General features: G+C 38.2%; 1 protein-coding gene across 1 annotated transcript; it reads right to left on the bottom strand.

Annotated features, from left to right (window-relative positions):
- Positions 1-30641: 30641 nt before the first annotated feature.
- LOC149167358 (uncharacterized) lies at positions 30642-105780 on the bottom strand. The gene is made up of 6 exons (XM_089432956.1): positions 104995-105780; positions 32875-32992; positions 32398-32747; positions 32201-32299; positions 31870-32046; positions 30642-31718 (listed from the first exon to the last, which is right to left on the bottom strand). Exons 1-6 carry the CDS (start codon positions 105483-105485, stop codon positions 30743-30745), a joined length of 2211 nt encoding a protein of 736 aa, XP_089289082.1. The 5' UTR covers positions 105486-105780; the 3' UTR covers positions 30642-30742.
- Positions 105781-144179: the final 38399 nt, after the last annotated feature.

Raw genomic sequence — 144179 nt, 5'->3', positions numbered from 1 at the left:
CTACATGAGACTGGGATAAAGGGATTTGAGACAAGACACCTCAAATGGCTTACTGTTGAAGGATATTTTTGATCATTATTATGGATCATTTTTTTCAAAATGGCACCTTTCTTGAACAACAATGCAAGATATTGCACAAGAGTGACCATGTAAAGGTATTAGGCATAAACGGTGCATGTATATGAGAAGACACAAGAGGTTCAAAGAAAAATACGACTCAGATAAGATAACAACATTTTTTTAAGCATGAATATGATGACAAACCAGAGGAAGCTAGGCCCCTCGTACTTAACAATTGTATTAAAGTATGTGTTTTTCCTTGAAATATTTATGGTTTTGTGGCACAAGAGTTGGAAGCCTTAGGTTTTTAAACCCTAGAAGACTTGGAAATTACAACTTGTATTAAAGACATAAATGAATCCTAGGGTTTGTGAGATGAAACCGTGGAACAATACCTAGAATGTTGGATGCAAGTCAAGTTGGTATGATACATCTCTTTTATAGCACGAGGATGACTTGGTATTGATGATCCAAACACATCATACATTAGTAGCTGATGTTGAGGATGAGGATGATAAACCACCTCAAAAGAACTCAAAGGATTCTTTCAATCAAGAGATACGTACTTTTTGTTCTATTCAAGTTTCTTGTTCTTTTAAATTTTATGTATAGCTTTGGTACTTTCTTTATAATTCTATTATAAACCCTTCCTATAAAGGAATACCTTTGTGAAGATTACCATTACAATGACTTATGGAAGCATTAGAAAGTACAAAGTTATAAAGTAGAAAGAAGGATTTTCCTACAAAAGGGAGAGAAAAATAACTATATTGTTGCTCTAGTCACAAATAGATTGATAAACACCCACAACCATGACATAGGTTGAGATAATCAATGACATTGGAGGTAAAGGGAAGCCAATTGGAAATTTTAGGGTTTGTGGGATACCCTAGAAATGGATTTGGAATTCTTAATGTATGGAAGGAAGTTGCATAAGCTTGATAAAGATTGCAAGAATATTTAAAATGATGTCTACAAGGAAGCGAGAATCAAGAAGACAAATTTATCAAAGATAAGTAATTCATATCCTTCTCCCTTAATTATTATTATTTTTCATTCCTTATATAATTTTAGTCTTTATATTCTTTTTTCTTGGTTATAATTGTTTCTTTCATAACCTCATGTATGAGGATTGCAGGTACATCATAAAAGTTGCCCAAGTAATGATTCTAAGAATGAAGTAAAATTTGTGACAAGAAGAATCTCCCATGTAAGAGGGAGTGAAATACAAGGATATTCTTTTTTGGACTCAAGAAGAACGAATTATGAATAAATTGTACAAGACATCCAAGGCAGTGATAGGTAACCAAGAGGGTTCCAGTATTGATGAAGATGATTACGCAGATTAAAAGGAGAAACTCACTAAAGGATGCCAAAAGTTGAGATTATCGAATAACAATATGCCCTTCTTGAAGAAACCATATCTAGTAAGTAGAAGGACTTGCTTACGTAACACATAAAGTAGTAGTGGCAAAAGAACTTTCCTACAATGGCAGAAGGGCTTGTCTTCATAATAAAGGAGGGAAGAATCACTTCTATGACAGATGGAGTAACTATAATTACCACAAGAATCTATTTTAGTTGGCCTCAAAAGTTTGAAGTGAAATAATTTTTTATAGACATTATTTCATGATTTGAAGATACAAATTTGGTGGAGCTTACGGTGTACAAATTTACCTAGTTAGCACCAGACCTGATACTTGCTTTGCAAGGAACACTCTAAACAATATATGGTCAAGCTAAGACAGATGCAATGGATCACAACAAAGTAATAAGTACTTGTGTAGTAAAAGTGAATTTGGTAATGAAGAGAGGCTACAAATTCATATAGTGTAGAAGACAAAAGAACATCTTAAGGGAACTACTCTAGTTATGATATCCTTGTTGAAATAGAAAAAAGACTTTTGTCTATTGCAACCTGTATTACAAACCATGAAGTAGTAAAGCATTAAAGGCCAGATGGGCATGGCCAAGTCATCTTATCCAAGGCATGGTGTAGGAAGGAGCAATGGAGCTCTAGTACATATTTAAAAATGAGCAAACTATTGACATTCAAAGGAAAGATTGATAAAATGTTCTTTCCTCATTAAGAGCAAGCAATGATGTCCTTGATAAAAAGAAAGGCATATTTTGAAAGCCAGATGGACTTGACTACTAAAAGGACTTGGTTAGCTCATAATAGACTTTGACCAGAAAAAATAAATGTAATTCACCCAAAAATCCATAATGGACATTGGCTAAGTGAATGAAATTTTTTGAGGAACCAGAAGGACTTGCCTATCAAAAGAACTTGAATAGGTCGTAAAGGATTTTGACCAAGAGAAACTAATTAAGCCATAATGGACTTTGGAAAATTACCCTGGAAGATGGAATGATCTATAAAATATGCATGCGAAAAATTACTTTGCCCACTCCAATATGGATTTATCTATGAGCTCATGAACTTTTCTTATAAAGGATAATTTTCCAAAGGAAATTGGTTGCTAGAGAATACATACCTTGCTAAGAGGGAGTGTTGACTTTTTATAGCATTGGGAGGTATTTCCCCATTGCCAAAGAGACCTTCTAAGTTGGCCAAAAATAAATTGTACAAAATAAAAAATTAAATTTATTGTTTTGGGCTTAATGTAGGCACCAAAAGACAAGTCGGCCCAACCATGTGAATGGGTTGTGACCTTTAGTCAAAACCCACCTTACTTGACCACTGTAAATATCAATTCGACCTCCATCATTTGTACAATTCAAATCACTCACAATTGTTGAGAAACCAAATGTGATGAAGTCTAACACTTAATTCTCTTCTTGATAATTACTTGTGAATGTTAGATATTTTCTTATTACTTATTATGTCTTTTTCATCAAGCAATTATACATATTCTTGGGGAAATTAATTGCTTAATGACAAAAAAACAACTAATCACCTAAACATTAATTATCAACCCGAGGAGCGCATTTTTATTTCAAGGAAATTGACAAAATATATGCAAGCAACTACCAATAGCTAATCATTGGTTCTACATGATTTTGTTCTACACTACCAAGCTCATTCAAAAAGAAATAAAATGTAAGACTTGAATAACAATACTAATTTAAAATTCCCCACAGGTGAACAACTGGCGAAGAGAGCTATACACGGACCTACTAGGTGTGTGCTCTGCAAAGAGGATTCGGAATCTACAGATCACATATTCATGAGATGCCGAGCAACAGCAGACCTGTGGCGAAACCTCCGTGCGCATATAAATTACAATGGAGAATGGGAGGGACAGGACGTCATTAAGGCTTGGAATGAATGGGAAAAGAAAAACAAAGGATCCAAATTGATAAACCTTCCCATCATAATCAACTGGGCTATTTGGAAAGCCCGAAATCGAGCCATCTTTGATGAAAAGCCCATCCACTGGCCCTTACTAGAAGCTAGCATTGTAGCTGCCCTGAAGGAGCTGCCTGATCCCTCCCCTCCGCCTCCTCGACAGCCTGCCCCGCCTCCCCTCATCGACACAAGCACGCCTTGGGCATTTTTTGACGGAGCGGCAAACCAACAAAGCTGCGGGGGTGGAATCATTCTCTATGTATCAGAGACCCATCATTATAACATCAAGGCTGGCCTGGGAGTTGGAACTAACAATTTCGCTGAATTGATTACACTTCGACATCTTCTACACTTTGCATTAAGACACCATTGCATCAACATCAACATTTTTGGAGATTCTCAGATCATTGTTAATTGGATGAATGGCACAGCTATATGTCACATGCACTCTCTCAGCACTATTCTTCAAGAAGCTCTCGATCTCAAGGCAGCTTTTAACCATATTTCTATCTCTCATATTTACAGGGAGCACAATAAAGGTGCCGACAAACTTTCCAAGGAGGCAGCGCTGATGGATCGAGGACTATGGGAGATTACAGAGACTATTGATCAGCGGGAGCAAAAATACTATCATCGGCCTTACATAGATCCAGGATACCCAACCCTGGATCAGCAAATAGACAACTAAATATATTTATGTTTTTTGACAGCTCTCTACAGACAATACTGCAATTTTTGGTTTTTTGTTAAGATGTATAGCATATATAGAATGAACTGATAAGCATGCCCTGCGAGGTATTGCACAGACAGCTTTTGAAAAACTCTGTTTTTAACAGACTCATATGTAAACTGCTCATTAATGAAATATATATTGATTTTTCCAGAGGGAAAACAATACTAATTTAAAAAACGGAAAGTAAATGACAAAAAAAAAAAAAAAAAATTATGCTAATCACACGACTTGAATCAATACTAAATTAAACCACACCTTGTTGAATTGGAAATTTAACCTATTGCACCCAACATAATTCAAATGTTAATCTAGAGTAGTAAATTAATAGAAATCTAGAAATTACAGAAAACAACAAATCTGGAAAATGCAACAACCAACAAATTACTTTAAAAAAAAAATTGATTTAAGGAACATCAATTGAAATTCAAAGAAACAAGCACACAACTAAACTACTTTACATGTTCAAGGAAACACCTCGTCCAAGTTAGTGGGCCTAACTGCCCAAGAGTCAATTCTACATCGAAAAATAATTCAAATCAGATTACAAGTAGACAATTATGTAATTCCACCGATAGATCATTTCATTAAAAATTAGAGATAGATACAATACAACTCTGAGCTCTGCCTCTAATTCAATAATTATCCATCTCCCCTCTCTTTGATCTCTGTTTTAATTTAAATACACAGAGACCAAAGAAAAATTACAAATAAATTGATTACAAAATGATTTCCCTTTACAATTTTGGGTTGATTACAGAATCTCAATAAACAAGATCAAATTTGAAATCTAGAAGAGATTTTGGAGGCTAAAATAGTCATTAATGTCCTAACAAATTCATTAATAAACCATCATTGGAAAAATCATGCATAATAATCTTCAATTTATTAAAAAAAAGGAGAACAAGTATTACTTATCCACAAAAGCATAAAAAATTATGAAATAGAATTATATGATAAATTATGATAAATAACGTGATAAAATAATGGTGAAAATGGATGAAATAGATGTCAATAAACGGTAATAGTAATGACAAATTAGTGGCCCAACATCCCCTCCCAAACTAAACATGTTGCATGTCCTCATGCAACCCAATGTCTCTATATTAACTAAGATGTGATTTAATAACCAAGACACTCACCCCAACTCAGGATATTGATGGAACATGATAATTCTTCCCCAAAAGCCTCTTCAAAATAGTGATTTTTCAATTCTAGCAATGTTGGTGAAGTTGTAACAATTTGCACTTTGACTTTCAACCATATGTGTATGAAGTTGCAACAAAATATGATACAAGTAACAACAAACTTCAGTAACCATTTTCTCAAAAACTACAAACCATATTTTGTTGAAATTTTGTAGGCAGTTTTTTATTATATTAATGCTTCTCCAATTTGAAAATCAGTGCTACCTAATGCACAAATTTAAAGATATCATTGAAATGGATGTAGGTGATAGTGCATGATTGATGGAGTCTTACAAACTGGTTTAGCTTGAAATTTTATGGGTTTGTTCATTTTAACGATATCTTCTTGTTGTCCGAAAATCACAAGAATTCAATTCATGGTTTTAAAAATATATGCGAATCATTTATGCACTGTATAAAAATGAAATTGTATGCCTTAAATGTGGAAGAAAGGAGAAAACATCTATTATGCATAAAAATTTCTCCTCCAAACTAGAGAATTAACATGCCCCCATGCTACACTAGAAAACAAATTGAGGTGGTAACTACAATCATTGTTTAAATCTCATCTTGGTGTATAACAACAAGAAATAGGGGAGGTTGCACATTTTTATTTCAAGGAAATTGACAAAATATATGCAAGAAACTACCAATAGCTAATCATTAGTTCTACATGATTTTGTTCTACACTACCAAGCTCATTCAACAAGAAATAAAATATAAGATTTGAATAACAATACTAATTTAAAAAACGGAAAGTAAATGACAGGAAAAAAATAAATAAAAATAAAAATTTTGAATTAATTATGCTAATCACACGACTTGAATCAATACTAAATTAAACCACACCTTGTTAAATTGGAAATTTAACCTATTGCACCCAACATAATTCAAATGCTAATCTAGAGTAGTAAATTAATAGAAATCTAGAAATTGTAGAAAACAACAAATCTGGAAAATGCAACAACCAACAAATTACTCTAAAAAAAAAATTGATATAAGGAACATCAATTGAAATTCAAAGAAACAAGCACACAACTAAACTACTTTACATGTTCAAGGAAACACCTCGTCCAAGTTAGTGGGCCCAACTGCCCGAGAGTCAATTCTACATCGAAAAATAATTCAAATCAAATTACAAGTAGACAATTATGTAATTCCACTGCTAGATCATTTTATTAAAAATTAGAGATAGATACAATACAACTCTGAGCTCTGCCTCTAATTCAATAATTATCCATCTCCCCTCCCTTTGATCTCTGTTTTAATTTAAATACACAGAGACCAAAGAAAAATTACAAATAAATTGATTACAAAATGATTTCCCTTTACAATTTTGGGTTGGTTACAGAATCTCAATAAACAAGATCAAATTTGAAAGATTTATCCCTCATGATTCAGCTGGAACTAGTCGAATCTGGAATTGCAATTGGGAGAATTTGGAAAACGACCACAACAACAAATCTAATAAAATCTCATTCAAAGAACCTTGTGTTTCTCACAATCCAAACCGAATTTTGGAAAACTACTCATTCGAAGACTAATTTGGTTCGTTCTACACAAAACCTGTGTCACTTTTTATCCTAGCGAATTTCTGAGTTGGAATATTTGTTTGAGTTGAAGATCAAATTTGAAATCTAGAAGAGATCTTGGAGGCTAAAATAGTGATTAATGTCCTAACAAATTCATTAATAAACCATCATTGGCAAAATCATGCATAATAATCTTCAATTTATTAAAAATAAAGGAGAAGAAGTATTACTTATCCACAAAAGCATAAATAATTATGAATTAGAATTATATGATAAATTATGATAAATAACGTGATAAAAAAAATGGTGAAAATGGATGAAATAGATGTCAATAAATGGTAACAGTAGTGACAAATTAGTGGCCCAACATCCCCCCCACCAAACTGAACATGTTGTATGTCCTCATGCAACCCAATGTCTCTATATTAACTAAGATGTGATTTAATAACCAAGACACTCACCCCAACTCAGGATATTGATAGAACATGATAATTCTTCCCCAAAAGCCTCTTCAAAATAGTGTTTTTTCAATTCTAGCAATGTTGGTGAAGCTGTAACAATTTGCACTTTGACTTTCAACCATATGTGTATGAAGTTGCAACAAAATATGATACAAGTAACAACAAACTTCATTAACCATTTTCTCAAAAACTATAAACCATATTTTGTTGAAATTTTGTAGGCAGCTTTTTATTATATTAATGCTTCTCCACTTCGAAAATCAGTGCTACGTAATGCACAAATTTAAAGATATCATTGAAACGGATGTAAGTGATAGTGCATGATTGTTGGAGTCTTACAAACTAGTTTAGCTTGAAATTTTATAGGTTTGTTCATTTTAACGATATCTTCTTGTTGTCCGAAAATCATAAGAATTCAATTCATGGTTTTAAAAATATATGTGAATCAATTTATGCACTGTATAAAAATGAAATTGTATGCCCTAAATGTGGAAAAAAGGAGAAAACATCTATCATGCATAACAATTTCTCCTCCAAACTAGAGAATTAACGTGCCCCCATGCTACACTAGAAAACAAATTGAGGTGGTTACTACAATCATTGCTTAAATCTCATCTTGGTGTATAACAACAAGGAATAGGGGAGGTTTTGAGAATGAATAAGCATAGTAATGGATGATAAAGAATATTAATGGCATAATCATGATAGGTAAAATAATAAACAATACTCTCCCCCAGACTAAAATCTTTGATATATTTTGAAAAATGGAGAGTGGTAAAGAAATGGAAATAATGGTTTAAAAATATGAGTGGGTAATGCTCATAGGTTTTTCATGACATTCTCCTAAACTTTTAATAATAATAATAATAAAACATGTTATTTTACCTCAAGTTCTACCTCCGTGAAAGCGTGGAATGACATGGATGAACTGATATTTGTTGAAGTTGATGTAAGCTGAACTTATGCTAAAAATGATGTGGAAGGTGGAAGCCATGCAAGTTGAAAGAAAGTAAGCATAAAATGTAACAGGGTTTCCTTCCCCCAAACTGATTAGTTGCCCTGTCATCAATATTCCTACAACACATCTATGAGTAGCCTCAATAAGTAATTCATCACCTCAATTACCTCATTATATATATAAAAAAAAAAAGTCATAATCATGTTGTGAATGTCATGGGATAATAATGGATAAAAGAGGAATAGAAAAGAGGGTAAAAATGATGAGAAAAATATGCATTCCCTATACCCATAAGATTTGGTTGTTATGAGCACAAAAATGGTGAGAATTAGTTATCTCGGTCTTTTCTTCTCAAGATCTTAACAATTACCTGACATTCACAATCAGAATTAGGTAGCTTTATTCTTCCCCAAAATAATAGTAGTGTTGTTAAGCTGCGAATAAATGGTGACTGATTGGGCAAAGGAACTATATTTGGTTAAAGATATGGAACTTGTAGAGTAAACGAATGATAGATTAGATGATACAAAATGTCAAATATCAAATATCCTAAAAGTTCCATCCCTGACATGTAAATTGAATACTTATAACTTAATAATAGGTATAAACCATAACCATCATCATCTAAGAACTGATCAAATATTACCCCATGAACCATGAGTTCTAACAAACATTATATATGCAACAGTAGGCTTTATTGACAATTAGTTTTGAGAAAACAAGATAACCAAGTAGATCATAGTACTATACCATAGGCATAGCCACTGCTGCCAGCAGGCGTCCATAGCCTCAACAAGGATGTCTTTTTAACCCATTGAGATGTCAATGTCCCATTTATTATAAATAAATACATAGTTACAAGAGAATTTCAATTTAATTAGATGTCTATTGAATATCATTGCTCTCACTTGGTAACCAGTTAATAACAATGTCATTCATGGGAGCTAACAAAAGTGAACAAGTTGGCTCATGATGAGACCTCTTGTTCTTCATCTTTACGACCGAAAACCATTACCCGGACTTGGTGACCAGTAGTGGTAATGTCACTTTATTAGGACCTATGATCATGGTAGGTCGGCTTGTGATGAGACCTCCTATCCTCTAGTTGAATATTTATGTTTAAATTCAACTACGGTTATTGTTAATCAACAAAATATTACTTAATAAATGGGGTGGCAGGTCAACTCCTTAAGAGCTAAGGATGGCGTAAAATGTTTTGTAGTAACTATTTTTAACTTCGCTAATCTTGCTTCTCGAAAACTAATAACCTCTAAATGGTTGTTGATAAATATGTTTTTCATTGTTAAGATTGGAGTTGAGGAACAATTCATTAGATAGTGACAAAAATATTTAAGTACAATTTTGTGATAATCATCATAAATTTTACAAGATCAGGGACTTGACAAATTAAGAAATTTGAAAGTTAGCATGATGAAATCATCTTTTGCAAAATTATATCTTAAAGATAAGATTATGTTTATAGATAACAAAGATAAATTGACTACCCAATCATCATGTCAAAGAGGACCTAGAACATTAAAAGTATTTCCCATTCACTAAGGAGAAAAAAAAATCGGAAAGACCTACAAGTGTTGAATCAAGAAAATGAACAAAAGCATGAAAATGGGCTAATAACAATAGTTGTGACTGAGGTAACAATAATCGTGACTTAGGTAACAAAAACCATGACTTAGGTAACAACAATTGTGATAGAGGTAACAATAGTTGTAATTGAGGGAACAACAACTGTGACCTAGGAAACAACAATTGTAACTGAGGGAACAACAATTGTGACTTAGAAAACAACAACTGTAACTGAGAGAACAACAACTGAGTCAGGAAACAATAGTTGTGACTGAGGGAACAACAATTGTGAGTCAAGAAACAACAACTGTGACTGAGGGAACAACTACTGTGAGTGAGGAAACAACAATTTTGGCCAAGGGAACAACAACTCTGACTCAGGAAACAACGACTATGACTCAGGAAACAACACTTACAGCTAAGGCAACAACAATTATGATTCGAGATTTATTTATCGAACAGTACCATTGTTGCATGTTACAACCTCAAAACTACCCATACTATTTTAAGCTTGTGGACATGAAGTAACAAACATGATTGTGGCAATCCCTCCCAAAAACTAACTCAATGGGTGATCCTAGCAAAGTAACATGGAAAAGGATTAGTCATCCAATAGTCATAGTCACTTTACAAAATAAAGAGGAATTAAGAGTAAATCATTTATGACAAAACTTAACATAAGGGTGTTTTAATATTAGATATGAGACAACCATATACTTGATAAGACTTAGGGAACAAATAGATAGATGTGGAGCAACAACTTAAAACTCAAAAACTTGCTTCTTTTATTTTGATGAAGGAACAAAAGTCGTGACTTTGAAGTAAATAATAATTGAAACATAAAAACATAAGAGAAATAAAAAAAGGAGCAACAGTTTATTTTATTTTTTTTGTAAGCTGGGGCGGGACTCTCTGATTTACATGTCCATTATGTACCCCTCTACGGGGGAGGGGTAGTCCAAGATTTGAACCCAAGACTTCCGGTTCGGTGAGACTTCATTTCCACGGCCCTTGCCGCTTGAGCTACCCCATGTGGACAAGGAGCAACAGTTTATTGGAAAATAATAAATAAGTAAATAAATTAAGTTACAACAACTGTGATTTCGAGTGCAACAATGTTGTTTCTTTAGGGAACATCAATCTATTTCCAGGAACAACAACCTGTCAATGGTGAATGAATGAGAATATATATATCTTTTGAAAAAATGTCTTGGTAGCAATGGCATGGTTGATGGTGCAGTGGTACTAAACATATAGAAATAAATTCTTCATTTCTCTTGTTATGAATTGATCGAGTAACGAAAAAGTCTTCATGTTGTATTTTCTATTTGGTAGGCATTAGCAAGAAATTTGTAGCAAGCTCTTATAATCCAAGATATTTTAGATCATGGCACCTAAAAAAACTCAACATCATATGATATTAAATTTCTTAATAGATGCTTAGATAAAATGCCCTTATTTCATTAACAGTGCTTTCAAGAATCACTTTTTCAAAAATGGACCTCTTTTATTCTCTTGGGACCTACAAAAAATGAGCATCTTCTTGCAATAAAACATAAAACTATGGAAGAAAAGAGGTGCGCGGGCTCTCTTAATCCAAGAAATATGTGTTAATTTTAGGCAACAGTGGTATGTTTTATGCTTTAGAGAAATTTTACTTCAATTTCTTTATTAGCCTAGTATCAATATTCAGATTAGCAATCGCATCAACACGATAGTAAAATGCAAATAGAACATAAACATAAACAACAAAAGACAAGCCAAGACAAGAGGACATAAGATGTGACACCAGCCAGGAACAAACCCCAATGTGGGGAAACCCTTGGAAACCCTTGATCAAATCTTCTTTTAGTCTTTAATAGTTCAGCAAAGAGAGATAGTACAATTTACAAATCTGATAATTTATAACAGCAACAAAAGAGCCCTAACCAGAAAAGTCAACGCCGGTCAACATGGCAGATTTGACCCTCAACAAATCAGTCAACTTCAACCTCCAAACAACAAGATAAAATAGCCCTCAAATAGTCAAAATCAGCCCAAACAAAGTCTGGTCAAACATCCCACCTGTGGCCAACCCTAGCTGCAATCAACATTGGTCAACACTTGGTCAAATTGTCTCGAAATTCGGTCTCCTGAAATTTCAGCCTCTTGAAATTTCACTCTCTTGAAATTTTGGCCTCTTGAAATTTCGCTCTCTTGAAATTTTGGACGTGTGGAGAGAGAGAGGCCCAAAAATTTGTACCCAATCAATGAGAGAGAGAGAGAGAGAAGTGTGAAGATGAGTGTGTCCAAATGAGGCTAAGTCACCTTCTCTTTATATGCAACGTTGAGGATGAATAGACGTGACTGTTGGGCTTCTGAGCCTACATAAGTTTGTTGGCCAACCATGACAATTTGACCATAATCAAAATAAATTCATAACTTCATTTGTACATGTCAGAATCAGATAATCTTTAGATCAATCCTACAGCTCTCGGAAAGAGGAATCCAAGAAAATATCAGTTGTCATAAATAAGATGACCCGTGTGGAGTTTGGCCCTAGTTGCCAATTTTAGCACTCCCTCTCAACTAGGGAGAACTCCATCTGTTAATCCTTCTGCCAATCTGTACTATTGCTGCCATCAATGCACTACTCTGCACTGCTTTGTTGAACTATGAAGAAGAAGAAGTGATAGAGAATGTATCATACCATTCTCTATTGACCCGAAGTCAGTCTCAATCAAAGGAGAGTGTGTCATACCACTCTTACTGACCCGAAGTCAGTTCCAATCAAAAGAGAGTGTCTCATACCACTCTTACTGACCCAAAGTTAGTTCCAAGTGATCTCAGATCAATATCGGTCATCCTAGCATAGGGAGTATGGTAGTACACGATGCATCCATCGATAGTACTATGGTCCCTATCCTCATTTCCCTACTCATTGGCCAGATGAAAGGTACTTCCCATGAGTCCCAGACTGCATGGGTAGGATGTCTCAACAGGAGAAGGATGAACCACTCATCCTACCTATATGTCGCCAAAGGGTATCTCAGGGAAAGATTGAACCACTCACCCTGTACACAACAAACCATTAGGGGAAGGTTGAACCACTCACCCTATGGTTGCTCATCGCTCCAAGAAGTAACCCAAGCCCCTCAGAGCTCCCAAATCTCAATGTCCATCTCATATAGGACCCTCATAAGAGGGTCTCTCCACGACTCCAAGTCATTCTCGAAAGGCCAAGAACTTGACCTTCCCTAGGGGCTTTGTCAGAATATTGGCGACATGCTCATCAGTCCCAATGTGATGAAGCCTTATTGCTCCTCACTGTACCATATCCTAGATAAAGTGGTTCCTGATATCTATATGTTTAGAGAGATCTTGAAACATGGGATTCTTTGATAATCGGATCCCACTTTGGTTGTCGCAAAGGATCACGGTGGTATCCAGCACATGTCCAAACAACTCACTGAAGAGATACCTCAACCAAACAGCTTCACGGGAGGCCATACTAGCAGCTATGTATTTTGCCTAAGCGGTGCTCAAGGCAACCGATTTCTTCTTCCTGCTCATCCAGGATATTGAAACAGAACCCAAAAAAAAAAAAACATCCAGAAGTGCTCTTGCGATCCACCACACTGCCAGCCCAATCATAATCATAATAACCATGCAGCCTCACATCTATGGCAGTGTATTTTAGTCCATGAGTGATTGTGCCCTGAAGATATCTCAGAAAATTCTTGGCACCAATCCAATGTATATGATGAGGCTCAACCATGTGTTGGCTCAATGTGTTAACTGCAAAACATATGTCCATACGGGAGTTCACCAAGAACATCAGTGCTCCTATGAGTTGAAAATACTCATAAGAATTTCCAAATTCAGGTTTAACAACACTACCACATAACTTCTTAAAGTTAAATTCCATCGAAGTAGTCACAGGCTTGCAGTCCACCATCCCAAATCTTTCCAATATCTTCACAACATATTTTCCTTGAGAGAGGAAAATGTCACCTGCCTTTTGCCACACCTCCAACCCTAAGAAATAGTGCAACGATCCTAGGTCCTTCATCCCAAATTCAGAAGCCAACTCCCCCTTACATTTATGAATGAGAGGGTCTGCACCTGTCAAAAAGAGGTCATCCACATAAAGTACCAGAATGAGAGGTTTACCATTTTCAACCTTAAAGTAAAGGTTCAGATAGGCTTCACTTCTAGTGAATCCCAGCCTCATCAGATAGCTATCGATCCTCTCATACCAAGCTCGAGGTGCTTGCTTCAATCCATAGAGACCTTTCTTCAACCTGCATACATGAGATTCCCTATCATGAACCTCAAACTCCTTGGGTTGTTCTGCATAGACTTCCTCTTTGTTTGAACCATGCAAGAAAGTAGTCTTGACATCCATCTAACGTAGGTTCCATCCTCGCTAGTCAACAAGGGCTATGACCCAGCGGATGCTGGTGTATCAAGCAACAGGTGAAAATATCTCATCGTAATCTACACCTTCCTTTTGAGAGAAGCCTCGAGCAACAAAGCAAGCCTTGAAATTTTCTGCACTTCCATCAGCTCCATGCTTGATTTTGTAGAGCCACTTAGAGGTGACAACCGATTTGTCCTAGGGTCTAGGGCACACATCCCAGACATCATTCTTCATAATTGACTTGTATTCTTCATTCATAGCATCCTTCCATACTTGATGCTTCACAGCTTCTTCGAATGATGAAGGCTCATTTTGAATGATAGTGCTCATGGCAGTCAAATATTCTTGATACCTGTTCGACTTCTTGCTTTCACGGAAAGTCCCCCTTGGTGCAATGTGTCTCTTGGCATCTTCGAGAGTCTCCCTAAGCCATGAGGGTCTCCTTTTGGAGGAGGAGGGCTCATGAGGAGGAGGATCAATAGGATCCATAGGTTTATCAACATCAAGCATCGTTTCGTCTTCTATTTCACCTTGATTTCCGCTGTCAGCTTCTTTGTCCTTCCTTAGGATAGGAAGGTTGTTGATCTTCCTAAGGGCCATATCTTTGTCGAAGGTGACATCATGACTTATCTCAACTTCCTTTTGACCAACCACAAATTCTATATTCCTTAGAATTTTCACTATAGCCCACAAAGATTCATTTCTTCCCAGATGCACCCAATTTGCTTCTTTTCTCTTGCGGCACATGAAAATGTATGGGACTTCCAAAAGTTCTAAAATGAGAGACATCGGGTTTCTTACCAGTGAACATTTCTTCGGGAGTCTTGGGATCCAATGCTTGATGAGGCATCAGTTTTAAACATACACGGCGATATTTGCAGCTTCAACCCATAGGAACTTCAGAAGGCCTTAATCATGAAGCATGGCACGAACTACTTCTACAATAGAGCGATTCTACCTTTCAGCCATACCATTCTTCTCAGGAGTGTATGGCGTTGTAGTCTCCCTCTTAATTTCAGATTCTCTGCAATAATCTTGGAATTCATTGGATTTGTACTCGGTCCCATTATCAGTCCTCAATATCTTGATTTTCTTCTCGGATGGGTTGTCAATCAAGGCTTTGAAGTGTCAGAACTAGGTGAACACTTCATCCTTCTTCTTCAAGAAGTACATCCAGGTCTTGCGAGAATAATCATCCGTAAAGGTGAGATAATATAAGTATCCTCCCAAAGAGTTTACGAGCATCATACAAGATATGTCGGAGTGGATCAATTGCAATAATTTGTGGTCTTGCTATTACTTGAGGGGAATGGTCTCCTTGTAAGTTTTCCTTCAGTATATCCCGAACATACACCTTCATGCTCTACTTTGAACTCGGGCATACCTGTCACTATCTGTCTCACATCGGGTAGGGCCTTATAATGAAGATGGGCAAACCTCCGGTGCCATAGTTCAGATTGTAAAGATGTGTCACAAGACATGGCTCGCAATGGACTTCCTCCAACTTGATACAAAGTGTCAAACCTGAACCCAAGAGTAAAAGCATCTTTAAAATTTATTTTCCAAACACGTCCCTTTCCATTGATGAATGCCACCTTGAATCCTTTGTCCTCCATTGCTGAAATGGACACCAGGTTCTTCTTGAGATCATGTACATATAATACTTCTTGCAAATGAATAGTGTTACCTTGATTCAATTGAAGGGTAACATTCCCTACTCCCTTCACGGGATAGGTGGCATCGTCTCCAAGGATGATCTCCAAGTTTGTTTCTTTTTCTATCAAATTAGAGAGGGCTTCCTTGTATCCGGTGAAGTTCCTTGAGGCACCACTATCAATCAACGAATTTCCCAGTGTCCAGAGGAGAGGTAGTGAAGAGGGTCAATATAAGATAGTACTCTTTTTTTTTTATTGTTAACAACATTTGATTCTTCATACCTGGAGTTCCTTGGTTTCTTGGAGGGTCGACCATTTCCTTGATGTCCCGCATTCCTTTTTCCTTTGCCATTGGACCTTCCATTCCTTTGATCGTTGTTGTTGAAGTTGCCAATGGAATGATTGTGATCATCATCATGCAATGTGTCCCCTCTATTTGGACACTCCTTTGCATAGTGGCCAAACTTATTGCAAACAAATCACATGCCCTTCCTTCCTCCCTTAGATCCAAGCTTTCCATGGAAATCACCTTTAGACCCTGCATTATTTCTCCTTTTGGCATGAGCAGAGAATGCAGTGGGGTTGCTTCTATTAGAAAGCATTTCTTGCTCCACCATTCTTGTTTCTTCTTGAATGCATCTCGACATCAATTCTTTAAACCTTGAAATTCGATCATTGTTGAGGAAGGTGGTTCTAAATACATACCATTCAGGTGGGAGTCCTCCAAGGGTGGTGAGAGTAAGTTCCCTGTCAGGAATGACTTCTCCAATCGAGAGTAGATCATTCTTGATCTCAGTAGTCCTCAAGAAATAGGATTGAGTATCCTCGTCTTTTCCCTTCTTAATATCCTTCAACTTATTCTTGAGAAAGAGAATTTGATTAGCATTACTAACCTTGAACATGTCGACCAACCTGTCGTCTATCTCCTTTGAGGTCTTCAATTCAGAGATATAGGCCACTAGATTCTTGTCAATGGAAGCCCTAATAATCTTCTTTGCTTTGACTTCAGCCTTATTGTACTTAGTCTTTGCAGCTGCCGGTGGATTTGAAGAAGGTTTGGTATTTTACCCTGCACATAGTCCATCACTTCTTTTTTTTCTAAGGTCAAATCAAGATACATCTTCTGTCCATGATATTCAGATTTATCATGGAGTTTATCTTCAGCCGAGAAGTAGGATGAGGAACCCAATGAACCTTTTGTCCTTGTCCAACTGTATTTGGTGATTTCTCTTTCACTCTTGCTTTAACTTTGTCTTCCCCTCAACTCTGATACCATGTTAATTTTAGGCAATAATGGTATGTTCTATGCTTTAGAGCAATTTTACTTCAATTTCTTTATTAGCCCAATATCAATATTCAGATTAGCAATCACATCAACATGATAGTAAAATGCAAGTATGGCATAAACATAAACAGTAGAAGACAAGCCAAGACTATAGGACACAAGATGTTGCACCAACCAAGGACAAACCCCAATGTGGGGAAACCCTTGATCAAATCTTCTTTTAGTCTTCAATAGTTCAGCAGAGAGAGATAGTACAATTTACAAATCTGATAATTTATAACAGCAGCAAAAGAGCCCTGACCAGAAAAGTCAACACTGGTCAACATGGTAGATTTGATGCTCGGCGAATTGGTCAACTTCAGTCAACTTCAACCTCCAAACAGCAAGATAAAATAGCCCCCAAAACAGTCAAATTCAGCCCAGTCAAAGTATGGTCAAACAACCCACCTGTGATCAACCCTAGCTACAGTCAACGTTGGTCAACACTTGGTCAAACTATCCAGAAATTCAGTCTCCTAAAATTTCGGCCTCCTGAAATTTTGGACGTGTGGAGAGAGAGATGCCCAAAAATCCGTACCCAATCAATGAGGAGAGAGAGAGAAGTGTGAAGATGAGTGTGTCCAAATGAGGCTAAGTCACCTTCTATTTATATGCAACGTTGAGAATGAATAGACGTGACTGTTGGGCTTCTGAGCCTACATATGTTTGTTGGCCGACCTTGATAATTTGACCATAATCAAAATAAATTCATAACTTCATTTGTACATGTCGAAATCGGATGATCTTTAGATCAATCCTACACCTCTTGGAGAGAGGAATCCAAGAAAAATATCAATTGTAATAAATAAGATGACCCATGTGGAGTTTGGTCCTAGTTTCCAATTTTAACAATATGCAAGAAATAATGAGTAGTTACTCTGTAAAACAAATCCACAGAAAGATAAACAAAGTAAAATTCATTTATTCCCTGCGGGAGAGCAGTGGCCAACCATACTAACCAACAATGTTTTAATCATAACTCCTTTGTTTTTCGTCCAATTTGAGTGATTCCAAATCCAAATGAAAGCTAATTAAAAGGGTTGTCACTAATAGAAACAGGTTTTACAAATTCCATGATATGATGTGTGAAAATTACTCAGAACAACATGCATAATAGAGTCATTTTCGATTTCCCAACTTAGACCAACAATTGATATTTTCAGCATAACATTTCCTTTTAATGACAGATTGAACTGATTCAAATTGTACATTAAATTATATTCATATATATAGTTTATATAAAAACAAGTTTTGAAGACAAGAATAATTGATGGGTCAAATATGCCAGTGAACAACCGGAAAAAACAAGTTTTAAGAATGTTGATTTTCAATAGGTAGTCAGTATTTTGGTCATAACTTTCTCATATAATATCAAAATCGAGTGATTCAAATTGCCTTGTAAACTAGAGTCATAGGTGAATATACCATAAAAACATGTTCACAAGATATAGTCATTTAGGTTTCCAAAAACTGATTGTCCCAACTATCCCTGAACTGCCTACTAGATACCTTGTTAGTGTTTTGGTCATAAATTTTTTGTTTTAAATCCAAATTGAATGATTCAAATTGGTTTAGAAAGTAGACATCGAGGACTCCTTGTGATAGAAACAAGATTTGAAAATGTGCCCATATGGTCCCTCAAAACATGATTCTACTGACTGTTTTTTTTAACAAATTTAATCAAGCATGCATGCCATAAGATATGATAACCAAGCAATTTGTCCAAAATGGTGATCAGAATGGATATGGGTATTTGTAGGAATGTGATTTTGAATTCAATACATCTACATCCACCTAAAATATATATAAATATATATATATATATATATATATATATCACCGTTGTTGATTTACACAACTTGTTGCAACAAAAACAACTCTTTTTACATATAAATAAATTTATTTATTTATTTCCTTATTTATTTTATTTTCTACACTAACCTACTCTACTTCGAAAATAAAATATGTTTATGTATAAGAGTACTTCCAGTGGAGCCATTTTCGAAATAAGGCCTCAAGTATGTACATACCCGAATTTGAAAAATGCATGTTAATAAATATTGGGGTATGAGAGACCAACTTCCCTTGAAACAATGGTGCCAAGAATTACTGAAGTATGGAGTGATGTTGCGAGCAAATAATGGAGTGAAACCAATCTTCAATATAGCCTTTATTTTATTGATTTCCCGTAGTTGTCATATCATGAAGTTCTTCAGAAACTTGAGTATCTAATGCCTTATTGACCTCGACGGCTTGTTGATGCAAACTGGAAGAAACCTCATTTTCTTCCATAACTTCTGCAATTTTTGGATTTGAAACCTTTCCAATCTCAATATAAGTTTTCTACAATAGTGCAAGTGAGATAGAATGGGTGGGAACGGTGCGAAAATTTTGCAGTTCAGCACTGTAAGCATGTTGTACTAGTTTATTATGCTAAGGGTGTGGAATGAGTTGATCATGAAAATGTGTAGGGCATGGAGGATTTTGATGATGTAGTTGATTGGATTGTGTGGATGATTTGATAGACAAGCAAGAAGTTGTTGAACATCTGGTAAAGAATATGGATGATGTGTTTGTGCTACAAGATGAGGGAAAATAGTTATGTGATCATAAGATAAGCCATGCCAAAACTGTGGACAATATTGGTGGGGGTTATACTTGTTGAAGAAAGTATAACTAGGTTCGATATTTACAAATGTAACTTTGATCTTTGTACTTGTCAAGAAAAAGAAATATTATTTTTGTAAATTAAATGAATGAGTTTCTTGCTCATTTCATAGGTCTAGAAAAGTCAAAGAGTCAAAGTCATATGTAAGGAGCTCTTCTTGAGCCTTCATGTAATATATATGGGTCAACCGAATGTCTAAGAACAACCCTCCAAGACCAGCACAATCCTCTTGAAGACAAGCAAGCAAAACGATGAAAAACACAGTCACGTCGGCCAGCAAAAATGAATTTAAAGTCATGTCGGTTCACTTGGTAATGTCGGCTTATTATGGAGGCACAACACCTATAAATAGGTAGCTATAGTCACCACAGAAAAATAGAACTTCGCATCACAAAACTTCACATCACAGGACTTCGGATCACTCTGAAATTTTGGTGACACATAATCTCGAGCAAGCACAGTGACAGGATCTCGGTGGCAAGCACAGTGATACATAATCTCGGGTCTCTCTATAATGTTTTGTGGGAAAAAGGACTTCGGATACCTTTGTTATCCTCGGTGATGATCACAGTAAAATATATCAGTCTCATGACCATGATCTCTTCTAGTTTTCAATGACTACTGTCTCGAAAGTTACAGTCTCGGCATGCATATAAAGAACCTCAATCATACTCTGTCTCAGTTTATATATACGCAGTCACAGTCTTGATGTATCTACAATGGAGAGGATCATACAGTCTCGGCATAACATCAAGACACAGTCATGATCTAAGTATAGTCACAACTATGATCTCAGATCTTTGTAGTAGTGCAATAAGATGATATAGTAATGATGGTGCAATTGAGATGATGTGAAGATGGAGTAATGGTGCAGAAACAATGATCTCATTGTCATAATGAGTATCTCAGTAGAAGCACAATAATGTTCTCTGCAATGACAGCAGCAAGGAAGATCTCGATAATGTTGCGATGATGAACTTAGCAACGACGAAGAAGAGGATTGGTGTATTGGCCTTGGAGTGGCATAGTAATTCAAAGTTCATGGTCTTGGTGTTCGTCAATTGGAATCTCTATAGGAAGAATTATGTGCGGGTTTTCCTCTCCAAGAGGGAGAGGTTTTGGCCCTGGCAGAATGCCAACATTCTGTGTTCTTGTCTCTTTGTTTTTGGTAGCTATTTGATGAAATAAGAAACACACACTCTAATAATGTCAAAGAGAAGATTGTGCTAATAAGAAAATTAAAAATGCCTCACAAATAGTTATCAAGTCAATAAGAATCTCATTAACTTCATGTGCCCTAGATTCTTCAACAATACTGAGATTGATATGGCTGCCCTAATATAGGAGTATTCCATAATGGATAATACAAGTAAGAGAATGGAGAGAACGTATTTTGAGCCATACATGTAGGCCACAGTTGCCATGGTTGTGAGCTTGTAGCTTCTCGATCTCTTTGATATGTTGATTTCATCCTAGGTAAGAAAGAGCAGTTACCCATGGGGTGTTTCTTTCGGCATCAAGGGAAAAACACTTCTTCATTCTTTTCTTGATTTTTTTTAACCTAAAAAACATCCAATTGTGAAATTAGAGAGCTAATAATATTAATTTTAAAGTGTTCAAATAAATCATTAATTTCAGCTCCTGTAACTCTTATTCTTGTAGCAGATTTCAAAAATTGAGAAGAAAGTTCTCTAGAACTCTTACCAGCCTTGGAGATTCCTCTTGAATACCTTATGCATAATTCACAAACATCATCTTTCCCCATCAGATTTAAGAGTTCTAAAAATTCATCTTTGATTCCATCGAGTAGGAGTGTTTTCAAAAACAACAACCCAACTATTTATGTTTTGATTTTTGAAGGTTGTATTGAAATCGCTCCACATAGTCCTCTAAGCTTTCATCTTCCCCTTGTGTCATTTTGAAAATATTTTCATTGGCCTTGCAGTAGTCTTGGTACTTCTTCAAAAATACATTCCTCATCTCTTCCCACGTTTGGATGCAGTTCCCACCAAGGCTCATAAACCATCAAAAAGCTTCTCCTTTTAAGTAAGAGGAAACAATTTCAACGTTTGATCATTAGTACAATAATCATATCCTCTACAAAGTACTTCAAACTCAAATAAAAATATATATGGTTCTTTGTTTGCCAAACCATGAATATTTGGTAGAGCAGATAGGGGAATGATGTGCATTTGTGTCACTCATAGATCTCTGATAGGGAATTCAAAAGTAGTAGTGTGCTTCATTTCTTCCCAAAATAGAAGATGTTATTCATGTGATACTTTGAGGCTCCTCCTTAAATGTTCATGTCAATTGGTTAGTGGAATGGGTGGTGTTTACATCACCACTTGAGTGAAATGATAAAACAAAATTCAAGTTCCTACCTCTAATGTTCCTACTTTTAATCATGCATGCTATATGACCTAAGCCTAACTACTGAGGGTAGATCCATCACTAGTTTCCCATGATGCGTGTGTAGGTTCTTACCTTTCATCTTCAATATCTAGCCCTCACGAAATCAGGTATCTATCTACAACCATTCATTAGTATGGTAGCACTCTTTTGACAGCCTCCCCGATAATGATGCCAAAATGTTGGGGAAATTAATTGCTTAATAAAAAAAACAACTAATCACCTGAACATTAATTATCAACCCGAGGAGCATCTTTTTATTTCAAGGCAATCGACAAAATATATGCAAGCAACTACCAACAACTAATCATTGGTTCTACATGATTTTGCTATACGCCACCAGGCTCATTCAACAAGAAATAAAATGTAAGACTTAAATAACAATACTAATTTAAAAAACAAAAGGTGAATGACAAAAAAATAAATAAATAAATTATGTTAATCACACAACTTGAATCAATACTAAATTAAACCACACCTTGTTGAATTCAAAATTTAACCTATTGCACCCAACATAATTCAAATGCTAATCTAGAGCAATAAATTAATAGAAATCTAGGAATTGCAGGAAACAACAAATCTGTAAAATGCAGTAGCCAACAAAACACTTAAAAAAGAATTACTTTAAGGAACATCAATTGAAATTCAAAGAAACAAGCACACAACTAAACTACATTGCATGTTCAAGGCAACACCTCATCCAAAGTAGTGGGCACAACTTCCCAAGACTCAGTTTTGCCTTCAAAAATAATTCAAAATAGATTACAAGTAGACAATTATGAAATTCCACTGATAACTCCTTTCATTAAAAATTAGAAATAGATACAATACAACCCTGCGCTCTGCTTCTAATTCAAAAATTGTCCATCTCCCCTCTCTTTGATCTTTGTTTTCATTTAAATACATAGAGACCAAAGGAAAATTACAACTAAATTGATTACAGAATTATTTCCCCTTACAATTTTGGGTTGATTAAAGAATCTCAATAAACAAGCTCAAATATGAAAGATCTCTCCACCATGATTCAACTAGAACTAGTTGAATTTGGTATTGCAATTTGCAAAACATCCACAACAACAAATCTGAAAAAATCTCCTTCAAAGAACCTCGCATTTCTCTCAATCCAAACCAAATTTTGGAAAACTACTCATTGGAAGGCTAATTTGGTTCGTTCTGCACAAAACCTATGTCTTGGATATTCTAAATTTATCCTCATTTGCTCAAAAAGCCCAACGAAAAACTATTACTTTTTATCCTTGTGAATTTTGAGTTGGAATATTTGATTATGAGTTGAAGATCAAATTTGCAATCTGGACGAGATCTAGGAAGCTAAACTCGTGAGTGATGTTATAAAAAATTCATTAATAAACCATCATTGGAAAAATCATGCATAATAATCTTCAATTTATTAAAAATAAAGGAGGGCAAATATTACTTATCCACAAGAGCATAAATAATTATGAAATGGAATTGTATGATAGATTATGATAAATAACGTGATAAAATAACGGTGGAAATTGGCAAAATAGATGTCAAGAAATGGTAATAATAATGACAAATTAGTGACCCAACACAAATGTTCAATCTTTTTAGGAAAATACAGAGATCGTGAAGAGACAAGAGACACTAAAATTAGGCTGCTAGCCAGGGAAAAACACACAAGGGAAAAACCAAACAATCATTCTCTTATCGAATTAGATCAAAAAGAGAGATATCCAAGACCAAACTGCCACCAAGATGCCAAGTCCAACCCTCCTCCAAGTCATGTCCAAAGTCAAAGTCGATGTTGTTCAAACCTGCTCCAAATTTGGTCAACGATCTGAAATTCGAGCCTGCAACTAGGGTTGAATTTGGGCCTGCAACTATCTCAAAGATTTCGATCTTTGTCACAGAAATTTCGTCGTTCCACACATGCAATCGTTAAAGTCAAGGAATCGGTCAACTAGGAATATTGGTCTTGTTTTATCTGTCTTTGTCTTTCCTTTGACTTGTCTTTCTTCTCCTTTGCTTCGTTCAGAAAATGCTTCTTGTGATGTGTGAATGTGTGTCTCAAGTAGGTTGAACTGTGCCTTATATATAGTTGTCTAGGAGGGTCAAATAGGTGTCTCTTGGAGGCCCAGGTCGACTTGGTCATCTTGTAGACTAATGACTCAACATAAAAATTTAAATTCCTTTTTCTTACAAATGTCCCCATAGGACATGACTCAAATACATTTTCTTTTGACTCATGTAAATTCTTTTCGACTCTCTAAGCATGAAGAGTATGCTTTGACAAAAATATAATAAATACATCAATGAAGAATAACACTAGTTACAGCTTCAACACTCCCTCTTAAATTGGGAGGTATCATAATGACTCAACACGATAGTCTCAAGTTGAAATATTCATATAAGAAAGGATCTAGATTGATAAGCATCGTTGATGATAACATCATCATAACCAACGTTGTCAAAATACCATGGCCTTGACAAGTAAGCTCCATCACTGCACCAGATCAGAGGACAATGTTAGGAGGCATTCAATATGACATCACTGCCTCTCGAGGAACATACTCCACCTAGGTTTACCAAAGTATGTCCTCATAAGACCATTTCCTAATCCATTGTCACAATTCTTGACACAAGGAAATGTCAGTGTTCCGGACCATTCTTATATCAAACCAATGTACTTTACTTATGATTGTTAGTCTTAGTCACAATACATGTCTCAAGAATGTTGGTCCATGATGCTTATCCAATCCACCATTCTCCCTATCCATGTTCATGTACTAGACTTACGTCTATTATTCATGGCCATAGTACATGACACATGGACAATAAGGTGTCCATCCTCACTCCCTCTCAAACTGGGAGGAGATATCCACAAACCTAAGCTTGTCTGAAAAATACTCATGCTTTCCCTTAGGAAGGAATTTCATCAAAACATTAGCTACCTATTCACCAATGGAGATATATTGTAGCTTTACGGCTCCAACCTGCATCATGGCATGAATCATAATGTGCTTCGACCTTCATGGTTCTTTGATGATCTTCATATAGCTTAAATCAACTGAATCCACCTTGTCATCAAATAGTTCAACAATCTTTTTCTGGAGCCAAACTGATTCATAGTTAATTGTACAAACTTTAATATCTTCTTCCTTCACATTGCAATAAAATCTTGCTTCATGCTTTTTCAAGAAACCATACCAAATCCCAAACAGAACCAACCACCAATAGTTTCTCTATCATCATAAGCACTGCCAACTCAATCGATGCATCCTTGAATCAAATGTATCAAGAAATCAATCAACTACAGGTACAATGATGAATCAACAATATTATAACTCTCCAATTTTCGCTAGATGATGTTGTAGGTCTATAATTTGTCATCCAACTTTCTGGAGGGTCTTGGTCACAAGCTTCCTTTAGTTTTCGGTCAAACTTCAAGTAATAGTGTATCCATCCAATATATGTCAAATTCTGCCTTCAACTCCCTCTGAAGGTAATATCTCATGAGTACTTCTTAAATCATTTGATTTGATTCCAAAGTATGAGGTCTTCTTAGATCATGAAATTGCTTTTTCGTATCCTTCAAGAATTAAGAGTAACTTTTCAAATGGAGATAAGTATCTTATTATAAACTTCTTCCTTTTACTGGGAGAACTTCTCCAAGACTTGCTTTCATGCTGCCATCTAAAGCTAAGTAATGAATTCTTTAATGCATACTTCACACTGCCTTCCCCCCTATAGAATATGCTTTGCTATGTTCTTCCAATTGTTTCATCTATTTGTCAAGGTCTAGTCATATAAGAAAAGTCTACTTCCTTAATATTATGCACTAGTCATTGTGATGTTACTAGCTTATTCTATGATGTATAAGATCAAATCTGCTTCACTAAATGTTAACTCTTTCTGGCTAGAGGAATACATATTATGTTGTAAGTTATATGTTGACTTCCAATGATATACTTTTAGATATTCTTTCCTTTTTTTCCTAATTTCCATCTTGTTAGCTTCCTCTAGATCTTCATGATGAAATTTTGGAGATATGAATCTTTCTACACTATTTGTGAATGTAAATGAATGCTTCTTCTAGAGTTTTGTGATGGATTCTATGTAGGCAACGATCAAGGAACTTCCTCTTCTTAATTTAGTGAGTCAATTCTAACTTCATCATTGTAGATGACTATGAGTTCCCTCTTAATTTTGATCTCCATGGAAAGACTTAATTTATGAATCCCAATAAACTTCTATGTTATCCCCATATATCATATAATTGTTTAGCCATCAATAAATACTATTTTATTTGTCATCTTCTAAGAAATAGAAATCAAACTTAATTACAAACCTGGTACAAAAATGGATTGTAGAGATATGTCCACTTGTCTTATTGTTAATAGTAGAGATCCTCGCTGTCTTCAACCTTGAGTTTCTTCAGAGCTTCTTCATCTTCAGTTGTTAATGCTTCATTTCATTCCTTCCTCTTATTGCTCTTATTGTTGTTAGAGTTCTTGGGACAATCTCTCTTGATATGTCCATATTCATGACAACCATACCATTGAACTTTGAACATGTCCTTGTCTCTATGAGACTTTTTGCCATTATTTTTGTGTCGAAACCCAAGCTTTCCAAATTTCTTTCTCGATCTGGCTGCAAAAGCTTGAGATTTTTCATTATTAGGTTCAATATCATCTTTAGCCTTTAGTCTTGATTCCTCTAGAACTCATGAAGCCCATAATTCGTCAATGGTTGGAGTTTCCTTTCTAGCATAGATGCCCTCTGCAAAACCATCCCACACTGGAGGTAGAGCATTGATTATAGAAGTAATCAATTCAGAATCATATATGGTTTCACTAAGCCCTTGAAATTGATCTTTGAATTTCGATATCTTCATAAAGTGTGAAGCCACGTTGTCTTCTTTTGACATCCTTGTTCCATAGAGTTGATTCCTTAGAAATATATTTTGACGGGTTGTATTGATGGAGTATAACTTTACCAATGTATCATAGACTTCCTTCGATGTAGACAAATATGAAACAATGGAAACGAGATGATCTTTGATGGACTCAAAGAGAATCCTTTGAGCTCTAATTTCTTCCTTATTGTATTTGGCCACTTCTTGAACATTGCCTTCAATGAATTGCATGACTTCATTTTCTTTAAGGACTTAATCAATCCTCTTCTTCCATGCTTTGAAATCGGATGCTCCATCAAGCTTGTTGCCTTCCTTGAAAATAGATGCCATTTGATTGGAAGTATTAGACATGTAGAATAGAAGAGTACTTACAAGAATACCTTCAAGGATGTCTTCAAGTGAGTGAGAATTGCTTCAGGAAAATGAGTGAATGATATCTTCAAGAGAATGATATTCAAGCTTCCTTCCTTAGCTTTGGTAGAGAGAGAGAATTGCTACAAGGGTGCCTTCAAGTATGCCAACAAGTTGTGATCTTCAAGCTTCCTTCCTTCACCTTAGCTTTGATACCATGTTGAGAAACCAAGTGTGATGAAGTCTAACACTTAATTTCTCTTCTTGATAATTACTTGTGAATGTTAGATGTTCTCTTATTACTTATTACTTATTATGTCTTCTTCATCAAACAATTATACATATGTTCAATCTTTTCAGGAAATATAGAGATCACAAAGAGACAAGGGACACCAAAATTAGGTTGCTAGCTAGGGCAAAACCCATAGGGAAAACCCAACAATCATTCTCTTATAGAATCAGATCAAATGAAAGATATCCAAAACCAAGACCAAGACCAAGACCAATCTGCCACCAAGATGCCAAGTCCAACCCTCCAAGTTAGCACCAAAGTCAAAGTCAATGTTGGTCAAACTTGCTCCAAATGTGGTTACCAATCTAAAATTTAGACTTGAAACTAGGGCTGAATTTCGGCCTGCAACTATCTCAAAAATTTCAGCCTCGGTCACAGAAATTTTGTCCTTGTACATGCGCGAACTATGAAAGTCAAGGATTCGGTCAACTAGGAATATTCTCCTTACTTTATCTTTGTCTTTCTCTCTTTTGACTCATGCGTTTTCTTCTTCACTTGGTTCAGAAAATGCTTCCTGTGATGTGTGAGTGTCTCAAGCAGGGCGAACTAGCTCTTATATATAGTTGCCTAGGAGTATCAAATAGGTGTCTCTTGGAGGGCCAAGCTGACTTGTCCAAGGAGGGCCAACTTGGTCATCTTGTGGACTAACGACTCAACATAAAATTCAAATTCCTTTCTCTTACAAATGTCCAAATAGGACATGACTCAAATACATTTTCTTTTGACTCATATTAAATTCTTTTTTACTCTTTTTTACTCTCTAAGCATGAAAAACATGCTTTGACAAAAATATAATGTATACAAATATAATAAATACATTAATAATAAATTTACATTATGGACACTGACACTAGTTACAACTTCAACAACAATCATATACAATTATTTTCACATGTGCAAGGAAAAGGACAATAATCTCTGAGGGGTGACAAAGACATTGAAGCTGCTCATTGACCATCTTTGACCTGTTTGTTTTGACTAAGATTCAGACTACTATTTTTTACTACTGTTTGACTAAATTTTGGACAAGAAGGTTGTATTGATCACGCAAGTTCAGACCTGTTTGACTGAAATTCTAGGCTCGTTGACCACAAGCTATTTGACCATAGGGCCGAGCTGACTTCAGGCCGAATTTCAGCCCCTCGACCAAAGTTGAATTTCATGCATCTTGAAGAATTTTGATCATCACTTTGACCAGATTTGACAAGTAATTTGAATTTGGATTGGGCACAGATTTCTAGAAATATTTTGATTTGTAATTTTGAAGAATTATTCTCCTTTAGAAGAAAAGTTGTGGGGTTTTTCCCCAAGTGGGTTTTCCCAGGGTAAATTCGTTGTCTCTATTGTGCTTGGTTGTCTCTTATTGATCCTACTGTTATCGTTGCATTACTGTTGAAGATTTTCTAAGTATAGTTACTTAATGATACATGTGGCATGTGATAAATTAAACTGATAAATAATTGGAAGTAATTATAAAGATTAGAATATCAGAACTGTTGAAGATTTTCTAAGTATAGTTACTTAATGATACATGTGGCATGCGATAAATTAAAGTGATAAATCATTGGAAGTAATTATAAAGATTAGAAGATCAGATTCTACTATGTACTATTGTAGAAAAACCAACAATGTGGTATTAGTTATTTGTTGTAGCATGATATTTTTTGGACTCTAGAGGCCATTTAAAGCCTCTTTGTTGGTGTATTTTTGGTTCAGAGATGCATTGCACTCAGTGATATTTTGGTTATATGCACTAGTTGTATGATTGAATTGTATCATCATCATGCAAAATTGTAAATGTTTTACTTTCTAAATTCTAAAGAGATTTGAATCTTTGTCTATATTTCATTTTTGTGTGTGTGTGTCCTCCATGTATTGTTTTCAGGGTCATCATGTCTCATGTCAGACTCTCGTATTTCCATGTTCCGTGTCATCGTGTCAAGTGATCTAGCCATGCATATGGTTTTGATACGCTGGGCAATCTCAGACGAGCACCACAAGTGATACTTATTAATACTGGTTCGTTCTTGACATTATTAATTATAAACTGTGTAAAAGCATAGAACTAAGTAAACTACACTTAAGTCTTGGGACAAATCTCGTCAGGGCCCTCTCAAAAACAGAGCTTCAAACTTTTTAGAGAGGGAAAACAAACGGTTAACATCTTCATAGTGCCAATATATTGTATGCCGCTGCTTTGCTTAATACAATAATTTCAAGAATGGATAAGATATTTGGTTTGTTAGCTACACGAATAATATAATCTGAGGACTTCTCATTGAATTAAAAAGCGAATGTTCCAAATTATACATAACTCAGACTGATATGCATTTCAACTGACCTGTTCTTGGGGACAACCACTAAAGTTTGCCAAGATTGGCAATATTGCTTATTGCCCTCAAGAAGGCATTGGTGTTCATTTTCTGAACCAAAAAAAAAATGCAAACAGTAAACCATAACAGAGAGCTTCAATTGGGTTTAAAGTTTAAACATACCGACACTACCAATACAATTGCACAGTATTATGATTTAACAAAATCCAACTTTAGAAGTTAACTCTACTGTATAAATGTATCAATCATACCACATATGGCACAGGTTTTAAGAAAATGATGGGTTCTGAGAGAATTCTCCATTATATTTTAACTTGCCATTCTATATCTCCCCGACTTTCTTATTTCAAAGATGTTATCTGCTGCGAGTAATACCATTCCTGGCTTTGTTTCGTTCTGGTTTACCTACTTTTGACTTTCCATATTTCTCCCCCTCACTTGTTTTGTCAAACGGATCATCATCCTTGAAATCATCAAGATCATCATCAAGCCCATCTAAGTCGTCATCATTTTCCTCTCTCCTCCCTCTTACTCGAGAAGCAGAACATGGCTCCCTCGTTCTTCTGTTTTCTGTTATGTATTCTCACCTACCAGAGGATCTTGCTTCCTCTCCTCTCAACTTTGATCTAGATGCCTGAGGTTGTTCATCCTCGGATCCAGTAAGATCATTAAGCCCATGAAAATCGTCATCATTTGCTTCCCTCCCACTCATTCGAGAAGAAGAAGATGGATCCCTCCCTCTTCTGCTCTGTACTCTGTGTTCTCCCCTATCAGAAGATCTTGCTTTCCCTCCTCTTAACTTTGATCTAGATGGCCAAGGTTGATCATCTTCAGATCCAAATGGATCATCATTATCATCATCTTCATCCAAATCCCCAGAGTTTTTGAAACTGCTTTTATCTCCTGTTTGTTTAGAGAATGAGGATCTCTCAGATGATCCAGATTCCTTCCTCTGATCACTTCCAAACTGCCCATCTTCATCATCAGTATCATCATAATTGTGAACCCTTCCTTTTCCTCTGGCACTGGTAGAGTCTCTACCATATCTGTCATATACTCTTCCAACAATTGCCTTGTTCCAATTAGAATCATCATCATCATCATCTAATTCTAAGTTCGAAAAGAGATTTGCTTTAGCACTGGAAGACTGCAAACTGATATCCGCTTCCAGATCCCATCGACTGGAAGATTTCTTCTCATTCCCTTCTTTCCTTCTACCAACTGTGGTTCCACTTTTACCTTCACGCCCAGGGATGTCAGCAAAATCAAAATTGCCATCATTAATGCCAAGACCCTTGCTCCTCCTTGCACCATTAAGCAAATCATCATCACTTATAGAACCATGATCATATTCATCATTCTGGGCCTCTGAACAGTTTGCTGTCTTAACTGGATGTGTCAACTTAGGTTCTAAATGTTTAGACTGTTGAAAGTCACCCGTAGCATCAGTCTGATGATCATTCCAACCTTGCCTGGAATTATGTGTATCCTCATCCTTTGGACGCTTACAATCACACTTGAGGCATGTCATATTTCTTCTAAAATTGTTGAATTTGCACCTGCAATAGTTTTTAGTTTACTCTTGTCAGGTGCACGTTTTGACTTGAATACTGGTTCAACTGTTATGTGTTTCATGATATGTGCAACAATCAGAGCAAAGAGACAGATATTAGATTATCTATATATCCTTATGAAATATAGAAAACTTACACTGGGCATTCCCAGTCCCCTGGATTCTTCAACTTCTGTGACTGCTGAAAAGCACTCCTAGCATCAGTACGATAATCACTCTGACCATGCTCGGCATTCTGCATATGTTCATCCTTTGGACGCTTACAATGACAATTAAGGCATGTCATATTTCTACCAAAATTTAAGAAATCACACCTGCAAAATAATTTTTCAGTTCACTCTTGTCAGGTGCACATTTTAAACTTAAAACACTACTACTGTGTTACAGAAATCATGTAACAATCATGATAAATAAACAGAAAATCAAATTGTCTATAGAACATATCCTAATGAACTACAGAAAACTTACGCTGGACATTCCCACTCCCCTTGTTGTAGCTGCTCTTTAGGACGCCTCTCATTACATTTTATGCATGTTGTATTCCTGGCAAAGATTACTCTATTGCACCTGCAAATGCATATGAAGATATTTAAGACAATCTCTAAATATCCTGGTAGGATACAGAAAAGCAATTCCAAAAGGAAATAAAAAGAAGAAAAACTTACCTTGGACAAAGCCAATCCCCTTTTTTCATTTCAACATCAGTAATGCCTGGTCTCTTCATCAGCAGAGGTGGTGACTGCTTTTTTCTTGGAAAATACTGCTCGGGCTTAGTCCTGGGAAAGTTTGGATCAAGTGGAGTTGCACTCAACTGAACCACCTCTTTCAGCAACTTACGAACAGATGCTATTATTGTTTCTCTCATATGTAACTCATTCGAAGCCGAACCCACCAGAGGATCAAGCCCGTAAGTAAGCAACACCCGCATTATATCATCCATCCGTGCGTCTTCCCCTTGGTGGGGCTTTACGTCTGCCCTGTTACAGGAGCCTCTTAGGTTGCACATGCCACATACCTGAGAAAATTAAGTTTGAATGTTACATTCTGGTGCTAATGGTGGCTCACAAACAAAATGAAAAGAAGAGTCTTCAAAAACTCACTCATACAACAAAAACCTTACAAATAGTTGAAACTGAACTTACAACTGCTTCGTCCAAGTTCACATATGCCCTCAAACGCTTCCCTGAATTGACCACCTTTCTGTTTGTGTTGTGGCATCCATACTCCACGACAGCTTTAATATCTTCCCTAGACAAGGATCTGTACCAATAAATCACTTTAATGATCAAAGTATGAACCTGGCATTGTAACAAACAAAATAAGACGACAGAAGTTCATATCAAGGATAAACTTGGCATTGAATTACAAACCCCTGATCACAATAACTGCACCCTGAAAAGTAAATAAAAATAACAAAAATATCTCTTTACAAAATAAAAATGTGGAACCAGGTATTAGATTAAAATGAAGAGAAACAAGAAGTACATTGGTTGCCAGCAGACAAGATGATAGAGCTTCCTAAAGTTTAAATGCCATCTTAAAATTTTGGGTCAATACTTTGTAACAAACTATGTGAATCACCAAAAACAGCAGATCTTCAGAAAGGACAAAGAAAGGAAATAGAGGGAAACCATGTAAACACTGCAAGAAACAACATGAATCTGAACTGAAACAGCCACTAATACTTTTAACTTAAGTTTTAACTCCCAGTCAGAATAGACAAAGTGACTTGAAACCGGAATCAAGAATATTCAGACAGCCAGAAATAAGTTGATGTGATGTGCCTGAACCCACTCCATAGAAATGGTTACCAATTCCTTTTTTTCAGCTCTGTGGCATACCTGCTCCCAAACTGAAAATAGAGTACTAATAACTTTAACACTACCTCATCGAGGTCAAAAACTCTCCTGTGCTCTTCTTTTGTCCAGTAACAGTAATAAAACTCATTGATGTTGAAGATTTGCAATTACAGGGCTGTTAATGTGATTATCGAGAATTCCATCACACAACCCAAGCATATTCCCACTTCAGTAGGCCAGCTCATATTAGCCATAACTTACATGTCCTATAAAACATATGAAAACAAAACTCCTGGAATGAAATTTCCCGTGGAACAAGTTTCAGAGGCAACTTCTTCACTGTTCTTCTGATGCCATCAACAGATCCCAGGTCACCAATTTTTCAAGTGTCACCGATTTTATCTTACACTTCTTTGCAGATCACACTTTTGATGCGATCAGTGGTCCCTTGTGAGTTCAAATTCTTAGACTGGTTTGTCTGGTTGACCCTGTTAAAGAAGTTGCTTTGTCTTTGCCTTGAGTTGATTTTGATGAATTAAGTCAATGATTTGATTGTGGTGACATATGTGGATGCTTTGATCCCCTGGACTATTTATGGATGACAAAGGTCTCCTTGGTGTTTATGCATTCAATTAATGGTTTTTTCTGCTCTTGCGTTGGTTAATGAAAGAAAGATACAAAGTTTACAACCTTTTAAAACCTAGGTTCATTAAGCTTTTTATCTTATAGTCTCCATTCATATGCACGTTTAACTTGTCCTCATAAGGTAAGGTTTCCTTGGATCAATTTCCAAATGTGCACACTAACCAATTAATTATATGTTAATTTTAGGTATGTTCTATGCTTAGAGCAATTTATTTCAATTTTCACAGTTAGCTCAATATCTTTTCCAGATTAGCAATCACATCAGCATTAAAGTAAACTGCAGATAGAACATAAACATAAATCGCAGAAGACAAGCCAAGACAAGAGGACACAAGATGTGGCGCTAGCCAGGGACAAACCCCAATGTGGGGAAACCCTTGATCAATTCTTCTTATATGTTCTTCAATAGTTCAGCAGAGAGAGAGAGAGAGATAGTACATTTACAATAGAAGTCAACACTTTGACTTTCTATATCTACATGAGATCAGTTGAAGACATGCTGTTTCAACTGATTCTCCAAGGTGACTCCTTCACCTGTCATGTGCTGCATCTCGTTCATACGCTGCACCTCATCATGCTGCTCCATGTTGCACTTATCATCACAGTACAGGACCTTAATGACCATGCTATGCACTTCATGTTGCTGCCCCTGTCACTGTGCTGCTCCAATCATTGAGCTGCTCTTATCACGGATCTGCACCGAATGTTGTACTCATCGCTGATCTGCACTCAATGCTGCACCATCACTGATCTGTACTCAATGACTGCTATGCTGCACTTCATCATCAGTTGCACCTGTCACTGTGTTACACCCAATCATACACTCAAGGCATACTGCAATACATCATCATCATCATGCTGCAATACCTTGTTGCTATACATCATGCTGCTGCAATACTTATGATGCTCTTAACATACAACATCCACTTTGCTGCATATCAGCCTTAGCTGCTTGCGATGGCTTGCTGCCTAGCAAAGCAGCTAGGCTATAGTTCCATATTCCTTCAAGCAGACCCAAACTAGACCCTAGATAGCAGCTTAGCCCTCTGACTTCTAATCTAATGACAGCTGCTCCCAAATGTATCTCATCCATGCTTTTGACCAGCAGTGAGATAGCTGTAGTTATGGCTAGATGTGACAGCGTATGAGGACATCTTCACGTCTGAGATTAGGGCCTCTTTAGGCCTCCTTACGGCAGCTTGAGGAACTCTTCACCATGTCATTCAAGATACTTCTAGACCTTCCTTTGACGCTGTCCCTGTGCATCATAAGGCTATGGTATGACTGCGGCTAGGGCATTCTTGAATACACTTCCTTTTGACTGCGTCTAGAGCTATTTAAGATCTCCTCTTTCCTGAGTGTATGAATTCTTCTCTTGCTGCATAGAACCCTTAGTGAACTGTGGTTAGGGCAGCATAGATGCCTCTTTGAAATTGCGGATTAGATTGAGTGCTGGGACAGTAGATGGGAAACCTTTTAGGCAGCATATGATGGCTCTCTTTGACTGCTAGAGATCTTCTAGAACAGCGACCAAGTCTTTCCATTTTCAGCGGCTAGGTTAAGGCTAGAGTCCTCCCAATAGGACTGCGGTTAGGGCTTGCATTTACAGCAGTATAAGAACCCTCTTTAACTGCATCCTAGAACAGTTTGTTAGGGCAGTGTTAGGGCATTTATTCTTGCTGTGTAGTAAGGTCACGTTTAGGGCAGCGTAGAACCTTTCTTAGAGGGATGTCCTCCCTGCGTTATGAGACCTTCCTCCCTGACTGTGTGAGCTTACTTCTTCCTGCGTATGAGACTTCTCCATCAGGGCAGCGTAGATCCTTGTCCATGACAGCTTCCAGGGCGGCGTATCACCTAGAGCACTCCTTCTTGATCTCATCTTCATCAAACCCAAAACAAGATGAAGAGAGATCACAAGAGTTAGAGTGTGTCAAATGACTTAGTCATCTTCTATTTATACTAAAATGTAGAGCACAAGAGGGGGTTATTTGGTTGCTAGCCGACCTTGACGAATTGTCCCATAACACAAATAAATTCATATCTCTATGAATACTTATTGGAATCGGATGATCTTTAGATCAATCCTACACCTCTCGATGAGAGGGATCCAAGAAAAATATCAGCTTCCATTAATAAGATGACCCATATGGAGTTTTGCCCTAGTTGCCAATTTTAACACTACCTCTCAACTAGGGAGAACTCCATCCGCTGATCCATATGTCCAACTGTACTATCTATGCCATTAGTGTCCTGCACGGCTCTGCTCTACTGAACTTTGCTCTGCTAAGCTCTGCTTTACTTTGCTCTACTCTGTTCTGCTGAACCATGAAGAAGAAGAATTGATCGAGAATGTCTCATACCATTCTCTATTGACCCGAAGTCAATTTTATCTTAAGAGAGTGTGTCACATCACTCTTACTGACCCGAAGTCAGTTTTATTGATCCCAGATCAATATCACAAGAGAGTGTCTCAAACCACTCATACTGATCCTAGATCAGTTTCATTGATCCTAGATCAATGGAGGTCATCCTAGCATAGGGAGTACGATAGATACAACCAATGTCACATGGTTCAGGTTCGAGTTCGGGTTCGACAATGATTAGGTTCGGTTTGAGTTCGAATTTTTTGATGAGATTCACCATTAGGTTCGTCTACATATATTAATTTAAAATGAATTATAGGATAAAATATTAAGAAATCAACATCAGTAAAAAATGCTATCACGAACATGGAAACTGCAAGCTTGAGTTGTAACATGAAGTTATGAGTTTTAATCTATGGACTTGGTCAATGGCTATGAGGTTCGATGAGGTTTGTCGAATCTCAACATTTTTTTAAGGTTCGCCAAAATTCGAACCTCAAGGTTAAATTTCAACGAACCTTGTGACATAGGATACAAAGATGCATCCATCAATAGTACTACTATGGTCCCTATCCTCATTTCCTTGCTCACTGATCAGATGAGAGGTACTTCCCATGAGTCTCAGACTGCATGGGTAGGATGCCTCGACAAGAGAACTAATCATCCTGTCCACAGGAGAACGAATCATCCTGTCCACTGGATGCCACGAAGAACTAATCATCCTGTCCACAGGAGAACGAATCATCCTGTCCAGTGGATGCCATGGAGAACTAATCATCCTGGCCTACAAGAGAACTAATCATCCTGTTCCACAGTCGCCACAGAGAACGAATCATCCTGGCCCACAGGAGAACTAATCATCCTATTCCATAGTTGCCACGGAGAACTAATCATCCTGGCCCATAGGAGAACTAATCATCCTGTACATAGCGCACCACCAGGGGAGGGTGAGTCACCCTGTGGTCGTATGTTGCTCCAGTAAGTATCCCAAGCCCCCCAGAACTCCCAGAACTCAATGCGTGCAACATGCAGGACCCTTATAAGAAGGTCTCTCAACGACTCCAAGTCGTTCAGGAAAGTCGTAGATTTGACCTTTCCCGAGGCTTTGACAAAATGTCTACGACCTGTACATCAGTCTCAATGTGATGAAGCCTCCTCGCTCATCGACTTACCATATCCCAGATAAGGCAGTATCTGATGTCTATCTGCTGGAGCAATCATTGAATACAGGATTCCTCAATAATCAAATCCCCCCTCTAGTTGTCACAGAGAATCACAGTGGTATTCATCATGTGTACAAACAACTCACTGAAGAGCTTCCACAACTAGGCAGCTTCATACGAGATCATATTCGTAGCTATGTATTCGGTCTCGGCGGTGCTTATAGCAACCGACTTCTGCTTCCTGCTCATCCATGATATCGAAGCAAAATCCAAAGAGAACCAACACTGAGAAGTGCTCTAGTGATCCTCCACACTGCCTGCCCAGTGAGCATTCAAATAATCATGTCGTTTCATATTTCCAATAGTGTATCTTAATCCATGAGAGATTATGCCCCGAAGATATCTCAAAAGATTCTTGGCACCAATCCAGTGAGGCTCAACCAAATATGAGCTCACCATGCTAACTGCAAAACATATGTCCGGACGGAAGTTCACCAAGAATATTAATGCAAATGAGTTTATAGAACTCAGAGGCATTTCCCAAATCTGGTCCAGCATCATCACCTTATAACTTCTGAAAGTTAAGATCCTCGAAGTAGTCACGGGCTTGCAATTTACCATTTCACATCTGGAATCCAACTCCCTCTTACTTCTGCAAGTGAGAGGGCCTGCACCTGTCAGAAATAGGTCGTCCTCAAAAGGTGTCGGTATGAGAGGTCTATCATCCACAACCCTTGGGTAATGGTTTGGATCGGTTTCACTCCTAGTGAATCTCAGCTCCATCAGACAGCTATCAATCCTCTCATACTACGCCCGGGGTATTTTGTTTAAAGCCATAGAGGGCTTTCTTCCTCCTCTATACATGAGATTTTTGATCATGAATCTCAAACCTCCTCAGGTTGTTCCAAACCTGTGGACCTGCTACATGAGGGGAATGGTCCCCTTGTAAGATTTTCCTTCAGTACATCTCAGACATGTACATTCATGCTCCTTTTGAATTCAGGCATCCCAGTCACCATCTGACTCACAAACCTCCGGTGCTATAGATGCGATATGTAAATTGACATGATCCTCAATGGACCATCCTGCAACATGATACAAATTGCCAATCCTGAACCCACGAGTAAAAGCATCTTAGAAAATTCTATTTTCAAACACGTACCTTTCCAATGATGAATGCCACCCTGAAACCTTTTGACTTCCATTGTCGAAATGGACACCAGATTCTTCTTACAATCAGGTACATAAAAGAGATTCTTGTAAATGAATCGAGTTACCCTCATTCATTTGAGGGGGAACATTCCCTACACCCTTTCCGGGATAGGTGGCATCGGCTCCAAGTATAATCCCACGATTGTTTCCATCTCTACCAAATTAGAGAGTGCACCCTTCTATCCGATGAAGTGCCTTGAAGCACTACAATCACTAAGCCAAATTCCCAAAAACTCTGAAGGAGAGGGCCAATACAAGATAATGCTTATTTATCTTATCAAAAACAACATTTGATTCTTCATACCTGGGGTTCCTTGCTTTCTTTGAAGAGTCGGCCATTTCCTTGATGACCTGCATTACCTGTTATTCCTTTGATCATTGAAGATGTCCCTGGAATGATTGTTATCTTCATCAAGAGATGTGTCTCTGCCATTTGGACACTCCTTCGCATAATGGCCGAACTTATTGCAACCAAGGCATCTACCTTTCCTTCCACCCTTAGATTCGAAATTCCCATTGAAGTGATCTTCAAGCCATCAGAATCTTCCACTGCGCCATTCTGATAATATTCTCTGCTTCGACTTCACCCTCGGTGAATTTGAAGAGGGATGAGAAACCCATTCATCCTTTTGTCCTTTCCCAACTATCCTCGGTGATTGCTCTTTCACTCTTGCTTGGGCTTTGTCTTCACCTCAGCTCTGATCCCATGTTAATTTTAGGTATGTTCTATGCTTAGAGCAATTTATTTCAATTTTCACAGTTATCTCAATATCTTTTCCAGATTAGCAATCACATCAACATTAAAGTAAACTGCAGATAGAACATAAACATAAATCGCAGAAGACAAGCCAAGACAAGAGGACACAAGATGTGGTGCTAGCCAGGGACAAACCCCAATGTGGGGAAACCCTTGATCAATTCTTCTTATATGTTCTTCAATAGTTCAGCAGAGAGAGAGAAAGAGAGATAGTACATTTACAACAGAAGTCAACACTTTGACTTTCTATATCTACATGAGATCAGTTGAAGACATGCTGATTCAACTGATTCTCCAAGGTGACTCCTTCACTTGTCATGTGCTGCATCTCGTTCATACGCTGCACCTCATCATGCTGCTCCATGTTGCACTTATCATCACAGTACAGGACCTTAATGACCATGCTATGCACTTCATGTTGCTGCTCCTGTCACTGTGCTGCTCTAATCATTGAGCTGCTCTTATCACGGATCTGCACCCAATGTTGTACTCATCGATGATCTGCACTCAATCCTGCACCATCACTGATCTGTACTCAATGACTGCTATGCTGCACTTCATCATCAGTTGCACCTGTCACTGTGTTACACCCAATCATACACTCAAGGCATACTGCAATACATCATCATCATCATGCTGCAATACCTTGTTGCTATACATCCTGCTGCTGCAATACTTATGATGCTCTTAACATACAACATCCACTTTGCTGCACATTAGCCTTAGCTGCTTGCAATGGCTTGCAGCCTAGCAAAGCAACTAGGCTATAGTTCCATATTCCTTCAAGCAGACCCAAACTAGACCCTAGATAGCAGCTTAGCCCTCTGACTTCTAATCTAATGACAGCTACTCCCAAATGTATCTCATCCATGCTTTTGACCAGCAATGAGATAGCTGTAGTTATGGCTAGATATGACAGCGTATGAGGACATCTTCACGTCTGAGATTAGGGCCTCTTTAGGCCTCCTTACGGCGGCTTGAGGAACTCTTCACCATGTCATTCAAGATACTCCTAGACCTTCCTTTGACGCTGTCCCTGTGCATCATAAGGCTATGGTATGACTGCGGCTAGGGCATTCTTGAATACACTTCCTTTTGACTGCGTCTAGAGCTATTTAAGATCTCCTCTTTCCTGCGTGTATGAATTCTTCTCTTGCTGCATAGAACCCTTAGTGAACTGCGGTTACGGCAGCATAGATGCCTCTTTGAAATTGTGGATTAGATTGAGTGCTGGGACAGTAGATGGGAAACCTTTTAGGCAGCGTATGATGGCTCTCTTTGACTGCTAGAGATCTTCTAGAACAGCGGCCAAGTCTTTCCATTTTCAGCGGCTAGGTTAAGGCTAGAGTCCTCCCAATAGGACTGCGGTTAGGGCTTGCATTTACAGCAGTATAAGAACCCTCTTTAACTGCGTCCTAGAACAGTTTGTTAGGGCAGCGTTAGGGTATTTATTCTTGCTGTGTAGTAAGGTCACGTTTAGGGCAGCGTAGAACCTTTCTTAGAGGGCTGTCCTCCCTGCATTATGAGACCTTCCTCCCTGACTGTGTGAGCCTACTTCTTGCTGCGTATGAGACTTCTCCATCAGGGCAGCATAGATCCTTGTCCATGACAGCTTCTAGGGCATCTTCTATTAGGGCAGCATATCACCTAGAGCACTCCTTCTAGATCTCATCTTCATCAAACCCAAAACAAGATGAAGAGAGATCACAAGAGTGAGTGTGTCAAATGACTTAAAGTCCTCTTCTATTTATACTAAAACATAGAGCACAAGAGGGGGTTATTTGGTTGCTGGCCGACCTTGACGAATTGTCCCATAACAGAAATAAATTCATATCTCCATGAATACTTATTGGAATAAGATGATCTTTAGATCAATCCTACACCTCTCGATGAGAGGGATCCAAGAAAAATATCAGCTTCCATTAATAAGATGACCCATATGGAGTTTCGCCCTAGTTGCCAATTTTAACATTATATTATCTAGTTGACAATGTTACTTAAGTTGCTTTATCTTTGCCTTGAATCGATTGTGGTAACTTAAGTGGATGCGTTGATCCCCTGGACTATTTATGGATCACAAAGATCTCCTTGGTGTTTATGTATTCAATTAATTGAGTTTCTACTTTTGCATTGGTTAATGAATGAATGATACAAAGTTTACAACCTTTTAAAACCTAGCTTCATTTAGATTTTTATCCTATAGTCTCCATGCATATGCACATTTAATTCATTCTCACATGGTAAGGTTTCCTTGGATCAATTTCCAAATGTGCACATTAACTAATTAATTATATTAACTAATGGTGTGTTGTTTTCTATTGATGGCAGCAGGAGTTACTTATGACAACAAAGGACCGAGGTGGATGATTCTAGGAGTGTGTATAGGCCTAAAAATAACAAGAAGAAGGAATCTATCGATGGACTTGGTGGGCCACCCAGGTTCAAGGCAGTTTTACAACATGAAGGCAATGATTTTCTGAACTTAGCAAGGACAATGACTCGTATGAGCATTTGAACTCAGCAATTGTTATGCTTGGCATCAGTTTGCAAAAACCAAATCGCTGTCCATGCAAGGCAACTTGCACACATGATTTGTAGATCCACATGGGCTGTCCAGCTTCAAGTTTTATTAGTTTTCTCCTCTAAGCTCAACGCTCCATCCCCAACAGCCAAATCATTGTGGAAGCAAGAAAAATTAGCATTTTAGAGACAGCAATTTCTTTTCAGTTGTTGGGCAACGATTTGAACGTAAGTGCATGCTGGTAATTATTGAGTTTTGCATTGATATCTTGCACCTCAATCCAAATCGATGTGCTAGACAGGCAACTTCTCCTTCAACATAGCAATTTAAACCTCTTGGGCATGGGCAATAATTTCTAAGTGTATGGCCAGGATTTGATGAGTTTTACGTTATTTTTTTATTCCTGGGTTAAATAGCTATGCCTGGCAGGTAGAGTTTCCCCTTGAGCAGTGATTTGCTTTCTCCCTTATACACACAACAATTTGCACACCCTGCATGCACCATGATTTTGCCAGCCTTCAACAGAGAGATTTACAGCGTATGTGGACCCTTTGGGGCGGTATCTCTCATCCAAGCAAGGTGCTTTTCCTTCTCAAACCAAGTACTTGTGATAGCAAGGGATATTCATCCAAGAATTCAGTGATTTTCTTCAGATCCTCCTATATGTTGATTTTTCCAGATTTCCTTAACTGATAATTACTTTCAATGATTCTTAAACAAATTCAACTTATACAACATTCATCATTAACTAATTATACAAGAAAATCATCAACAGTAAAACAATAATGAAAGTAGAGATAGCCAAACACAAGAGACACAAAATTTATCTTGGGAAAACCCCAAACCAGGGGAAAAACCCAGCAACCTTTTCTTAGAGAAATTTGTCCATTCAACAAGGAATACAATCTGAATTTTCCAAATCAAATCAAATCAAACTGACCAGTAACCAACCCATGTCAAACCCGGTCAAACAGCCATCAATTAGCCTCAGAAGTTCGGACTGTTGTGCCTCGGAAATTTCGGCCTTCCTCAGAGAATTGGGTCTGCCTCAGATAATCCAAATTTTGGCCTTAGAATTGATCTGAATTCTTGCTCAAATGGAGAGGACAAATGCCAATAAATAGTGGTCGAATGTGCCAAATTGGTGTGTCCCTTCACTGGGGCCAACTTGAAGCTGACCTTACATTTTGGAGGGAAAATTCATGATTTTAAAATTCAAATTTTCTTCTTATGAAGCCAACTAGGAATCCACATATATATTTATCATTTCTTGATTAATTGGAGGGCTAAAACTTGATTATGAAGACCAACCATAGCTACAAAATTCAACACTCCCTCTTAGCTAGGGAGGTATTCATAATGACTTCCACAGATGTTTTCTTGTTGAAAAAATTCTCTATTCCAAGAAAAGATTGAATGAGGTCAGCTATGTTGATGTATCCATCCACCACATGTTCAACACTAAAACCATGTGGAAAGCATCCCCGCATCAACATCAAAGGAGGAACTAGTCTCCCACAAGTTCTAGGTCACCAGCTGAACAAGTCGTCACTTGGAGACATGTCGGAACCCCACCTGACCCATGGTGAAAGCTGGGGCAATACCTATCCAGTGCTATGAGGCACAAGTTCAACCCACTAGCTAAACGCCATGGCAATATGGTCAAAACCCACTCACCAGGGGAGCATCCAGGCCTCAATGCTAACAGGGCAATCTCTCCAACCATAAAACCATGGTTTCCCAGTCAAACCCCATAACCTAAGAGAGTAATCCAGGGCTTGATGCTTAATGAACCAATCTCCCCAGCCAAACTCCATGGCTTCCAAGTCAAACCCCATGACCAAGGGAGCAAACTAGGCTTTGATGCTTACTATGCCAATCTCCCCAACCATAAACCATGGTTTCCCAGTCAAATTCCATGACCTAAGGGATCAGCCTAGGCCCATAGTTGCTACAACATCAACACGCCCTTTAACCAAGGGAAACATACTCAATCACTCCAAGCTTGTCCCAGAAGTACCCCAACTTCATCCAAGGGATAGAGGCTTTGCGAGAATGTCAACAACCAGCTCGATCATAGAAATACATAGGAGCCTCACTGCTCCATGTGCTTTGAACCAGTGTTGATAATATCGGTATCGGGAAAATATCGGCGAGGGTCCAGAAAATATCTTATCGGCAATATCGGTGAAAATATCGACAAAATATCGGCAAGCTTAAAAAATGCATAATATATGCATTTTTTTTTCAGATTTTTAAACATATAAAGCAATAACAACATGAAATAAACACATTGGCACATAAATATGAATAAAACACTGATATATATGATGTCAAATAGAAATGATATATCAAAGGTGATACCAAATCCTACTGATCCCTGATAATTGTCCATTCAAGGACTCAAATGTGGAGAACCAATACAAAATAACATCACATATATAAAAGTATCTCATCATCATGAGTTATATGTAGCATAACAAATAAAACTAGCAGCTATCTATCTGAAATCACTGCCCTCTCCCCCTTTTACGGGAAAACATGATGGGCTGTTTGCCAGGCCTGCCCCTAGTAGTAGAAGGCCCTGACCCTGCCTCTGCACCTAATGTCAAATAATGAGTGCTAGGTATGGGGCTATTGTTAAATTTGGACAACTAGGTCCAAACTCCATGTTCTGATGCTCAGATTAAGAGGCTAATATTTTTGTTGGATTCCTCTTTCTGAGAGGTGTAAAATCCATATAAAAATAGTCTTAATCCGATGAGCAGAACTTATATTTTGAATTTATTATTCTTAATAAATTATATGTGCAAAGGTTAGCCAGTTTTGTAATGTAGGCTCACATGCCCAACAGATGTGTCACACACCCTCATTGATGGATATATATATACAGGAAAAGTTGGAGAGAATTTGATCACAATCACAAAAACAACTCACATCTTCCTCTCTCATCCTCAAAAGTACGAGCTACCTGGAGGACGAATTTCAGCCACACGTGGGAAGGACGAAGAGGATTTTTCTGCTGCTAGGGTTTCGCAGAAGTTTGACCAGCGTTGACTTTGGTCAATGCTTGATCCAAACAAGCTGAAAACTTGTGGGAGGTTCGATTTTTGAAGGTCATACTACCTGGCACAAAAATCGAGGTCAAAGGGTTGACCGTTTTGCTGCTGCGTTGACTTTTCAGGACAGCGTTGACTTTTGTAGAACTGACTTGGGTTGACTCATCTACTGGTTGGAGGGTTGTTGTGACACATGCTGGGCTGGCTGACCAAAGGAGACTTTGCTGGTTGAAGCATCCTGTTGACCGCCGAAACAAACACATACATTTTTCTTGTTTCTGATTTGTCTTCTGTAAGATCTGCTTATATGTTCTATCTGCATTTTGCTTATCTACTTGTATGATTGCTGTGAGAAAAGTGAAATTGCTCTTAGCATAGAACATCTACAAAACTTTACAGCTATGCTCTCCTATATCTATAGCAGATGGTGTTGATGTTGATGCTCCCGCAGTGTCCTCCTCATCCTCCCCCTGCTCCTCCTCTAAGTGTTGTTGTTCCTCTGACTCCGAGTCCTCCTCTTGCTGCCCCTGCTCTAACGGATCATCTGCCACTGGCTCTAACCATGAAGGTGACTCCTCCAATATGGGCTCCTCAGACTCCACCCTCCACGGAGACAATACATCAATATTGTCTAAGGAAATGGCATCTGGATGTCGGATGTTGTAATGCACAAACACCAAATCGTTGAGGCGTGCGAACTCCAACCTGTAAGAGTGTCAAAAAAAGTAATGAGTCTTGACTCTTGACTCTTGACACTTGAAGGTCATAAATTAAAAATTAAAAATTACAATAAGTGTAATTGCTCAACTGAAGGCTTGAGCTCAAAGTTATACCTGTTGCGCTTTTTGGCGTGTATTTTCTCAAATACACTCCAATTGCACTCACACCCTGAAGAGCTACATGTTTGACTCAAGATTCGTATGGCCAATTTTTGCAAATTTGGTGCCCTTGCACCATAGCTTCGCCACCAAATATCTACAACAAAATAATGAAATAAAAAATTCAAAAACTTAAAACATAATTAAACTTTCAAATAAAAGTTACATAATTGAATTTTAAAAAAATAGAATTATAAATTTATAAGTAAGGAAATTCTAAATTGAAAATTCTAATTTCTAATGAGTGATGACTTGTCACTTACGTGGCATGAAGAGGGTCCTTTCCCTAATAGCATCATCAAAGCCAAATAGGCCAACACAATCCCGATAAGACTGTATCTCGCGATTGATTTTGCTACGAAGCTCAGGATCAGGTACCATCCTTTGAATACAGGAATGGAGCCCTTCCATCACCTCGCCATCAAAATCAAAGTTGCATTTGTATGAAAATGCGAGGTTGAGGAAGAGTGTTGTTGCATGAATGGGTCGATGAAGCATCCCTGTCCACCGACTATCGATCACATCCCATAACATCATCTGCCTCTCAAGGCCAACAAAACCCTTCTCTGCATAATAGGAATGAATGGCCTCCTTGGCCCTATCCATGCCCTCATACAAATAAGGCATTGCAGGCTTCTCTCCATCCACCAATCTAAGAACCTTTACTATAGGTTCGCTAACTGCACATGCTTCTTCTACTCCATGCCAAAATGTCTCAGAGAATACCATTTTTGCAATGGCTTTCCCGTCATGTCTCCTGTTGTATCTACAATTACGCCAATCATCAGAGACAAACATTTGCTTCAACTCGAACTAACATCGAAGCAAAGACTGAAGAGTGATAAAGGTTGTGGCAAAACGTGTGATGGCAGGACATCGCAACTCCTTGTTTCTAGTGAACCTCCTCATGAGGCTAAGAACAAAAGCATGGTTATAAATAAACTTGGGGATTCTCCTAGCCATATCAACCGCCTCCTTGATGAAGGAGAGTTTCCCCATATCCTCAAGCAACAAATCGAGACAATGTGCTGCACACGGAGTCCAAAACAATGTGGGATGCCTCTCCATAAGCATTCTGCCGGCAGACACATAATTAGCTGCATTGTCTGTTATGACTTGCACCACATTCTGCACACCAATCTCCCGAATGAACCCATCTAACAACTCACATATCGTTGCTGCATCTTTGATATGTTCTGATGCATCCAACGATTTAATAAACATGGTACCTTTAGGACAATGTACCAAGAAATTTAGAAGGGCCCTACCCTTCCTATCTGTCCAACCATCAGACATCACTGTGCATCCAGTACCTTCCCATGTCTTTTTCAACTCCACCAATCTAGAGTTGATGTCCTGCTTTTCTACTTGAAGACTTGGCCCCCGCAACTCCTCATATGTGGCACTTTTATACCCTGGGCCCACAACAGCAATAGCATCACACATTGGCTGCCAAAATGGATTGGTTTTGGTGATGATGAGAGGTAAGTCGCTCCAGAAAATACACCTCCCCATGACTCTATCTGCTTCTTACTTCTCCTTCTTTTTAACAAGCAATTTTATGCCAGGTTGTGCTCCAGGTCCTGTTCGTGGAACAAAAAATGATGACCTCGCAGTCGCACTAGCAGTAGCATGTGATGGTGTGCCAGCTGTGGAGCCCCTCCCACTAGGGCCACTACCCTCAACACCAAAATCAGGAGAAGATATCCCGGAAGATCTACCTGCACGTTCAGCTTTGTTTCTTTCTACCTCTTCCTTCTTTTTGTCCTTTTCATCAATTGCCTCAAAAGCTTTTTGTATAAGCTCCGGACTAAAAACTGTATAAACCCCAAAATCATGTCCACTGAGTCTAGAAAGATGGTATTTCAGTCGTGTAATCCCACCTGTCATCCTGGTCCCACACAATTTGCATGTAATATATGCACGATTTGTCCCACCATTAGGGCTCCCATACTCCCAAAATGGGTCCAAGGCTTTTGGCATATTTGTATTTTGTAGTGGGCTAACTCAAAAGGAAACCTAGGGCACCAAAAAAAAATTGGAATTAGTAACTTAATAATTAATACAAAATTAGAAATAACCACATCATTTTACAAAACAGTTTTAACCTTTTTTGCTACATTATTTGCAAATTTGCAATTTTGCAATGGGCATGAAAAAGAGAGCAGACTTAAGAGGGCAGTGAGCTTGTATCATGCAATAATTGCCACTTTAACCAAAGATGCCAAGCAATGAAAGAGCCTAACAATGCAAATGATATGCCAAGGAAATGAGGTGACTGTATATTACTTATTATATCACTGTTACGTAATTATACCACTGCTGTAGGTGCATTATCAGACCTCGGTATTCAACAAACAGTCTTCCAAAATTCACTTGTATGACACCAGTCTTTCAGACAAGGTTCCTTATGAATTAGATTTATTTCTTCATTAATTTATAGAGACTTGGAAGACAAATTTTACCATTGTTAACTTATTACCAGAGATCCAAATCATTCATATTAAACGCTGAAACTAGCATGTCAATCCTAAAAATTTATGAAAAAAATGCTAAACAGTGACTCACTGACTAACAAATGAATGCAAATGATTTCTCAATATATTATGGTGATTGTTAATTAGTTTTCTGGCCACTGTTTAGATGTATTATACCACTGTAAAGTTGTAAACAATGTTTCTCGAAGCTGCAAGTGAAACAGTGAGGAAGAGAGAGGGATAGGGAGGCAAACTTAAAAGTTACAAATAGCAGTGCAGTATTATTTGGCAACAGATTCCACTTTCTTGCTTAATGATTTGCTATCTTATACTCAAAATAATGTTCATGTGACTCCTCTTTGGCAGGCATGGTATGATGCTAGAGTCATCTCGATTGATAGGAAGCCTCATCAACTTTCCTGTGCTTGCAAGTTTTATGTGAAATCTTATTGTGCTTGTATAGAAGATGTGCTTGATATTGAGCACTGGCCACTAGTTGCAAGCAAGAAAACAAAACTTGGGATTGAGAAACTTAGTGTTTTGCAAGCACCATATCAGTTGAATGTGCAGCCCAATCTGACTGACAAAGTAGAGTTTTGCGGTGGAGATTCTTCATCACTACGTATGCCAGCACTTATTAATGAATCTATAAAATTAAAATCACAGATTGCAAAACTCATTTCATCATCTCTTAAACAGGGAATTGTTGCTGAAATCAATTTAAGACTATTGAAGGAAAGTGATCTTCATCGCTATATGCATGAGGATGATACATTTAGTTAAAACCCTTGCATTTGGTCATGGGCATAAAAATCTTTTGAAATGGAAAACAAAAATCAAGCAAAATGATTGTAGGGAAGAAATGAGATTGTCTCACTGTTCTTGCAGCTTAGATCAATGAAATCTTCGTTGTTGGTGGCGATAATAGCTATGGAACGCTCAAACCCTCCTTGGCAGCAACCACATTCCTTCTCCAGCGATCAGAAATGAAAATGATATGAAAAAAACCAAAATTGCATTTTTATAGACTGCGTGGAAATTTTTGCTTGTCACCGGGTGATTTTTTTGATCGTCGCGTGATATTTTCCGAAATATCGGCGATATTTCGGAAATAGCCGAAAATATCGCGATATTTTGTCGGCGCTATTTCGGCTCGCCGAAAATATCGTGATATTTCCAAATATCGCCGATATTTCGGCGATATTATCAACACTGCTTTGAACCATAACCACGGTCATCTCATGCACTTAATCAAACAATCTTGAAGCTATCCTTCTTCACAACTTGTCAAGCAAAGTGCAATATACTTTATTCCAATAGTGTTGTCAACTTCTTGCTCGTCATAGCAGACCCCAAGTTGAATTTGTGAATAGTTGTTGTACGCATGCGTTGACTCAATAAATTGGATTCATCATAGCTACCTTTCGGTCATTCTGCAGTCCATCATCCCAAATCACTAAAGGATCTTAATAATAATATATTTCCTTTTTCCACATTTCTAATCCCAAGAAGCAATGTATCCAACCAAGATCCTTCATCACAAATTCATAGGTCAACTCCCTCTATCTAGATCTATGTTTTCAAAACCGGCCAACTCGGAACCGACTCGGCCGAGTTGGTCCGATCCAGGCCAAAAAAATTTGACTCGGCCTTGGATTTGGTTCGGCCGGTCGAGCCAGCTCGGCTAAGCCCGCATTAACCTAGCCGGGTTAGAAAAAGCGGCCCAACAACCTGTCAAACAGTGAAATTTTTTTTTAATGTTCTTTTAGGGGACTCCAAACCTGTTCTTATTTTGCCTATGTTGTCTTTGGGGTCCATTCCCCTCTCCTAAACCCTATTTAACCCACCCAACCTCTCTCATTTTCTCACAGCGATCTCATGCATTTGAGTGAGAATTTCAGTGAGAATTTGTGAGGAGTTGTTGAGTTTGTTTGTTTCTGGAGTCTTGGGCAAGCATTGTAGCTAGAGTGAGGAGCTTCTTGGGCAGCCATTTGGAGCATCATTTGCCAATGAGGAGTTGGTTTCTTGGAGCAAGCTTGAGGAGACAATTTGTACCTGGAGGTGTTTTTTTTCACTTGTAAAAATCTGTTTTTGCTTATTAAATTTTATGTGCAAATCTGGAAATCCTAAAGAGTGTTTTTTGTGAAAGAAATGAACATTGAATCAATGCTTTTTCTTTTTGTTTTCATTTTCAGATTGTTTGCTTTCATTTCCAAGTCAAAAAATGGCACCTAAAGTGAAAGATGTTGCTTGGGCATATGTTGAAATGGTTGATAGTCAAATGCATTGCAAATTTTGCCATAGGAAAAATAAGGAAGGTCGTAGGGGCATTAATAGGCTGAAACAACACATGGCGGGGATTAGAGGCCAAATTACTCCATGTACCTCACCAGAAATTGGGGAGTTTAGGAAGGATTTGTTAGCCAGCTTTGAGAAGTTTAAAGAAGATAAGGCTAGGCAAAAAGAGTTAGAGGCTGAAATTGGGAGGAAGAGGAATATACAAAAAATGCTGGCTACCAACTCCCATTTTGATTTTGAGGGTTCTTCCTCTATCCCTTGTACCGATGCATCCAACCCCTTCCGATATGTTCCTCCCTCTTTTGAGTCTATTCAAGAAAAGGGAAAGGGTAAAATGAAAAAGGGTGATATGAATATCAAAAGTTATTTCACTCCCTCCTCTCCATCAAATGCACATGGTCCTCAAGCTAGTAGAAGTCATTTGCAGCCCACTCTAGATGACCATTGGAAGAAAGAATTGAGGGAGACTGCTTGTGATTACATAGCTAGATGGTGGTATGATGCTGATATCCCTTTCAATGCTTCCTGTTCACCATATTATGAGCCTATGTTTGATGCCATACATGCTGCTGGAAAAGGCTTCAAAGGCCCTACTATGCATGAGCTAAGGGGGTGTCGTTTGTAGAAAGAAATTGCCTCCATTAATGAGTATTTGAAAGATTTCAAGGACTCATGGGCAAGAACAGGATGTACCATCATGTTAGATGGATGGACTGATCAAAAAAATCGTACCATCATAAACTTTCTTATCTTCTGCCCACAGGGAACCATGTTTCTAAAATCAGTTGATGCATCTAATAAGGTAAAAGTTGGACAATTGTTGTTCAGCTATTGGATGAGGTTTTTGAGGAGGTGGGGGTGGCTAATGTTGTTCAAGTATCACAGATAATGCCTCTAACTATGTTCTTGTTGGTAAACTGTTAGAGGAAAAGCACAGAACCATCTTTTGGACCCCATGTGCTGCACATTGCATAGACCTCATGCTTGAGGATATTGGCAAATTAGATTGGGTCAAAAACATTGTAGATCATGCCAAAAGCATAATAAAATGTATCTAAAATCATTCATGGATTTTGAGCTTGATGACGAAACACACAGGGGGCAGGGATATTATTAGACCTACCATCACTAGATTTGCTACTCATTTTTTGACATTGCAACCTATGCTTTCACAACATAGAAACTTGCAAAAGATTTTTTCCAGTGAAGAATGGAATCAAAGCCAGTGGTCTCACAAACTAGAAAGCAAAGAATTGAAAAAGAAAGTTAATGAAGAAATATTTTGGAGAAAGGCGGCAGAGATTGTGAAGCTTGCTGAGCCACTGGTTAAGGTGTTGCGGTTGGTGGATGCAGAAATATTGGCTATGGGCTTCATTTATGAGGCTATGGATCAAGCAAAGGAGCAAATAAAGAGGGCATACAAGGATAAAGTGGCTAAGTATGGGCCCATTTGGGCAATCATTAATGAAAGATGGAACAATCAACTCCATCACCCTATACATGCAGCTAGGTATTTTTTGAACCCACAGTATCATTATAAAGCTAAGGCGACAGGAGCTATGAAGGGGGAGGTTAGAGATGGATTGATTGACTGCATTGATCGCATGATCCCATTGGATTGTGATCAGCTGGAGATACACCGATAGGCCACAACCTTCAGCAGTGCCTCAGGTACCTTTGGGAAGAACCTAACAAACATTGCAAGGGAAGCAGATGAGCCAGGTAAACAAAAATTTCAAATTCTTAATACTTATTTCGTTAAATCGTTTATAATTTGAAAGTTGGATATAATTTGTAATTTTGTTGAGCTAACTCATTACACTCCTATGTTTTTGCAGCACAATGGTGGGAGGCTTTTGGTAACCATTGTCCTGAATTGCAGAGGTTTGCAATTCGTGTTTTGAGTCAAACTTGCAGTGCTATTGGGTGTGAGCGCAATTGGTCTGTCTTTGAGAGGATTCACACAAAGAAGAGAAACCTTTTGGATCAAAAACGGTTAAATGATCTAGTCTATGTCCAATACAACCTCTGGCTCAGACGCAACCAATTGCTGAACAAAAGACTTGATTCTGATCCCATTGTGTTGGAAGACATTGATCCAACATCAGATTGGGTAGTGGAGAGTCATCCAGCAGAGTTTGATTCTAATGAGGATCTTGATTTGGATTTACAGGTGGAGGCATCACTCAAACATAATGTTCAGTTGAATGCAGACCCTGATCCACTTGTACCAGCCTTAGGGCCAGCCCCAAGTCCTCCAGTTGCAGGCGCTTCTTCTGTGGAGCCACGACAGAAGCGCATATCTCATCTATCTCAGCTTGCAATTGCTGCACAGCCTGCTAGTGTTACCACTTCTACAGTTGCGATTGGAGATGATGATGAGGAGGAGCCATGGGGCCCCCTGTCTGACTCTGATGATGATCCAGAGATTGATCCACATGATCTCGACTCCTCTGGCAGTAGCCAGTAGTATTGGTCACAGTTTACTTTTGTTGTAGAGGCCATTTCTAGCATCCTTGGTTATGTGTTTTTGTTTTGATTTCTATATCATCATCATGTATGTATTGGACAGTGCACTGGGTGCCATTTTGATATTATTGATATATACATGAGCCTGCTTCGATCATATGTTGTCTTCTATCTATATTCTAATGTTGTGTGTTTGGAAACATGAATGAAAATCTTTAAAATTATGTTTTTTTATAAAAAAATTAAATATTTAATGTATTTTTTACAATGATCGAGTCATTGAAATCGAGCCGACCGAGTCGATCCAAAGTCGAAGTTGGAGTGGGAATCGACCCTCGGCCGAGTTGGTGTCGGAGTCGGAGTTTTAAAACATTGATCTAGATTGTTCCCACTATCATGGAGGCAATTCTTTTTGCCACTACTACTCCCTCTGAAATGTTAGTCCTGATTCCATCAAAAATACAAGACTCATCATATATCAATCCGGGAATACCATGCCCAAGGTCCATACAAATCCTTATGTAATCTAACAACTAGAGAAGATGTCCCTCTTCCAGGAAGAATCCTTATTTTATGCTACTTGAACTATGATCCCTTCCAGCATGGTTCAAGATGTCAGTCCAATTTCTCTCTCTTGAACAAGAATCACTCCTAGGAGAATCCTCTTGTCACACGCTTTGCTTTGTTCTTCCAATACTTCCATTTGCTACCAGAGCCTTGGCAACCTACACAATGTACTTGCAATCCTCACTAGGAGGTCACAATAGAACGATTACAACCCAACAAAAGAAACAAAAACAAGAGGTTAACTAATAGTAAAACACCAACAATAATAATCAGGGAAGAGAGATATAAGATACTTAACTTTTGAGGATAGAGGGGAATTTCTCAGCTCCCTCTTGATCCTTGCCATCATGCCAAAATTATCCATTTGTAAAAGTAAGTTATATTTAGAAGAGGAAATAAAATTGAAAAAACAATCCTCAATATTTCAACGACCTTCAAGTGATACTATGAGATGTTATTGCTATTCAATCAATGGTACTAATCTGGATGTTTTATCAGAAGAAATGTAGTCAAGATACGAAGCTTCTAGATTTCCTTCAGTTTGTGAATGTTTTTTGTTAAACCATGAATCTCAAATTTCCATGAGATTTCTTCTTGGTTCCAGCTTCCTTGGATCAAATAATCTTCCATTTTATTCTGGCAAGAACAATGGCACCTTTGTTAATTGAAGGTATCAATCAAAAGTTCTTTGTTCTGAATACACGGCTGCAAACAAACTTCATGAACAATTGTCTTTTCCTCAATTGGGATTAAAATCTTAGGAATCATTAAACCATGCTACTTAAACTTTCTTAAATAGATTTTGTCATAGAACCTGTTACCACTCAAACCAGCAGGGGACTTAAAAGGGGGTTCCTAAGAGGGAAACTGCTAGGTTAAGGGCAACGGTGGAGGCTTAGCCCACTATCACCACAGCTAAGTCTCCCTGATCTTTACGAACTTTCACCGATGGGAGGAGTTCCGATAGTGTAGGGATCACTTTGTAAAATAGATGTCAATGGATAGGTGAGAAGTAACCCTGAAAACCCTTTCCCAAGGATGGAGTGAAGAATGGAACTTGCTTGCTCTTCAAGCAAGGGACTTGGTCCACCAGGGGTAAGCGGTGAGGATTGGAGGGTTGAGGGAGAAAGGACAAGCTTATAGATGAGTTTCTCAATCCCTATAATCCTTGGAAACTTGGTTTCCCAAATGATCCTCGACAAATAGTCTTTATTGAGAAGTGGGACCACATGGGGCCAAGTCGACCCAGCCTAGGTTCGGGGATGGAATGCAGCGACCAATGATGTTCCTATCCTGGACAAGGTGAGGGAAAGGACCAAACAAGAATATTTACTTTGAAAGGATGAATTGATCCTATTAAGGTCTAGCCTTGGAGATGCCTAGGCAAAATTCGATCCTAGAGCTAGGGCTCGGGATTCCGGGAGATTCCACGTTAGAATTGCCTCAAATTTAGAGGAGAGGGAGGGGACCCATCAGTGTAGTAGCCTATAAGAGATCGAAGTTTTTCCTTGGGTCAATTCTCAGGAAATTGATGCCCTAGGTGACCTAATGGGGCTAGACTTGGGGGAAAAGGGGAAAAGGGTTAAAATGATCACCCCTTTAAGGGACCAATACCTAATTCACTTGGAGACATAGAGTCAAGGATGGTAATGAGTAAGAACTTGGTTTCTTGGTGAAGGAGGCCCAGAAAGTCAACTTCATCCAATGTTATGAGAAAGAAAAGAAAAGTGACTTTCAAGCATTTATACTTCAATGCAAATGATGCAAGCTTATCAAGACAAATAATCTCTAGGACATTTCATTCATATAACATTGGTCCATACATTAAATTAGCTAAAACATGCTCAATTCCACATTTCGATTATGCAACAACTAGCCCTAATTTTAGTAGTATGCAACAACAAGAATAATAACATCAAAATTCACTTACAACATTATAGAGTATATCCAACCAGCATTTCGTTCACAAGACAAAGCTCCAAGACAAGATAAATAGCCCAAATCCATACGTCAAAATTCATCCATCTCCAGAAAATATCCTCCAAGGAAAAAATGTGAAGTTCTCTATGATTAGAGAGATCCCAAGTCAAGTGATGATACAAATGAATGTATCTAACATCAATATATAGCCTCCTAAGGAGTTTGAATTAGCCTATGGGCCTACATTAGCCCCTAATGATAAAATAATGTGCAAATAAAACCCCTATTGGTGACAAGCCCACCAAACTAGCTCACAAGTGTAAAAATAAGCCTCACAAGGGACCAAATAATAATATGTGTGTGTCGTGGGGCCCTCCAAAGGCTCAATAATATCCTGAAGTGCCATATTGAGCAATGACTTCCTCGGAATATGATGGACAAGGGGGTGGGACCTTGTTCTCCAAGTAGTAGACCTATGGTGCTCCCAGTGAGTCTGAGGGCACATACATGACCCCATGGGTCTCCATATGAATCAGAGATGTCTGTAGATCCTCTGCAAGGGTCCGAGTGGTGGAATGAGTGTTGCGATGACATCGTACAAGTCCTAGGACACCTGCCAAGAGTGTGGGACTCTTGTGGGGGCCTACTGGGCATAATGTACCAAGCATATCACCATCATCCCAAAATTGGATCACTAGTAGTCTTTGAGCATCCATGAAGATCCATGGAGTGTTGTCTGTTGTTGTGGAGGCACATGGATCTCTATCAATGTTGCACGAAGCGGAAGCGCGGAAGCGGAAGCGGAAGCGTGGAAGCGTCATTTTCCAAAAATCTAGGAAGCGAAGCGTCCGCGGAAGCGTCTGCTATATATATATATATTTTTTATATTTTTTTGCATTTATACTCAAAACAAACATTCCAAATACCAAATTAATTGTAGAAGACATGAAAACATGCATATTTTTGCATAAATCAAGATAGATATAACATCCATTGTACATTAATGATCTAGAATCTAGATTCTTCTCCTCTTGTCTAGCCTTTGCCTCTACCTCGATTGTCTAGGGATATTAGTCAACATTGCCCAATTTTGATCAAACTACCTAATTCAAGACTTAAAATATGGTAGAAAAAGCTTAACATGTTTGATCGATGATTTTGACTTGATTGAAAGGTAATTTTTTGCTAAGGGTGTGCCGCGTGACAAAGGAGTTCAACAATTAACACCACCAACACCAGGGTACATATAGGGCTTGGTGCTCTTGATTAAATGCTAATCGCATACCTTCATACTTGATATAATCTAATGAAATGCCACAATCCCATTGATCCTGAATACCTGAAAACTGTTAAGTCTGCTGAATTTTGAATAGGATATGAAATTCTATTTTCTCCATATGAAGTCCAATGAGGCTGGAACCACTCTCAAACATTCTGAGTCATTTCATGGTAATGTTAAAAATTTAAGTAAAAGGATGAAAATGAAAAATAAAGGAGAATGTCACTTTTACTTTAAGAATTTAACATTACCATGAGGGAGCATCTGCTATATTTATATTTTTTTTTGCTTTCATTTGTCACCCTAACCCAAGGTGGACCCACCCCCAACAAGCAAACTCACCTAAAATTTAAAAAAAAATTGAAAAAAAAACAATTTTCTAAATGCTTTTCTGGAAGCTTTTCTGGAAGCGTCCTGGAAGCGTCCTGGAAGCGTCTGGGAAGCGCCTGGGAAGCGTCTGGGAAGCGTCTGGGAAGCGCCGTACGAAGCGCGCTTCGGCGCTTCGGAAGCGCCAACGCTTCCAAATTTCCAGGAAGCGTCTAAAAATTTCGGAAGCGCGCTTCCGGCCAAGCTTCCTAGGCGCTTCCGTACGGGACGCGCTTCGGGGCTTGGAACCGGGGGGGGCGCTTCGTGCAACACTGATCTCTATGCACACCCTACATGTGCCAATGTAGACCTCTGGGGTTTAGGATCCCATATAGGGAAACCAAACCCAAATGGAAACCACCTGTAATCCTGCATAAGATCCAATGTGTCCCCTAGGCTTCCAGTACAACCAGTCATTAAAATGATTGGGTAAAAGAGCTTACAAATCACGGATAACAAAGTGGGCACTTCATAATGTCATGCCCTTCCGTAGTGGGCTTTGGCATGTGCTAGTGTCTCCAAGCTCCAAATGGGGTTAGCCAAGTACCTTATTAGGTGGTTTTAGCCCTTAAAGGGGATAGTATGTCCAAGGTACATCGCTCTAATGAGGGTGGCAAGTGATAAATAAGTGGAATGGAGTAGGGAATGAGAGCGACAATCATGGGCCACATATTGGGGCATAGGGATAGCCAGATAAGGGGAAGCCCACACTTGGGTATATAATGTATAAGAGGGAGAAATCACGGTACATGAGGTGCCCGACCTTGATTTTTCCATCTTTCTTTATATGCCTTTTGCCTTTTGTGAATTTTCTTTAATTAACTGCTCGGAGTTCAAAGGACAAGAGCATGATGTGTAAGATATACTGATATAGCAGTGATTACCCCCTTTTATGTAGGGCGGTTCATTGCCCTCTAGGGGTTGGGACAATCATGGGTTCCTGAATGATAAAGGAGGCTCATATAAGGCCTATGGAACTAGGGTGATGGCCATGGATTGGGATAGAGCTCATGCATTGGCTTTTGCCCATGTGCTGATTATTTTGTCCCAACCATCTTTTGCATTTTGTGGTACAATTTCCTGTTAAATGTGGCCAATTATGCTTTTCACTTTTTCTTTTAATTGCTTCAACCTCTGGGGCATCATTTTAGGCCTGACCCAAAGTGGGGGCAAGGGGATATGAAGGCTAGTCCTATGTGGACCCAAAATGGAAATATGGACCCAGGTGGGAGAAAAGATGAATGGGGGTATAATGAGTGGAAAGGGACTAATATGTGCAAGTAAAAGAACGGGACCACGCACCCAAAGTTGGGGTTTCCTAAGTAGTACCACCCTAGAACCAAATGGTCAATAAAGGAGATCCCATGGGACTAAGATACAAGGGTAACAACCAAAAGAGATCAAGGGGACAAGAACACAAACTAAACCCACTCTTTCCACCAAATCCCCCCATTAATCCATACCCAGAAGTATCCATGATAAGTAAACCCAATACTCAATTATCAAATGACAAGACATACCTTTAGATTTGGGAGGCCCACCTTCAAACATACGACCAATACAAGTGGGTGAGGGGCCACGTGGCTGGCTCAAGTGGCAGAGAAATGGCACAACAAGCTAGTGGAAGCATCAAGGGGTTGTTGGCTGCTAGATGAGGCTCATCATGGAGCAAAAATTCTCCTGGGGATATCACCCACAAAGTGATGGGTAACAGAATCAACTATGGCAAATTATTCTGCCAAGAGGTTGATCATTTCGAATAGACCACTTGTGAATCTCATCTTTATGGATGAAGAAATCTTTTTCTCTTCTGGCTCAATTTGTTCTAGTAACAACAACCAAGCATCAACAACGTATCTTTTCCAACATAACCTCATCAATACAATATATATGTAAGGCATCTTTTGCATACTTAACAAGAGACCTGATTCAATTATGCATGATACTTCCATGGCATTCTACAACAACATGCATACAAAAACTTTAATCAACACCATCACAAGTGTATGGAACACACTTGGTTCATCCTCCTTAGTAGGCCTTATTATGTTTTTAGGCTTTATTGAATTTTGAACCATAATCCAAAAACCACATCAAATCTGTCATGAGTAAATTTTCTTGTTGTAAGCAATATATTAATTCCATGTCCAAATGTCCAAAACTATAAGGTCTTCCATGCCTCTGCATATGTGATGAAATGTCATTAATCTAGGATGTTCCATCCAATATCAGTTAAAGAAAGTATATTTGGATTTAGTGATAGCTTTTGTAAGGTTTGTATTCTGCCTCCATCATTGTAAAGAAACAACACCTTCCAGCTAACAAAGGAGCGGGTGAAGTCATAGATATGGATCTTCAAGATATGCTTTATGAGAGTAAGTGTCTTAGAGGGAAGGAATGGTATTCCATAGTCTTCTATAGTATCTTATAGGACAACTTGCGTCATTAACCATCTCTTAACAAATGAAAATTCTTCAACAAATGAACACCCAAAAAATGAGCAATTCCTTTAGCCCACGGATACAAAAATGATTGCTTTCGGCCCTTTCAGACTAAGTACAATTGTAGCAAGGATAATCTTCAATTTTGGAAATGACTCAGCCTTTCAAGTGTTGGAAAATCTGGAGACTTGTAGATTAGAACTTATTTTCCTTATCATGATAATTACTTGTGATGCTAGTTGGCTCTTTATTACTTCTTTAGTTTTGTTCATCAAACAATTACCAAAACAATGAAGATCAGAAAGAGACAAAGTACATAAGATATAGGCTCCAAGCCAGGGTAAAACCCATCCAAGGGGAAAACCCAGAAAATGCTTCTCATCTTCTTTAGAATCTTCTTACAAAAGAGACTTCCAGGACCCAAAGACCAAAGCCAATAAATCCTCCAAGCCCCAAGCTAGCCCCCTGTTAGAAAATCAGAAAGGCAAAAAGATTTTCTTATGTTGATAATTACTTGTGTTCTTATTATCTTCTTTATGTTCTTTTATCTTTGTATCATCAAGCAATCATCAAAACAAAACATGAAGATCAACGACACCAAATGTAGACACTCAGCGAGAGCTAAAACCCCTCTCTACGAGAAAACCCAATCCAACTCTTCCACTGATAGATTCAAATCAACATGAGACAATCCAAGACCTTATATACCTACACAAAGACCTCCTCCAATCACCAAGTCAGCCCTTTTTTCCATTAGATGATCCCTGTCAAAGTATCCAAGTGACAACTTCCTAGTAGCAGCTTCAACTGATAATTTTGGCCCCCTAGCTACAAATTTTCAGCCCCCAGCCTCGGAATTTCAGACCTACAGTAGATACAAAATTTCGGCCCCAGCTTCAGCCCAGTAACTTCGCACATGTGAGAGAAAGGTTGCCCAAAAATTCAATTCAGGTCTTCCCAGCTTCTTGCTTCCTTCTCCAACTATTTGAATCTCTTTTTCCGCTTCTCTTTCTTGTAGATCGAACTTGTTGAGAGAGTGTGCCAAATAGATTGAGTTGCCTATCTATATATAGCTTTTCTGTTGGGTCAAATTCCCCTAATGTAGGTCGACTTCATGGGGATAGGGTTGACTTGGTGTGAGGTGACAAATGACCTTTTTGACTCAAAAATAATTCTTTTTACATGATACAAAAGCCCAAGAAGGGTCTAATAAAAATGATAATGACTATATTGACTCAATACAAAACCTAAGAGCCTTCAATGGAGGCTTTGACCTAGAAAAGATTGACCCAAACATGAAACCCATGCTTTAATAAGTCAATTTCTTTAATAGTAAAATTTATTTTGACAAATACAATTATGAAGACCGACACTAATTACATTCTTCAACACCCCCAGCAAGATATTCCTTATGACAGCTTCCAGAACTTTGATACTGCTTCCTTGATGCTACAACTTCGGCCCTTGCAACAAAATCTCGGCGCCGCAATTTCAACCCCCTGCAACTGCTTCAGAATTTCGGCCTCCTGCAAATAGCAACTTCACAACTCTAGCGAAACAAGGAAAGAGATATACTTTGACTTCTATTCCTCTTCTTCGTCCTCCAACTGCTTTTCTTCACCTTCACTATTGCAGATCGAACTTGCTTGAGATGAGTGCCCAAATGAGTCGAGCTCCTCCCCTTTATATAGTTCTTTTTGAGGGTCGAATTCCCTCCCTTTAGGTCGACTTGATCTGTTCCTTGCGCCGACTTGGTCTTGGGTTTATCCATGGCTTTTTTTTTATTAATAAATATTTTTCTTCATTACAATGAGTCCAAATGGGACAATGACACATGACCAATATTACTCTCTATCCTAGAAAGACCTAAAAAGATCTAGAAGACCTAAAAGCACGAAGAACATGCTTTTGACTCAAAATTGAGTATGAAACCCATACTCCAATAATAAAATATAATTTATTTTTCTTTCTTTATAAAGAATTTACAATGTCATGATTACAATTACATCATAACGAAGACCGAACCTAGTTACAATTTTTAACATCAAGTGCCTCAGCCTCTTCAAAATCATTGTAACAACAATTTGTCCTTCCAAATGCTCGCACAAAGACTTCATTGTGGTATGATTCCAAAGACTTTGAAACAAAAGTGAAATCCTTTGCTTTAGTTGTATGACCTTGTTGGCCTTTACATCTGAGGCTTCTCGGTCTCCGTGGATGTTACACTGAGGCCTTTTGGCCTTCTGCAACCAGACTGAGGCTTTTTCGGTTGCATGTAGTAGAACTTTGTCCTTTTTCATTCTTCACCAATAGACAACAAAATAAAAAATTTGGATGGCCCTTGAGGAGGGCTAATGCAAACCTTAGCTTTAACTTTTCTTGACTTCAAGGCTACTCTTTCACCATAGCTCTGATACCATGTTGATTTTTCCAGATTTCCTTAACTAATAATTACTTCCAATGATTCTTACACCAATTCAACTTATACCACATTCATCATTAAGTAATTATACAAGAAAATCATCAACGGTAAAACAATAATGATAGTAGAGATAGCCAAACACAAGAGACACAAAATCTATCTTGGGAAAACCCCAAACTAGGGGAAAAACTTGTGAAAATTCGGTGACCCCGAATCCTACTGCAGCAGCTGATAATGTTTCTTCTATTTGTTAAGTTAATCAAACAAATTACTTGTTGTTTCCTACGGAAAATATCGAAACACATACACTGCAGTCTTCAAAAAATAAACACTGCAGAAGAAATAAAAACACTGGAATAATAGATGCACACACACATATACACAGTTATTTTTGGACTAAAGTCTCTGGAAAAACCCAACTTTAGTCCAAAAATAAATCTAAGTACAAATCTATGGAAGCTCAAATCTAACTTAGCTTTCCATACAGAGAAAATGACTGACAGAAGTCTAGTGAGAAAAATCTCACTTCCACTGGTGATCCGACACTGACCTTAGCTCAAGATGAGCTGCTCCTAGTTGCCTCTGTGCCACCCTACGCAGATCTGTGTCACCCAACTCGAACCAGCGTCTCTCTCTCACTCTACTGATCAGCTGCTGCTTTGGAAACTCGATCTTTTGGCCTCCGGGCTACCACTCCGGCTCCTGCCTCTGGATCTCGACTTCTCCTCAGCAAATACAAATCTCCCTCTGAAGCTCTATGTTGCCTCTCTACACTGCGTCAGCCTCTCTGTGGAGTATGTTGTCTCTCTTCTATGCACTCACCGGACTGGAAAAACTTCCTTCCGGCCTTACTATCTCTACCCCTCTCTCACTGCTTCGAAACTATTGAATCACCTCCGGCAACACACAGCTGCTACTCTGGAGTTTGATTTCCCAGCAATATCGAATTCCTTGCTCCTCAAATGTGTTCTCCAACCCCCATCGAATTTCTTCTTATAATCTCTCGTTGAGGCTTCAACGACCAAGATTAAAACTTAATTGATGGCTAAGATTAATTAGAAATCAATTCATGTCTTCTTCTAGAAGATTCTCACCATGACTTAATTAATACCCTCTAATTAATCAATTTTCCTAAGTTTAGACTTAGGTACCATTAAAAAAAAGATTAATTATTTTAATTAAGTCATCTCTCGGTGGAATTTCCATAAATGATTTTTGGGTTTTGGAGAATACATGTATTCTAGCCTCTCCACAAAGTTTCGTGACTAGAACACATTCGATGCTACAAAAATCAACAAAACCTAATAACCTTTTCTTAGATAAATTTGTCCATTCCTGTCCTATCCTGTTATGTAAACATTTTGACTTGGTCAAATCACATAAAAATAAAAAGAAAAGTAATAAATTAATAATTAAAATAAAATTGAGGTAAAATAGTCAATTTACCATTGGCAATTTTTGGGCTCCAAGTTTTGACAACCCATGGCTTTGCCAATGGTATTCTTATGTAAGAAGGTAAAATATATATATATATATATATTAAACCATCTTACATCCATCTTAACACCGAATCTACCAAGCATCGATAGGGATCAAATATATTGAGGTGCAAACCTCTTTTCGAGTCAAAAGAGATTTGATACTTCTCAGTGCTTGGTAATCTGGAGTTAAGATGGATCTAGGTTATTTTAATGCTAGACCTTTGCTCTGAATTTGAATTTTATTATTGTTTGAATTTCATTCCTCCAAAGCAAATCCCCATGTATGTTGGGTTGTTTTTCCTTCTCCTACACAACTATAAGAACCAAATTGTTATGTTACGATGCTTGATTTGCTCACAAAGACAACAATTTCATTGTCCTTCCCTAACATAATGATTTCATGACAAGTGGTGAGCCAGGTTTTAGAATATCAACTTTATGCAGATGAATAAAGGATCAAAGAGAGCTTTCTTGTATTTCCTTTTGATAAATATTGGCTTAGAAAAATTAATATTCTTAGAGGAATGTGATATGTGCCATCATATAGAGATGAGGTGCTCTTAGCAATGTTACAAACATCCTGATTTTATCGTGAAAATTTTGAGAAATCATGATTTTTGGGCCTGTTACCCACCAAAAGTGGGTGACCCCATAGGAGAATTTCTCTCCTAGATATCTCTTCAGCTAATAGCTAGCAACCCCTGACAAACACCGATGTAGCCAATATATTGTGTTATTCTATCTCCTCCCTGAACCATTCATATGTCCCCTCGCCCATCTGTTAAGAGCATATGTTCGAAGGTGGGCAATCCAACCGAAAAGGTATGTTTTTCATTATGCAATCAGGTGCTTATACTTGTTTTTCATTGGGCATTTTGGGCATGGATTATTGGGTGACTTGGAAGAAGCAAGAGTTTCAACCGGGGTTTTGTTTCCTCACCTTAATTAGGGGGCTAATCCTCAAACCTAGTCCCATGGGATCTCCCTTATTAGCATATGGCTTCAGGAAGGGCACTACTCGGGAAACCCCGAATGTGGTAGTGCGGTCATGTTTTCCCATTTCACATTTTCACTCCCCTCTGCACATTAAGAGCCCTATTTCATCATCTTCCCTCTCTGGGTCCACATGACCAATGGGTCGACAACGCACTAGCACACCCCCCACCATGTCCATGTGTCTAGATCGGGACTCAAAAATTTTCCCCGAAGGTTGATGCAGCTAAAAGAAAGTTAAAACATATCATGGCCACAAGCAAGAAAAAACGAAAAATAATATTATAAAATGCAAAGATGGCCGGGAAATTAAAATAACACGTGGGCGAAAGCCAAACATGAGCTTTAGCCCTTATCATTATGGCCATCATGTTGGTTCTTAGGACCCAAGAGTGCCCCCACAACCCCTAGTGGGCGATGAGTTGCCCCACCTTAAAGGGTTAATAACTGCTTACACCATACACAACATGCTCTTATTTCTTGGAAGCCCCGATCAATAACAATGTTGCGAACATCGACATCGGGATAAAATCGGCAAGGGTTCGAAAAAACAAAAAATCATAAAAATCGAGAAAATATCGGTAAACATTGGCAAACATTGGCAAAATTAAGATACCATAAAAATATCTTTAAAAATCAGCAAACATCGGCTAGGCCAAAAAATTGTGATTTCGAGATAAAATTGGGATGTTATCGAGATGTTCGCAACACTTGTCAGTAATACAAAGAAAAATCAAGAAAAGGCAAAAGGAAAATGAAGAAGGTTGGAAAAGCAACGACCGAGGTAACTCATGTATCCACGATTGCTCCCTCTTACATCTATATGCCCATATGTGGGCATTCCTCATCATTGCCACCCTTATACCCATGGAATTTGGCCTTGACGCCCCTATGTCCCTATCCATTTCATCATTATTAACATGAACCCCATCAATTGAAGGATGTACCTTGGACTTGTCTTTTCTTTTAGGGGTTGGGAACACCTAATAGGGTCGTTTATTAACCATTCCTACCTACAGAGGTAACACTACTTCGAGCTCAAAGCCCTAAATTTGGAAGTGAAACCCCACATGAAATCTCATTGTGTCGTTGATAAACAAGCTTGTTTCACTTAGATGCACTAATGAATTATTGTACCTGAAGGTGAGGAGGCACATTGGACATTATATGTAATTGGCAAGTGGTTTCATCATGGGTTGGGCAACTTAATTGGGGCCCAAGTCCACCAGAGGATCATATTGACACCACAGGGGATGCGTTGAGAGCCATGGGACTCCCATCATGTGTAGAGCATCATTTCACACCATGGGCACCCTTAGCACCTTCAGTAGTTTGTTTATTGCCCCACATTATTTGCAAGAAGATGCACTTGGACCAGTGTGCCCAATCGACGTACCATTATGGAGTGGCAGTTGATTTGAGGCCCAAAGGAGGTTTGTCTCATTGTCGAGACATGGGAGGGCGAGCACCATCATCAAAGCACTCATTTGGAGCATTATACAGGATATTCTATCATCAAGGGACCCATGAGACCAACATTCACGCCCCAAACCCACTTTGGGGCCCCACATGATGACTTGCATGGAGATTTAGGAGCCATCCCCTAAGTGGTGATTTCTGGACCCCTCTCTCTCATTTTGGCACCTAGCGAACTCAACGTGGCCCCTCCAACGAACCTACATCAACATGACATCATCATCTCGACTAGCATTTGGAAGGCTAATTTATAATTTGAAAAATCTACTTGGTCGGCTTAAGACCAAAGCTTGTACTTTGCACGTCTTTATAATATTAGGGGCCCATAGGCTAATTATTTGACTTAGTGAGACACATATAAATAGAACTGTCTCATTTGTATTGGATCATCATTACACTTGGGAATTTCGGCCTTCTTGGCAAATTCACACTTTTTCTTTGGAGAGCTTTTGGAGTATCTTGGATGCACTTTGATATTTGGAGCTGATTTTTTATCTTGTCTTGGAGCTACTTCTTGAATATGGATGGATATATTGCATGATTATCTTGTAAGTTCTTTTGTTGATAGAATCTTTCTTTGAAATTGTCTAATGTATGTAATTGTTGCAACTAAAGTAAATGCTCTTGTGCCCTAATTTTGTTGAAGAAATTTTTGGAAGCTAATTGGTTGGCTCTTGCATATATTATTCATGGTATACAATGAATGTTCCTAGTGATGAAATGTTATCTTTCTTGACGACACTCAATATTCTAATAGTAGGTAATTGTTGAAGGTTTGTAGCTAGGGCATCAACTTTTAGCCTCTTTGAAGGCCAAATTAGTAAATCTAAAGCATCTAGGACTCCATAGCCCAAAGAAGAGGGCACTGGTCTAAGCCATTTGGTGATCAAACTTTCTTTTCTCCATAAATTCTCCTTCCAAAATTTCGGTCCCCTCTTCATGGACGGCTAGGATAGGGCATAGAGCGAAATCCAGGTGGATTCCGGGAGCACATACCCCAAGTTTAGAGTCTTGTCTACAAGACCTCAAAGTTTGGTGGTCATCTCTTGAGTTTTCATCCATAAAAATCTTTGCCCTAGGTGTGCCCTAGAAGGGAAACCCTAGCTTGCATTCCTTTGATTTGGGGACTTCTTTGAGGGTTGTATGAGCTTAGTATTCATTGGAATAAATCTTAAGAAACCCTTTCTCCTCCTTGCCTTGACCCTAGAAGCACTTCTTCACACAATTATTCACAAAACCCTAGGTCTTGCGCAAGTTTCTTCTTGGTCTCTTATGTTGAAGGAAATGTAACTAGGCTAGGTCTACATAAATGTAATTTTGATATTTGTATTTATTCAAGAAAAGATTTTTGTAATATTTGTCAATGAGTTTCTTTCTCATTGAAAATAGGTCAAGCACATTTTAAAGTGCTTCTAGAAAGTCAAAGTCAAAATATAATTATGATAAGACCCTTTGAGGGCATATTACATCAAGTATGTCAATGTACATGGTCATGGGAACACCTCCAAGATAAGTCAAATCCTCTCCTAGCATCAACTAAGTCTCCAAGCAACAAAACGATGGATAAAAGTTGAATTATAGTGCAAACTGTAAGTCGGCCTAGAGGACAGTCAAGTCGACCTAAAGAGGAGGGACAGACCTCTATTTATAGAGGTTGTCCACTCCTCATACAACGTACACTTCTCCCTGAAATCCGCAAGCAAGAAAGAGGACGAGGAAGGACGAAGATAAGCCTAGGAAAAGGGTTAAAAAGGCAGCGTGATAAAGAGACAGAACAGCAAGGATAAGAAGACGGTTTTTCTAGGGTTTCTGCAGCCACACGTGCAAGGTTCAGGAAGGCCTACCTGCGGCCATAGCAGCAGGAAAATAAGGATCATTATATATCATTGTTTTGGGTGCAAAATAGGCCTACAAGGTCTCTCTCTCCAGCGAGGAAGGGAGGAAAGATCAGCGAGGTTAAAAGGACTGTTTTAGGGTTTTGTCCTCAAGTACAGCAAGAATAACCTTTATGGATTTGACAATAGATGAAGACAACATATGGAGAGGCATCATTCGAAGGTATAACTAGGTCTACAAAGTCTCTAAGGAAAGCGAAGAAGGTTCTCCCTATAGCAAAGTAGAGAAGCCCTAATGTTTTAGGGTTTCTCCCAAGAAGAATAGAAGTCTGACTTAGACAAGCAGCAAAAGAAGGACGAAATACTAAGGAGTAAAGTGTCAGAAGGAATAGGTCCATGTGTCGGAAATTATAGTGCAAAAAAAGGAAGGATTTGTCTCATGCTTGGAGGATATCCTAGTCAAAGGTCTAGGGTTTGGCAGTTGTTCAAATAAGAAGCTTCAATAAGAGAAAACTTACAAAGAGTTTTTCTCTCAAGAGTGGAGAGGTTTTGTCCTTGGCAGAGTGCCAAACTTTGTGTTCTTGTTATTTTGTTTTGGTAGCAATTTGATGTAGTACACACATATGCACTAATAAGAAGAAGAAGAAGCATAAGTTAACAAAAAAAGTAAAAAGACTCCACAAATTGTTATCAAGTAACGAAGAATCATCACAACACTACTTTGCCCTAGATTCTTCAACATGGTATCAGAGCTAAGGTGACACATCAAGGAAAGGGCAACTCAAGAACACTCAACAAAAGAAGCATCTACAAAGTTGAAGCATCAAGCCTAGAAGTCTCAACCACTTCAAGGACAAGAAGGGTCTACAATCCATCATTCATCAAGGAGGTCTACAAAGCTAGAAGAAGAGCCTTACATAAAGGCACCTACAAAGAAGAGTAGATTGGAGCAGGACCTACATCAAGCTACAAGTCATCAAGCAAGTCCACTTGAAGAAGGCAACTTGAAGAGCATCAAGATCCAGGGAAGACAAGCCACCAAGCCTTCAAGGAGGAAGCAATTCCATTACATCTCAAAATCTATCAAGTAAGTACATGTCCCCTTCTGAATATACATCAATGTCTTTTTGCAAGGAAAGCAATAAATTGGTAGGTACCAATAACTTTCTTGCATGGAAGAAGAGGACCGATCTATTTCTCAAGGAGAATGAACTCCTAGAAATTGTCAAAGGGAATATCACTATCCCTGCTAAGGAGCAGACTCAAGCCTTAGCCAAGTACAATAAGGATGAGACAAGAGCTCAAAGGATTCTGATAGAATCAATCAAAGACTCTCTCATTCCTTATGTCTCCAAGTTTGAGACATCCAAAGAAATTTATGATAAGATAGTAGAGCTATTCTCGGTATCCACAACTGGAGAAGTAATATCTCTAAGGAATGAATTGTACAAGATGAAGATAACAGAGGAAGGAACAACACCCTACTTCATGAAAATCTCTGAAATGAGAGATCAACTTCAAGAGCTTGGGGAAGTCATGTCTGACAAAGAAATGACAACTGTTGTACTCAATGCTCTACCTGAGGAGTGGGGAAACTTCACATCTAGCATATATGCCAAGAAGGAAGCAACAACTCTCAGTGAAATGTGGTCTCTATGCAAAACAGGGGAAACCAGACTTAAGGCAAAAGAAGATGTGGGATCAAAGGAACAAGCATTTGCTACCAAGGCCAAAAGAAAGGGTAAATTTGGCAAGTTTGGTCCACGAAAACCAAACAACAAAGACATGTCCAAGATCCAATGTTTTGGATGCCAGGAATATGGACACTACAAAAGGAATTGTCCTAAGCTTAAGAAGGACAACAGTAACAAAAGGAAGAGGGAAGAAGCTCACATAACTCAAGAGATGAAAGAAGAAGGAAAGAAACAAAAGAAGGAAGATCCCCCGGATCTCTACTAGGAGTAGGACAAACCTAAGTTGCACGAAACGGGGAAACGAGAAGCGATACGAAACGCGACCTCCCCAAATTTTGGAAACGGGGAAACACGAATATATATATATAGAAAATATTTAAATATATATATGTGTGTGTGTGTGTGCAATCATAAAGCATAAATGATACATTATAATTTATTACACTTAAACATTAAGATTTAATTTACATCACATTTACTCATGAATGATCACATAATGAAAATAAAAATATCGGAATATCCAAAAGCAACCTTTATTAGATATCCAAATCTCAAAATCAGCCTTTATTTATATTAATATATGAGGTTGCAAGTACAATAAAGACTATAACGCTGCAAGAGAGAGATCCAAATCAGGATTTTCTGCATCCACATCCCATTCTTTAGAAGGACCACTGTTGTATTGGGAGTCTCCTCCTACATAGTCGAACGACCTTAGTGCTCTTGATTAAATACACGTTTCATACCCTAGTACCCTACATGATCTTGATTATTGGGAGTTTCCCCTGCATAGAGGGCTTGGTTTTCTTGATTAAATACAAGTTCCATACCCTAGTACATGATAAAATCCAATGGAAACATTGCAATTCCCCCAATCCTGAAATCCTGAAAAACAAATAAGTCTGCTGGATTTTGAGTGAGATCTAAAATTCTACTTTCTCCATATGAAATCCAATGAGGGCGAAACCACTCTCAAACATCCTAAGTCATTTCATGGTAATGTTAAAAATTTAAGTAAAAGGATGAAAATGAAAAATAAAAGAGAATATCACTTTTACTTTAAGAATTTAACATTACCATGAACTGCATATCAACACTAGGGCAAAAATTCACTTTTATAACTTTAGACACCCATCTAGAAAATTAAAAAACAAATTTGAAAAATAAAAAATAAAAAAAACACAATTCAATTGGGAAACGCGGGCTGTACGGCCGGGAAACGCGTTTCCGGCCGTACTGCCACGTTTCCGTTTCGGGAAACGTGGCAGTACGGCCGGAAACGCGTTTCCTGGCCGTACCAAACGCGTTTCCGCGTTTCGTCCCAGTTTCCAGCCGGAAACGCCCCCCCACCCCCCCCCCCCCCCCCCCCCCCCCGCGTTTCCGGCCGTACCAAACGCATTTCCGCGTTTCGTCCCAGTTTCCAACCGGAAACGCCCCCCCCCCCCCCCCCCCCACGTTTCCTGCAACATAGGGACAAACTCTTTACTTCTAGACTTCTTTCAAAGTTTTGAGTAGAATAGGAGCATGTAGGAATAAATTAAAATTGCATTGCTAGAAACACCCTCTAGAATCTAGCAGCATGATGTACATAGAGTTCTAGACACTCATATAGATGTAACACTTATGAGAAGAACAAAAATGCATAAGTAGAAATATCTTCTAGAATATAGGAGCATGGCAGATATAGCTCAAGATATTCATGTAGAAGAAGCATACCTAGTATAGGACCTCATACATGATGAAAGAAAAATTGATCATGATAAGAATCTTAGAAGACCTACTTCATCAAAAGAAAGGAAACATTTGCAAGGCAAGGATCTTTAAGATCCTATGATAGAATCTTCAAAAGAAGGTTCATGAACCAAGGCAGATGTCTCATTGGGAACCCCATTCATGGGATTCAAGAAAAGGGATGATATGCAGGAAAGCTAAGATGAAGCAAAAAGGGCCACACCAAGGTCAATCAAATGAAGCAATGATGATCAAAGGAGAATCAAGATGAGGTATGTATGCATCAAAGTTTAAGTCATGTTATCATTTATATATTAGTGAGTCATGGGTATAGTTCTATAACATGATCAAGCATGAAAGAATCTCTTTCACCAAGGAAATGCTCAAAGGCGTGCACTACAACACAATGAAGGTCAACAAAAGAATATGCTCACATAAGGAGCATAAGATTGTTGACTAAGAAGCAAGAAGAAATGTTGACAAGTCCAGAAAGCAATCAATGAAGGAATGCTCTCACAAGAAGCATTAGATGGTTGACCTATGTCACTGAGTATGACCTTCTAGGACTATTCTTGTCTTGGGTTCCCAGCCCTCAAATAATATCGGTCCTCTTGCCTACTCTTGTCTTCAATGCCCTACACATCCTCAAAGAGTATCGGGTGCCAGATGATTACCCAATCCTCACATTCTTTCTTCCCAAGTGAAGACAAGAATGTTGTGTCTATTTTGTGTCTACATTTCCATTCATGGCCTTCATCTAGACTTACAGTTGTTAGTCCTGGTCTAGTGCATGACACATGAAATGGAAAAACACAATTGTCACTCCTTTGTAATTAGGGGTGATCCAAAACTCCCCCTTGATCAGAGAACTGTCAAAGCTCCCTCTTAACTAGGGACTCTTTCATTCATCGGCAACTTCTTCTTCGTGGGTCCTTCCGCTGGTTGATCTCCTTCCTTTCTTTGATGTCATGAAGTCTTTGTTCGAACTTCTTCTAGGTAGGGCACCATCCATCGATCACTTTCCTTCTTGGTTTTTCATGTCATTGCTTCGTTCATGGAAAGTGGCTTTCTTGTCATACATTAGGTTTTCTTCTCATCTGGCTACTCCTTTGTCATTTGTCCATGCTTCAGAATACTCTTCTCATGGATGCTTCATTGTACTTGCTTGTTTACATGCTTCGACCTAGTAGCCCATCATGACTTCATCCTGATATTGCTTCAATATTAAATGGTGCTTTTTGTTGGATGGCTTCTTCATCATGACATCTTCATAGAGTAGAATCAGTTATCTGCATCTTTCATATCTCCAAGGCCTTCATAAGTGTCAAGGGTCCTTCCTTCCTTTGTCAGAGTTGTCCTGCCTTCTTTTCAAGAGATATCTTCAATGGTTCTTTGTCAGATAGCGATTCATTGTGATCATGGTGTTCTTCACATGCTTGATCTCTTTCTTCATTTGCTTCTTCTTGGATAGATTGGTCAACCACCTTATGCTCCTTGTGAGAGCACTTCTTCATTGCTTGCTTCCTGGACTAGTCGGCATTTCTTCTTGGTTCTTAGTCAGCAATCTTATACTCCTTATGTGAGCATATCCTTTTGATGACCTTCATTGCATTGTAGTGCATGACTTCAAGCATGTCCTTGGTGAAAGAGATTCTTTCATAGTTGATCATGTTATAGAACTATTCCCATGACTCAATAATATACATGTGATAACATGACTAAACTTTGATGCATACATGCCTCATCTTGATTCTCCTTTGATCATTTTAGCTTCATTTGGTTGTCCTTGGGTGGCCCTTCTTGCTTCATCTTAGCTTGCCTGCATATCATCCTTTTCTTGAATCCCATGAATGGGATTCCTAATGAGACATCTACTTTGGTTCATGACCTTCTTTTGAAGATTCCATCATAAGATCTTAAAGACCCTTGCCTTGCAAATGTTTCTTTTCTTTTGATGATGGAGGTCTTCTAAGATTCTTAATCATGATCAATTTTATTTCATCGTGGATGAGATCCTATACTAGGTATGCTCCTTCTACATGAATATCTTGAGCTATATCTACCATGCTCCTATATTCTAGAAGATATTTTTGACCATGCATTTTGTTCTCATTATAAATGCTACTTCTACATGAGTATCTAGAACTCTATGTACTTCATGTTTCTAGATACTAGAAGATATTTCTAGCCATGCACTTGTATTCTATTCCTACATGCTCCTATCCTACTCAAAACTTTGATAAACGACTTTAAGTAAAGAGTTTGACTTAGTCATAGTAGAGATCCGGATGATCTTCCTTCTTTTGCATCTTGTTTTCTTCTTTCATTTCTTGAGTCACATGAGCTTCTTCCCTTTTTCTTTTGTTGTTGTTGTCCTTCTTTAGTTTAGGACAATTCCTCTTGTAGTGTCCATATTCTTGGCATCCATAGCATTGGATTTTGGACATATCTTTGTTGTTTGTTCTTCGTGGACCAAATTTGCCAAATTTTCCCTTTCTCTTGGCCATGGTAGCAAATGCTTGCTCCTTTGATCCCACATCTTCCTTGGCTTTGAGTCTGGTTTCCTCTGTTTTGCATAGAGACCACATTTCACTTAGTGTGGTAGCTTCCTTCTTGGCATATATGCTTGATGTGAAGTTGCCCCAATCCTCAAGTAGAGCATTGAGTACTACAGTTGTCATTTCTTTGTCGGACATGACTTCCCCTAGCTCTTGAAGTTGATCTCTCATCTCAAAGATCTTCATGAAGTAGGGAGTTATTCCTTCCTTTGATATCTTCATCTTGTACAATTCATTTCTTAGAGATATCACTTCTCCAGTTGTGGTTACCAAGAATAGCTCTACTAGTTTATCATAGATTTCTTTTGATGTTTCAAATTTTGAGACATAAGGAATGAGAGAGTCCTTGATAAATTCTATTATAATCCTTTGAGCTCTTGTCTCATCCTTATTGTACTTGGCTAAGGCTTGGGTTTGTTCCTTAGCAGGGATGGTGATATTCCCTTTGACATGTTCTAGAAGTTCATTCTCTTTGAGAAGTAAATCAGTCATCTTCTTCCATGCAAGAAAGTTATTGGTCCCTACCAATTTGTTGTTTTCCTTGCAAAAAGACATTGATGTATATTCAGAAGGGGACATATAATTACTTGATAGATTTTTAGATGTAGTGGATTTTCTTTCTCCTTGAAGACTTGATGGCTTGCCTTCCTAGGATCTTGATGTTCTTCAAGTTGCCTTCTCCAAGTGGACTTGCTTAATGATGAGATTTGCTTGGTAACTTGTAGATGATGTAGGTCCTTCTTTGATCTGCTGTTCTTTGTAGGTGCCATTATGTAAGGCTCCTCTTCTTGCTATGTAGTCTTCCTTGATAAGTGATAGATGGTAGGCCTTCTTGTCCTTGAAGTGATTGAGACTTCTTGGCTTGATGCTTCAACTTTGTAGATGTCCTTCCTTGATGAGTCACCTTATGAGTGTTCTTGAGATGCCCTTTCCTTGATGTGTCACCTTAACTTCGATACCATGTTGAAGAATCTAGGGCAATTAGGTGTAGTGTGATTCTTCTTAACTTGATAACAATTTGTGGAGTCTTTTTACTTTTCTTGTTAGCTTAATCTTCTTCTTATTATTAATGCATGTGTGTGTACTTCATCAAACTGCTATCAAAAACATAAGAACAAGAACACAAGATGTTGGCTCTCTGTCAGGGCCAAAACCTCTCTTCTCTTGAGAGGAAGACCCTTCAGTGAGTTTCTCTTATTGAAGCTTCTTATTGATCAATGCCAAACCCTAGACCCTTGACTAGAATATCCTCCAAACACAAGTCAAGTCCTTTCTCCTTTCTGCACTTTGTTCCCTGACACTTAGTCTTCCTTCTTTTGGCACTTTGTTCCGCGGCACTTCGTCCTCCTTCTTTCAGCAATAGGTGATGGACCTTGTTTATGTGAGCTCTAGAAGAGACTTCAATCTTTGGTCCTTGGTGAGATCCTTCACCAATGAGGATACCTTCCTTCCCTTGATCCAAATTAGCTTCTTCTTGAGGTGTAGTTGCAGACTTGATATGGCTACACTGCAACCCTAATTTCTCGCACGTGTGGGAGGTTTCTCCTATGCTTTGGTTCCTTTCCTCTATAGGCCTAGGTTACTAGCCCAAACAATGTGATATTCATGATTGTTATCTTGCTACTGTAATGACCGTAAGGATACTTTTGTTTCTCGCACGTGTGACTGTTTTCTACCCTAGAAAACAATCCTCTTAACTTCGGCCTAGACTTCACCTTGTACGCTGCACTAGAGGCTCCCTTTCTTGTCACTTTTTCACCCTTTACTCATTCCTTTTCTTCGTTGATTTCAGAGGCACTTGCTTGACGTTATGAGGGAGTGGACAACCTCTATATATAAAGGACTATCCCTCCTTTAGGCCAACTAGAAGACTGCAGGCCGACTTGACATATTTAGCTCGGATTGCTTATTTGGTGGTGTCACATGCTTGGAGGAGACTTTGACTTTGCTTGGAAGTATTCTCTTGACTGTAATACATGATGTAACATGCCCTTAAGGCCTTCAACATTTTCTTTTGACTATTTGACTCACCTATAACACTTAACATGTGCTAGACCTATTTCAATGAGCAAGAAACTCGTTGATATATATTATAAATCAATATTTCCTTTCTTGAATAAGTACAAATATCAAAAGTACATTTATGAAGACCGAACCTAATTACATTTCCTTCAACACTTTGTGCACTTGTAATTTTCAGATTTCAAGAGTTGTTTCTTCGCCATTGGGGTTGCCACTTCTTGGAAGGAGATCTTGGTTCCTATAGACTCCTATTTTGTAATTGTCTCTTCCATCTTTTGGGCAGCCCATTAAGAGGCCTTCTACTCATTGTAAAAAGATAATAAAAGATCTATTTTTCTTATGGGAGCTTAGGTTTTACCCATGGCATCTCTTATCTCCATTTAGGGAGAGAAACATGTAGGTGAATTAACTTTTGCATCTTCTCGTTTTCCATTTTAATTGCATGCCTAAACTTTACACAACCTCACTCATCACAATTTTATTTTGTTCAAATAAGTTTGCTACAATTCAACTTAAGGTTTTGCATTCTCCATTTTATATCTTGATTTGAGCTACAAGCACTTTACTTTAAACAATCTACTCTTCACATGTTCATTAACTTAATTTTCTATAAGTCATTTTAATTTCATATTGCAAATTCAAGTCCATTTCTTTTGCAAAGTTAATCAATTTTGGTTCACTTAATCACAAGCATTGTTATTTACTTACATGCAAGGCATCTCTCATGTTTTATTTGCTTTTGGGTAAATCACAAAACTATCATAAAGCAAAGCAAATATTTTTCACAAATCCTAATTGCGTATGCAATCTTGTGTTTAAGACAATTTCTATTATTTACTTGACTTTTTGCAAATTTATATAAGGCATATTAAATTAGTTAAATTTTACAAGCTTCCAAAGCCTCATTCAAAATTAACCTCCAACTTAAGTTGGTTGTATAGACATTTAGGGACCCTCCACCTCTATTGACTCTTCACTATGAGATCCTAATTTTCGGGCGAGGGTGAAGTCTGAGAATTGGAGTTTAATTGAAATCTTGCTTTTAGAGTTGAACTAATAAAATCAACCAAGAGCACATTTACATCATCATTTTACTTTACTTGCAATTTCCCATTTTGCTATCTTGATGTGTTTTGAGATTCATTTGCACATATCATTCTTTTCATTCCAAGAAGCATTTATGATGCAAGTAGTGTGAGTCATTTACTTTTGCAACAATTTAATTTTTTTGTACTTAGAATATTGATCATTGATGTAGTTCTATTTCATGTTATTGCTTTGATGATCAACGTGCTCATGAGTAATTGATGTATCTAGTTATCTAGGGCATTTTCTTCCAAAGTCCTATTTCCTTTATAGTTGCAATTGGTGTTCATATGCTTATTTTGTTAAATTATGGTATGTTCTATGCTTAGAGTTGTTTACTTCTTTTCTTTTTATTAGCCACAAATTAGCAATCACATATGCATTAAGTAAAGTGCAGATAGAACATTAAACGATCAACAGAAAACAAGCCAAGACAAGAGACACAAAATGTGGCGGCTAGCCAAGGACAAACCCCAATGCGAGGAAACCCTTTGATCAAATCTTCTTTTATCTTCAATAGTTCAACAGAGAGAAATAGTACAAAATCATAATTCTGTAATTTTATATCAGCAACAGCAAACCCTAAATCAGCAAAGTCAAACTTGGTCAAACGAGGTGAAATTGACCTCCAATATGCTTGGTCAATTTCTGGTCAACCAGCCCTCGAACAGCCTGAAGAAACAGCCCTTGAAAAGCCCCAAAAACACAGTCAAACTGTTGTTGACTGAAGTCAACCTGCTGCCCAAAACTAGGGTAGTCAACACTGGTCAAACCTGTGGACGGATTGCCTCGATTTTTGTGCAAAAATCTGCGACCTGCCTAGGAGAGGCAGCCACACCAAAAACGCACCCTTGATGAGTCAACGCTTGGTCAGTGCAGGTCAAGGAGACCTTCAGCAGTTCCTGCATCCTCCTTTCAACACCCTCCTTGCCCTAATGCGTCCTCCTTCCCACATGTGAGTTGCTCCTTGTATAACCCAAAGCTAAGGAGAGAGAGGGAAGAATGAGTGAGATGAGATGATGAGAAAATGAATCAACCTCTCTTGTATTTATATGATTCACTAGGCATGTGTGCCACACATTTCACTGCTGGCCGGACCTTGATAATTTGTCAAGTAAATACAAATAAATTCATATCTCCATAAATACTTGTCGGAATCAGATGATCTTTAGATCAATCCTACACCTCTCAACAGGAGGAATCTAGGAAAAATATCAGTTGCCATAAATGAGGTGACCCACATGGAGTTTGGCCCTAGTTGCCAATTTTAACATATTTTGGTCTAACATTTCAATTATCTATCATTGTATCTTGATTTCATTTTTTGAGCAAGTTATTGTTATTTACTTGAATGCACTGGTTTATACTTTGAATATATCATTGAAATTTGTGCATTTATATGCTTGCTTAATTCTTGGAAACAAGTTATTTTTGAAAAGTAATCCAAATTAACTTTCCTCCTATGAAACTGGATTCGTTCAAAAGGGTCAATGTGTCGCGAATCTGTCGAATCCAACACGATTCGTGCCAAATCGTGTCCGGAAATTGGGACATGTCGTGTTTGATTGGGACACGATTGAATCCAGAACATGTCCTAATCGAACACGACGTGTCCCAATTTCCGGATACGAATCCGGAAAAAGTCACCCGCATAGCATTAAAAAGGTGATTTTGTTGTTGTTTTGTTTCACTTTCACTTCTCTATTTTGTTGTGGGTTTGTTGTGAGTGTTTTGGAGCAAGGAGCAAAGGGTGTGGGAGCGTTTTCAAGGAGATTCAAACAACAGGTAAGTGCATTTCCTCTCTATTTTTTTTCATTTTTATTACAGCGGTTTGCATATGCATTTCTTTTATAAATTTGTGCATTTTTTTTTTTTTTTTTTTTTTTTTTTTTAGTATTTCAAGGGCAACAGGGAAGGGGCAAAGGAAGGGGAAGAATGTCCCCATTGGAGATGCCCCTCCTATCCCAATATCATCATAGTCTACTGCAAGTATTCCCTCTATTGCAAGTAATGTTGAGGGAAGACTTCCTCATCAATGTAACACTGAGAAATATCCCTTGTGGAAATATGTCACAAGAGAGCAAGGGCCAAGCAACAAGGTGAAAGGAGGAGGCAATGTGAATTGGAGATGCAACTTTTGCCACAATACTTTCACGAACACATATTTCCTTGTGAAAGGCCATTTGTTGGCTTTACCAGGTTGTGGAGTTGGAGCTTGTACAAAAGTGGCTTTACAAAAGAGAAAAGAAATGGAAAGAGAATTCAATGTTGGTATGGCAAATATGGCTGCAAAATAAATAAAAAAACCAAGAATGATGACCCCCTTCCATTTTTGAGAAAAGGCAGCAACAAATTCCCATTTGAGAGTTCTAGTGGGGGACAAGCAGCAAAAAGAAAGGCAATTTCACTTGGTCCAATGGACAAGATTTTTCAAAAGGAGAAACGGGAAGAGCTTGATCTCACCATTGCCCTTTTTTCTATCAAAACTTCATAACCTTTAATGTTGCACGCTCACCTCTATTTATTGAGATGTGTCGAGCTCTAACTCAAGGGGTTGCATCAAGGTATGTGTCTCCTGATTCAAAGAAGCTTAAAACCACATTGTTGACAAAGGCAAAAAAGAGATGCAAAAAATGCTTGAGCCTATTAAAGCATCATGGCCAACATCTGGGGTTAGCATTGTTTCTGATGGATGGATAGATCCAGCACGACACCCACTCATCAACTTCATGGTGTCTTCCTTGAATGGTCAAGTTTTCTTGAAAGCAATGGATACACTTGCGGAATACAAAGATGCACAATATATGGGTGAGTTGTTTATTAAAGTTATTGAAGATGTAGGTGTTGATTCTTGTGTGCAAATCATTACAGATAATGCACCTGTTTGCAAGGTTGCTGGCATGATTGTGGAAGCTAAATATCCACAAGTTCTTTGGACATCTTGCATTGTCCATTCATTGAACTTAGCACTGAAATCCATTGCTTCTGATGTGCTTTGGATTGGTAACATTATTGAGGATGCATGGCATATCCGTAACTTTGTACAAAATCATACAAATGCCCTCACTATCTACAAGGAGTACAACAATCTATCATTGTCGAAGATTGCGAATACACGGTTTGCCTCTTCATTCATCATGTTGAAGAGGTTGAGAAAGGTCAAGACCGCTCTTGGGGCCATGGTTATTTCAGAGTTTTGGTCTTTTTGGAGAAAGACAAATCAAGTAGCCTTTAAAAGAATGAAGGACACAGTGCTAGATAATGCTTTGTGGGAGAGGGTAGATCTACTTATTCAGATCATGGACCCTATCATTTCTTTGCTTCGATTTGCAGATACAAACCAACCCATCCTAGGAGAGGTTTATGAGGGATGGGATTCCATGATCGAGTCAGTGAGGAGCATTATTTTACAGAGTGAGTGCCCCGTGTATGAGACATCACCAGAAGCCTTCTTCACCACTAGACAGGATATTCTTGTCAGCAGATGGGACAAGAATTGCACACCTTTACATTGTTTGGCTCACTCATTGAACCCAAAATACTACAGCCATGAGTGGTTGAATAGTGGACCTTCTTGCAGATTCCCTCCTCACATGGATGGTGAAATCTCACATGGGAGGAAAGATGCATTCAGGCGGGTTTTTCAGGATAGAGCATCGCTTGATGAGGTGAAGGATGCCTTTGCAGAGTTTTCCACTGGCACTGGTCGATTTGCAGGATATGATCTGATTAGCAACAGGGGGGCTAAGAAGCCCTATTCTTGGTGGGCAAATCATGGGGCAACAAACCCTCCTCTACAACAGTTAGCCATGAGGCTCCTCTCTCAGGTGACTTCATCCTCTTGTTGCGAGAGGAATTGGAGCACATATGGGAATTTGTAGTGTTAAGAAGAGCAGGCTTGAGCAGTCCAAGGCAGAGACAATGGTGTATGTGCACACCAACCTTCGTCATATTTACAAGCAGAGAGATGATTGGTTGAAGGGAAGGACAAAGATGTGGGATGTCTTTCCTGATGATATGGGTATGGACAGCAATGTTGAGTTGGCATTGGCCAACATGGATCTCAATGATCCAATGCTAGAGCCTGTCACATTTTATGATGGTAATACTATAGAGGGGTCATCCTCCACACTAGCAAATGCAGAGATGACTTTGGATACAGGGGAAGAGGATGCAGCAGAGGAGAGCAGTGGTGACCATGATGATGAGGACAGTGATGTTGATTTTGATGATGACTATGAGGATTGATCTCATGAGTCATGAGCTACCTACTGCCTTGAGGCTTGTATACTTGTAGTTGTTTTGTATTTTCTATTTCTATTTTCCACTGGCATTGCACTACCTATGTAACACATTTTGATTTTGATGACTTAATGAGAATACTATAGTTGTCAGTATCTTTATCTTATTGTCTTGTCTTTCTCCTATTGGATCATTGATGAATTGAATATGTATTATGAATTCAGAATTTATCATTTATGTGGCATGTCACAAATTACAATTGTATTTGAATTTTGTATGTACTATGCATAATGTTACTTTGTAAACAGTAAAACTTACATCTAGATGAAGATCTATGTTTGAAATCAATGAATTTGTATCATGAATGGGAATTTGTGTAAGAAATATCTAAGTTTCAATATATATTTTAAGAAAATAATATATAACGTATCCGAATGTGTCTTATTACGGGGGGTCAATGTGTTCATATCCGCACTCGAATCTCCGTATCCGTCGAATCCTGAATCCACATGTCAGGTGACTTAGCTTTCCTCCTAGAACCTCATATCACTTTTAACTTAACTTTTCATTAGGAACCACCCCCCTTAGCTAACCTAGGAGATAGCTTAGACAGATAGAGTCGGGAACAGTGTGACAGCTCCTTCTCTGAGTTCCCTACCACTAACCACACTTTGTGGGGTTGAAGGCTTTTCCCACTGACTTGTAGGTAGTTGTAGGCGGAATGGTCAACATTCTTTGGCACCGTTGCCAGGGACAAGCTTTCTTGTACCTGGGAAATCAACTAACTTTTAGTTTTTGCACAGTGGACTTTAGAGTTAGATTCCTGTTCAAGTGGTGACTCCACTTATTTCACTTTTTGCAAGGATTTCTGCTTGAAGTTTGCTTCTTGTAGACTTCTAGCTAATATTGGACAGGGGCCTCTCTTTGGTATCCATTTTCTCTTTCAAGGTCAAGTGCGCATGACATCATGAATGATTTGTTTGCCCCTTGTGATTTTACTAACATTCTAGGCTATCCGAATTTTATTCCAGATGAAGCCATTGAGGCTATTGAAGAGTTGCCTTGTTTTCTAGGTAACAATGCCATCAGTACTGAAACTCACCTTAGGAATTTCCACCTTTGTGTGAGCAAATGGTGCCATGATATTAACCATGAGGATGTTAAAATGTTACTTTTCATCTTTTCATTAGATGGAAATGCAATAGATTGACTCATAGAATTACCTGCTAACAGTTTTGATTCTCTAGAATCAATCATTGACGCCTTTGAAGAAAAATATGGAAATGAAAGAAAGATCAAAGCGAAAGCAAATGAGAATGATAAGGACCTCATCAAGGGGTTGACTCAAATGATTAAGGATTTGCAACTCAACCAAGTTCAACTCATTAAGACCATGGACAAAAATCATGCACAAGTAATAAAAGCCATGGAAGTCAATCATTCTAATCAAATGGCCACTTTTCAAAATAGGTTGCTCACCATGGAAAAAAAACAAGTGCAATTAATCAACACCATGGAAACAAATCATGTTAATGAAATAAGTGTTATGAAGGCTAATCAAGTCACTTTTCAGAATAGGTTGGATGAAATGGAAAGATTACAGGTACAAAAATTCCAACTTAGGTTAAATGACGAATGAGAAGAGAAAAAATAAACAAATCATAAGCCTCCCGGTCCACTGAAGCAATCTTCATCTCATTATGAGGAGGTCATTTACTCCATTGAAAAATGGCTAATTAATGGAGACTTGGATAGCAAGGAAACTGAGGGGAATCAGGTTTATACTTATGAGATTGATCCATCACCCATGTCAAAGCAAAAGCAGAATGGACAAAGGCAGGTCAAAGAAGTCTTGGATACTTTGAATTTTCCATCTGAGCATCTTCAAGATCGGGCAAAAAGGTCTATTTTGATCACATCAACATCAACATCACTATCTGTTAAGAAGAAAATAAAAAAGCAAAAAGGACTTGGTAAATTTGATAACCATGTACAACACAGTGTTGGGACAAATCAAAGTCCTAAGATATTTAGAATTGGACAGGGCACATCAGAAAAACCACCCATGGATTTGCCCAAAAGTAAGCAGGTTCTCAGCACGAACTTCATTGAGGACATTTGATGCCATGGGACATCTTTTTGTATCATATTTCTAACCTTATCCCTTGTCATTTTTATTTAATTAGTTTTATTTCAAGAATAAATTGTCATTTATGCTCTTAGAATAAATTTTCATTTCTTCATTTTTGTACTTGATTTCATTTGATGATATTTTGAATGGATACTGCTAATATATGTCTTTTGTCAATAGATGCAGATTCCAAGTTCTTGCACACTATCATGTTGTATCTAGTATGCATCCCCATATAGAGCCAAATGTTGACCACTGGAATGGCACCTGATGATTATATGAAATAATGAAAGACACCATGCCCAAGGATGATCCAGAGGACACTTATACCATCAAATATCATCAGTCAATAGAGTTTTTTAAACTCTACTATTTTCTCGTCATCTTTCTTGTACCCAGATTCCACACACTGCGGGAATTGTAATAAGTGATACTAGTAATGATGAGTTTTGAGTCTGTAACAGGCCTAGGATGTTGGGACTCAATCACCAAACGAGTACACCTTAGAGTGTTTTTTTTATCTAGTTAATTATACCTTTTTTTCAGAGGCGGATAATTTTCTGGGTTTTTTCACTCACTTTTTACCCCAAAATCGCAGTGACGGTTTGAAGGTTGAGCCCCTAACACATCTTAGTGTCTAGAGTCAATGTATATTACCATACTAGATCACAAAAAAAATTGTGGAATTTGGTTAGGTCTAGGTAGTCATTTTTTAAATTTTAAGATTTTCGCGCTGCGGAAAAATTGCTAATAATTGTATTTGTAATGTGATAAGTGATGTCTAGAGAAGTTGTATGGGGTATGAGTAATGAAATTTGCACCTCCCACCCTCGAATTTCTATTATGACACATTTTGAGGGGTTAAAAATGTGTTTTGAGCCCTCAAAACCCATTTTTCCTGAGTTTAGTGGAAAATTTGGTGATTAATTAAGCCAAAAATTAAATAAATGGAGAAAAATAAATATCTACACATGCTAAATGTTGTGGAAATGAGGTGGAAAATTATGGAGGAATTAGAATGAAGTCCCAAGGTGATGTGGACTCTTAAAATCAAGGAAAAGACATGTGCTCAAATAAAATCGAATTTCTAGCATTAAATAAGAAAGTTGCTTACTTGGAAATTCGAATTTGTAAAGTTAATGTACATTTGGAGGATTTGAGAGAATATTTGGTGGATATTTTTGTGGGAAATTGTCCCCGCATGGGTTACCACCCATATACACTTGTCATTTCATCATAAAATTCGAATTTGGCACATAAGGGAAGAATAAAATTATGTCCACTTGCCAGAATTTGATTTTTTACACTTGGCCTTGGAGCTCCATTCAGCAAATTTGAATTTCTCTTTGGGATTGTCACCTCGTGCCACTTTTTTAATCACTTCTACATTGGGATTGGCTCCCATAATTCTATATAATAGAGCCTTAAGCTCTCATTTGTATCAATTTGAAAACGAGTTATTATGTTTGGGGAATCACTGCTCTTATGTACACTTATGTTCTATTGCAATGAAAGACTTTGGGGTTTCACATATGATGTGTTGTTCTTCTTGAGCAAGGTAATATCTTGATTTTTGATCATTGTATTTCATTTTCTTCTTGCTATTGTGTTCATTAGTTTCCATTATGATTTTAGAGATTTGTTAATGTGCAGTTATCTCACATTGGCATGTGGTTTTGAAAGTTTGTTTTAGATAAAATTTTAGTTGATTTTCCAATAAATCTCTAAGATCTGTTTACCATTGTATTTATTTTAACCCATGTGGATCTAAAGTCTATTTGAAGTTGTGTAAAGACATCTCTTGGATCAAGTCTCAAGCGTGAGGGAAAATTCTTGAAGGAATCATCCCACTTTTGAGAAAGTTCATTGAAGAACCCGCATTTGTCATCTCCCAAGGCCTCATCTTACGATTTTGTGTTGCGGGAATCCTTGGCTTTTAGCTTGTGTTTCAAAATCCGATTTCAATTAAAATCATTTGTCTCAATTTTTTGTGCTAATAATGATTTTATTTCGCTACTGAAGAGCATGCTGAAATTTAGGCAAGAATTGGAGTTTCGCTCCAATTCCTTAGTCTAAATTTTGTAGAATATTTGTAGATTATTGTTAAATTGGCAACTAGGGCAAAACTCCATGTGGGTCAGCTTATTTATGGCAGCTGATAATTTTATTGGATCCCTCTCGTCGAGAGGTGTAGGATTGATCCAAAGATCATCCGATTCCGATAAATATTTATGGAGATATGAATTTATTTTGTTTATGTAATTATTATCAAGCCGACCAGCTTTTATGTAGGCTCTAGAAGGCCAAACGTCGTGTCTATTCATCATCTACACGTTAGTATAAATAGAAGAGGATTTGAAGTCATTTGGTAACTCACTCTCTAGTGATCTCTCTTCATCCTGTTTTGGGTTTTGATGGAGAAGAGATCTAAAAGGAGTGCCCTAATATCTACGTTGCCCTAACGAAGATGAAATGCTGGACATCTAGATGCAGTCACAGAGGATCCTTATACGATGTATAAAGGTGATCGTAATAAGCCCTAGCTGCAGTAATAAAAGGAGGCACAACCGCAGTTGAAATGGAGCCATCCTATACGCAGTCCTGTTTTCGCAAAGGATAAAACGCAAAGGTCTAGCCGCAGGTGAAGAGGAGACTCAAACACAAGTCCTAGCCGCCTTGAAGAGATATCTAGCCACAGTCAAGAAGGCCCTAATCCACAGCAAGAGAAGGAGCCTTAAGACAAGGAGAAGGGTCTCTGTTTTAGGGCCGCAGGTTAGGGCAACTTCAGCGAAGAAGAGAAGGACGTTAGGGTCATTCTCATGACTGTTTTGAAGTGCAAATGAACCAGCATTAAGGCCACATTACAGGAGTCTACTTCTGGGCTGTTTGTAAGGGCATTTGTGGCAAGGTTTATCTCTGTCTTGAGCAGCGGATTGCACAGAAAACATTGCGGTTGGACTGAGCCCTTTTAGTGGGCTGTTGGGTGAGTACAGGGGTTGGTTCTAGCCTTATATTCCAGCGTTTGACAACAGCTAGGAAGGGAGACAATACCGTAGTCTATTATGCCTGATCAAGAGGCTGTGTTGAATCTGATGGGTGTGAATAGGGTGCTGTAGCAGACGGAGTTTGTGCCCCAACCAGTGTAGTGATGAGGCTGTTCATGAGGACAGTTTAAGGTGACCTATCTAATAAGCAGTGACAGCTAGAGCAGCAGCATGATGATTAAGAGCAGCAAGTTATGTACAGCGTACAACTCAGCAGTAAAGCAGCATGGTGCAGCTCAGGAACATGGTATGATGTTGCAATATGATGAGGTACAGCACATGGACAAGATACAACAGAATGATAGGTGAAGGAGTCACCTTGAGAATCAGTTGAAGCAGAATGTCTTCAACTGATCTCATCGCTATACGAAATGATCTATGCTAGATCTAGATAAGTCAAAGTGTTGACTTCTGTTGTAATTGTACTCTCTCTCTCTCTCTCTCTCTGCTGAACTTTGAAGATAAAAGAAGATTTGATCAAAGGGTTTCCCCACACATTGTGGGGTTTGTCCCTGGCTCGCGCCATATCTTGTGTCCTCTTGTCTTGGCTTGTCTTCTGCGTTTTATATTTATGTTCTATCTGCAGTTTATCATAATGCTGATGTGATTGCTAACTGTGAAAATTTAATAAATTGCTCTAGCATAGAACATACCTAATCTTAACATGGTATCAGAGGTGAGGTGAAGACAATGCCCAAGCAAGAGTGAAAGAGCAATCACCGAAGACAGTTGGGACAAGACAGAAGGATCAATGGGTTCCTCATAATTCACCTAGGGTGAAGTCAAAGCAGAGAATGTTATTAGAATGGTGCAACGGAAGATTCTGATGGTCCATCTTAAGATCACTTCATTGGGAAGTTCGGATCTAAGGGTGGAAGGAAAGGCGGATGCCTTGTTGAAATAAGTTCGGCCGTTATGCGAAGGAGTGTCCGAATGGCAGAGACACATTTCTTGATGAAGATAACAATCATTCCTGGGACATCTTCAATGATCAAAAGAATGACTGGTAATGCAGGTCATCAAGGAAATGGTCGACTCTTCCACGAAAGCAAGGAACCCCAAAATCTCTTTTATATACCTGATCGAACCTGATGTCCATCTCGGAAATGGAAGTCAAAGGTTACAGGGTGGCACTTATCGATGGAAAGGTACGTGTTTGAAAATAGATCTTTTAAAGATGTTTTTGAGTTCGGGGTTGTATCAAGTTGCAGGAAGTCCACTGGGGACCATGTCCATTGACTCAGCACCGGAGGTCTGCGAGTCAGATGGTGACTAGGATGCCTGAATTCAAAAAAAAAAAAACATGAAGGTACATGTCTGAAATGTACCAAAGGAAATCATTCCCCTCATGCAGCAGGTCCACAGGCTTGGAACAACTCGAGGAGTTTGAGAATCATGATCAAGGAATCTCATGTATACAGGTGGAAGAAAGCCATCTATGGCTTGAAGAAAAACACCTCAGGCATAATATGAGAGGATTGATAGCTGTCTAATGCAGCTGAGATTCACTAGGAGTGAAACCGATCCAAACCATTACTCGAAGGTTGTGGATGATAAACCTCTCGTACCGGCACCTATGTCTGACAGGTGCAGACCCTCTCATTTATAGGAGACAGAGGGAGTTAGATCTAGAATGTGGGAAGATAAGATGCAAGCTTGTGACTGCCTCGAGGATCTTAACTTTCAGAAGTTATATGGTAATGATGTCGAACCAGATTTGGGAAATGCCTCTGAGTTTCATAAACTCATTCGCGTTGATGTTCTTCGAGAACCTCCGTCCGGACATCTGTGTTGCAGTTAGCATGGTGAGCTCATATTTGGTTGAGCCTCACTTGATTGGTGCCAAGAGTCTTCTAAGATATCTTCAGGGCACAATCTCTCATGAATTGAGATACACTGCCGGAAATATGAAACCACATGATTATTCGAATGATGAGTGGGCAGGAAGTATGGAGGATCACTAGAGCACTTCTCAGTGTTGTTTGGAATCTGCCTTGATATCCTGGATGAGCAGGAAGCAGAAGTCGGTGACTCTGAGCACCACCAAAGCAGAATACATTGCTGATAGTATGGCCTTCTGTGAGGCAGTCTGGTTGCTGAAGCTCTTCAGTGAGCTGTTTGTACACATGATGAATACCACTGTGAATCTCTGTGACAACCAGAGATGGGATTCGATTATTGAGGAATCCCGTATTTGACAATTGCTCCAGCAGATAGACATCAATTACTGCCTTATCTAAGATATGGTAAGTCGATGATCAAGGAGGCTCCATCACACTGAGATGATGTACAGGACAGAGCCCTGAGGAAAGATCAAATTTGTGATTTTCCCGAACGACTTGGAGTCGTCGAGAGACCTTTGTAAAAGGGTCCTGCATGCTGCATACATTGAGCTCTAGGAGCTTTGGGGGGCTTGCAGTTCTATTGGAGCAACATACGACCACAGGGTGACTCACCCTCCCCTGGTGGTGCGCACTGAAACAAGATGATTCGCTCTCTTGTGGGACAAGATGATCCGCTCTCTTGTGGGACAAGATGATTCGCTCTCTTATGTAGCAGGATGATTAGTTCTCCTGTGAGGCCTGGATTGATGTGTTCTCCATGGCGATTGTAGCAGGATTGATGTGTTCTCCTGTGAGGCCTGGATTGATGTGTTCTCCATGGCGATTGTAGCAGGATTGATGTGTTCTCCTGTGAGGACAGGATTGATTAAGTTCTCCTGTCGAGGCTTCCTACCCATGCAGTCTGGGACTCATGGGAAGTACCTCTCATCTGATCAATAAGCAGGGAAATGAAGTTAGGGACCATAGTAATACCGATGGACGCATCGTTGTATCTATCGTACTCCCTACGCTAGGATGTCCTCCATTGATCTGGGATCAATGATACTGGTCTGGGACCAGTAGTAGGAGTTGTACATGCTATGACGCTGACTTCGGGTCGGCTGAGACTGGTCTGGGACCAGTGGTACATACTTCGAGACTGACTTCGTGTCAGTGCAGTACTGGTCTGGGACCAGTGAGAGTGGTACATACTATGACGCTGACTTCGGGTCAGTTGAGACTGGTTTGGGACTAGTGGTATGCACTCTGAGACTGACTTCAGGTCAGTGGAGAATGATATGACTCATTCGCGATCAATTCTTCTTCTTCATAGTTCAGCGGAGATGAGCAGAGCCAGCAGAGCAAAGCTAGCAGAGCTGAGCTGGGCAGAGCAGAGCTAGCAGAGCCAGCAGCGCTGAGCAGAGCAGAGCCGAGCCAGCAGAGCTGAGCAAAGATGAGCAGAGCAATGCAGGGCACTGATGGCAGAGATAGTACAGTCAGACATATGGATCAACAGATGGAGTTCCCCCTAGTTGAGAGGGAGTGTTAAATTGGCAACTAGGGCAAAACTCCATGTGGGTCAACTTATTTATGGCAGCTGATAATTTTATTGGATCCCTCTCGTCGAGAGGTGTAGGATTGATCCAAAGATCATCCGATTCCGATAAGTATTTATGGAGATATGAATTTATTTTGTTTATGTAATTATTATCAAGCCGACCAACTTTTATGTAGGCTCTAGAAGGCCAAACGTCGTGTCTATTCATCATCTACACGTTAGTATAAATAGAAGAGGATTTGAAGTCATTTGGTAACTCACTCTCTAGTGATCTCTCTTCATCCTGTTTTGGGTTTTGATGGAGAAGAGATCTAAAAGGAGTGCCCTAATATCTACGTTGCCCTAACGAAGATGAAATGCTGGACATCTAGATGCAGTCACAGAGGATCCTTATACGATGTATAAAGGTGATCGTAATAAGCCCTAGCTACAGTAATAAAAGGAGGCACAACCGCAGTTGAAATGGAGCCATCCTATACGCAGTCCTGTTTTCGCAAAGGATAAAACGCAAAGGTCTAGCCGCAGGTGAAGAGGAGACTCAAACACAAGTCCTAGCCACCTTGAAGAGATATCTAGCCACAGTCAAGAAGGCCCTAATCCACAGCAAGAGAAGGAGCCTTAAGACAAGGAGAAGGGTCTCTGTTTTAGGGCCGCAGGTTAGGGCAACTTCAGCGAAGAAGAGAAGGACGTTAGGGTCATTCTCATGACTGTTTTGAAGTGCAAATGAACCAGCATTAAGGCCACATTACAGGAGTCTACTTCTGGGTTGTTTGTGAGGGCATTTGTGGCAAGGTTTATCTCTGTCTTGAGCAGCGGATTGCACAGAAAACATTGCGGTTGGACTAAGCCCTTTTAGTGGGCTGTTGGGTGAGTACAGGGGCTGGTTCTAGCCTTATATTCCAGCGTTTGACAACAGCTAGGAAGGGAGACAATACCTCAGTCTATTATGCCTGATCAAGAGGCTGTGTTGAATCTGATGGGTGTGAATAGGGTGCTGTAGCAGACGGAGTTTGTGCCCCAACCAGTGTAGTGATGAGGCTGTTCATGAGGATAGTTTAAGGTGACCTATCTAATAAGCAGTGACAGCTAGAGCAGCAGCATGATGATTAAGAGCAGCAAGTTATGTACAGCGTACAACTCAGCAGTAAAGCAGCATGGTGCAGCTCAGGAACATGGTATGATGTTGCAATATGATGAGGTACAGCACATGGACAAGATACAACAGAATGATAGGTGAAGGAGTCACCTTGAGAATCAGTTGAAGCAGAATGTCTTCAACTGATCTCATCGCTATACGAAATGATCTATGCTAGATCTAGATAAGTCAAAGTGTTGACTTCTGTTGTAATTGTACTCTCTCTCTCTCTCTCTCTCTGTTGAACTTTGAAGATAAAAGAAGATTTGATCAAAGGGTTTCCCCACACATTGTGGGGTTTGTCCCTGGCTCGCGCCATATCTTGTGTCCTCTTGTCTTGGCTTGTCTTCTGCGTTTTATATTTATGTTCTATCTGCAGTTTATCATAATGCTGATGTGATTGCTAACTGTGAAAATTTAATAAATTGCTCTAGCATAGAACATACCTAATCTTAACAATTATATTTGTTAACATTCCTCTTTGTTTTACATTAAGTTTGAGTGTGGGTTTTGCAAAAAAATTCAAATCTATTTATGGACTATGCTCACCTTTTGTGTTGACAGGATTGAGGAAGCTAAAGTTTGAAACTCTAACTATTTGTTGTAGGACCCCATGAGCACTTGAAGATCAACTTTAGGGAGGTCGTGGGCAATCTTGGATAATAGCAAATTAGCTTGGCCGTGGGCCTTTGTGCACTTGTAATTTTCAGATTTCAAGAGTTGTTTCTTGGCCATTGTGGTTGCCACTTCTTGGAAGGAGATCTTGGTTCCTATAGACTCCTATTTTGTAATTGTCTCTTCCATCTTTTGGGTAGCCCATTAAGGGGTCTTCTACTCATTGTAAAAAGCTAATAAAAGATCTATTTTTCTTGTGGGAGCTTGGGTTTTACCCATGGCATCCCTTCTCTCCATTTAGGGAGAGAAACATGTGGGTGAATTAACTTTTGCATCTTCTCGTTTTCCATTTTAATTGCATGCTTAAAATTTACACAACCTCACTCATCACATTTTTATTTTGTTCAAATAAGTTTGCTACAATTCAACTTAAGGTTTTGCATTCTCCATTTTATATGTTGATTTGAGCTACAAGCACTTTACTTTGAACAATCTACTCTTCACATGTTCATTAACTTAATTTTCTATAAGTCATTTTAATTTCATATTGCAAATTCAAGTCCATTTCTTTTGCAAAGTTAATCAATCTTGAGTTCACTTAATCACAAGCATTGTTATTTACTTACATGCAAGGCATCTCTCAAGTTTTATTTGTTTTTGGGTAAATCACAAAACTATCATAAGACAAAGCAAATATTTTTCACAAATCCTACATGTGTATGCAATCTTGTGTTTAAGGCAATTTCCATCATTTACTTGACTTTTGCAAATTTACTTGCATGACATAGTAGGCATATTAAATTAGTTGCATTTTACAAGTTTCCAAAGCCTCATTCAAAATTAACCTCCAACTTAAGTTGGTTGTATAGACATTTAGGGACCCTCCACCTCTATTGACTCTTCACTGTGAGATCCTAATTTTTGGGCGAGGGTGAGGTCTGAGGATTGGAGTTTAATTGAAATCTTGCTTTTAGAGTTTAACTAATAAAATCAACCAAAAGCACATTTACATCATCATTTTACTTTACTTGCAATTTCTCATTTTGTTGTCTTGATGTGTTTTGAGTTTCATTTTCAAATATCATTCATTTCATTTCAAGAAGCATTTATGATGCAAGTATTGTGAGTCATTTACTTTTGCAACAATTTAATTTTCTTGTACTTAGAATTGTTGATTTGGGGTAGCATCGGATGTGCTCTAGCCACGAAATTTGGTGGAGAGGTTGGGGCACATAAGATCTCCAATACCCAGAAAGGGTTTGGGCATATTCTAAACAGATCAGGAGATATTAAAATAATTAATATTTTTAATGGAGTCTCTAAGTCTAAAGTTAGGGAAAATAAAATATTAATGTGTATTAATATGAATCTGTGTTAAAATGGTCCAAAAGACATGGATCAAGCCAGATCTAATCTTAGCCGTTGATTAGGGGCTTAATTTCGGCCGTTGAGATGTCAACAGAAAAAGTATAAGAGGAGGCTTGAGAGGCACTTGGAGAACACACAAAGGGAGATCAGTCAGTTCAATTTCTGGAGCGGGGTTTACTGAGAAATTGAATCAGTGGTCTGGAGAGCAGTCAGGAGGCAGCAAGTACGGAACAGAGAGACGGGAGATCAACGCAGAAGAGGCAGACGCAGAGACAGAGGAAGCCACGTAGAGGCAGCAGAGACTGCGCAGAGCCAGAAGAGCCTACGTCATCCACGCAGAGGCTGCAGGAGTGACGTAGAAGCCCAGAGAGGCTGTGCAGAGCCTCAGTAGGCTGACGCAGAGGGTTTTAGGCTGTAGCAGAGGTCAATAGGGTCTACGCTGGGTTTAGAAAAGTGCTGAAAGTTTGTCTATCTATGGGTAAGCCAATTTGGCACCCTGTTGTACAAGAAAATTGCTGAATAATAAAATCCTCCCTTGCTGCGCTGATTTTCCCACATTGGGTTTTTCTGGGGACATTAGTCCAAAATAACTGTGTCAATGTGTGCATATGTTTGTTTCTGATTACAGTGTGATATCTGCAGTAGTATTTATTTTAATGTTTGTTGAAGTAATTTCATGAATACCTTATGATGAAATAAGTAGGAAAAGTAAATCAGTTGCTGCAATGATAGAATTTTCACATGGTATCAGAGGAAGTAATCAGAGACAGAAAGGGAAAATCGGTTATGGGTCGAAACCATGATGTAGAGGCATCCACCTCAGGGACTCACGCAGATTTTCAAAAGATTGCACAAGAGAGAGAGAGATTTGGATTTCTCTATGTTTGCTTCCAAGTTGGAAGAAGTGGCGTGCATGACTAGTGTTGCATCATCAGATGTATGGTATATAGACAGTGGAGCCTCGTGGCATATGACGGAAATCAGGGAGTGTTTCTCAGAATATTGAGAAGAGAAGATGAACTTTTAGATCACCATGGGGAACAAGGCAAAGTGTACTCCAATAGGAAAGGGTACAATAGTTTTTCAAACAGAATCGGGAGAGCGGTTCTGTGCCACAAATGTGCTACATGTACCAAGATTGGGGATGAACTTACTTTTTGTGTCACAACTACAAGGCAAGGACTATGACGTCTACTTCATCAAAGAAAAGGTATACGTCAAACACCCGAGCTGAAAAAAGAAAGTGCAGATCGGGATCAAAAGTAATCGGTTGTACAAATTACAACTAGAATCTCCAATGGCACTAATAGGCAGTCATGGGGACAAAGACTTGAATGAACTATGGCACAGAAGGATGGGTCACTTGCACCATGGAGCTCTGAGAATTCTCAGGAGCACTGTAACAAGAGTTTCGGATCTGAGTATAAAACAAGATGATGTACGCAGGGGATGCGCTCTGGGAAAGTATGCCAAGGCAGCATTTCCTAGGAGCAACCACAGGGCCAAGAGTGTACTAAGATTGATACACTCAGATATCTGCGGACCTATGTCTGTCAAAACTCTCAACGGTGTCGAGTATTTCCTTACCTTCACTGATGACCACTTGAGGAAAACTTGGATCTATTTTCTGAAAACCAAGGATGAGGTTTTCTGTCGATTCAAGGAGTTCAAGGCTCTAGTGTAGAATCTGACAGGTAAGGAAATAAAAGTCTTGCGCTCAGATAACGATGGAGAATATGTCAATAAGGACTTCACTGATTATTGCGCTAAGGAGGGCATCAGAAGAGAGTGGGCAGCTCCCCACAATCCGGAGCAGAATGGGGTGGCAGAAAGGAAAAACAAGACTATTGTAGAAGCAGCTAGGGCCATGCTGTATGATCAGGATATGCCAAAATTCCTGTGGGCAAAAGCATGCAACACAATTGTCTACGTTCAGAACAGGACTCCTCATCGAGCATTGGGCAAGATTACTCCAGAGAAAGTCTTCACTGGGAAGACACCTGAAGTCAGTCATTTCAGGGAATTTGGGAGTTTAGCATATTGTCGCATACCCGAAGAAAAGAGGAAGACGCTGGATCAGACTGCAGAAAAGAGGTATCTGGCAGGATATAGCGAGAACGCTAAGGCATACAGGATCTATCTTCCAGGGAACAGGAAGGTAGTAGTACGACGAGATGTAAAGTTCATGGAGGATAGAGCTTTCAGTAGATCTCACGAAATGCCTTCCAAGGAGCGGTCGAAAGAGGATCCGTTGGTCATGCCTCTTCAACCAACGGAAGTGAAGAATCCTTCCTCAAATCAGGAAGATTCTCGGGATGAGGAAGAGGAGCAAACAGAAGCGCCTGTTGGCAGAGGAAGAACCAATAGGGAACTTCGTCAGATTCTGTGTGATGCAGAGAACTTCATCAGAGAGCCAAGGAACAGTAAAAGGGAACGAAAACAGCCAGATGGGTATCAGGCGTTAGTAGCTTAAGATGGTGAGCCTGCCAGCTTCAAGGAGGCAGCTCATCATCAAGTCTAGCTAGATGCGATGGTGGAGGAGTATAACTCCATAATGGTAAACAATGTCTGGGAGGTGGTGTCAAGGCCTCAAGACAAATCTGTGGTAGGTTCAAGATGGATCTACAAGATCAAATATGTTGCGGACGGCAGTGTTGAAAAATACAAGGCCAGGTTTGTGGCTAAGGGGTATGCTCAAAAGGAAGGGATTGACTATGAGGAAACCTTCACCCCGGTAGCCAGGTATACATCTATTAGGACCGTGATATCTCTTGCAGCCCAGATGGGATGGGAGATCCATCAGATGGATGTCAAGACGGCATTTTTGAACGATAGAAAAAGAAGTATACATTGAACAACCAGAGGGCTTTGAAACTCATGAGAAGAAGTCTCATGTATGCACACTGAAGAAAGCCTTGTATGGGCTGAAGCAGGCACCAAGAGCGTGGTATGGTCGAATATATGGCTACTTGCAGAAGATGGGGTTTGTTAAGAGTGACGCGGATCCGAATCTCTACTATCTGGTCGTAGAGAGCGAGCCACTTATCTTAGTATTATATGTGGATAATCTCTTCCAGACAGGATCATCCAGACTCATTGAAGACTGCAAGAAGAATCTAGCTACAAAGTTCGATATGAAGGATCTAGGACGAATGAACTATTTCCTAGGGTTGGAAGTTTGGCAGCAGAAAGGAGAAATCTTCCTTGGACAAGGAAGGTATGCTATAGAAATCCTGAAAAGATTCGAGATGGGAGACTGTAGACCTATGGCTACACCAATGATCACCAACTGGAAGAAGATTAATGCATCAGAAAACAAGGATGTCGGTTCCACCCTATACCGACAACTCACAGGGTCCCTGATGTATCTAGTCAATACCAGGCCAGATATTTGCTATGCTGTAAACACACTCAGTAAGTTCATGGTAGAACCAAAGAGGGCTCACTAGGCAGCAGCTAAGCACGTTCTCAGGTATTTACAGGGAACAGTTGATTATGGGCTCTTGTACAACAAGGGGAAGGATATCAGGTTGAGTGGATTTACTAATGCAAATTGGGCAGGAAGTTCAGTGGATCGGAAAAGTACCTCTGGGTACTGTTTCAACATTGGATCAAGAATAACCTCCTGGTGCAGTAGCAAAAATAAGTTTGTGGCTTTGAGCTCGTCTGAAGCAGAATATATGGCAGCAAGCACAGCTTCGTGTGAGGCCATATGGCTTAGAAAACTGTTGGTAAACCTATTCAGAAGAAATATGGAGGCGACTAGGATCATGTGTGATAATCAGAGTTGCATCACTCTCTGAGAATCCAGTGTTTCATGATAGGTCAAAGCATATTGATATCCGGTGTCACTTTGTCAGAGATTGTGTCCAACGAGGAACTGTACAGTTGAGCTACACTCCTACAGGGGAACAAGTGGTAGATATCCTCACCAAGGCCCTTGGGAAGTCAAAATTTGACTACTTCAAGGAAAAGATGGGGATGGTAAAGAACCCCTTTCAAAAGTAGTGTGTTAGCAGCACGAATGAAGAGGGAGTTGCAGTGCAGATGCAGTGTTGGGAGTAAGGACCAATAGCAGCACAAATGCAGAGGGAGTTGCAATGCAGATATAGTATTGGGAGAAAGGACCAACAGCAGCACCGATGCAGAGGAAGTTGCAGTGTGGATGTAGTGTTGGGAGAAAGGACCAGCAGGAGCACGGATGCAGAGGGATTTGTCGTACAAATGTAGCAATGGCGGTAGCAGAGTCATGCGCAGCAGTACAAGAGGCAACAGTGCAGAGGATGTTGGGCAGGAAGGCCTAGCATCAGCACAAGTACCAATGCCGGATGATCAGAGTAATACTCAATGAGGAGTATTGCTAGAGCATAGACCTCGCTAAGAGGGAGTGTTGATTTTGGGTAGCATCATATGTGCTCTAACCACGAAATTTGGTGGAGAGGTTGGGGCACATAAGATCTCCAATACCCAAAAAGAGTTTGGGCAGATTCTAAACAGATCAGGAGATATTAAAATAATTAATATTTTTAATGGAGTCCCTAAGTCTAAACTTAGGGAAAATAAAACATTAATGTGTATTAATATGAATCTGTGTTAGAATGGTCCAAAAGACATGGATCAAGCCAGATCTAATCTTAGTCGTTGATTAAGGACTTCATCTCGGCCGTTGAGATGTCAACAGAAAAAGTATAAGAGGAGACTTGAGGGGCACTTGGAGAACACACTGAGGAAGACTAGTCAGTTCAATTTCTGGAGTGTGGTTTGCTGAGAAATTGAACCAGTGGTCTGGAGAGTAGTCAGGAGGCAGCACGTACGAAACAGAGAGACAGGACATCAGCACAAAAGAGACAGACGCAAAGACAGAGGAAGCCACGCAGAGACTGCGCAGAGCCAGAAGGGCCTGCGTCATCCACGCAGAGGCTGCAGGAGTGACGCAGAGGCTGCAGGAGTGACGCAGAAGCCCAAAGAGACTGTGAAGAACCTCAGTACGCTGACGCAGAGGGTTTCAGGCTATAACAGAGGTCAGTAAGGCCTATGCTAGGTTTAGAAAAGTATTGGAAGTTTGTTTATCTGTGGGTAAGCCAGTTTGGCACCCTGTTGTACAAGAAAATTGCTGAATAATAAAATCCTCCCTTGTTGCACCGGTTTTCCCACATTGGGTTTTTCCGGGGACATTAGTCCAAAATAACTATGTCAATGTGTGAATATGTTTGTTTCTGTATTACGCTGTGATATCTGCAGCAGTATTTATTTTAATGTTTGTTGAAGTAATTTCATGAATAACTTATGATGAAATAAGTAGGAAAAGTAAATCATTTGCTACAGTGATAGAATTTTCACAAGAATATTGATCATTGATGTAGTTCTATTTCAGGTTATTGCTATGATGATCATTATGCTCATGAGTAATTGATGTATCTGGTTATCTGGGGCATTTTCTTCCAAAGTACTATTTCCTTTATAGTTGCAATTGGTGTTCATATGCTTATTCTGGTCTAACATTTGAATTGTCTATCATTGTATCTTGATTTCATTTTTTGAGCAAGCTATTGTTATTTACTTGAATGCACTGGTCTATACTTTGAATATATCATTGAAATTTGCACATTTATATGCTTGCTTAATTCTTGGAAACAAGTTATTTTTGACAAGTAATCCAAATTAACTTTCCTCCTAGAACCTCATATCACTTTTAACTTAACTTTTCATTAGGGACCACCCCCCTTAGCTAACCTAGGAGATAGATTAGACTAACAGAGTCGAGAACAGTGTGACAGCCCCTTCTCTAAGTTCCCTGCCACTAACCACGCCTCATGGGGTTGAAGGTTTTTCTCACTGACTTGTAGGTAGGTGTAGGCGGTAGGGTCAACACCTACATATCATCAAAATCATTGCCTATCTTGGGATATTTGTCATTAATATCACCCTCTAAGCATTAACATAAGATAGAAAAAGCGTAGCATGTCAAGTCAATATTTTGTTTGAGTGATGGGTACATTTTTAGTAGGGTCATGATAGAGGAGTTCGACAACCAATGTCACTAACATCAAGGTACATAAAGGGATTGGTGTTCTTGACGAGTTCCATACCCTAGTACATGACAAAATCCAATGGAAACATTGCAATCCCCCAACCTTGAAATCCTAAAAAACTAATAAGTTTGTTGGATTTTGAGTGAGATCTATTATTCTACTTTCTCCATATGAAATCCAATGAGGTCGGAACCACTCTCAAACGTCATAAGTCATTTCATGGTAATGTTAAAATTTTAAGTAAAAAGATGAAAATGACAGATAAAGGAGAATGTCACTTTTACTTTAAGAATTTAACATTACATGAATTGCATATCAATACTAGGGCCATAGGCTTGATCATTAGGTTGCCCCACTCAAAAAATCTTGTTTCTTTGAAAAAAATTGTGGTTGGAATATGTTTGCATAAAAAAATTGCAAAAAAAACTAGGGAGCGAAAAAAAAATTAGGGAGCGTGCTCCCTTCAAGAATGGTTCGAGAGGGGGGAGGAGGGGTGAGGGCGTTCCCTCGCAACCATGGGCTCAGTGACTTCTTGGCTTCTCTTTGGTTATTCTATCCACCACCTTTCCAAACTCCCATATTTGAATTCTCCAGTGCCAGTCCCATTTCATTTGGCAAAGTTTTCCACTCTCCTTTATCAATTATCTGAGTCTTATCTAAAGCTACTCTTGATTCTTATGTAGCCCTTCACCCTTCCTCGTCTCTCGCATTACTATTTGTTCTCAACCCCAATCTCAAGCCAGGCGTCGAATATCTGCTACTCAACGTGGCAGAAGAAGAGGGCGGGTTGGTTTTACTCTAGCCTTAGATCATAGTCCTTCTTCCAACCATAACACTCGAGCCTAGGCCACTGCACAAGCAACTATGGAACATACAATGATATCATCCCTGCAACAGTTTGTGATAATTTCAAGTATGAAATCCTATTGTAGCAACTAGAAATTATTTTTCTAATTGTTAATTAGTTTAACAATTTATTTGCTACGGCAAATACCAAATAATTCACACTGCAACCTTCACAAATAAACTGCAGAAGAAAATAGCGCTGGAAACTGAGAAAATACTAACACACACACATAAAATTAACACAGTTATTTTTGGACAAATGTCCCCGAAAAAACCCAACTTGGGAAAACCAATGCAGCAGCTGAGGGTTTTTATTATTATGCAACAATGAGAAATTCTGAGTACAATCTGGATGCCGAAAACTGGCAATCCTGCAAAGAAAAATATTGGCAAAAATCTAGTAAGGACTTTTCCTCACCCCACATGCAAATCTGGGCTCTAACTACAGCTCCAAGTGAGTCGTCCAAACTCCTTTTGCGCAGGCCTGCATCACCCTTGCGCAGTCCCTTCTATGCTCAGCCTTAATTAGCTTCTCCTCAAGTCATCTAGTCTATCACTGACTAGGAAAACGTCTCTCCTAGCCTCTGGAATGGCTTTCCGACCTTTGGAACTAAAACTTGATTTTTCCCCAACAAAATCGAACTGCCTCTAGAGACTTATGCGCAGTGTCTGCGTCAGCCTCACTGTGGCTATCTCTGCCTCTCTACAAATGCACTCGCCGGATCGGAAAGCTTCATTCGGCCTCACTGTCTTTGCCCCTCTCTATATATGCTTCCTTTTGAAGCTCGAACTCTTCTGGCAACTGCTAGCTCTTTGGAGAAATCGAACTCTCTAAGGAAATCGAACCCCTCAAGTGTATTCTCCATCTACCCATTGACTTCTTCTTATAATCTTTTGTTGGATCTCCAACAGCCAAGATTATTTCCCAGTCGATCCGTGTGAGTTTCTAGATGATTCTCAACTTATCTCAATTAATTTTGGTTAATTAACCCCTTTTCCTAAGTTTAGACTTAGGAAATATTTAAAAATAGGCTAATAATCTAATTGAGACACTTCTACGTGGAATTTTCATAAACGATTTTTGGGTTATGGAGAACTCCTATGTTTTAGCCTCTCCACAAAGTTTCGAGACTAGAACACCTCCAATGCTACAGAAACTAACACTCCCTCTTAGAGAGGAAGGTGTTCTCTCTAGTGCTGCACACTCTGCCACAACACCCTGTTTTTGTACCACCCTTTGTCACGCTGCTAATATTTGGCCACTGCCCACCAACCGCTGCGCAACTCTGATGTTGCATCTATGCTGCTGCTGACACTGCCATACTACTGCCAACCCTGCATTTGCACTGCAACTCCCTCTCAACTGTTGTTGTTGCTACTGCAACTAAGAAGCATCCTAAATACTAAATCAATTGTGTTCAATATGATGCATTTGTCTCCCAAGTCCTGACTACTACTAGCTACTGCACTATCCACTGATGAATTTTCGTTGTTGCTGACTCTGCACTGCTGCCAACACTACACTACGCTCCTCTGCATCTGACTGCTACTAGTCTGCAACTGTCATTTTGGAATCTGACTACATCAACTGACACTGATCCATCCTGTTACCAAATAATGTGGACCCTCATAGCAAGGTAATGATCCATGAGGAGGACACCTCAAGGATCCAGCCCAATCTTCTGCAACTCTGGACTACAGCTTCATGTCGCCCCACCTCACCCCTGGAGGTATAGTTGCCATCATAGTGAAGTCCTCCTCCAACCTAGAGGACAACTTGTCTATCTCGTATAACGTTGTCCCCTGGTCCCACTTCTCCTGCTTGTCCTTCTTCCTGAGAGGACACTACGTATTTTAGTGACCAAACTCACCACATCTAAAGCACTTGACCTTTGACAAGTCCTTCTTCTCCTTCTTTTCCCCCCTGCCCCTAACTAGGACTCTTGGATGCTAGGGCCACATTTTCTTCTTCCTTCTCACTCTTCACGCCCTTGTTGCTGCTTCCGCTTATGGAACTCTTCAATAGAGCATGCCTCAACTCCTCTTGTTGTAGATCGGCACACATCCTGTCCCACCTTGGCAATGTGTATCTGCCCAACATACTTTGGACAAACACTTGCCAATCCTCAGAGACAATTTTTAGTGTCAATCGTACAAGCTTTAGGGTTGGGGTGCCTCCCCAATGGCTGCTAGCTGATCACAGGCCTCCTGAATCCTAGTGAGGAAGCTATCTATGCTCTCGCCCTTTTACATCGTGACGCTTCTCAGCTTCTCCTGGAGAAACATCTTTCGTTGCTCGGAAGAACTCTGATATAGCATGGAAAGACCATCCCACATCTCCTTGGTCGTGTTCTTGCCAGATATATGTGAGACTATATGATCTCGGACTCCATCCAAGATCATCCGCTTTGCCTTCGCCATTTCTCTTTTGTACTCCTTCAATTGATCAGGGTCCTGGGGTACTACTACCACATTATCTATATAGGCTTTCAGTCCATGTTCATTTAGAAGGAAGGACATCCTAGCCTTCTAGATGATATAGTTGGAGGCTCCCTCCAACCTATCCTGATCTCTAAGCCCAATTGTGGCCATCTCAAAAAAACTTGTCGAAAACTCCCTCGTTCCCTCGGCTTGGCTGTTGGAACTGTAATTCGCACCCCCTGCTGGAGTGAGAAAATATGCTCATAGCTACTGTCAATCTGCAACTGGAAAAGAAAAAACAAACCTCTAAAACTCGAAGTCCCCTGAGAAAAATTTTCCCTCTATTGTGTGTGCTTTTCTCTTCCACCCGACGTTGGTTCTACTACTGCAACCTGCTGTAAAACCCTCTATGTCCAACCAAGCAATCTACTTAACAAAAATCTGAGTTGTTGCTGCTCCCTCTCAATGTTGGATCAGTTAACTGGAAAGCCAAATTTTTCTGTCAACCTGCACCGAAAAATCGAACCTCCCCAAACAACTTGAATTAACTTGCTAAGGCTCTACGCAGCCCCAAAAAATTTCAGCCCTCTAAACAACGAAATTTTTTGTCTTCCACTTCTGAGCTTCCCAGCTGATCAATCACGTTGTTCTGATACCATGTGAGAATTTCAAGTCTGAAATCATATTGCGGCAACTGGAAATTATTTTTCTAATTGTTAATTAATTTAACAATTCATTTGCTACAATAAATACCAAATAATTCACAATACAATCTTCACAAATAAACTACGGAAGAAAATAGCACTGGAAACTGAGAAAATACTAGCACGCGCACATAAAAATTAACACAATTATTTTTGGACAAATGTCCCCGGAAAAACCCAACTTGGGAAAATCGGTGCAGCAACTGAGGGTTTTTATTATTATGCAGCAATGAGAAATTATGTGTACAATCTGGATGCTGAAAACTGGCAATCCTATAGAGAAAAATACTAGCAAAAATCTAGTGAGAAATTTTCCTCACCCCATAGACAAATTCGGGCTCTAACTGCAGCTCCAAGTGAGTCGTCCAAACTGCTTTTACATAGACCTGCATTACCCTTGCGCAATCCCTTCTACACTCGGCCTGAATCAGCGATGCCTCAAGCCATATAGTCTGTTGTTGACTGGGAAAATGTCTCTCCTGGCCTCTGGAATGGCTTTTCGGCCTCTGGAATTGAAACTCGATTTTTCCCCAGCAGAATCGAACTACCTCTAGAGACTTATGCGCAACCCCTACATCAGCCTCAATGTGGCTATCTCTGCCTCTATGCAAATGCACTCGTCGGATCTGGAAAGCTTCCTTTGGCCTTACTATCTCTGCCCCTCTTTGTCTCTACTTCCTTCTGAAGCTCGAACTCTTCCAGCAACTGCTAACTCTCTGGAAAAATCGAACTCCTCAAGTGTATTTTCCATCTACCCATCACTTATTCTTATAATCTTCTATGGACCTCCAATGGCCAAGATTATTTCTTAGTCAATCCATATGAGTTTCAAGATGATTCTCACCTTATCTCAATTGATTTTGATTAATTAACCCATTTTCTTAAGTTTAGAATAGGAAATATTTAAAAATAGGCTAATAATCTAATTGAGCCACTTCTAGATGGAATTTCTAGAAACAATTTCTGGGTTATAGAGAACTCCTTTGTTTTAGACTTTCCATAAAGTTTTGAGACTAGAACACCTCTGATGCTACAAAAACTAACATGGTTCAAAGAGTCATCTCTAATGTAGAGTAGGTTAGGCAATCCAGATGCTTTATACCAGATAGACATGTTGAATGTGACACCAAGGATTGGATCCCGGAGGTGGGGAACTCCACCAGAACAAGAACAACCTCCTATATGCAAACCATAAATCTTTACTGGCACATCAAGACTCCCATGGGAAGAGTCCTAACTGATAGAGTTGATACCCAGCAAGAATTGGTTATCTATATGGCTGAATTGATGGATAAAGTGGACAGGCTCAATAGAAAGGTCTCAGCCCTTATCAAGAACCTAACAAATAGTGACTTTTCTTCTTCTTACAATGACAGTGAGCCACAACCACCAGTTCAGGTGGATTCTCCTTCACTATGAAAACCAAGTGAGCCAGTCTATTGAAGTAGGATATTTTATTGTTAATATTATCAGTGTGTCTTTTAGATTAGAGTTTAATTTCTATGCTAGTCATAGTTTTATTTTGACACATAGAATCAGTAATTTGAAAATTTGAACTTATGTTACTGGGCTGATTTCCAAGTGACAGACCACTAGCGTCTAGCAGAAGATAAGCGTCGGCATCAGTATTTTTGAAAGTAATATAAATGATCCAACTTCACCAGAAAAAAAAAAAGAGAAAGGAAGAAAGTCAAAGAGAGCTTGATTAGATGGTCACTTGGCTTCTCAGCCAGATTTCCACAGAAGGAAGCATCTTGTCCAAAAAATAAATAAATAAAATTCAAAAACCTATAAAACCAAAACGAAACAAATAGCAGGTTGCTTTTCATACCGTAGTATGTCGGAACGGTCTCGTGCAAAGTTGAGGCAAGCAGTTTTGACGAGGTTGAAATCCTTAAACATGTCTGAGGTACTGGAACATTCTGCGTCTTCATCAGAGGCAGCTCGGCTTTCAAAGTAATTTTTTTCCACCAAGTGTTCCATTAAAGAAATCCATTCTGGCCAAGGGTGTTGTATTTCAACTTTGGACTTCAACCCTGCATCTCTTGCGTCTTCAGGGCCATCATTCCCCTCCTCCTCAGGATGTTGGGAAGTTGTGAGTTCTGTCTTGTGGCACTGGAGGTTCTGGTTGCGATTTACAACAAAACCCAACTTGGGACCGATGGCTTCTGCAGTCTGAATATTTGCGTTGGCAGAAAAGAAAGCGCGAGGTGTTATGACTCTGTAGGAACAGAATGATGTTTTATGTAATAACAATGGCGGTATGCTTCCGCTTCTGCAATACGGTGATGATGCAATCTTCTGTAGCAAATGGAAGACCATGTTGAACCCAATTTTTCTGCAGGGCTTGAGCTGCTCGAGCACTAGTGGACACGTCAAATCAGCACGTAGCTGGCTCTGGCTCGAGTTTGAGATGGTTGGTAAAATGAGAGTATTGCAGATTAAAGCAATCTATATTGCCCAAGCAGATTCCATGCCTTGAATTAGGGTGGCCTGTACCCGTAAAACAATTTATTAACGTCCACATATATCAGTTTGATTTATTGGATATGTGTAAGCCCCACTCTCTAGGGCTTAGGATGGTTTCTTCCAACTGCAAAATCCAATTTTTAACAGGTAGGAGTTGGAAAGTAGCGAGCCTTAGCATTTAAGTAAAATATGTTCAAACACGGTCCACTCGAGATTCCTATGTAATTCTTTAACAAAGCTTTTACTAAACAAAGTAAAGCTCTTTTAATGAAATCTTAAAGCTTTAAGAATTCTTGTACAGCAAAATGGGTTGAATAAAAGTTTTATGTATCGTGAAGAGTTAGTCGTTAGTCATTAATGGTATGTAAATGAAAAGGATTAATTGACATCACAAGGGGTATGTCAGGGAATTTGTAGAGTGAATCTATATGTTTTGGCAGCTTTGGTAATTTACTTATGGTGATTTGTGAGAAAATTAGAATAGTGCACTAACATGTAAGCTAGGAGGATCAAGGATGTCTTATTAAGTAAGGCATATGATCAATGAGGTTTTGCATAGAAGCTTTGATGGAGGATAACAAAACTTGCAACGTAAAAGATTGTGTACTATATGTGGCAAGGTAATAGTGTTGATGAGTGAATTGAAGATATGTGAATGCCTAACGATAGAGGGACATGATCTTCATGGGCTATCACGTGTTGGTTTAGATGGATGATAACATGGTTTTAAGATGAGTAGTGGGTTGTTCAAGCATGCTTAGTGTGGAGGGAGGCACTAACACATTGCCTATGGTTGTGTGGTGATGACTCAAGATTACCTATGGTAAAATGAGCACTTTGACATTCTGCATTGTTGAAGGTGCATGGCTTAGGTTTGCTCAAGGCATGTAGGTCAAGTGTATTTCAAGAGATACAAGTGATTGATGGTCATGCTTAATTAGGAAGGTCAAGCTGGTGTTGAGCAGTGACTGAGCTTCTTGAATAGAGTGGAATATTCAAGCAAAACAAAATGTTTAGCCATATGACAAATGGTATTAGAGCTACATTCGAATGTGAAAATTGTGGGAGTGTCTCGTCACCACTAACACCCCTTCAATTGAAGGAGCCGACAAGGTTGTGTTGACGAGGACATGAACAATTAAAGTAGGGAAGAATACAAGGACTTGGCTTGAGGTGTCATTGCCAATGGCATAATAGAGGGCACGTCGAGCATGCTTGGGAAGTTGCACAACAAGTTCATATGTTTCGGTAGCCTTGGTGACTGACTCATGGTGATTCATAAGATGGTTAGGACGATGTACCAGCACATAGGCTAGGAGGACCAAGGATGTCTTGTCAGGTAGTAGGACAGATGGTTGACGAGGTGTTGCATAGTGGGCTTTAATGGAGGATAGTGTGACTTGACAATGTGATAGATTGTGTGTGTTATTTGTGTCAATGCAATAACATTGATAAGTGCATCAAAGATATTTGAAAATCTAATAAATGAGGGACATGTTCTTCATGGATTATCACATGTTGGTTTAGATGGATGATAGATGGTCTCGCATTAGGAAAATTTTTGTTTAAGTATGTTTGGCTCAAAGGGAGGTTACATTAGGTTGCATATGCTTAAGTAGCAATGATGTAGTCCCACATTAGGTAGTTCTTTGTCTAAGTGTGTTTGGTTCAGACGTAGGGCACATTAGGTTGCATATGGTTAGGTGACTATGATGTAGTCTCACATTAGGTTGTTGTTTATTTAAGTATGTTTGGCTCAGAGCAAGGTGAAATTAAATTTCTTATTGTTAGGTGATAGTGATGTAGCAATGCATATGATGAAACAAGCACTCCAACATTCAGTATTGTAGAAAGTACCTAACTTGGGGTTTGGTCATGACATGTCAATTAGGTGCATTCCAAGTGATACAAATGATTGATGATTATATCCAACTAGCAAAGTCATATTAATGTCGTGCGGTGCCCAAACTTCTTAAATGGAAAGGGATTCTTAAACAGAATAAAGAATCCACCCCATAACACAAACTCTCTATATTTTAATATTAGCTAAAAATAATAATTTAAAGCTATTAAAAACAACTAATCTTAGATTAGAATTTGTAACTTGCATTGATAGAAATGCCCTTGTCACCACCACACTCAGTTTCGTTCATTGGGCTTAGTTAGATGTTAATCAACCCATGGTTGTATAATTCCCACATAGTTGTTTCCCTAAATCAAGTGGGTGTCTCTTGATATACTCGCCAATATAACCTATAGTGTTAGTCGTGGCTAGTTTTAGTAGTGCAATAATCAAATCCTGGAGTTAAGGCATTGTTTACAACGACTAAGGTTTTGTTAGAAAGGAAGCTATTATCGACATTTTTCCATTTGAAAACATATATGCATATGTTGTCTTCAAGCAATCAAAGGTCAAGCCAAATAACCTATCGAGCCTAAACACAAGTTGAAATATTTGAACTTAATTTGATTGCAGATTTTGGGAATATTCTAAAATTTGACAAAGAGGTTATTGTTTGAACTCACACTTGTCCATCAAATTCTAAAATATTCCCAAAATCTACCACCAAAATAAAAATGACTAGTTGAAATCCAAGGCTCAAACTAAATCTAAATATTGAAACCAAGCCTACAGAGCCCTCTTCGTCTCACCAAGGTAAGCAATTTATGGGTTGATCAATTAGGCACAAAAAGCACTTTGAGTGGTAGCTAGGCTCTCAGTATCGAATAATGAAGGTTTTCTTGTTTGACGCCTTTCAATCTAGGTGAGGATTCAGAGAACTATGTCTTTGGCAAAGTTTCCTAAAGGCTTTATTATCTACGGGGTTTACCTCGTCACTAAAATTAATAGAGAGTTGGATTTCCCTAACATTAAAAAGGATCTATCCCTATAATGAAGGAATGAGATAGGGTCAAGCTAAATTCAGGCAAATGCTCACTTCATTGTTCAGAGAGGAGCTCCATGTTTAGCTAGTTGGGTTTGTGAACGTTGGTAGAGCAACAAAGACTAGAGGATCTCATTCAACGCTAACTATTGAATCAAAGGGAAAATATGATTGAACTAGAGCATGAATAAGCTATTCAACTATAGGGGTCTAGAACTAAATGGAGTCCCTCCCTTTGATCACCTGCCTACCATGAGAATCACCTTATTTTATTGGTCACACCATAACAGTTTTAGTCTTATACTCAATAGCAATTGGAATTCCATCTATCAAGGTGAGTAACATCATAGATAGAACAATGGCCTACAATAGCAAACATCCAGACAATTGATTTGATTGTGTGCATGACATGATTAGATTACAAGAGAAGTTTACCTTAGGTTGTACATATAGGTTGCATGTGAGGAGGTTGCGAGGGTTGCAAACATAAGCCTTAATGACATTATGCAAAGGCAATGTATAAAGGAGGTAGAGGGTGTGATACATTTAAGGTCGTGTTTAAGTTGGGGTTAACTTATATAATAAAACAATGTATTTAATTGTGGGATGTTGTTATCATGATTGTGTAAGAAATTTTAGCTGAATAAAAAAACATAATTTGCAACTAACTCTTATTCTCAATTTTTTTATATAAAAATAAATAAATTTAATAACATATAAACTCTATATAGATTAAGTAATTTACATGGGCCTGGAGTATGCCCTAAATCTACTTCTGCTAGGTTAACAAGTCGTATTCCTCGGACATAACAAAAATAGTTTACAGTCCAAGACCTAGAGGCATCTAGCAGGAGTGAAACATGCCCCTTACGGACCACCATCGAGTAATTCTAGGTGGCATGGTTTTCCTTGAATAACAATGATGAGTCAAACTGCATTTGTGGATAGCAACCAGTGATGATTGTCCCCACAACTAATTTGACAATTGAGTTATGATAGGTTTTCCTACTATATATTAAAAAAGTAATACACCTCATAAATTACATGGTTGATATTACAAAACAATATTCAATAATTACTAGAATAACAAGAGTCATGTGGTGGCAATGTCAGTGCTCTTGTTTTTTATACACATTGCCACCATGTGGCTTTTGTTTATTGTGCAAGAATGACAAGGGACTATGTGTGAAAATAATATTCTTATGAAATTAATATATATATATATATATATATATAAGGTTTTTTTAGATTTCAATTATTTCAACAGTAACACATATAATATTTTTTGGAAGGAGGGGTTGCGATGGACGTTAGGGTTTTTGGTTGTGCGTGCATAGGGATTGGCGGTGGAAGGAATACCTAGTTGCACAGATGACATCCGTTAGTAGGGTCTAGTCAACACCTGACCCATACTTGGCAGCAGACGAGTGCTTATGGGTATTTGCACAATACATAAACCGTTGGAGCCTAAACCGCATTGCTGCAAGGGAGGAAAACCTTCACAGTATTTTTCTTGGCTAGTTCTCAGTTGCACGCGCCTTTTACCAGGGGATAACTACTGTAGGAGAGGTTACTTTTTAATTTTACTATCAGGCAGAAGAAATGGTCAGCCTAAGGGACTATGTTGACCTGAAGCCCAAGTTGGAGGACATCCTATCAGTCTGGGGTTTAGAGCCAACTCTACTGACTTTGGATAAGGTTAAACTCTAGCTAGATCCCCAGCTGGTAAGATGGGGTTAACGGAGTTAGAATGGAACTTTGGAGGCGGTTTAGGGTTCCTGGAGGAAGGAAAACCCATCTCTTCCATTGCGGCTTGTTGGGATTCTGACATTGGTATTAAGGAAGGTCAGGCAAATTCAGCAAAATCGACGGATCTGGTTGTAGGGGTGTCGGTGGAGCTCATGGTAAATCCTATAACCCCTTTGGTCTTTTCGGACTCATTCAATTTCATGGGAGAGCTCGAAGATGTATTCAGAAGCATTGGTTTATGGGGGAATGAGGCACTTCAGTCTTATCTGGTCAAGGATCTACAGTTAAAAGAAAAGGGCTCGGCTCAAAGAGTGAACAAAACCCTTGCATGTAAAATTGCTCTAAGGCGGAGGGAGGATGAGACACTCAAAACCCAACAAAATTGCAGTCATTCAATCTTGTCAGGGGAAGGTATTTTCCCAAAAAACTTGTCGTTGAAGGCAGGAGAATTTCTGGATATCTCTGTGGATTCTGAGAAGGATCAAAGTCACTGATTTACTCAAGAATTTCAGGGTTTCGAGCATGGTGAAGTTATGGGTCTTGAACCTTTGGGGGCGGTGGCAGGGGCTCTGATTTTTAGGCCTGAAGTGGAGGGGCAACCTATAGAACTTGGGGAGTCCTTCATTCAAAATGTGTTGACGGAGGATGGTATAGGCTGTAATATTGAGGAACATGCTCCAACTCAAGAAGGGCAGTTTCATCCAGTGACTATCGAGAAGGGAAATGGCCAAACCATATGCTCAAAGAGAGAAAAAAGGGAGAGCTATACATAAATAAATAAAAGCGGAATGCCCAAATCTTGTCCTTGGGGTCGACATTCAGATCAATAAGGCCATGGAAGTTTTTGAAGTAATTTTGGTAGGGAGAGCTAAGGGAAGGCATTATTCGACAAACTAAATTTCTAAGTGGATTGCAAAGGCATGGAGTGGGGCTCCGGAAATAAAGGCAGAGGTGATCACTTTGGCGAGGGGGTGGTTTATGGTTAGATTCAGTAAGTGTGAGGCTCTGGAATGGGTACTAGAGTGGAATTGGTGTTTCGGGATCTCGCCAATTTTATTCAAGAAATGGACACCTCTTTTCGATGCACAAAGGGAAAAACTTGAGGAGATACCAGTTTGGGTTCGACTTCTGGCATTTCCCCCACAGTTATGGACAAAGGATGTTTGTAGGGCCATTGGGGAACATGCAAGAGAATTTTCTTGAAGCTGATATGTCTTTCTTAGAGACCAACAACAGGATTGTGGCGTGAATCCTGGTAAAACTAGATCCAAGAGAGGGTTTGGTTGAAAAAAATGAACTTCAATTACAAGGGTATTCACATTTCCATATTATTGACTATGAGGAGTTGCCTTTTAGATGCCATCGATGCCATAAACATGGGCATTTGGCACATGATTTCCCTTTGGGTTTTCGTAGAAGAAGGCGACAAAGGGGAGCCCCAAGAAAAGAAGCTCAGGCAAATGCAGTGGAGGAAGAAATTGTATAGGATGCGGAGATTGGGGAACAACGGGTTGGTATTCTTGACCCTCTGGAGGTTGAAGACGATTAAAATTTGCAACTTGGGAACCAAGATATACTAGAGAATGCTCAGCAATTGGAGGCTCGGGATGAGATTGAAATCATCGACCGTGCTCCCCAGTCTGCGAATACTTTTTTTCCTCCCCTATCCTCTTTATATGCATCATTGCACTCTTTATTAGATGTTCTCCCAAGGCCTGGTTCCTCCAGGTTGTTGTCTTCTGATGTTTCTCCTCAATGTAGCTTGTCTTTTGCTTTGGACAATATCATTACCTCTATTCTAACTCTCAACTTGTCCGTGTCCTCCCCGACCGACATTGAATTGTTATCCCTCCCTATTTCTTCCTCTTTGGTGTCCCATTATAACTTGCATCCTCGTGATAAGAAAGACCCCCCCTTAGCATCCATAGGAGGGCTTGGGAGTTTCTAGGAGCCTTATATGCCTCGAAAGCCTAGAGGTAGGAAATCTAACTTATCTAAGGCTCAATTGAAATCAAAACTGGACATAGCGGATGGGAAACAACTCTCTCTAAAAGGGGCACTTAGAGCATCGCAATCCCCTGTGGTGGTTACCAAATAATTTTTATATCCTTCAATTGCAGAGGGTTTACTAACACTCGTAAGAAGCTAACTCTAAAAGATTTATTAAAAAATTATTGTCCTAATATTATCATGCTACAAGAAACCCTTGGAAATGGAGAGATCGTGATGGCATCTCTTTGTAAAATGATAACAGGTTGGTTTTTCGTGACCTCTAATGCAAAGGGGAGATCTGGGGGCCTAGGTCTGGGATTTAAAGATAACAGTAACAAGCTTTTAAACTCCTAGGGATCAGATTTGGTACTGGGGGCTGAGCTTTATTCTTCAGAACTGTGTATGGATATTTCCCTTCTCAACATCTATGGTCTTTGCCACGACATGGCCTCTTCCTGGAACTCTTTGTTCTCTAAATCTTTCATGAAGTACTCTAATTTGGTGTTGGGAGGGGACTTCAATTTCTGTTTGGGCATGTCTAAAACCTAGTGGCCATTGGCTCAAGTCGACCCCTCGGCAGATTTATTTTTGAACAAGCTGATGATTGGTAAGCTTATCGATGTGAATTTGATTAAATCCAGACCCACCTGGAGGAACAAGTGCTCGAGTGCAGCGAGGGTGGATAAGGGACTAGATCGTTTCTTGATGAATGAAGATCTAGTAAACTGAATATCCCTTTTTAGGCAATGGGCTAGGTCAGTAGGTGATTCAGACCACTTTCCTATCATCTTGGAGTTGAAAGGGACCAATAGGAAGCCTAGACATCCTTTTAAATTTAACCCAACCTGACTCAAGGAACATAGCTACAATGAGTTAGTTAAGGCCACTTGGAGTCCATAGGCCCCTGACCAGGGTTCTTTAGCTCAACTTTTTATGGAAAACCTTAAAAGAATGAATCATACAACAATTACCTAGGAAAAAGATAAAAGAATTAGGGAAGAAGCCGAGCTAAAACTCATTGAAGAATCTCTTGAAATCTTGGAAAGCCTGGAGGGGATGGATACGAGACAGAAGAGAAAAAGGAGAGGATAAAACAACTAGAATCCTAAAAAATAAAGATTCTTAATGATATAAAATATCAATGGAGACTCAAAAGTAGAGCTATTTGGTTAGCTATTGGGGGCGAAAACTCTAAGTTATTTCAAAATTATGCTAAATGCAGGAAGAATATAAATGCTATATGGGAAATGCAACAGGCAAATGGGGGTAATGCTAAATATTTTTATGAGCTTGCAAATTTTGGGAGAGATCATTTCAAAGGCCTGTTTAGAGCCCCAAAAGAAGCTACAATTGCAGAAGTCATCCAGGTTGCTCAAATTTTCCCTAGATATGCAGAAGAGGAAGAAAATTATATGATCATGGCTCCTATTTCAAAAGGAGAAGTTGAAGGAGTTATTAAATCAATGCAGAAAGATAAGAGCCGAGAAAGGATGGATGGACAGTTGAATTTTTTCAACATTTCTTTGAGCTTATAGGGTACGCGCTTACTAGGCTGGTGGAGGAATCCATAACCAGAGGTTATGTTTATGAGCCATTCAACTCCAATTTCTTCACACTAGTCCCTAAAATCGATGACCCAAAAAAATTTGAGGATTTCAGGCCCATCTCTCTCTGTAATTGTCTCTATAAACTCATTGCAAAGATCATAGCTATCTGCCTAAAACTAATCCTATCCAGAAATATTTCTAGGGAAAAATTTAGCTTTCTTGATGGAAAGTGTATCCATGAAGCTATAGGGGTTGCTCAGGAATCTATGCATAGCATCAAGAAGAGAAAAAGGAAAGGTATGATAGTAAAAATTGATCTCTTGAACACCTACAATAGAATCAGTTGGTTATATTTGCACCTTTTGTTCACTCACCTGGGTTTCGGTATTGGTTTTATCAATTGGGTCATGGGATGCATATCAAATGTGATTTTTGATGTCCTAATTAATAGCGCAACTTCCCCTTTTCTCCACAGTTAGAGAGGGCTCAGATAGGGGTGTCCTTTGTCACCACTACTTTTCTTAATAGCGACCGAAGGGCTGAGCCAGCTGATTCTTGCAGCTAAACGAAGAGGAGAGGTTAAAGGAATCGAAGTAGCCACAAATCTGTATATCACCCATCTCCTATTCTTAGACGACATTCTCTTGTTTAGTGATGAATCCAAAGGTGATATTTAGCAGCTAAAATTATCCCTTGACTTATTCCTCAAAGCCACTAATATGTGTATCAATGATCAGAAGTCCTCTTTAGTTCATGAAGGATTCTCTGCAGAAGAAAGCAACAGAGTAATTTTGGTTCTCCCTTTTGAAGTAAAGCTTATGATGGACAATTTAATATTTTGGTTTCCACCTCAAGCTAGATTCCTACAAAAAGCATGACTAGAAATGGTTGTTGCCCAAAATTGAAAAACGAATAAAACATTGGAGATTCAAGTGGTTATCGAGGGTTGAAAAACCGATGTTAATTAAATTTGTTCTAATTGTTATATCAGTTTACTGGATTTCCCTCACTTGAGTACCCAAAGGAATTCTATCTCAGATTCAGAAACTGTGTGGTCGATTTTTATGGGCTGGATCAGAGGAGAATGCAGTCCTTCCTTGAGTAGGTTGGAACAAAATAGCCCTCCGAAAGGCCTGGGGTGGTTAGGGAATAAAGGATCTCCCCTTTTTTGCATCTTCTCTTGCAAAAAGATCTGGTTGGCGTATATTATCAATGGACAATCTATGGACTGTTGTGGTGAAAAGGAAATATATTGACCTCGTTCCCATCAATGAACGAATGCGCATGATAGACAAGAAAACATAAAACACTTATGTTATCCATAAGGCTACTGTGGAATCCTTTAGCATTATTGAAGACGGTCTTACATGGCATGTAAGGAATGGGGAAAAATTCATATTAGGTATCGATCTGTGGGTGGGATGTAGCGATGGTTTTGTTCTTCCAAGGAAGCTAATAGAATCCCTCAACAATCAAGGTCCCATCTTTCTGAATCAGATTGCAAACGCAGAAATATCTACGACTTGGCATCAAGGCTAGAAATCTATCAAAGATCTCCACTTAGAGCCCCAATGGGGAGTTCATTGGCATATCTGTAGTAGAGAACTACATCACACAAATGTCGGGATAAGTGATCACCCAAATGTACTCCGATGGGTACACGCATCCTTAGGCCGATACTCCAAAATATGGTTACATTTATCAAATGGATAGGAGAGCTTAGGGGGTGCAGTCTTGGTGGTGGAAACCACTATGGAAACTGAAATTCCCAGTGAAGTCAAGACTTTTCTTCTGGTGTCTTCTTAAGAACAAGGTGCCCACATGGGATAACCTTCAGAAAAGGAACAAACACGGCCCTGGTTGGTGCATACTATGCAAAAGATCAAAAGAATCAATATACCATTTGTTCTTAAATTGTCCTTTCATTATAAAAATATGGGAGGCTACCTTGAGCCTCTTGGGAATTATATAGAATTGGAGTGGGTCAAATATTGCAGAAGCTTGGCAAAATTGGTGGAATTCAGCACGAGATGAAAATTGGAGAAATGTTTCTCCGATAATCACATGGTGCATATGGTTGGCAAGGAAAAAAGGCATTTTTTAGGATACTCCCTCGTCACCCTCCCTTATCACAGTTGAGTGTGCTTCAATTTACTCTTTAATCCCCCTCCCATCAGCAAATCAGACCCCTCGAATCATCATAGAGGAACAAATCAATCCACATATTCCTTGGGAATATTTCGATGGTGCATCATATGCACAAAACAGATGTAGGTCGGGGTCGGTAATCACATAAATGACGACAAAATATTATAAGCTTCAGTCGGCCTTGGATCGGGATCAAACAACTTTTCTTAACTCAAATCATTGAAAGACTTATTATGCTAGACTCGGGAAATTGGGATTGATACAATTTGGTGGGCTCCAGTATTGTAGCAATAATGCTACAACTCCTGGAGCTTCCTGTCTCTTAATTTTATCAACCCGGTAGTTCGTACAAACTTGGAAGCGACGGTGCTGTATGCACAAGTACTAGCTCTTGTCGCAGCTGTCACTTGGTCAGCTGGCACAAGTCCGCTAGGGCTCAAGCCAACTTCTATAGGCTCACAGAAGAAGCTTTATCAATGATGGACGAAAGCTAACTCAAAGGAGACTAATCTACTTGGCAAAAATGAACTGAAAGCAAATCAAAACATGGAAACCCTAATTTAACTAGTCTAACCTCTATGATGCAAAGAATGTGAAGGAAACTTCTACCAATGATACCATTACTTCTAATAAGTGAAAATGCATGAATCTAATCTACTTGCATCTTAAAAGACATGTTTTTGTATTTTTTCTTTAAGTGGATGGAGTGATTGTGATTTTGTGCTTATTAGGGTTTGGTTGTGCAGATGTGATGCGGAAGGAAGGAAAGCTTGGGAAAGGTTGGGGAGGCTAGGAGAGGTCCCCAGAGATCCTTAGCATCAGTCCACAGAGGTTCCTCACGTTCAGAGGCTCAACAACCGAGTGAGTGGCCTCCTACAGGATGTCTGCAGTGGATTCTACAGGAAACGCAGGGGTTTCTACAGGATGTTCTGTAATTCTTCTACAGGATGTTTACGAATTGGATTTTAGAGGATGGATGGTTGAGGGAAGATGCATGGATGGTTATGGAGGTAGGATGGGGGTCTGAAGTGATCCAGGAGCTGATGGATGGAGTGGTGAGATGATGTGGAAGGCTGACTTGGCTTGAAGGTAGTTGAGACAACAATGGGGAAGAAGGTAAGGTTACTTGGCAAAAGAGAAGATGGGAGATGAGGGAACAGACTTGGTGATGGAGGAGCTGATCTGAACGAGGCTCAAATGAACGAGGAGGTGATGAAGATGCCCTGCATAGTGGTTGCTTGATCAAACCAACTACATCTTGCATGCAATCGAAATATCATGTGATCTATCTAACAAGTTAGTGAAATCGGTGGACAACAACCTTATTCATGAAAAGAATCACGTACAACCTGTGAACAAAACATTATCAAAGAGATATAAACGCATGAATAACTCCTACCAATCTATCTTAAACATAAGAAACTACTTTAACCATCGAAAGCAACCTAAGTAACACAGCATGAATTAAATCTAAAGAGCAGATTTTTTCTCAAGAACGCAGCAAACACACATAAAGAGAAACAAGGGAGGTACTGGGCGCTTGAGATGGGCCCAACCCCAAGAGCTACAACCTCCCATGAAAGATTTAGAGCTGGTGCAAAGCTGGATCCATCTTTATTAATCAAGAAATGAAAAGTACATCAAAACTGTCCACAAGGAGAACTTGAACATGAGCTGAAAGCAAAGCTAATCTATTGCATAAAAATCGAACTACAAACTAGCTAACTAATGGCTAAAACAAGATGACTAACTAGCTACAAAATGACTAACCACTAGCTAACCAAAATGAGGCCCCAAGCCCTCTTATTTATACAATTTGAGGACCCAACAGTCCTCTTAAAAGTTAGGGACTTGGCTGCCCAAGACTTGTAGTTAACAGCAGTCCAACTTGACTTGCTTGGCTGCCCTTGTGCTCATTGATTTGGTGGCCTTTGAACTCCGAGCTGATGGTGGAGAATTCAAGGTAAGGGCCCATAAATGAGGGGGACACCTTCCTACAAATCCTCTAGCTTGTTCTCCCACGAATTTGGCTGCCAAGTGCTCATTAAGACCTTCAATTTTGTCTCCAAATTGACCAAAAAGGCTACACAAAGCACCCATTAGACTTGTTGGCATAATGACTAACCAAATTCACTCTATTAACATAAAAATAATAAAAAACATGCAATAAACAAATGAGAATGGTGGATCAAGTCAAATTAGGAGGTTGGATGAGCCCAAATATTTGTCCATTTTTGGGGCTCATCACAATTCAAATTTTCGGTGATTCTTTAAATGTTATAAATTGGTTTAATGAAGTTCAAAGATGTCAAAATCACATTTTGATTCCACTCATAGAAGAAATATTACATATTAAAATCGGTTTTGATTCTATATCTGTTTACCACATATACAAGGAGCGAAACTCAGAGGCAAATATCCTTTCTAAGGAGGGTCTGCAACAGGATTTGGGCACATGGCGCATAACAAAATCAAAGGATGGGGGGATCCGTGTGTCAGATTAGAAACCGTATAACAAATGATATGTGTTTTATTTCCATAAGATCTGGCAATCTCATTTTACTTTTGATGCAGTGCTATGAGTTGTATTCGATTCAGATATATTATCACTACTGGTACATTTACTTTTTGGTGGACATATTGGCTATAATCTCGTATAAACAATTATGTGTGGGATGTTTTCTCCATGATATGGAGAGACCCAGTTATGGTCTTTTGGTTTTTGGTTTTTGCATATTTTCTAAGTAACGATCATGGTTTTACTCAAATTCTCTGTGTTTTTCCTTGTGAATTCACAGTTTCAGGAATGCTTAAGGCATCTACAGTTGTAATTTTTTATTGACTTAATAAAAAATTCGATTTTTATCCAATATATATATATAATTATATAATTATAATTTCACCATTTATAAAATAATATTTTTATATTAAATAATAAAATTAAAAACAATTATTAAATATTTGGAAAAAATTACTTCAAACAATAAAATAAAATAAACTAATTTAATTATATCATATTCAAATGATAAAATAAAATTTTACAACAAAGCAATGATATACAATGACCCTTTAAAATTAATGCTCGACAATGACATAACAAGCTATGATTTCCCATTATAGTTAACCATAGAGATCCTCGACTAGATAAAAACTAACTATCTATATAAGTTTAGTTTCTCGAAAATATTTAACTATAAAGGTATGCAGGCATTTAAGCCTTATAGTTTTGAGTGAATATATTTCTGAAAGAAAAAGAGAAATATTATGTAAAGCATGAACAAAACATAGGGGTAAATTTGTGAAAACAATAATTGGATGTCAATGAGGAACTCTATTTTATCCAGGAGAATTCTTTTTTCTAAAATGTGAAAATGAAAAGAGTAGTTAAATGTGTTGTAATTTTCATAGAATCAGTTCAAATATTGCAAATAAAACTAAACAAGAGAGACCGGAGAATAAATGAACATTTCTCTAAGTTAAAGGTAACCCTCGAAAAGGGAAATATAAATGACCAATATGTTCATACGTCTAAGGAAAAATTGCAAACATTTACATACATTTGTATATACCAGATTTTGAAATGAAAACTTGTTCCACGTGAAAACCCTAATCACTAGGGGGTTTCCAGGTTATAATCTTTTAAGAAAAAAATAATTATATAATAAATCAACCCTAGGAATAACTATGCAAGTGAGTATGGAGGCTTTAGTAAGTTATATATAATATTACATTTTACATCCGAGGTGTCATTGGTGGCGAGTTTTGCTGACTCCTCGTGACTTTTACCCGCAGGGTCCCATTCCTCACGACTTTTTCCCTGAGTGTTCTAAAAGGTAGCAGGAAGGCTCATGTTAAAAATGTCAAGCTTTAGGGTCCTGTTGCCGAGAGTTTTTGGAAGAGTGTAAGTGTTGTTTTCATCTGGGGCATTTTCTCCCAGGATATTGTTGTGTATCTAGGTCAGATTGCCATGACATAGGTTGTCACTCAGTATGGATGTCATTTTGGCACCACATATGTAACTTAGTAACAGGAGTAAGGAATGAGAACCAGTAAATATCCGAAGAAGAATATAAGACCATGCTAAATGACAAAAATCTTTTAACTGTGACTACAACTTAAAACCCATGTATACTTGTAAGATTAAACCCAAGACATTAAAAGCAATTTTCTTGCAGGCACATAAAGACAAGAATAAAAAATAATGTATTGGAGGTTGTAAGTTATACCTGTGAAGAGTAGATAGAAAAATGTTCTCTTCCCTTGCATCTGCCTAGTAGAGAATGTAAGGAGGGTTATAATAAGATTACATTAAGCTAAGACAATGTGCTTGAGATCTAGGTTTTTGGTGTTACGAAGTAACTTACTGAGAAACCCTTTTATAAAGTTGATTATGTTAACAAAATGATAGACCACCTTTATAACAATGGTAGTTATATTAAACTCATTAATAATCCCATAAAAAAGTTGCAAAAGAAGTCATGTGCGTAATAAAGTATAATATTCTCTTAATCATCTTAGCAAACAAATTATTGAAAGCAACACTCTCACCCCTAGAATTTATGGCCTTCCAAAGATTCATAAGGTTGGGATTCGCCTAAGACCTATTGTTAACACAATAGGTAGGCCCACTTATCTCCTTGCCAAATTCTTGGCTCAAAAGCTCAAACCTTTGGTTGGTCACATGGATTCCTTTGTTAAGGACTTTGCTTCCTTTGTTGAGTTTAAAGATATAAGGCTAGACGTCGGGGATTTTTTGGTAAGCTTTGCTGTTATTTCCCTTTATACTAAAATCCCTATTCAGGAGGCCATCGATGTCATAAATTAGATTATAGATGATGGCACTGCCAAATTGGTTGGTCTTTGCCTAACCTCTACTTTTTTCAGCTCCCAAGGTGAGTTTTATGAACAAACTTGTGGAATAACGATGGGTTCTCCTCTCTTTGCTATAGTTGCTAACTTATTCATGGAAGATTTGGAGACCAAAGTTTTGGCCTCTGCTCAATTTCGCCCTAAGTAGTGGAAGAGATTCGTTGACGATACATGCGTCGTTTGGCCTCATGGTCATGAAAAGTTAGATTTGTTTCTTAACCATATTAATTCCCAATCAAACTCCATCAAATTCACGATGGAGGTTGAGGCAGACAGTATCCTTCCTTTCCTTGATATTCTCCTCTCTAGAATGGAAGATTGTTTCGTTTCTCACCAAGTTTTTCATAAAAAAACACACACAGAACAATATCTTCATGTCAGATCTCATAATTTTCTAGCGCAAAACTTTGAAGTTCTTAACACGCTTTCCACTCGTGCTATAAGGATTTCTGATGAGAATCATTTGGAAGAGAAAAAATCTCATCTTCTAAAAGTTTTTGAAAATAATGGCTATAGCAGAAAGCATTTCTCATAGCTTTTCAAAGAGCTAGTAAAGAGTCGAGGATTAAACTTGCTCATGATGGACAAATATCCAATGTGCAACTTCTGTTCATCCAAGGGACCACTGATAAGATTGTTCATATTCTTAAAAAGAATAAAGTTTATGCTACCTTCAAACCCCTTAATACCATTAGAAATTCCCTTAGATTTGTTAAAGACCCAATAAACGCTAAAGACATGAAAGAGGTTTACTCAATCCCTTGTTCTTGGGGATTCCCTATTTGGGGAAATTGATCGCTCCATTAATAAAAGAATTCAAGAACATGTAGTAGACGTTAAGCACAATCATTAATGTTTCTAAGCTTTAGCTGAACATGTAGAAAAATCTAATCACCATGTTTGCATTGAGGATTCCTCGGTCATCGCTAAGGTTGATCACTTCCATCATAGGAAGCTAAGGGAGGCCATTGAGATTGAGAAGCATGCAATTAATCTCAAGAGAAACAATGGTTGGAAATTAAGTAGGAGTTGGATTCCTGCCCTCTCTTCTCAACTGTTTCTTGATTTTCTCTTGTTCTCCCTTCCTTCCTTTTTATTATTATTTAATCATGTCCTATATATATAAAGGACACACACACATATATATACACACCACAAATAGATACATACATATATTTATTTATATATATGAATGTATCTATTTGTGGTGTGTGTATATATATATATATATATATATATATATATATATATATATATGTGTGGACATATATATAAATATATATTTTATATGTGTATATATATATATATATATATATATACACATATAATATATATATATATATATATATATATATACACCATCCACATATATATGTGGACATATATATATCCTTTATATATATAGGACATGATTAAATAATAATAAAAAGGAAGGAAGGGAAAACAAGAGAAAATACTATATTTCAATACTATATTTTATTGTAATAGTAATATAAGTTTTAGTAATGTTCATGCATCATGTCAAAATCAAATTTTAAAGCCTCTTTTAGATGAAATTTTGTTACTAAAGGCGTCCTTTAACAGTTTTCAGCTATGTCATATCTTCAGGGAAAATAATGAAGAGGCCGACCAGCTTTCTAAAGCTGGCCTTCAACAGGATTTGGGCGGATGGGCGATAGAGGAATCTCTACAGGGGCACCAAACCTTTTCACAGCAGCCACCATTCGCTCCACCTATATGATTGGGGAGACGGTTCTTCCTTTTTATTTCTTTCAGTTTTTGTTATTTCTACAGGTTCCAAAGACTCTGTTTTTATTTTCTCATTTATGTAAATATATATCACAGGCCGCATTAGGAAGTTTTTTCAAAACTCAGACATTTTATAACAGCGTTTTGATCATATGCACAATATATGTTATGCGGGGTTGTTTTCCTTCATAGAAGGAGGCCCCTTTTTTGTGGTTTTTAAAACAAAAAACAGTTATGATATTTCTGTACAGCAGGAAAAAGGAAATGCTGGACAGAGTTGCTGGATAGAGCAGCTGCTTAGTCTGTTTTTTCACAAGCACTAATCAGAATCAGCCAGTATTATGTGCTCAGCTCTAGGGGGGCAAACTTCTTCGGAAGTGATATAAACAGATTGTAAAACTTTTTATTTTGCTAATGAAAAGTTTTTGTTTTTTCCTCGGAAAAAAAAAAGTTTTAGTAATGTTCATCTGGGGTGGCTCAAGTGGCAGTGGCCGTGGAAATGAAGTTTCACCAAACCGGAAGTCTTGGGTTCAAATCTTGTATTACTCCCCCCCGTAGCGGGGTGAATAATGGACATGTAAAAACACAAAAAGAGGAGTCCTACCAAGCTTACCAAAAAAAATATAACTTTTAGTAATAGATATTAATTAATTAATTAATTTATCTTTGTCTTTCTCTCTCTTGTAAATAGTTTTTTATTCCTTTTTGACCTTCTCTTTATCCTAATAAATTATTCTTAGATATTTTAGTATATAGAACTAATATATATATATATATATATAATTATTATTCTATAATTAAATAATATAATATTAATTTAGTCCCTTTTCTCCCCCTTTCCCTATCTATTCTCTCAAATTTCTTTCCCCTTTACCTTGTTTTAATTAATTATTATTATTATTATATTTGTGTCATATTTTTTTCTTTTTTATTCTTAACAGTTAGTTTCCTTAACTAATTGTTTTTTTAATAATATAATATATTACTCTATCCCAATGTTAAAATTTTAATTAAATTGTTTTATTTCTCCTAACGGCTAATTCTGGAACTAGATGCATCTCTATTATTCAAATATCTTGATAGATTGATTTTTTCACCTTTGTCCTAAGGATGAACCACATTAGATGGTTCAAAATGTAAAGACAATCTCATAATCAATATGAATCACAAAGTCTAAAATCAAACATGACTGTAGTAGTTGTAGAGGAAGCTCGTAGAACCACAAATCCTCACCTTGAAAGGAAGCTTGACACCCTGTTAATGCACGTCAAAGTAAATTAGAAAAGGTGCAAAGATTTGCATTTAAAACTGAAGAAATAATATAGATTACATGAACAAGCTAAATGCCAAAAATCGAAAAACTCTAACATTGCAAACCTCTAACTGCCGCAAAAAGTTGTCATAGACCCCATGGTAATCCCTTGCAGAGATTCCTGAAGAAGCCATTGTTGGAATGACAAGGAAAACTTATAGTTGGTGGAAAATAATTTTAGTATGGTTCGAGAACACACTCCTACCAATGTAAATGCAAATGTAACAACGCCAATAGGGTTGGGTAGAGTAGTTAACCTAGCCCCCTAGCTGAGAAATCCAAGCCATTAAAAATCAAGAAATAATATAGATCGTTGGATCAAATGGATTCGTACAAGGATCATGTCAGAGGCATGACGACTTTTTCAATGACCTCTTCTAATTAAAAGAAAAAAAAAGAAAATACGTCGACAACTGGACTAAGGTGAAACCTTATGCCATCAAACTTTTATGTTAGCATGTGGAGTGTAGGAATATAGATTTCAAGCTCCATAGCCTTGCAAATACATGTGTTATGTAATTAAACAACTGCTACATAGTAGCTACTCCCTGCTGTTTAGTTTAAATATAGCTAAATTAAAATCTATGTTATTATTAAATATGTTATTTTTATTATTAATTTGTACTCCACTGGCCATGAAGTCGATTCAAACATTCATTAACTTTAGAATAAGTGTGAACTAAAGAGTTGAAAAGTTATATTCGTCTAAAATTATGATGATTAGATACGATAATATATTTGATAATTTTTAAATGAAAAGTTAACCAAGACAAGAATGTAAGACATATAGGTTATATATTATGAAATTGAAATATAAATGTGCAATATAAACTTTTAGGAAATGTATGTAAGTGATTGTGGCCTAGTGAATGCAAGTAAGTGTTCTGTGTGAGTGGTGCAGTTAAATGAGCAGAAGAATGTTTAAATTTAAAGAATGCAAAATGATTTACTGATCACCAAATTATTCATTTGAACAATCCAAATTATTATTCATCTAAACAATTTGCTCAATTCTAATCACACACAAAAAATACTAAAATTGTATCTATAGATTGATTTATACATTTTATGTATTTAAACAAAACTCTTTATAAATTGGAAAACTAGAAATTAGATTTTTATATACTTGAGTTATAGGTATTAGATGTAAAAATGATTATTTAAATTTGAAGATGCAAAATGTGTTTATAGATTTTCCTTTTCATAAAATTATTAAATTAATTTCCTGAGACGAGGGTGCGCGTTGACATATCACCTCATTAAGACAATGTTAATGTGATGTACCACGAGGTACATAACCACCACCCCCCACACGCTCAAGGCGATGGGTGCGGTGGCCTTTTGCATGAAGATGGACATAGTAATAAGGAAAGGTGACAATGAGAGGAGGGCAAGAAATTCGGTTTATAGTTACCGTGAAGGGGAGCGTAGCGATAACCAGAATACATAGTAAGGGAAGGAGACTGGAGTGATGGGCTGGTATAGCGGCTTCACAAGCGACATAGAACCCATTGACTGCAAGCAAAAGAACCCGAGTATGTATTTTGCATCCTTTTTCCCCCCATTATGCTACCCTATTTTTGGTTTCTTCTGCGAGAGATGCAGGGAAATAAGTGGATGGGGAGTTGGGATGATTGGGGATGGGGGCGTGGGTTGGTGGCGATAGCCTACAATTGCATTCAAAATTCGATGGGAACCTTAACAATCTCGCTCTGTTTCGAGATTATCCTATCCCGTATGGGAATTATTCTATTAATGGGTAGGGAGAATAATGTAGGAGCATGCAGTCGCTTTGCTAAAGAATCTCAAGGGGTTGGGTATTAGGATAATGTCTTACTATACACCTGCATAATGGTAGGAAGCTTTTGTCTTTTACCTATGGACAACCAGGGCTAGGAATGCAGGAACCAAGGGATTGGGAAGACAGATGAGAGAAGCTGTGGGAATGGTACCTGACATGGAATAGAGACTAGCTATGTCAAAATACGAAGGAGGGGGGATGACTGTTGTGTTGCGAGGCTTAGGGATGGCTGACCACCTAAGTTGGGCACCCACGATGCTTGTCGTGCTGACAACAAAATGCAACCCAAATTAGTATGGTTGATGGCCGGATGACAGCCAGACCACTGTACCCGGGACCTGGGGGATAATGCATGCAAGAGAGAAGGTAGGGGGGGCTTCAATTGGAGCGTAGACCTTCATGTGCGGGGCAAGGGCGGGGCCTTTCTGCGTATCCTGCTTGTGGCCAAGGGGGGTATGCAACTGCAAGCGCCAGGGGGGTGGTTGAAGCCGGGGGTGGAGCGACACAATTATACCAATCGAAATCTTGAATTATGCAGTAACACAGTAGCAATTGACTACTCAATTGGATGTCTTGTCTGCAAAATGGGTTCGTCGAGTGGTAAGCCTACCTCGGAATACAGAACCTTCAGGCTTGGCCAGACAAAAGCTCGAAAATCAACTAAACCGCCATGCAATACAAGAGGCTGGGCCGATGAGATCATGGCACGACCAACAAAAACTTGAGGTCGCGGCAAGAGGCCACGAGAGGCCAAACCTGACACTGAACCCAGATCTTCAGGCAGTCGACGAGGTAGAAAGTTTGTCTAGAGCCTAATCAACGAAGCGACAACTACCTACCGGGAGGGAACCAACGAGGAGGTTAGGGAACTGTTAGAAGAATGGGAAGCAAACTTGAAAAGGCAGGAGAGCGAGACAAGAATGGAGCTAGAGGAATGGAGAGTCCTCATACCGGACCCCGGGAACACGCGAGGGAGAATTACCTAGTACAAACAGATCCTCTACTTGTATTGGTTAGTGAAAAGCCTGTTGGGAAAGACAATGGAACAGATCTTGGTGGGCATGGTAGTTACGGTTCAGGGACTACCAAATTACAAATAGGAATTTTAGAAGGTGTAGTTCCAACTACATAAACAAGACATCCACCTCGACCGAATTGAGAAGCATTTGCCCTGCATACTGGCTCGGACAAAGCTGCTAGGATTGAATGCCAAAGACCCAGCTCCGGTTGAATCAACGTTGTTAGAAAATTATATATTACAGAGCAATGGAACACATAGAATATTGCATAAATATAAACACAGAAAACGCATAAAACCAGAGAGACACAGATATACGTGGTTCACCTAGTTTGAGCTACGTCCACCCCCAAACAGCCAGTCCTTCCTTTCTATTATCCAGCAAAATAAAGAGACACAACCTACATCAGATCCGCTGTAATATCCTATGTTTTCTCTCACAGTCTCACCTCTCTGTTTCTCGCTCGGAGAATACACATCTATTACACAACCTCAATACAATGCTCTCATACAAAGAGAGGGGTTGCCTTCTAGGGCAAAAAATCCTAAACTAAACATAAGTTCTACCGTCAGATCATCTGCCTAATGAACGACCTAGATTGACTAGAAATTACTATACTTTTGCAAGACAATTTTACATCTGTTTTTGGCTTCGTGGGCGCTGCCCCCCAAACCCCTGTCGGGGGACCGCTAGCCCTCGAACCCCCCAGCCGGGGGGGATGGGCCCCCCCGAACCCCCACGGGGGGGACAAGTCCCCCCCGCACCCCCCCGCTTGGAGGGGTGTACAAACTTCCTGAGGTATACATCCGGCTGAAACAAAGACCTCTAAATAATCATGCTCCACACCCAACAAACGTCAGCTGAACAACATGAGTAGAATGCTTACTTACTGATAGTTTTGTTTATATGTGCGGCTAGCTTTTAAATTTGTTTATGCAGTTACATATGAATGTAGGACTTTAGAGTATGGATGTGGACAGGAAACTGAAACTTATATTGCTTGGATAGAGAGACTTAAGATTTTTTGCTACTAGATGGCATATAATGTGGATAGGTGGCCAACAAACTTGATTTTCCACTGGGCAAGTTGAGGCCACCTAACCAGTTCTATGTGGTGTTAATTTGCTTTTTATTAATGAAAAAGGAGGATCTATCAAGCTCAACAATTTTTTTTTATTAAATTAATTTTAAAAATCAAATTTTAATATTTATAAGAAAATATAATGTAAATAATAAATATCAATTTTAAATATTTATAATATAATTTACTGTAAATATTAAATAATTAACTTAAATTCTATAAACAACTTATAAAAACAAAAGAATATTAAAATTGTGTAAATTTACACTTAAATGATATAAAAATCTAAAACTGCTCCAATTTAACGTTTTGTGCATATGAATTTTAAGACTAAAAATTAATTCATGTAATCCGGTCAATTAATTGATGATATTAGCGTTTAACGTTACTCATTAATTCATGTAATCTAGTTAATTTTCATCACTGCATGCAACTGTATCATTATGCACGAAAGTTTATACTAATCCTCTTTTCAATCAACTTTTGTTTTGAAGTGATAGTCATGTTGATATTTATATATGAAAACGCGGGATCACCAAAAGCTTTTTGAAATATGATAAGAGTTGCCACTTGCTTTATTTTGAACATTCCCCTTCGCCTTGATCATGTTGGTATTTTTAGCAACTTTCGAAATCTAAAAATAAAATAAAATAAAATAAAAATAAAAATATATAAATGTGAGTGAGGTCTCAAAAAAATGGCAACATTTATTGAATATGGTACGTTGAAAAAAAGAAGAAGAAGATGTGAGTGAGATCTAGTATATTAGTATAGGAAGACAAATTTGTAATAAGACCTTTGTACCTCTGGTTTATTAATTGATAAGACCTTTGTACTTTTGGCTAATTAATTTATGTATTGAGTAATAATATGTTGAATTGATGCCCAAATCACATTGTAGAAAATTAAATTAAAATATTGTAAAAAAATATTAAATCTCAATGTGCAAAATAAAATTATGGAAAATTTACAAATATTTTTAGTCAACCTTAAACTAATATAGATTTAACCACAAATTAAATGCAATATCACGTACCTACAACAAAGATAATAAATCATGTGAAATGAGAAAATACTTATAATGTGTCTAACAAACATTAGAAAGATACTCAGAAATATATGGAGTACATATCTATAGCGTTTAGTCTTTGCTTATGGTCAATGTACTTGTGTTTATTTGTATTGACTCCGTAATCTTTGTAGTGGCAACACATTAACATCAACACCTTAGGAAAGCCAAAACCCAATGTAAACATTAGAATTGATTTTTTTGTTTGTATTGGGCAGATCAATACCAAAAACTGAAACGTATATGTCACTTGTGAGTGACATAACAATTTAGTGAAGTAGCCTCTAAGGATAAAGTAGTTTGTAAAGCACGATCACCATAATATTGAGAGTTGACATTCTAATGAAGATAGCTTTAACGTTTTAATAAAGATATGGGATACTGGTGCATTAAATAGTGTTAAGAAGATTTCAATGCGATAGTAGTGCATTGAAGATTTTAATAGGATAGTTTTATATTGAGGAAAAAAAAAATTCAATTTTTTTGAATTTTTAATTAAGAAAATATAATTACTATTAAACAAATTAATATAAAAGTCATATTAATATTATTTTAAAACAAGTTATTTTCTCTTTAATATATATAAATTTTGTTTTAAATATTTATATATTTAAGAAAAAGTGTAACTTAAAAAATTCACAAATTAACTCATAAAATAATAGAAATTCTGGTAAGATTATGATAAAATTTGGTAGAATTTTTTGAAAATCTGGGTTATAGTTGTCAAACTTCAGGATTTTGGCCACCCCAGGGGTTCTTGATGGCGCTGAATCTATTTCCGCCATCAAAAAAGCAATTCAAACACTCCAGTATTCTGATTTTTTGATTTTTTTTACTGGATTCCAACAAGAAAACTACCGTCCGGGCGAATTTGTGGTGTCAGTAGACAAAGCCTTTAAAAAATATAATTATTATTAGATAAATTAATATTAAAGTTGTGTCAATATCAAATATAAATCAATGTATTGTCTATATAACACAAAAAAAAAAATTGTAAGCTTTGAGGGTTAGCTCAATTGGTTGAGTCCCCATCATTAATGTACTTTTGATATTGAGAGGCCCTTGGTTCAATTCTCTCAATAGTCGGGGTCAATCTTTGTGGTTGAGCCAACAAGAAGTGATCCCTTCAAGTGGAATTGTTTGGTACAAATATTCACTGAACGTAGCGGTCACTGATTTCCAAGATTCGTGAACCCAAAATAAATAAATAAATAAAATTTGCATCTTAAATAAATTTTGTATAGTAAAAAATATGTTATTTTATGATTGGAATTTTTTAAATTATTAAAAACACACCACTTATTCCAAATCAATTACTACAAATTCTCTTATTCAAAGTACATAAGGACTAATAATATAGGAAAACCAACTTTTAAGATCTAAACATCTTAATTATCAAAGAAAAGAGGTGTACATAAAGAAAAATCATTGAGCCATAAATGATGCATGTTGTTGGTTTTTTTATAGCATAGGTAATATGAAATCTTGATATAAATGAATATTTACTTTACAATGATAAAATAAGACATAGGGGTTGTCTTTTGTAAATATAGATGGTGTTTTTATTTATGATACGATGAAGTTTATTAGGAGATGTGACTCATCCAATAAATGGTGTGTGACTTTGAATGACAAGATTTGAAACTTGGAGTGTGTTGAAAGCTCGAAATTCTCTGCCTACAACACTATAAGGGAGACCACCCGGTTTGGACCTTAAAGCAACTCCTTCTCCGTTTGGAATGATGGTTCCAACTGGTTTAACTAGGTCCAGTTACTTTTTTCCTATTGCTATGAGTTCAAGATGTTTTTTTAGTTACCAATAGGCAGGGACATCAGATCGATTCTTCTTGCTGATCGGGCAAGAGAATGACCCTTAAACTACTTTAAGGGCACAACTAAACCACTCTAAAGTTTTGTTCTTAAAAAAAAGATTTATGGAATGTAAAAGGTATGATAACATATACAAGATCTAATCTAAGATGCAGTTAATCTAACCTATCTCGATTGAAGGAAAGATAAATCCTTCTCTGAATCGAGATCCAATTAACTTAATATGGAAAAGAAGCTTTAAAGAATTGGAATTAAGATGAATGAATTAGATCAAGGAGATAGCTCACAAGATTTGATTCCTTGTTAACGGAAATACTAACAATCAAACACTTAGTAAGTAGTTACATAAAAGCCTATTGGAAATATATCCAATTCCTTATTTATCATATGCATAAGAACTACAAATATTCATGATGGATTACTGAATTAGTTCGAATAAGACATCATGTATGCAAGTAAACAATTATGATCCTAAATCATAAGATAGCTTGCCGATCTAAGATTATAACTATTGTTCCTATGTATATTTCAGTTTTCAAATTAAATTTAAGATCAAGTCTGTAGAATAGTCTAATCAGACTTTCACATGAGTTAAGAATTTAAACTCAGCAATAGTGTATGAAGCCAACAATTAATTCATACATCTGTAAATGTAAACTAAAAATTGAGAAAGAATTTGCATCCATGAATTCAACAAATAGTAGGGTTATATGAAAATTAGTGAAACAAATCTTTATTCATAAAAGAAAATCGAATTGCAAAACATCACAATATGGCAGTAGTGCACAATCCTATAGGCCTGCAATCGATCTCTTTTTGCAGAAATGACCTCCTCCTTACAATAATAGTACATAATAAAAAAGAGTCTCTCCACAAATAGATGAAAACATAGCAATATCAAGTCTTCTTCCCCTAGGATTCCTCTCACTTACAACTCTAAATCCTCATTACAATAGTGCTTTTGGGAATTCCTGAATTGTAGAGTAGAGAAGCCCTTCATACATTCTATAATCTATTATTTATAATATTTACAAAAGAATTCTCCAATAAGAAAGTTGTTGAAGAGTAGTTGTGCTCCATCAATTTTCACTGGCCCAAAATCCCATTCTTCTCTTACTAGAGTATTATCATTGATTAAATTTTTTCTTCTCATCTCTTCAAACTATTTCTCTGCAAAAACCAATCAATAATTTAATGAAAATGCAAATTGAAATCAAAATACTAAATCTGGAATATAACAAATATCAAATCAAAACTTAATTATTTAATAAAAATAAAAGAAATCTGAGCTTTCTATCGATGTCTATGGTGAACTAATTAGTCAGGGAGAACATAGATGAATGGATCTGTACTCAAAAGAAGTTGTGAGCAAATGAGAATGCAGAAAATTAAACTCAAAAATTTAGATTTATTTAAAAAAAATCGGAGCTTGATCTTCTGCTCAATTTTAGATCTATTAAATGATCAAATATGGTCTTGCAACCACTTCTAAAATATTCTTCGTGATTTTATCTATCCAATGAGCCATTCTAAGCCTCATTTGGCCAAGTAAAACTCAATTTATGAGCCTCCAAAATTAATGAATCAAAATTGTCAAAATTCTAAAAATTCTATCACTAAACTAAAAAAATACAATCTAATCCTAAATTAAATTTCAATTATTTTTTAATTAATATTAATTAGAAACTAAATTAATTAATTACAAATTAATTATTAACCAGATTAAATTAATTCCGAAAATTTAATTATCATGTTATATTAATATTATAATTAAAATATAATATTATATATTATAATATTATATAATATGATATATATTATAATATTATACAATATAAGATATATTACAAAATTACATTAATCCAATTTATTACAAACTCAAACTAAGTGAGAGGGAATGTTAAATGGAGGAGAGGAGTGTTAATGGAGGGTGAGGGTGTGTAAGGTGGAGGGTGAGTGAGATCATGGATTCACGGAGTTATAAGGTGGAAAAGAAATTTTATGTTAAAAATTTTAAACACATCGCATAAAATTTTAAATTGTGAATCACAAAATTTAAATGAGGTGCTTAATGCGATTTTGCAATATTTCATCGTGGTTTTTATTAGATTTTTATTTCTGTTTTTTTTTAATTGGGATGATGTGGAGTGGGCTATATGGAATTAAATATTTTATAATTTGAATTATAATTATTTTGTAATTTTGAAATTTTGAAATTTCGTGTTTGGAAATTTGTTTTAAAATAATAAATTGGAAAAAATTATTGAGATTTGGAAAGTGTTTTTCAATTGTTGTACAATTTTGCTGGGTCATTTTGTAGAATTGTTAGTGAAAAAAATGAAAAAATTAGTAAAAATTAACTAAGAGTTAATATTTACAATGAATGACTATTGAACTTAATTAGTAACAAAAATTGAAATATTATACATTTTATACATTTTTTTAACCTTGGCAACAAAAACGATCATACTTCAAAGGAGTGCCATTTACAAACCGGTTGACCAAATGAGGTGAAACAAGTATCAATGGTAAGCTAGTGAAAAGTCGAATTCAATGAAACAATCAAAACAAAAATCCGAGAAAGTGAAAAGATGACATAATTGTAAGACAATTAACTCAAATGAAAATCACAAAAGATTTTGCCAAAAATAATGGAAAGGGTCCCCATTATTTGAAGTAAATAAGTCAAAAATGGGGGGTGTTGGGTTTTCCCTACAACATAGTGGCATGAATAAGGGGGTTATTTTTTACCCCGCAAGAAATTAGGAAACAACTTTTGCTTGGGAATTTGGACTCTTAACTAACAAGCACATTGAAGTTTATGTATGTCTACAAGGTTTACTTCTAACAATTAGCTCCAATATAAAATTGTTGATCATAATTGGTGATTCTAGAGTTGTTATTAAAGCCTTAATGCATTTACAACTCCAAAAGATAATAGGTTGGCCTCCATTGCATCTTAAATAAACAAAGTTTCACATGCTAAGGGAACATAATGGGCTCACTTATTGTTTAGCAAATGAGGCCACTCTCTTGGCACAAAGTACTTTGACTAAAAACGGGGGCTTCAATGCACATTCAAAGTCACCTTCATCCCCTAATGTTTTTGACCCACTAGCTATTTAAGACATATAGTATCACATTTAATAACCAAATGGGCTGGCATGTGAAAGGATCACATTTATGTGCATAAAAAGAAATTGCAAGGACATAGGTCATTGTCATTGGCATGTGAATTTTAATTCTCATACTAGGTTTTGTTCACTTAATTATGGTTAGTAGATATGGTTTCGTTGGAAATGCAAAGATTGAGCATCAGCTTAAGTGCAATTTTTTGGGTTCTTGGTTTGAATATGTTTCCTAGTCTATTCATTGTGGTGGAGGTTTTCAAGTTCCTTGCTTTGGCTCTCTTTCTCTCGTGTTTTATGAATCTTAAGAAGCTTTGTAGACTTTTTCCTTTGGTAAGACTTTCTTCACTGCTCTAGTTGATTTTTCAGTGGTTTGATCATTAGGATATAATTATCAGACTTCTATAGGGCCTGCATTCCTAGCTATGGTTTCAAGCTCTTTCTTTTAGTGATAACTTTAGAAGGCTATAGATAAAGAAGATAATTCCCTACCCCTGGGCTTAGTTTCTTTACTCTGCAATCTTTGGATTGTTTTGTTTCTCTTTCGACAACTTGTGGTTCAAGGTATTTGGTGAATAGTTTTTAGATTTTGGTTGTTCTCATCTTTTCCTTAGCTCTGGTGTATTCTATTTGTAACAACCCTGGTGAAAATTCCATGTAATAAAAGTTACTAAAGGTAAATAATAACCACGATTGATGGGACACTTATTCCAAGCTTAATGTTGGGCAATACATCCTAGTGTGAGTGTTCATTTGGTTTATTAATGGCTAAGGAATTTGGCAAAGGCTTTGGAAAGGCAAAATGGCATTTTGGCACATTTATTTATGAAAATAATGGAAATTAGGAGAAAAGGGAGGTGGAAGGTGACAGGTTTCATGTGATGAGGAAATTGACAAAAAATAATGGAAAATGAAGAAAACAAAGGCCTAATTGATAAAAAGGTTTCTGAAGATCAGTTTGTAACCTTTTGTCAGTTCAGTTTTGGAGCTCTCTCATTATTCTCTCTTCTTTCACTCTTGGACACTAAGAGTTTTCTTGGAGCACTCTTGGAGGGTGTGGCATACTTGGAGTTTTGGAACAAGAAAGCAAAGGAAGAGCAGGAAAGCACAAGAAGGTATCAAGATCAACAACTACAACGGGTTTTGCTTGCATGTACCAAGTTGCATGTATGTTTTCCTCACTAGTTTTAGCATGCATGGCATATGCATGTGGTTTATTGGTCATGATATGTCACTAGCATGGAGGATTTCCTGGATTGATAGTGGATTTTCCTAGCCTTGCTATTTCATGGATAGCCATGGTGTTGTGGGTTCATTTGCTTTGTTTTCTAGTTTCTTCTGATGTTTCCTTTAACTTGGGTTGAGTTATTAGTTCCTGGAGCCTTGGTTGGACAAATTCTTTGGAGCCCTGTAACAACTTGGGTTGAATTACTAGTCTTGGAGCCTTGGTTGGACAAATTCTCTAGAGCCCTTGGTGGGTTGAGTTACTAGTCCTAGAGCCTTGGTTTGACAAACGCTCTGGAGCCTAGTATAAGTTGTGGGTTGAGTTACTAGTCCTGAAGCCTTGGAAGGCTTGGATAGAAACCAATTTGATGATGGTTTTATGATGTCTGACCGTGAGGTTGAATCATTGTTTGATGGGTTGAGGTAGTTGGCCTCTAGAAGCCCTGGATGGTTTTGGATTGATGCGTTTGATGAGATCCCACATTCATGCTTGGAATATGACATGGGGGTGATTGGCTGAAAGAAATATTTGGTTCAGCCATGTCTATGGTCGGGTGGTACGTGGAAGTCTCGAACCTGGTCGGATTTTCCTATGTCTAATAAAAGCTAAGTTCTCTTACTTTTGTACTTATTTATATGTGGATTTAATGGTTGTTATCTCACTATTATTTTCATGGTTTTATGCTGGTTATAAGCATGGTTAATTGACTAGTTCATGTCATGGTTATTTCATGTATTTACTTGTAATTGTTAAAATGATGGATGCAAGACCTAATTGATGTCATAACAGTTCAAGGGAGAAGGTGGTGATCCTTCTTGTCATGTTTCATAAGATTTTTCAACCATTCATTCTCTGTCTTGTATCCTAGACCTATAGATTGCAATGATGCCAAGTGTTTGACAGAACCCTGGAGTTAGTTTTTGGTTTATTAGTCTTGTCGTCGTGTGTTTAATGGATTTCGGAAGTTACAACAAGTTCTGGGTAGTGGCCGAATTCTGGGCTTGAAAAGTTCTTTAAATCCCCTGGACTCTGGAATAGGTCTGCTGGAAATATTCCCTAGACGTAGGCATGCAGGCTTGTGGGAGTGTCCAGAGCTCTCTGGAAGCTAGCATGCCCATAACATGGGAGCATCCAGAGGTTTAATATCCTAAAACCTCAGTGGGACCCAGGGGCATGATACCTGAGTGGTTGGGATGGCTCCTGGGAGTGTTGTTGCTGATGTGGAAGGTATGTTTGATGTGTTTCCGTCGATTCCACTTCCTTAAGGTCACCTATGAGGTTGAATCATATCATAGTAGCCTCTCGTCACATGTTTACCCTGGTTGGTCGGTTACTTGGGTAGATGTGGGAGGAGGGTGTTACACTATCTTTGTTTGAATTTGTTAGTTGTTATTTCTATCAATATGGATTCATAAGACATATGGGAAATATAAAGGATCTTGTGAGGGTATGAGGAGACACTTCAAGGTAACAATATAGCTCTCTAGTCAAATTATGTAAGTGTCGATGACAATGAGCCACATTGTGCAACTCAAAATGAAAATATTATGAACCTCCTTGTCTAATGAAGGAAAATAATGATATGGTTGAAGCAAAGTGTATTATGCCAATAATTTTGGTTCTTAACCTGCATACATACTTCCTATCTACTACCTTAAACTATCATGTTTTCATCAACTTAATCCATGGAGATCACAATGAAGAAAATATTGTACAACAATCCAAAGAAGTTATGGAAGTTGACCAACAAACCTCCTAGCAGTCCATGGGAGGGTAGTAGGAAGCAATCAACCAACATGTTTTCATTACATTGTATTCTTTCTAAAGTTTTTTGTATTTTAGGTATATTTTACAAGTAGTATTCCTGCGTTAATAGTTGTACTGTAGCTACTATAACTATCTACAAACTTTTGTATGTTGTATCCAAAAGTTGCAAATATTTTTTGATTTAGCACAACAAATCCTTTTATAATTTTTGTCAATAGCTATTATATGGCCCTTTTAATACAATATTTTCCAATTCCGGTTTAAAATTACACACAAAAGGAAGAAGAAGAAGAAGAAGATTCAAAACATAATGTGATTTATAGAATTTACAAAAAAAAGTGTATGTAGTAATAAAAAAAATTCTCTTTTGCAAAAGTAAGAAAAGAAACATGTATAACAAGTGTAAGCTATGTAGCAAATTAAGTATTTGAATTTAGTCATAAGTTCTTCTCTTCAAAGTTTATCGATATTATTCATAGACTTTCTTTATTTTCTCTCTTGGATAGAACACAAAGAAAATTGTTGATGAATTGTTTTTATTCGAAGGATTGCAACTATATTGTAATATTGTAGACATTTTATGTATCATTGATCAAATTTCTAGTAATTCATAGTTCCACCAATATTACGAAACAAAATAAATTCCTAATTACTCTTGAAAAGGTTACCCAAAAACATTTCTCCTTGGTTTTGGCCACATGAAAAGGATACATGATGTGTGCATGTGAATATAATATTATGCTTCTCTTGGACACATATGTAGATTTGTTACTGTAACACACCTCCTTACGACCCATCGATCTATTAAGGTAGAAAGAGGGCAATTACTATGTTGACCCAATCTCCAAGGTACAATTATGGAAATGGGGTCTAAATTTTCAATATTTTTCTACTTTATCAAAACTTAAAATGGATAACCTCGTTGCATTCATCTCATTGATACCTTTCCAATGATATAAAAATTGCTTCAATCTGACTCTCAGATCAAAAGATATGCTCGCTCGAAGATTAGCCGATTAGATAATGCCATGTCACTTTGTCCTACCATGTGGCACCTATGTGGGCATCCATGCCATTTCCCACATGGTGGTTACCATGTGGCACCTATGTGGGCATCCATGCCATTTCCCACATGGTGGTTCTACCCCAATTGCCTACTCACTCATGCTAGATCACGACCTCCCCTTTTCATGGCTATGAAATGTTACAACCACTTATGTTATAATATAGGAGCAGACCACGCGAGTGTTTTTCAAACCACCCTTGCTACGTCACCTCATAAATAAAATTCCAGGAGTTCTACACCCAACATCACAGGAAACTGCAGGGTGAAAAAATTGGGGTTATGTGAATCCTTCGTGGACCCTTTCTCCATGCGTCCCAACACCTTTTGTTACAGTCACATGCTCAAGCTCCACCCTTGCTACATCGTCCCGACCTTTTCTACTATGCCCTTTGTTCACCTCCGCTAGGGTGACATCAATTATTTTTATTGCTAGGTTGATGGGAAGTCCACGTGAGCACGTATACCATCACTGCAAAATGCATAAACCCCTTCATGTGCACGAATTTTCCTCTAAGTGGGCCCCTTAGCGCCACAACACCGTGGGAATAAAATCCTATTGGGATTGCACCCAACAAAATGAGAAATCTCCAAGGTAGAGGCATTGGGATGACGTCATCAAACTTTATCAGAGGGGTGACGTTACACCCTCCATGTGGCTTCACTCTGCGAGTGCCAAGTGTCACCCTTTATAGGCCACTTGGCCCCACAAAAACCCAAAATCCAACTGACATGTGTCCTACCTCCTAGGTCACCATGTCACCTTGAGGCCACGTCAAATTTCCATGCTAGCCATGGGCCCCATTAGATCCTTCACTACGTGGTAAAGTGTAAATTTTCATGTTGTAATTAATTTCGGGGTCCATATAATGGTGAGGAGTGTGTCAACAATCTATGGTCAAGATCAATCGGGAGGTTGCCATCCAATTGACTCCATAAGCCATGTTGTCACGACAGTAAAATCTTGGTGAGCTTGCGAACGATCTCCACTTGAAATCTCTGGGGAAAAAGCTCTGGGGTCATCCAATGGTGTATAAAAGCTCATGGCAGTAGATCGCCTTTATTTTCTTGCACTTCAACATCTAACTATAACTCTTGTCCATATGGGAATCTAAAGTTCAAAACCCACATCTTTGAAATCCTGTAGATGTCCAAATTTGTGCGTTCTATATGGGAAGTATGTATGGATTGATTTTTTACCTAGTCCCCCAACACATTCCTCCTGTGCTTATCAATGAGTTTCAACCATTCCTCCTGAGACTTGGCTTGGCTCTTATGCCTCCATACATAGGCGAAGGTGTATATATATATATATATACCCCTCCCGACCTTACAAATGTTAAACAAGGCCTAGTAGCCAAATTATTTTAATGCAACCATTCAATTGAATTAATAGAGACTATCTTTCTTTCTATGCACAGGTATTTAGAACAATCTGCAAGCTCAAAATAGGCACATAAATAAACATGTTCCTTGAGAAATAATCAAGGAATTAACCTCTTATTTTCACATAAAAGAATGACATCCCTTGTTGTTAATCTAAGCAATTATCAACACATTAAACACAAACAATATATCCACATGCATTATAAAGAAACTCTAGGCATTTAAATTACAAATGCGTGACATAACGTATAAGAAAAACTACAGAACATTCAAGCATTTCAGCGAATAAACCTCATGCACCAACATCCTACAACCATGTAACATTTCTCAAAGCTACACATTGAATTCCATAAGGGAAATCTTTAATTTCATAGCTCTTAGCTAAATGCATTCATTTACAATAAAACAAATGGCCAAACTGAGGTGGCACTTCGATTTTCCACCCAACCTTAGACTCACTGCAACCATATTCACTTGCAGTAGTTACCCTCGAGCCAGATCCACGGTCTAAGGGGAATTTTCTTCGATAAATTTCAGTAGGAGGTCATACTCAACTCAAAGAGGATAGGGATCACTTATTAAATCAGGTGGTTTATCAACTCTTTAGCTAGCACCTTGAGTGGTTTCTCAACCAATACTTGGCAAGCACTCATTCCGATTTTCCTCATAATTTCTTGAGATCCTCCAGGCCTCATTTTAGCTTCCCTGGGAATTCCATTCCCTCTACTTTGTAGGTATCTCCAACACTTTTCATGTGCTTTCTCAAGAAAAAAATCCAACCCAACATTGTTGTGAAATATCCTTTTTATAATTTCTCATGGGTACCTCTTCATGCTCCTCTTAGAAGCTTCTTCTAATTTTCTTGATAATCTGCACCATAAATTAAATAGTGGTGCCAGCTAGCTCCACATAGGTGTATTTTCCTCTTCCTCCTTAGATCATGGATCTGTGGTCCCACTCTTCAGGCCTATTCATAAAAATATATTAATTTATAATTCATAGTATCATTACATTACAAAAATTAGGGGGAAATCATATAAGGGGTGTCACAAACCCAACCTCCTTAAAAGGAACACCGTCCTCGGTGTTCTTATCACATCAACTAACTAAACATAAAAAGTTTACTAAATTAACTACTTTCATGGCTCCTTTGCAATTTCTTGGTGCTCTTGTTGAATGCAGCCCAGCTTGATAGCTTTGTTCTTTTTCCTAGAGTGTTGCTTGCCTCCATATCCAATGTTGTTTTCCTTTGCGCTCCTTGTTCCTTCTATGAACAATTCCTAGCCCTTACTTCCTAAAACACCCCCATGGTGCTTCTAATTCCAATCAACCATGCTCATGACCCTTTAAAAACCAATATCATTTTTCGGCATCCCCTTCTCTATTTACTAGTCCCTTTGGCGATATGATCACCCTTCTGTGTGGTTACTCACCTTCCAAGTTTAGGCATTCCCTTCTCTACTTCTTCATCCCTTGTGCGATCCATTCCTTGGGAAGGCTTCCTTGCATAAAAAGGATTTCATAACCAAGGCAAGTCCCTGCCTCAATACTTTCATACCAGCCATAACATGCTTCATGGAAATTAGTAGACACCATTGAGTGCTAGTGTCCCACAATGGCCTTGTTCCTGAAATATTTGATCAGTGTGCCACTGTGCACTCTGATATCTTCAAGTTGTTGCTATTCACCTTGCAACCAAGTCCATCCACCCAAACCAAGAAATTCCATGCTTTCCTACATCATAGCACATAAATATCCATGAGTTTCATCATAAGGAAATTGCAATAATTTAAATCATACCTCATTAACAACTTATTCATGATGTGAACCTTGAAATTTCATTTTGCTTCCTATCACAACAAGTCAAATTAGCTCATAAACCAACTATCATAAATTAGAATATCAAATCACATTCTTAATTTGGAAATTAATAAAAAAAATGAAATACTAATACTTATATTTGGATTGTTCTTTACTTTACACATATTGGGTCAGTTTCCAAACCCGACAAGCATCCAGTGCCTTCTCTTCGACTTCCCTCACACTAGATCAGTTGCCCCACTCTAACAAGTCCATTCACTACCTTACGAATATGGGTACTACCAATCCTGATAGTATTCTGTCAACATGAATATAGGTGTATCCCACACCTTCATAGGCCCGGAAGTCCCATACCTTCCTGTCCAATCACACAAGAACATACAGTCCCATACTTGCCTATCCTAACATATAGGCCCAGACAAATATATACCTACCTGTCCCAAAACACAGGTCCAAACAATCCCATACCTACCTGTCCCAACACATTACACAACACACAGGCCCATATAATCCCATACTTGCATGTCCCAAAACATTACACAACACATGCACGTATACATAGTGTACAACACAACACATACACATATACACATGATACAACACAACACATACACAATGCACATGGTACAATACAACATGTACAAAAAAGTATTGAAAATACAGAGACCACACTATCTCTATCCACATACACTAGGCAACACTGCCTCTAGTGTCTTTCCCATGCTTTACCATGTGCATCCACAACCCAAATCTCGGGCTTGTAGTTTCTTCAATTACTCATGCTTGTCCCAACATGCCGCAGATCACACAACTTTTGTTTTGCTGATACATCCTTCAACATTCTCTGCTCATAATAATATAAACATGGGCACAATATCAAAATCATGTTCACAAGAATGATCCCTAACAAAAATTGTTAGTCACAATGGCTTAAAATACCTCCAGTAATCAATCATGTCTATGAATATAACACATATTCATATATATATATATATATCAAGTAGGCTGAAGGTTTAGAGAACCTTTGTTGTGCCATTTTCATGGCTTCCATTTCATTGTCCATTATTTCCCATGGACCAAACCAACCCACTTGGTTGTCATACTGCTATCCACTTAATAATAGACATAACATATATTAACATGTGTCAATTAAAAATCGGAGTTTAGAGAATTCCCTGCCTTTATGCAAACATGTGTTTGTCATAGGAATTCTTTTACCCGAACTCCTCCCTTTACCTTTTGCACTTTGTTGTTTACTCCAGAACCTTTGGCTGTTGTTTTATGTCAACACTATTTACGTATTCAATTTTCAGCCATCTATATTTTATCATTTACACTTGTTGCCATTTTCAGGAGCAACGCTCCAAGATATTCCAGCGATAACCTTCTCTGGCCCATCTTCCCACTTCCAGCCTTTCTCATCATTTACTCACGCTCATGGTTGCAATTTTGTTGGGTTCCCTCCATCCTCTTCCAAAGCTCCGTGGCTTCCTTCCACACCCAATGAATGTTCCCAAGGCTCCCAAAGCATGAAAATGAAAGGAAAAATTCAAAGAAAAAGAGGGAAAAATAAAAGAAAGTAATTAATGATAGTTGTTATAAAATGACAAAACAATAGCATGACCATGCGCAAGTCTACTATAAAAAAAATGGTGGCTTAACTTTAAAATCAATCAAGAAACACAAAACACAAATATTCAACAATCTCAATAATCCAATCCCCATGAATTCTCGTGTTTTATATGCTTCATGAATAAAAGCTGAACCCAAACCTTCTTTAGGATTTCATGGCAGCCCTTTTAAACTTGTAGTGCCCCTCCAATTTCTTCCAGGAGGAATTCCTTCAATGCTTATTAGAGAGTTTTGAGGGAATGCCCCCCTCCTCTTCTCTCTCTTCCAACATTATACCCTATTGTCTCAAGTGTATGAGAGCTCTTATAAGTGAATCTTTGTTATACTAAATCTTTTTATGAATTCCCACATACATTCAATCGTTAACATCATCCATGCAAATTATACATTAGCTATTGTCATGTCATGCTATCCCAAGCATGCTATCTTGAGGCTGCACATATATCTCAATTTATTTATTAGTCACATAACCATAACATAATTTAACATATACATCAACTTGGTTTCAAAATTCAAATTTTCACACACACACACACACAAAATTTCTTTTTTTATTTTTTATTTTTTCTAGTAATAGGCTAAGCAACACAAGGATTTCCTCAATTCCTCGTATCACATAAACATTCACTTGCTCACTTATTCGAAGAGTGTAAGAATACACCACTTAACCAATAGTGTTTGTAAACTACAAACAATTATGCACACCACCATGCACACAATTTTACCAAAACTAAGAATTCAACAAGCCTTCAGGGTCACAACAATAGATTGTCCAAACCTTCAAGATGCTTAGTAGCAAACACATACCATTGCATTTATTAATTAGTTTAATTGCACCAAAAACATCCTTGCAGTCATCATGCAATTTCACAATCAAATATTATAAATAGGATACAATCATATTCAACTATTACACTCAAACCTATAGTTCCACTCATCTCTAAAGATCTAAGCATTGGAACAATCACTATATTAATTCTGTAATCAAGGCACCACTTTATTCCCAAAAGTCTAGTGTTAAACCTTTGATCTTAACTTCTTTTGTGATATGGCCCATCCAGTCCATGTGTTGAACCTAGAAGTTCTAATACTACATTGTAACACACCTCCTTACCACCCACTGACCTACTAAGGTAGAAAGAGGTCAGTTATTATGTTGATTTTATCTCCAGGGTATAGTTATGTAAATGGGGTCTAAATTTTCAATTTTTTTTTCAACTTTCTCAAAACTTAAAATGGATAACATCATCATGTTTGCCTCGTCGATACCTTTCCAATGATATATAATTTGCTTCAATCTAAATCCCAGATCAAAAGATATGGACACTCAAAGATTGACCTATTAGATAGTGCCACGTCACTCTAGCCTACCATGTGGCACCTACACAGTCTACACGTGGGAATCCATTTCATTTCACACATGGTGGTTCTAACCCAGCTATCGAACCACTCATGCTAGGTCACAACCTCCCCT

Source organism: Pinus tabuliformis, chromosome 5_1 (genome assembly GCF_031772625.1).
Source record: "Pinus tabuliformis cultivar Carrire ecotype Pingquan chromosome 5_1, CPIR1, whole genome shotgun sequence".
NCBI lineage: Eukaryota > Viridiplantae > Streptophyta > Pinopsida > Pinales > Pinaceae > Pinus > Pinus tabuliformis.
This window is presented reverse-complemented; position numbering and strand designations above follow the sequence as displayed.

What these genes read in the sequence shown, in the direction of transcription:
- LOC149167358 (XM_089432956.1), bottom strand. Translation starts at nt 105,485, where the DNA reads ATGGTCTTCCATTTGCTACAGAAGATTGCATCATCACCGTATTGCAGA. An exon ending in GACCGTTCCGACATACTACG is followed by an intron (nt 32,993 to 104,994) that starts GTATGAAAAGCA and finishes TTATTGGTACAG; the next exon opens with ATCCTTGTCTAGGGAAGATA. An exon ending in GGGGAGTGGGAATGTCCAGC is followed by an intron (nt 32,047 to 32,200) that starts GTAAGTTTTCTG and finishes ATTATTTTGCAG; the next exon opens with GTGTGATTTCTTAAATTTTG.